This window comes from Erithacus rubecula, assembly GCF_903797595.1.
Source record: "Erithacus rubecula genome assembly, chromosome: 4".
In the NCBI taxonomy this organism is placed as follows: domain Eukaryota; kingdom Metazoa; phylum Chordata; class Aves; order Passeriformes; family Muscicapidae; genus Erithacus; species Erithacus rubecula.
This window is the reverse complement of record NC_136686.1, coordinates 33,309,826-33,443,967: the sequence shown is the minus strand read 5'-3', so window position 1 is coordinate 33,443,967 and position 134,142 is coordinate 33,309,826. Positions and strand designations below refer to the sequence as shown.

The window sequence follows — 134,142 nt, the reverse complement described above, 5'->3', positions numbered from 1 at the left end:
CCAAGCCTCTGGCTTGCACACCATCACTTTCCTCCGCAACTGGCTACGAGCTAATTATAGCTCCAGTACTTTCCCTCTGGAGCGGTGTTAATTACAACTTGGAGCGCCTCGCTGCGTCCAAACCTAGCTTAAAATTCCAGCTGTCGGTAAAAATAAATCGGGGGGAGAAAGATTGTTCCTCACACATCATCTAGCCGCTCTTACTGGGAGCAAAGATTCAGATTCCGATCTCTTTTTCCATTGGCTGCACTTTGAGTCCTAGTTACATGGAACGCAGATGTATCAAAGGGGAAAGAGGCTCCTAAATCTGTGAGAAATAAAAGCAAGGTCGCCGCTGACAGGACTGTTATGCACGAGTTCACTCGCCATTGCTCGCAACCAGCCGAAAAGAGGTGCAGCCTTCCATTCATTCTGGACGTGGTAACCACTGGCCGTTGCCAAAGAAAGGAAAACAAACAAGCTTGAGACTCAGACAGACCGAAACCTGAGCAAAAGGGGGCTGTGTAAAACACCAGCCTGCAAAACCTCTCATTCAGAGGCGTTGCTGTGGGGGATGGAGCGATGCGTGCCTTCTATGCAGATCGTACATGACCTGGAGGGCTCCTAGAGATGACTTCAGGATTCTCAGAAAAATCAAAGGAATAGTGACAGGCAGGGCTGACTCATAAGATTAAAATAACCTGAGTAAAACGTGCCTGAACACAGCAAAGGGAAGGATGTTGCAATTTTCTATGAAAGGCACTTTAAAAGGGCTTTGTGATGCAAGACAGTAACAGTTAAAAAAAGAGCTACATTCAGGCGCCAAAAAGCGCTCTTTAATGACCAGAAAGCCTTTACCAAAACAATGGCTATCCATCAGGAAAAGCCATTAGGTGTGACAGCAGGGCAGTTCCCTCGCCAGCGGGGGGATTAGCGCTGTAAATGAGTAACCCAGCTCGGGCTGCATTGTGCCCTCAGCGCCGGGGCCCCGGCCGGCCCCTGCCCCAGCCCTCACACAGGCGCTGCCCAAAGCTCGGGCTCTGAAAAGCAGGAAAGCAAACTGCGAAAGCAGCGAGTCGGGAGGAGCCGTGCTGTTTCTAACAGGATCCCTGAGCACAGAGAAAACTGGCGCCTGTGTTGGGTGTCACGGATGGCCTAGATCACCAGAGCCACGCGGGGACAAACGGGGTTTGTTTTCCCGTAATGCTACAGCGATTTCTAAAGCATCACCAACTCGGCCAGAAGAGCCAGGCCAGGCGCTGCCAGAAAATCAGCTGCTATTTAAAGTACAGTGCAGGGGACCGCGCTTGCTGCCATTTATATTTATACTTATTACTGGTCGGCACCTGACCCCAGCCGGCCGCCTCAGCCCAAGCGGGCGCGCACGGCGCATGCGCCGCAGTCGGCGGGCCCGTGTCCTTTTAAAGGACAAGCCGCTCGCCGCCCGCCGGAAGTGCCTGGTCTCCGTACCGGAAGTGGCTTCACCTGCCAGTAACGCCGGTTCTTCCGGGAAAGGCCGGCTCGCCCGGTTCCCGCGCGGCCGCTGCTTTCCGGCGCTCTGCCCCTCCCCGCCCCGCCCTCGCTTGCCCTCTGTGTCCTTCTCCGGCGGCGCCTTCCGCTTCCTTCCGCACCCCGCGCCTTTCCTCGCCCCTGCGCGGTGCGCTCATGGTGGGGCGGCAGTGCGGGCCAGCAGGGGGCGCGCTGGCCGCGGCGCGGCGCTCTGCACGGCCCACTTCCGGGTCTCTGTGTCCAGAGGGATCGGGGCTCTTCATGGCGCGGCCGCGCCGGGCCCGGCGGGAGGGCGGCGGTACCGGAGCCCCGCTGCCCCGCTGAGCAGCCGCGGGCCGCCGACATGGAGCCCGAGACGCTGGAGGCGCGCATCAGTGAGTGCGGCTGCGAGCAGGCTGCCCTCGCGATGGGGCGGGGAGGGCGCGGGCGTGGGGGGGCGCAGGGGTGTGAGGGAGAGGGGCTGCGGGTGAGGCCCCAGGGCCGAGGTGGGTCAGCAGGGAGGAGGGGGAGAGAGTTTGTGCACAGGGGCGCGTGGACACGAGTGTGTTTCTCCTCCCACGCCATCCCCTGCTGCTGCACCCGCTGGATTTGGCAGGAAGGGAGCGGGATCAGTGATGTCCCTCCAGAGGGTGGGAGCCTGCTGGGATTTTTTTCTCACCCTCACCTCCTCCTGCCCGCAGACAAAGCCACAAACCCCCTGAACAAGGATCTGGACTGGGATGGTATCAATGCGTTCTGTGAGCAGCTCAATAAGGAGCTAGAGGGGTGAGTGCTTTGTCCTTTATCCAGGCTTCTCCAGGACACAGGCCTGGTTAGGATTTCCCACCCAGCAAAATCCAATGCGATTGTCCCAGGTGAATTGGCACGAAGGCCCTCGAGGTGGGGGTAGGTGGGGTGCCCTAGTCTACAATTGGATGGTTCCCTCCAGATTTTGAGGTGTCTTTGTGCCTTATCAGCATCTTCAACTTGCAACATCTTTTCAACTCTGGATTCCCAGACAGAAATGCAGGTACCAGGCTTTTTGTCAATAACCGGCAAGCTTTTCTTTTCCCCTCACTCCTTCCAGTCCTCCACTTGCCACCCGGCTTCTTGCCCACAAGATCCAGTCTCCACAGGAATGGGAAGCTATCCAGGCCCTCACGGTAAGGGCATCTGCAGGCTGGTAGAACTAGATGGAGGGGCAGGGTGTGGAGATGCTCCAGCTTGACTGGAGAAGCATGGGGAGCTTTGAATTCCCTGTGAGAAAGCCCTGGAGCACCTGGGCCCTTGGGTGGGAGAGGGACTGAAGGTGGTTGCACAAGTCAGGGGAGGTTACTTGGAAAGATTTTATTCCTAGAAAGATCATAGCCTGTTGAAGTTGAACAGGAAGCTTTTTGGCTTTTGTTGTGGTGGCCTTGGCAGTGCTGTATTAATGGTTGGACTGTATGAGTTTGATGATATTTTCCAACCCAAAGGATTCAATGATTCTTAATCACGTGGATCCACACTTTGAAAAGCTGGTGTTTGTGACCTCTTTAAGGGTGGGCTGGTTTTGGATGGGCTGGTGTGCCATCTCTGCAAAAACTGGCCCAAAAGACAAGAATCTTGCCTTTTGGAGGGAGCAAAGGATGTGACAGTAGCCGCAGGCTCTGTGCCTGGTGAGGGGGAAGCAGGAAGGAGCTGGCTCCTGATCCTACTGCTAACCCTGTGCTGGGACTCAGCTGGCCCCTCTCCCCAGGTGCTGGAGTCCTGCATGAAGAGCTGTGGCAAACGCTTCCACGATGAGGTGGGCAAGTTCCGCTTCCTCAATGAGCTCATCAAGGTGGTGTCCCCTAAGGTGGGTCTCATGGCATCCTGCTGGAAGGGACTGGGGCCTGGTGGCAGGAGGGCTTTGGGAGACAGTGGTAGCTGAGCAGAAAGATCAGACCCCCACTGGCATATGGGCAAAGCAGGACAGCGTTGGTCAGAGATCTAGTCCCTGTTTCCTGCTGAGTTTTCTGGTGGGAAGTGAGTTTTCACCCCTCTGTTCCAGGCTGTTGTAGGAAGCTGAGGCCAGCTGAGGCCAGCTGGACATGGTGCAGCCAGTACTTGTGAGGCTACTGAGCTCATGTACATGCCTGGAGTCATCTTCTCTGCATCCCCCTTGTGCTGAGGAGCAGCTTTGACAGGACCTTGTCTCTCTGGGGTGTCCCAACCTAATTGAGACACTCTTGGAGGGCAAGCCCAGGCTTGGTCAGTGGTGTTCTGATGTGTCCATCCGAAGGACCAAGTCATTACCTGCTCCTCTGCTGATGCTGCTGTTCCTGCAGCAGAGCAAGCTGTGCAGGTTCCCCTATTCAGTCAAGGCAGTGAACACCAGCAAGTGTAGAGTTAAGGGAACACAGGCTAAATATGACAAAGGAAAACCTTTGCCTGCCAGTCACAGCTTGTGATCTGTGATGATGAATTGCCCTGGACAGTGACAGCAGCATCCTAAAGTCCTCTTGCTTGGCACCCTTGAGTATCCAGTCCTCTGCCTTAAACCACTTGTCTCTGGTGGCACACACACTGTTTCTGCCACCAATGTTCCCATCAGACCCATGTGAGAAGGCTGAAAGACGATTGCATGGCACCTGCTGGGTGCTGGTCATCTGGGGCTCACCTTGCTCATGCCCTGCCTCAGAGACCATTGCCCCCATGTCTCTCCCAGCCCTGCTGTCCCCTCATTCCTAAAGGGCTGCATTGCTGAGCAGCTTATTTTCACAGGACCCTTCACAAGGTGACAGGAGACCTGCCTGTGCCTTCCCAACTGCCCCTGTGTGTTGCTGAGGAGCTGTTGCTGCAGCATTTCTCACACCTCTTGTTTTTCCTGTGATGGAAACCAGGCATAGCATAGGATGTGTTGCAATGCCCTCATGAGCTTTCCTGCTTGCTTCCTCTTTCCTCCCTGTGCCATTGGGAGCAGTCTCACTTCCTCCTGGGAGGGCAAGGAGAGGAACAGGCCAGACTTGCAACGGCTCAGATCAGCTTCAAGCCATCTCTTCTCTCTTCCTCTAGTATCTTGGCAGCCGGACATCTGAAAAAGTGAAGTCAAAGATCCTGGAGCTGATGTACAGCTGGACATTAGGGCTGCCTCATGAGGTGAAGATATCAGAAGCCTACCAGATGCTGAAGAAGCAAGGTGAGAAGCAGTGGTCTGGAAGGGGCAGATGGACAGATAGTTTTGCCTTACTTCACCTCTCCTTTGCTTGGGCAAAATCTTAAACAGGCTCTCCCTTCCCAGATCCAGGCCATCTATCAGTCTGACTCAGCACCAGGGTCAGGAGAAAGAGCAGGTGCCTTGGGGCTCCTGGTTGAGCAGAGGGAGTTGCTGGCGATGAGTTGCTGAGTTGGAGGGCACATCTGCTTGCTCACGTGGGAGATGGGGAACTGGGAAGGTCTGGGGCTGAAGGGCTGCAAGTGCTTTGGCAGTATATGCTGGAATTTTCTAAGGGAGGGTATTTATGGGGAATAGAAAAAATCCAGGAGCTTGGGTAACAGGTGCTAACCCACACACTCTCAGTCCCAGCTGGACTGGAAAAAGATCAGGGTGGCAGTGCCATCCCTGAGTGGGTGAGTCCTCCTGATCTCTCCTTCGGTTTCTACTGCAGGGATTGTGAAGTGTGACCCAAAACTTCCAGATGATGCTCCTTTCCCACCACCTCCTCCTCGACCCAAGAACATAATCTTTGATGATGAAGAAAAATCCAAGGTAAGGGCTCTGTACAATAGGCATCATCTTCCTGCTCCAGTACTTTACTCTCCTCTGATGTGGGAGAGTCAAGGTCCCTGCTCCTTCATGCTGGTCTTCAGAAAATGCATCACAGGAATGCTGAGGGCCTGTTTCCAAAATCATGACAAAGAAAACATGCAGAGAAGTGGGGCATGTGGGTCTTTTTGACCTTTGGATCACTTAGCTGCAGGATGGTGCAATGGGTGAGGTGCAGACAGTAGCCCAAGCAGGTTCAGGGAGGTTTGCTGCTGCGAGCACTCTAGACTTTGGAGTTATCTAGCCATGAGGTTTAAATCCCATCCCCAGATGATGCTGCTGTTATCTCTTCCCCACTCCCAGCACTGCAATCTGCCTATTGCCCAACCACTTATAGCCACCTGGACCCATCCTGTGTTGTCTTTCCATCAGAATTGTGTCACCACTCAGCAAACATCTGCAGTAGCAGTGCTGATACATTTAAGCGAGTATAGGGCTCCTCTGGGACTAGTTCTGCTGCAGAAGTGTGATGCCAGTTTGTTGCAAGGGATATAGTTTGCCTCCATGGGTCAGAGTCTGCAAATGAGGATTTGTAGGTGGACAGTGGGACTGTTCCCTGACTATGGAGAGGGAAAGTGGCAGCTCTCCCTCTTCACCAGCAAAGAGGCGTTTGAAGATGTCCGAGTAGGAGTCCATTCCAGTGCCATGGCCATTCTTGTGTAAACCAGCCTTTCTTCTGTCTCAGTACTGCCCCACTCAGACTTTCCATGGTGGGTAATGGGAAGGCCTGAGCAGGTTTTGAATGCAGGGGATCTTCAGGGGAAGACCTAGCTTGCATAACCAGAACTACAACAGGAAAAGGAAGGCCAGTTGTACTTCTCTCCCTGGTCCCTGATAGCCCACAAGCTCCTGTGGCTGGGCTTTCTAAACAGTTGGAATTGTCCTCTGCCAGAAACATGTTTGGGATGGGTGGAACTGTTGGCTCTGGTGTTGCAAGAGTGTCTCTGGCTGCCATCCCTCAGCTTGGGCTCTGAAGTTCCTTCTCATTTGCAGACACTGGCTCGCCTCCTGAAGAGTTCCCATCCTGAGGATCTCCGGGCTGCCAACAAGCTCATCAAGGAGATGGTTCAGGAGGTGTGATGGGGAAGAAGGGAGCTGGGGGGTCATGGGCTGGGTGGTGATGGTTGGCACCAAAGGAGGACTGGCTTTGTGACCTCATGCAGACATATGGAGCTTCTGCCCAAATTTTGGCTGCAGCAGCTGTGAAAGAGTCCTATGTGAGTTCTGCCATCCCCTGGCTACTTGGAGGAATGGCTCTGGGTACCAGGCCCTGCTACAGCACTAGATCTACAGCAATTCCATCCCTGTCTGGCATGTTCCTGCCCAGAGATGACCTGGAGTTTGCTACTGGAGTGGGAGCTGTTTTGAGGGCAGTGTTGCTGGGCTTTAGTCCAGGATGCTTGGCTGGCCTGACCTTCCTCCTCTCCAAGTCCTTCCCCATGTGCTTTCCCTCCAGGACCAAAAGCGCATGGAGAAAATCTCCAAGAGGGTGAATGCCATTGAGGAGGTGAACAACAATGTGAAGCTGCTGACAGAGATGGTGACAAACTACAGCAAGGGGGAGACAACAGAAAGCAATGAGGACCTAATGAAGGTGAGGAAAGGCAATCCCAGCATCCTCCTTGGGCTTAGCAGAAATGGGTGACCCCTATCCCCTCATCCTCCTGCCTATTTTGCACACCCAGCTGAGCATCCTGCTCAGCTCATCCCTGTTTCTCCACTCCCCCAGGAGCTGTATCAGCGCTGTGAGCGCATGAGGCCCATGCTTTTCCGGCTGGCCAGTGACACAGAAGACAATGATGAAGCTCTAGGTAAACATATCGGGCCTTTCCTGTTCCTGCTGAGACTGCCCTCGAGGTGTCAGTGTACCCTGGTGCAGCCTGCAGCAACAATGGGGAAAATGCTCTCTGCAGAGGTTTTGTTTGCAGAAACTTGGGCCTTGCTTTGAAGTAACAAACACACTTGGGCTGTAAAAGTTACTGTCTTAACTATTTTCACACTTACTTTCAGCGGAGATTCTGCAGGCCAATGACAATCTGACCCAGGTGATCAATCTCTACAAGCAGCTTGTACGGGGAGAAGAGATCAATGGGGAGACAGTGGCCAGTCCCCTTCGAGGTGAGGAGACTTCAAGAATGAGGACAGGAAGGTCAAGCAGAGAAACTCTGTTGCTGGTTTCCTGCAGAGTAAGAGAAAACTGAGAGAAGTGGAAAAGGGAAACCTGCAGGAGCTTAGAGTGGGTCTGGTGAGATACGGAAATGGCTTGTGGATGTGACTGGTGCATGAAGAAAGGGATAGTACAGGGATGAGAGGAAGGATGGAAGCCTCACCACACTGCATAAGGACTGGATAGTGTTTTCAGATTCTTTTCTTTTGCAGGCAGCACCTCAGCACTTCTAGATCTGTCTGGCCTGGAGCTTCCAGCAACATGCCCTTCCTACCCAGCCTTGCCCACGCTTTCAGGTGGCTCAGCAGTCCCTGTGCCTGACCAAGCTGGCTCTGTCTCTTTGCTGGATGATGAACTCATGTCTTTAGGTGAGAAATCCAGAGCAAAAGCTCTTTATTCTTTGACTCTGCATAGTTCTTCCTTGGCAGGAACATGAATAAGAGAGAGCTCTGGTAGAAGTGAATAATGAAAGACAAAGAGGTGTCCTTCATTTAGAGTGAGGGAGAGGAGGGAAAGACACTGCTATGATTCTCAACTTCAGTCCCACGGTGTTTTTCTGGATAGTCAGAGAGAGCCTGCAGGGATGTGCCCACTGATTTGCTCTGGGTAAACTGACCTGGCAGGTAAATCAAGAGTGATGCAAGCGAGATCCCCAGATGGATCACAGGGGTGGGTCACCCCCAGCTCCTCATGCTTCTGCTGTTGAAGTCATGAGCTGACAGCAGATGCATGTTCACATGAGATCATGTGAGGTGCCAATCCTAGAAGGCCCTAGAGTTCTGCTTTGCACAACAAAGTGTCTCTTTCCTAAGACAAGTACTTTTGTGCACAGCAGCATCAAGTAGACAACATGGTCAGTCAGACTGGCCAGCTCAGTATTTTTCTGCCAGTTGCAGTGAGAACTAAACTACAAATGAAGCTATCTGGACATAAAAAAAGGCACTATCACCCTTCTGGCTCTCCCCCATGCAAGGATGGGGGGCTAGAGATGGAGACCACATTGGCAGTTCTGCCCTGCTGTTTCTGTGTCTTACTCAGGCCACATTTAATGCTCTTACTGATTTGGTGAATCTTACTGATTTTTATATGTTTGCTTTTACTCCTGGCAGGCCTAAATGACCCAGCATCACATCCTGTCCAGGCCAGTGACAGCAGTGGCTGGAACAGCTTCCAGGTAATGCACTGGGAGCTAGGGCAGAGAGTGGGGAGGGCGACAAAAGTAACAAATGTAGGAAGGGAAACATACCACATCTGATGGGTTGGTGCTGATATGCAACCCTGCTTTGGGGCTCTCCTGTGTGCTCTTTTCACAGTCATCAGACAGCAATGAGCTCAGTATCACCCCTATCATGGCAACACCACCAGTTAAAGCAGATGCTGGTGCATCTTCCCCCAAACCATCTCCTAGCAGCAGTGGCTTGGATGACCTGGACCTCCTGGGCAAGACACTGCTGCAGCAGTCTTTGCCTCCAGAATCTCAACAAGTGCGATGGTAAGCACTTGGTAGTGCAGGCTTGCATCTCTCCCCCTTGTTTCCGTTTCTGGGGTGCTGGGCAGCATTTCAGTGCCCTGTTCCACTCCTTGCTCTCTCTCCCCCCTGCAGGGAGAAGCAGCAACCACCCCCTCGGCTCACCCTAAGGGATCTGCAGAACAGGAGCAGCTCTGGCACCACAGCCCACAATCCCAGTGCTCCACCTGTGCTCCAGAGTATTTCCCCTAACCCCACACTGCCTCTGACCTCAGAGCTGCCTGCCCCTGCTACATTTCTAAAAGCTGCCACCACACCAGCAGGAAGTACTGCAGTCCCACCACAGCCTCCTGCCACTGTGCTGCCCCAGGAGATCTCGCTGGCCAACATCACTGTGCCTCTGGAGTCAATCAAACCCAGTGAGCTGGGGAAAAAAGATGGGGGACAGGCATGGGGGGATTAAACCCTGCACACATGGAAGGGAAGAATGTGAAGAAACTTGTTGCTTGTTGGATTTTGTGAAGGCTGAAGAGGAATGGTGTCTCTGTCACTAGTATGGAGTTAGGGGGATGGGGAGGGGTGCTGTCAGGCCAATTCCCTCCTGGCTGACTGCTGCCTGTGCCTGGCTTTCCCACAGGCAGCATCCTCCCGGTGACAGTGTATGATCAGCATGGCTTCCGTGTCCTCTTCCACTTTGCTAAGGATGCCCTGCCTGAGAGGCCTGATGTGCTTGTGGTGGTGATTTCTATGCTGAGCACGGCCCCACAGCCCATCCGCAATATTGTCTTTCAATCTGCCGTCCCCAAGGTAAGACAGCTGCTGGGATTAAGCTCCCCAGACTGGGCCAAAGCATGATTCTCCTTCTGCAGGAAAAGCAGGGTGGTGGAGAGAGCTCTGTGGGCATGGGAGCAAATTCTGTTGCCTTCAGATTAGCACTATGTTTTTCTCTTTGACTAGACAGCAGAAGCTTCCCGAGTACAGGAGCAGGGCTTCTGGCTGCTGAGTCACTCCCAGGAATGTGGTCACTCTTCTCTCACTCTCTCCCTAGATAATGAAGGTGAAGCTACAGCCTCCCTCAGGCACAGAGCTGCCAGCATTCAATCCCATTGTCCACCCCAGTGCCATCACTCAAGTCCTGCTGCTCGCTAACCCACAGAAGGTAACAGCATTGTCCCTGGGGCATGAACAGAGGCTGGTCTTGGTGCTCAGACCAAAACCTCACTAGCCTATCCCTGTTCCCTCTACTCAGCAACATCTGAGAGGTGAATGGTTTGTGCCTCATGCCTTTCTTCCCCTTTTTTCTGACTGCTTATCCTTTTTCTCCCATCTCCAGGAGAAAGTGAGGCTACGGTACAAACTGACCTTCACCATGGGAGAGCAAACCTACAATGAAATTGGGGATGTGGACCAGTTTCCCCCACCAGAATCTTGGGGAAACCTCTAGGGCCACATGTTGCAGGCACTACACTTCAGATTCCTTAGGAAGCCAGCCCTGTGGGGCTGAAGCAGCCAGAGGAAATGGGAGGGTGGGTGGGGGCTGGTGCTCACGCTCAATTCTCCAGATGGCCGGGCAAGGGCCAGAGGGAGCGTGCCTCAAGGAGGAGAGCAGAGATGCCAGGAGATGTTCATCTCACAAGACTAGAAGCGGAATGGAAAGCTTCATGTGTGTGAACAGTTGCCTTCCCTGCTCTTCTGAAGATGACACTCCCTCCCCAGTCTGTAGCTTCTCTTCTAACCCTGCTTTCTTGCTTTAGGTGCATAGGGAAACAAGGACAGGGAGCTTTTAACAACCTCAGCCCAGGGCAAGCCCTAGCAAAGGAAGATCTTTTTCCTTGTCTGCCCCTCTGCACTTCTCAGCCCTTCAGCTACTTCGTGCTCTATGGTGCTCTCTCTTGTCCCCCTTGCCCCCTCCTTGGAGCTGGGCCCCAGTGATTCCATCTGGTGGGATCGCACTGGAGCTGATGAGGAACAGGGCTGGGCAGAGCCTAGGTATCTCTCCAGCACCAGACAGAGAGCAGACAGCTATCCTTGTTTTGGGGGGGGGTCAGGGGAAGTGATCATGACATATCTCTTTCCTAGCTGCTTACAGAGCTGTTGGTGAGAGGTGGGGCATCAGGGGCTGGGAAGGGCTTGCTCTGTGCCTTCCCAGCCCCTTCAGCCGGCATTCTGAGCCCCTACAGCAGGGAGGCCTGCACCATTCCCACAGGCTTTATCTATCACAGCAAACTTTGGGAACGGTGGCCAGAGAGGGGCATGCTGTGGGGTTTGAGTCTCCCTGCAGCCTCCTGGCAGATGGGGAGAGGAAGCAGCAGTTAGACTTCCTTTCCCCAGCTGAGCTGGAGAGCTTGGTGGGGTGGGGGGTTCTCTCAGCTCTTCAGTGTCCTCTGGCAGAGGGCTGAGTGATGGGCTGGGAGTTCGGGGAGATGGGAGCCCAACTCATGACCACAAAGCTCTGCATTGGGGCAGGGGGGGTTCAGCAGTGCCTTGTGCACCTTTGCTGCAGCTGAGGGCAGGCCTGGCTCCCTGTGGTGGGGAGGGGGCTCACCCCAGCCGCCTGATCACTGTGACACAAGAGCTGGGATCTGCAGGCACAGAGGAGACTGAGGGTAGCACATCCCAGGCAATCCCCATTCCCATGGGACTTTGGACCATGGGAGCTGCTTCCTATCCCTAAGCTGGTTTGGAGAGGGCCTGATGACAAAAAGCAGAGGCAAGCTGTGCTCTGCATTGGCTTGCCAGAGGTAGAAGGAAGCCAGTGTGAGCTGGAGACGAGCAGGGTGCCTTGCACTCCTGACTCAGGGCAGTGAAGGTGACCTGTCTCAGAGCTGGGCACAGCGGGCAGAGTAAAGGCAAGGGGGAAGCAAGGTTGTTGTGCTGGGATTCTGCTGTATCTTACTTCCCTTTCCCGTCTCTTCAGGGTTTTGTATGGGTTCTTTCTTTGCAGATCTTGTTTGGTTCTTGAATAGACTTGTATATATTTTCAGTGCAAAATTCTGTAAATGGAAGAAACAAACATTTAAAACGAGACGCCCGGCGCGAAGAATCTGCTGTATTTATGGGAAATAAAGAGTTCTTTCCTGATCCTGCTCCTCTGTCTTTTGACCTAAGGAATGCATTTTTTCCCTTATTTTCCTGGACCCCTGAGGAGCTTCTCTGCCCCCTGCCCAGCTCAAATCCTGCCCCCTTAGTCCTGTAGGTGATCCCTCAGTCACTCAGGCCCTTGCCACAATGATTTCCCTTCTCGCATGAGCAGGGAGCAGGGATGGTGGAATTCCCCTCACAGTTTTCAATTCCTTTTTTGAGAGCTGTCACTTCCAGGCTGTGAATATGGTGCTACCCACTTCCCTCATGCCCCACAGAGAGGCCTGACAGCCCACATTAAGCAGGGCTTGAGCTCGCTGCCATGCCCCACATGACTGCAGCTCCACCACTGCTGTAGCAGCACTTGGACGCAGCTCCGCGAGGCAATTTTACTTCAGGGGTACAAAGGGGGATCTCCTCTGGCACCACTTGATGCAACCAGTGAGGATCTGGGGGACTCTGCTGCATCTTTGCAGCAGGTGCTTGAAGCAACTGCCTGTTAGGAGCACCTCCAAGGCTCGACGGTAAGAGATCAGATGTGCTCTGGCAGTGGTTTAGAACAGCCTGGTGTTTTGGGCAGGGAGAGAATGGTGCTCTGTCACCCATAACCACTTAAGCTGCCAGCACTGCTTTGCTGTACAGTAACTGGAGGCTTGACCCTTGCCAAGCAGCACAGCCTAGCAGCCCTCAGATTTTTGCTCCCCCAGCTTCAGGACACAGATGGCATAGCCCTTTGACCTCGTTTTCCTTTGCTGCTTGTCCCTTCTGCCCATGAGCTGACCTGTTCTCATTTTTGGCTTGGTTTGCTGCTTCCTGTGCCAGCTAAGTAACCCAGCCAACAACCTCTGCTCTCAGTGCAGGTGGAAAGTCCTATCCACAGGTAGCCAGAAATAAGGGGCGATTTGCATCTCATAGAGTCAGGACCAAAAGTCGTGGTGCTGTGAAGTGGATGTTTTTCGACAAAAAAAAAAAAAAAACAAAAAAACAACAAAAGGGAGATGCAGCTCTGCAGAGAGCAGGCAACAGCCGAGCCTGAGAACCGGGAGTTTGCGGTCCCCGTGCAACTGCGGGTGCTGCTGCCCTGCTCGGAGGAACTCTGCTGGGGGGAGGAACCTCCCCAAAGCACAAGGCAACAGGCGCCGGCCGCAGCCCTGCGGTGGTTCCGGAGAGCCCCAGCCACGGCAGGGAGGGAAAGCAGGGCGAGAAGGGCAGCGGGAGGCGGGGGTGCGAGGGCGGCTTTGCTGCCTGTGCTTTGCTGCTTTTGTCACGACGAGAGGGAAGAGGGTGGAGCTGCACCCGTGAGCATGGAGAGGTGCCTGAGGAGTGTTGACAGAGGTGGGTGACCAGGCAGGGCAGGGTGTACATCATCTGCGTGAGCTGCAGAGCCAGCTGGCACCGGCACGGTGGCACAGCTGGTGGTGGGCACGGGAAGGAAGGGGAACCACCCCAGCTGAGACAGAGCAAGAAGGAGCGTGGGCCCTTCACTCGGGCTCGGCAGCGGCATGTGCTTGTCCTGCCTTGTTATGTGTATGCAGTAATAAAATTTCCCCTTTAAGGCTGGGCTGAAGTTATTTTTACTTGTGGGGTGGTGACAGGAACATAGAACGGAGCTGGAGCTTTATGTTCTTACCTGATCTGCGGTGGAGGGGCGGACAGAGGAGGAAGGAAGCTCAGAAAAGGAGAGCGAGAGAGAGAAGGGAGCTCAAGGGAGGGGAAAAGAAAGCAGGCAGGGCATCCCCAGGGAGGGACTAGGGAGGGGAGCAGCTGGGGAAACTGAAAAAGAGGGAACGAGGGAAGGAGGGAGAGGAGTAAGGAAGGAGAGGTCCTCCGGGAAAAGCAAAGTGGCTCCGGGGAGAAGAGGGTCTGCAGGCATCCAATGTCAAGAACTGCTGAGGGGAGCTGAGCGTGTACAACCAAGCAGAGCAGCTTTGTGGTCTCTTCCTGCCTCTCAAGATGATGAAGAGACAGTTTAATTGGATGCGCCAGCAGCTGTCCCATCCCAACAGCACCATCAGGTAAGGACTTCATTGCCAGTACCACAGGGAGTGGGATACTTGGGGACTTGCACTGGGGCTGGACTGACCTCCCAGAGCTGGCAGCCTGAGAAAAGGGGAGAGGGGGCAAAAACTTTGGGGTTTAGAGCATCTTCAGCATAACTGCATTGGTGCTGCTCAGCAGTAAGTGATCCTCAAGCGCAGCCACCTCTCCCAGGGCCCACAGGTACTGCATTCACCAGGAAACTGGGCTTTCCCAAGCTTGGCTTCAACAGGATGTGGGGCAGTGGGGCAGTGGGGAGGGACCTTCCAGCCACATGCCCCAGGTGGTACAATGGCCAGGAGGGCGATCAGACCTGCCCTCCCTGCTGAGTCTGGGTGCACCACAGCAACCAAATGCCCTGCATAGCTCTAGCCAGCCCAGAATGCCCTTTAAGGAGAGGACCGAGGGTCCTCAGATGGACCCATGGAGGACTTACAGCTTCATACGAAACCTTCTGTCCCTGTCCTACCTCTGCCATTTCCTTCTTTTTCTCTTTGGCTTTCCAAAGCTCTCCACTTGCAAAACCCAGAACTGAAATTTCAGGGCTGGGCCCTCCCTGCCCAGCCCCCTCACTCTCTTTCCTACTGCCACCTCTGCAGGTTCCCAGCACTGGGTGGCTAAGTGGGACCAAGTGTGTCCCCTGAACCCCTGAGGTCCTTCAGCCAGCCCAGCAAATCAACCACAGGGAAGCAGCTCCTGTGTGCTGGTGACCTCTTGCTCTCCTTGCATTCTCTGCAATGGAGCGTGATATCCATTAGCATCCCTCTTCCCTCAAGATTTCTCATCTCTGTGACAGATGCACCTCCCTTTTGCTTAATGCCAGGCAGGCAACTCTCAAGCAGCTTGTGAAGTCCAACAGCAGGCTCTTCACCTGCTGCAGAGCCTCTCCTCTGTGGGCCATGATGGACCATGACCTCACATGATTTTGGTTGCCTTCAAACAAACCACCCACGTTTCCTGCAGCTCCACATCCTCATCCCACATTAGCTTTAGCAGGCAGTAAAAAGAGAGAAACATGAACTGAGGAAGCAGCAGCAGCAGATAAAAATCAAACAGGGTTCCTGGGACACAGCAATGATAGCAGGCTGTGAAGCAAGGCTTCCTCCATGGGAGGCATCAGGGAAGTTTTAGGGTCATGGTGGCTGGTGGGTTATGAATTTGGTTTTGAGCAGAACCATAGAAAGCTGGGTTTGCATAGGCATTTCTGGAAGGGCTGGTGTTGGTCTTGGACCCCAGTTTGACCACAAGGATACCCTTGCTCCCACACCAGTGTCCCCACAGCTGACTACCCTGGTCTGCAAAGACTGAGTGTGCCAGACTGCAACATCACTGCCCTGGATTCACCTTCAAGGGAGAGATGGGCAGTCAGGGGCAGTAAACATCCTGCTCCTGTGGCCCTGCTAAACACTCTGACTCCAAAAACACAGGTCACATCTGGACTTTTTGACTGAGCTGGAAACCCTGTCTGATGGGGTGTCCACCAGCCAGCAAATTTGGCTCCCTTGCCCTGCTCCTGCTGTTCCAGTTCTCTCAGGCTCATTCTACCCATAGCCTTGTATCTGATGGTCCAGGCTGTAGCCTGTGTCTCCTGTTCCCAGAAGCCTAAAGAGAGGCGGGTAGGATGCAGAAGGATCTGCCTTTCCAAGGAAGCTGAGTGGAGGTCATCCCCATTTGCTGATGGTTTCTTCTCCTTCTTCTGCAGAGCCCAAGAAGCAACTGAGCTCCTGTCAGAAGATTTGCTGCAGGTGAGGCATGGGCTGGGCTGGCAGACGTGTGTCTGCTTGTGCCTGGGTGTGGGAACCTGCCTCACTCCTGCCAGCATGTCCAAGTCATGGGGCTGGGACCTGCCTGCCTGCCCGAGGGTGATTTCAGGACCATGGTGTTAAGGGATTGGCAGGCTCCTGACACCAGGAAGGGCTTTCCCCCTTTTCACTGGACCAGATGCTCCAAGCTGTGGCAGGATGCTGGGCAGGTGCTGTGGTTTGACACTGGCCAAACGCTGTGCACCCATAAAAGCTGCTCACTCACCCTCCCCTGCCACAGCTGGGCAGAGAGGAAAAAAATTAATGAAGGCTTCATGAGTTGAGACAAGGACCAGGAGAAAACACTCCAAGGGCAAAACAGGCTAGACTTAGAGGTACAAAGTGAATTTATTGCTAACAAAATTATCCTCAGAGGAGGATAATGAGAAATAAAACAAGCCCTTAAAACACCTTTTCTTCTCCCAGCCTTTCCCTTCTTCCCACTGACAATGCAGGGGACAGGGCATGGGGGTTTTGATCAGTTCATCACCCGAGATCTTCTGCTGCTCAGGGAGAGGAGTCCTTCCCCTGCTACACCGTGTGGTCCCTCCCATGGGAGAGAGTTCTCTGTGAACTTCTCCAGCATGGCTCCAAATCTCACGAGCAGCAGTCCTCCCAAAACTGCTGCAGCATGGGTCACTCTTCCATGGGGTGCAGTCCTCCAAGGACAGGCTGCTCCATCCTGGAAGCAGGGGCTCCCTTTCTCCACCCGGTGTCCCCCTGGATCACAGCCTCCTCCAGGCATCCCCCCGCTCCAGCAGGACACCTCCTCCATGGGCTGTGGGTGGATATCTGCATTCCTGTGGATCCCATGGGCTGCGGGTGAATCTCTGTCCCCACATGGATCCCATGGGCTGCAGGGGCACAGCTGCTTCACCATGGTCACCACCACAGTCTGCAGGGGAATCTCAGCTCTGATACCTGGAGCACCTTCTCACCCTCCTTCTGCACTGACCTTGGTGCCACTGTTGTTTCTTCACGTGTTCTCACCTCCTTCTCTTCTCTGGCTAAAAAAAAGCTGTGTTCCCACTCTGTTATGATTTTCTTCCTAAATATGTTTTCATATTCATATTTCAGACACATTACCACCATCTCTAATTGGCCCAGCCTTGGCCAGCAGTGTGTCCATCTTCAGAGCCATCATGTCATGGTGGAAGCTTCTGGCAGCTTCTCACAGAAGCCACCTACATGGCCCCCTGCTACCAAAAACCAGCCTGCACAGCAGGCCATCCTCACCCAGGGCTGGGGAGTGGGGAAATGGCCTCAAGGTGTCCATGGTTGCCAAAATGGCTTCCCCAGTCCCATTTTCTGCCCCCAGATCGAGCAGAGGATTGAGCCGGCCAAGCGAGCAGCTCACAGTGTGTCCAAGAGGCTCCAAGCCTGCCTGCAGGGACCATGTGGCTCCGAGATGGACAAGCGAGTGGTGAGAAAAACCTTCCCAGCACAGCCTGTGCTCACCCCAGCTCTGTCCCTTGCCAGCCATGGGGATGCCAGGCCCCTGCTTTGCCAGCTTTGCCAAGCCCAGGTCCATTGTCAGCAGTGACCTCCAGCATGTGCTTGGGATGAGCAGAGCAGGGCAGTGCTCTCAGTCATCACTAATTTGGGACACTGCTGAAACAGAGACAATGTCTTTGCATTGAATAACCCTCCAAAGCCCTTGTTGTCTGTTTCTTCCCAAATCCCCGTGAATTCTGGCATCCATGGTGCCCTGTGGTGAGAAGCACCACAGTGTGGCCAGGCTCAGTGGTGTCACCACTTCTCTCCCAAACCCTTGGGTCTGTGCAGAAGAAGCTGCCCTTGATGGCTCTGTCCATGGCGATGGCTGAGAGCTTCAAGGAACTGGACACAGAGTCCAGCCTTGGGTAAGTACTGATGGGAAAAGGTGCCAGGGTGACCCCAAAAGATGCTAGATCCTGGTAGTGACACTGTCTTGGCTCAGGGGCTGGTATGGCTCAAACCATGTCCCCGGAGTTGGTGTTGCACTGGGAGAAGGGACAGCCAGCACCTTGAGCTTCTCATTGCAGAGTAGGGTCGGGGCTGGCTCAGGGTCCCACATGGGTACAGGCACAGTGGGGATGTTGGGTCAGAGAGGGGCATGGCTCCAGCCACAGTAATTTCATCTCTGTCCCACACAGGAAAGCCCTGGAGATGGGTTGCTGCATACAGAGCTCACTGGCCAAAATTGTGGCTGAGTTTGAGATTGCCCTGGAGCACTACGTCCTGCAGCCGCTCAACAAGCTCAGTGAGGTAGTCCTGGCTGCCCTACTGGCTGCACTCTGCAATTTCACCACTCCTTCCTGTGTCCCCAGGCCTCCCCCACTCACTCTGGCCCTCTCTCCCCCAGGAGGAGCTCCCCACCATCCTGAAGCGCAAGAAGACCCTCCAGAAGCTGATTTCTGACTGGAACACAATCAAGAGCCGGTATGGGGCACACTGCAGCCCTGGGGGCCAGGACATACAGACTACAGCCCCCAGACAGGCTGGGGGAGAGGAGGATAATTGTCCTGGGGAGTCAGTTTCCAATAGCTCTTCAGGAGCACCCATGCACCTCTGGAGGTGCATCCTGCTCTGGGCTCAGATGCTGATTTCATAGCACCAGACAGAAAGGCAGCTCTGCTGCTAAAGGCAGCAAAGTGCCCCTGTGCTGCTTGGTACACTGAGATCACCTTGTTCCAACTCTTGTCAGTGGTAGCCCTTGCCAGATTTCTCTGGAAGTCTGCATACCTGTTCTACCCAGCATTCCTGGAGGATAAATGTGCCTTTTCTTTCCCATCCCAAAGGCTGAACCAAGCTGCCAAGAGTTCCAGTAACAGCACTGGAGCTGGTGTTGGCCCAGGGGCATCTTCTGCTGCCAACAAACTGGAGATCTTGAAGGAAGAAGAGGAGGAGGTGAAGAGGAAGGTGGAGCAGTGCAAGGTGAGATGGTCCCTTGCTCTCTCCTATGGATTAGCTCCAGGGCTGCAGACCTGCCTTCCTTCTCCAGTCTTGTCTGAGGTGATCCCACACTGGGATGGATTGCAGCCAGCCAGCATGTCCTGCCCTCTGAAAGACAAAACAGAAGCAGGGAGATGGCCAAAGCCCAGGGAAGAAAAAGAGTAAAGGAATTCAAAGCACAAGCTGCTGCAGAGAGGAGGCTCCAGGGGCTAAATCAGGGAGCATATGGGGTCCCCTCAGGCTGGGAACCAGCTGAGCTAGGATCTGCTGTGGGTGGCAGGGAAGTTTCACATCAACTTTCTCCACTTCTGCCCTGTTTCTCTGAAAAGCCCAGCACCTTATCTGGCAGAGCTCATGAGCTCACTGGAGCTGAAGGTGCAACGCCCTCTTGTTCCTGAGCCACTTGTGCCAGGACCTTGATCATGGGGCAGGTTGCTGCCACTACTCAAACACAAGTAATGGAAGCAGGGAGAAAGCCCCACTGCACTGAGACCCTGTCTAGATTACTGGCAGGCCAGAAAGGCTTCATGAAGGTGTCTCCTCCTCCTCCTCGGGTGCCAGGGAGGGGATGGAAGATTACTCTTCTTTGTGTCTCCCTTCTCAGGATGAGTACATGGCTGACCTCTACCACTTCTCCACCAAAGAGGACATCTATGCCAACTACATCATCAAAGTAAGTTCTCTGTCTCACTTCTCTCCAGTGTGTGAACGTCAGCTGCAACATGTCAGAGCCTAGCTCCCCCATCCACACCAAGTGCCCCAAAGCAGGGCAGGGGACAGATCAAGGCATCAGCAGATGCCTATAGCTGGCCTTGCTCCAGGCACTGCAGGTTAATGCCACCACTAGCACCAAGTGCAAACAAGCAGCTTGTCCTCATGATACCCCTCTCCAATTTGCCCTCTACCCCTTACTACAGACACAGTCCCATGGACCCCAGGTGGCAGCTCCCTCTTTGCTCTGTCTTCATGTGGGTGCAATGTCCTGAGAATGGGCATCTGTCTTAGAGGAGCTGGTGCCAACTGAATGCTGTTTGCCTGTCCCCTGTTTGGCAGCTATTGGAAATCCAATCTCAGTATCACCGGCAGTCACTGGACTCTCTGGACACAGCTCTAGCAGAGCTGAGGGAAAGCCACAAGCAAACAGGTACCCTCTGGCTCTCCATGCAGCCTGGCAAGGGCTGCAGCTGAGCCCAGGGAATGCAAGTGTGGCCAGCAAAGCTGGAAAAGGCTCATTTTCCCTCCCTACACCTGCTGCTGCCTACCATGTAGGCTGGTAGGTTGAGTACCACAGCTTGACATGGGCTGGGGATGCTGCCTGTTCTGCCTCTGCCTGTAGCCAGCAAAGTTCAGCTTGGAGCTGGATGTTGCCATGGCCAAATGCTGGATGGTCCCAGTGTCCACCATCCCCCTTGGCATTTTCCTTCCTCTTCCAGAGCCTTCCTTCACGACAGACTCCCCAGTGGCAGGGTACTATGGCGTGTCCCTGGAGACACACCTCAAGAGCTTGGGCCGGGAAATTGCGCTTCCCATCGAAGCCTGTGTCATGATGCTGTTGGCTTCTGGCATGAAGGAGGAGGTAGGCAGTGCTCCAGACCCCCTCATCACCTTTCTCTCCTCAGATGCACTCCTCCCAAACTCAAAACTATTCCTTTCCCTCTTCATCCCATCCCCAGGGACTATTCCGGCTGGCAGCGGGCGCCTCAGTGCTGAGGAAGCTGAAGAGCAGCTTGGCCAGTGGCTCCAATGCCCTGGAGGAGTTTTACTCAGACCCCCACGCTGTGGCTGGTGAGTGCCAGCAAGGCAGGGTGGGGAGACATGATTGGGCAGTCCCTGCCATCCCTCAGCTGCCATCAGCTCCACTGGTTCCCCTCTCCTCCCAGGTGCACTGAAATCCTACCTGCGGGAGCTGCCACAGCCTTTGATGACCTTTGAACTCTATGAGGAATGGGTCAAAGTGGCCAGGTGGGTCCAGGCACTGGGGTGTAAATCCCTTGCAGGTCTCAAAAAGCCCCCAGCCAAGCCCCTCCATCCTTCCCAGCACTTGGAGCAGGGGTGCTTTGTCTCATTTGGGGAGATACGAACACAGTGCCTCTGTGGGTGCCTGCCTTCACTGCCCAGTAAAACAGGACATCTCCATCCCCAGAGTGATGGCCTGCATGGGGCAGCCAACACTGCCTTTCCTCCTTGTGCACTGTATCCCTCTCTGCCACAGGGAACAGGCTGAGGACCTTCTTCTCCTTCTCTCTTGCAGCCTGAAGGACATTGAGAGCCGCCTCCAAAGCCTGCGAGACACCTGCAGCCGCCTGCCCCAGGACAGCTACAACAATCTGAGGTGTTTTGTCAGAACAAGCAATCACCAGGGGTAGCCATCCCCTCCTCAAATCCCTACCTACTAAACCCTTGCCCTCCTTTCACCCCACAGATATCTGATCAAGTTTTTAGCCAAGCTGGCTGAACACCAGGAGGTGAATAAGATGACCCCCAGCAACATTGCCATTGTGCTGGGCCCAAACCTGCTGTGGTCACAGCAGAGCACAGGGTAAGGTCTGGTTTGAAGGGGTAGGTAGCAGCTCCTTAGCCCCAGCTGGGGGGCCCTGAAGGCAAGTGTCATGGCAAAAGCTGATTCAGCAGCATTTAGACTGATCTAAAGTATTTACATCTCTTCCATCCTCAAGTCCTGTCCCCTGTTCCCTTGCTCCCCATGCTGCACGTCTTCTCATCAAGCACATGTCCTCTTAGCCACTCTGCAAAGTGGTAGAGGAGTGGGCTGAGACCCAAAGCACTTGTGACATGGGTGGTTTTCAACACCACTGACCTCCAACACCAAACCATAACAGGACAGGGAAAAAGGCCCGTCACCCACACTGCCATGGCCCTTGGCTGGGCTGCCTTCCCTTCAGACCCTGACCTCTGCAGAATGAACACAAAAACCCATTTGAGGTTAATGCCCCCAGTGCCTTTTTCTGATGCTTCCCCCACCCCTGTTTCTCAGAGATCCCATGCAACTGGACTTGGCCTCGGTCTCCTCCATCCAGGCTGTGGTGGAAGCCCTCATCCAGAACGTGGACACTCTCTTCCCTGGAGGTAGGCTAGGGCATCACTTGGTGGGTCACAGCAGAGAGTGACAGGGAGAGGAAGGGAAAGGAACATTTCTCCATCTCCAGGAGGAGAGAAGCAGCAGGCTGCTCTGGGTCCCTGCTGTGGAGTCATTGCTCTGGGTGGCAGGGCTTCCTCACAAGATCTTCTCCTTTCTCTTCACCCAGAGGTAGATTTCAATGTGTCGGGCATGTTCGTGCCACCCACAAGCACTGGCCCTTGCAACACTGCCCCAGTGGAAGAGCCAACTCCTGTGACCCCTCCAGCCAGCACCTCCACCCTTTTGGATGGAGAGGTGTAAGTCTGATGGGAGCTAGAGGCTCTGGCTGTCCCAGCTCTCCCCATGTCCTTCTTCCCTCCTATCTCTCATCAAGGCCATGCCCTCACAGGTGGCTGCAAGGTGCCTTGCAGCCAGGACCAGCATGCCCAACCACAGCCTGACTTGCCCCATTCTCTGCACAGCACCTCCAGGGACCCTGAGGCCAGGTGCCAGCCAGCATCCCCAGCACAGCCCAGGCCATCTCCTGAAGCTGCAGGGCCACCAGCTCCGACGATGACTGACGCCACCACCCGCAAAGGTCAGGGTGCTCCACATGCTTGGGAAATGCACCCCCTCAGTGCCACCTCCTGGGGTTTAGTCATCATCCTGCTGTTCCCCAAAGTAGGCACTGGGGATGTCCTTGTCACCAAATGAGGGGGAAGGCCTCTGGCCAGGGCAGCATGGCCAGGATCCAGCCAAGATGGGACCAGGACATGGACGCAGTGTGTCCTCCAGTGTTGGGTTGAACACCTCGAGTAAAGAGGTGTCAAGTCTTTGTGAAGGGATGAGGAAAAAGCCCCCAGAAAAGCTAATGTGCGCTTGTGTCTTCAGGACAGGAGCCGGGCAAGGGGAGATTTGTCCGAGCACCTGTGTGCAGCCCCCTCTGCCCTTTGGAGATGACCCCAGCCCACCTCAGCTTTCTTTCCAGGCAAACGCCCAGCTCCGGCCCGACCCACAATGCCACCACCGCCCGTGACGCAGCCCCGGAGCGCAGCTGCCAGCCCCAAAGCCCTGCCACGCCGGGCGGTGCTCAGCCGAGCCCCCTCCGTCCCGCCGCCGCTGCCTCCGCAGCCAGCGCCCCGCCACAGCCGAGAGGCCCCGCCGTCCCCCGGGCCTGGCACAGCGGCTGCCGTGGACTGTGTGCCGGGAGCCACAGAGGAGGGGCAGCCTCTGCCTGCAGGAGGAAGCCCCCTGGCCACATCAGCCCCAGAAGGACAGCCCACAGAGAACTGAACAGGGTGAGGGGCGTGGGGGAATCACAGGTCGGGATCTGGCACCTCTCTGGGACCCAGCGGGTGCTGTGAAAATGCCAGGGTGGCCTGAGGGACAGCATCTCTTGGTCCTCCACCTTGTTCCCTGGGCTCACACCACCTGGCATGCTTTGCCTGCCTTCTCTAACTCTCCCGTCTCCGTCTCCACCTCCCCACACCACTGTGTCCCTGCTGGAGCCCAGCCACCAGCCAGGGCCCAGATCCCTGCCCAGATCCCCCACTGCAGGCCCAGACACTGCCTGCAGCTCTTGGGCCACTGTGGGCATTTGTGGATGATTCCAGCCCCACCTTGCCTTAAAATGCATTGCCCTAGGAACACACAGATGGATATATATAAATACATATACATATATAGACAGATAGGTAGATTTGAAATGCATGTTCTATTAGGAGTGGCTGAGGGAGCGAGGGTTGTTTGGCCTGTAGAAGTGGAGGCTCAGGGGTGACCTGATCACTCTCTACAACCCCCTGAAAGGCAACAAGAGGCCATAGTCACAAGCTGCACTGGCGAGGTTGGACATTAGCAGGAATTTTTTCGCAGTAAATGATTAGACACTGGGATGGGCTGCCCAGGGAGGTGATGGAGTCACCGTCCCTGGAGGTGTTTAAGGAAAGACTGGATGCAGCACTCAGTGCTGTGGTGTGGTTGACATGGTGGTGTTCGGTCACAGGCTGGACTCGATGATGTTGGAAGGCTTTTCCAGCCTAAGTGGTTCTATATACTTTGCCAATATTTCAGAAGTTGGTGTCAAAGTCGCAGGCCGGTGTGAGTAGGGCACACTGGGCAGTCTGAAGAGCTGGAGGGTGTAGCCCGGGGGGCCGCAGCGGGGAGGAGAGGCGGCGGGAGCGCGGCCGGGCCATAATGGCGACCGCGCCGCCACAGGCCCCGGCGGCCGGCAGGGGGCGCTGCGCGGCTGCGCGGGCTCGGCGGGGGCGCCGGCCGGGCACGGCGGTTCCAGCCAATGGGCGGCGCGCCCGCGGCTGTCCCCGCCCCCTCCCCGCCGCTGCCGCCACTTTGGGGGCGGGGCCTTTCCCCGGGAGCGTTGGGGTCTCCCATTGGTGGCGGTGGGCGGGCGGGGGGCGATGATTGGCTGCGCGGCGGGGCGGGGCGCGGCGGGGGGCGGCGATTGGCCGCGCGCGGGGCGGGGCGGGGCGGCCGGCGGGCTGCGGCGGCGGCGTCGGAGGCATGGCGAGCTGCCGGCGGCTGAGCGGCGCGGGGCTGCGGGAGGTGCTGGGCCCGGCGCAGGGGCTGCTCTTCGACTGCGACGGCGTCCTGTGGGCGGGCGAGCGCGCCGTGCCCGGCGCCCCCGAGCTGCTGGAGCGGCTGCGGCGCAGCGGCAAGGCCGCCCTTTTCGTCAGCAATAACAGCCGCCGCTCGGTAGCCGAGCTGGAGCGGCGCTTCACCCGTCTCGGCTTCCGCGGCGTGCGCGCCGAGCACGTCTTCAGCTCCGCGCTCTGCTCCGCGCTCTTCCTGCGCCAGCGCCTCCTCGGCGGCGGCGGGAACGGGGGCGGCGCCGGCCGCGTCTTCGTGCTGGGCGGCGAGGGGCTGCGCGGCGAGGTGCGCGACGCCGGGCTGCGCCTGGCGGGCGAGGGCGAGCCGGCTCCCGGCGAGCCGGTCCGCGCCGTCCTGGTGGGCTACGACGACCAGTTCACCTTCGCCAAGCTGGCGCAGGCCTGCGGCTACCTGCGCGACCCGCAGTGCCTGCTGGTGGCCACCGACCCCGACCCCTGGCACCCGCTCAGCGACGGCCAGCGCACCCCCGGTGAGCCCGCGGCCCGCCCCGGGGGGAAGCGGCTGGTGGCGGGGGTGGCCTCGGGTGGGCTTCGCCGTCCAGGTGCGGGCAGGGCGAGCGGGGATGCCCTGGCACGAAGCAGCGCTGCCAGCATCCCGCTCGCCTATCCGTGGCGGGTCCCGGGGCGCTGAGCTTCCCGCGGCTACTTGTGTCCCTCCTCCTTCCCTCCCTGCAGGGACTGGCAGCCTCACGGCCGCGGTGGAAACGGCTTCGGGCCGCAAGGCGCTGGTGGTGGGGAAGCCCAACACGTACATGTTCGATTGCATCGTGGAGCGTTTCGGGGTCGACCCGTCCCGCACCCTCATGGTGGGAGACCGTCTGGAGACAGACATCCTCTTCGGCAAGAACTGCGGCCTCGCCACCATCCTCACCCTGACAGGCGTTTCCCGCCTGGAAGAGGCGCAGGCCTACATGGCCAGCGACAGCGCCGCTGCCAAGGATCTGGTGCCCAATTATTACGTGGACAGTATTGCAGACTTGATACCGGGCCTGGATGAGTAACGGGTTGTACATGTGAGGGCAGAGGGGTCAGATTCCCCATCCCAGATCTCCATCTGTTCCCATTTCTCTCTCACTGCCCTATTCCCTCAATTTCTGGTTTGTTCATGTGCCAACATCCTTCTTTGGGGGCAAAATGGGAAGGGGGATTGGCAGGAGGGGCCAGGTTTACGTTGACTCCATTCTGCTGAGAGCTGTCCATAATGGACAGTCCTTTTCTCCCTCATTGCCAGCTGCCAGCATCTTTGGGAGAGAGCTGGGGGCCTTGAGGCTGCTGGGGGGATGTCAAATCAGTGTCTGTGTGGCCTCTCCTCCTGCAGGGGTTCAGGACTGGCTGTTTTAGTATTATTTTCACTTGGATAACCAGTGGCGGCCTTTTACTGCTGTCCTTTGGCTTGTAGCTCTTGACTTCTGAGCTGCATCCCTGCAGTCCTTGTGGCACCCCGTCTTGCCAGGGGACTGACTGGCACTGCCACCCACCTGGTGTCTATCAGTGCCAGGGCATGTGGAAGGAGTGTGCCAGAGCTCTGGAATCATGCACGAGTGCATCTCTGCCTCCCACAAGTGAAAGAGAGCACTGCCTCATCTCTTCACTCCCCTATTCCTTAGAGATGTTTCCCCCACTACCCCCCTGCCCCGACCCAGTTAATAACTGTGCCAGTGTCCATCTGAGGGGCAGACAAGACTGGTTTGAGGGGTTTTTTTCTGTGCCAAACAGACAAGCTGTGACTGCACACAGTGAGTCTGCAGTTGTACCTTGTTTTCAAGCACCCCTTCTGAAGGGGCTTGTGAAGGACAGAGGGCTCCTAGACCATGACAACACAGCACTAGTGAACTGTATGACTCTCCCTGGCTGCCCCTTCTCAGTTGGATTTTGTCATAGTACAGTGAGAGAAAAGTGCTGATGGGGGTCTGTGCTCCAGCTGCTGGTGTGCAGGTGAGATGGTGATGGTGTTGTCACTGCTGTGAATGTGTCACAGTCCTCAAAATCATTCCTTGCTGCTTTGTCTTTTTACGGTTTTTTAATTTCTTGATCTAATTTATCAAAATTATTTATTGTTCAGATATTGTATTATTTGTATAAATTATGCTGACTGCACCAAGGGGACAGAAGGCAGTGCCTTTGGGCATCCCTTACTGTCCATGTCCCATGTTGATGTTCTTACACTCACTGTGTCTCTGTATATAATAAAGTGTGAACAAAGGCTGGAAATTACCTCTCTTTTTTCACTCATGGTCCCATCAAAATGAAACTGCCTTCTGTATCTTTGAGTCCTCACAGGTGAGGACGTACAGGACCTTTCCTCACTCAAGGGGGTGCTGCTGGGTAGTTAAGGCAGTGGGTATTCTGGTTGTCTTTGTCTGCTGGGTGCTGGATCACTGGTGTCTCAGAACCAGGTGGAGGTGGCTGGTGGGGCTATGGTGTGGGGCACAGGGTCCACACTTGGGCCTGTGAGAGATGCAGCCCTTGCCAGCAGCATTTCCATTTCACAGCATGGGGGATTCATTGCTGGGGAACTTCTTGTGCACCTGAATGCTGTCCTGAAGGTGGACCCCAATGATCTGTGTGGCCTTGCTGGGGTAGGGCTGAGGTGCCATCTGTTGTGTGCATAGATCTTGCAGGGGGCTGAGAACTGCCCAGGTGAGGTTTTGCTGTGACCCTTCTTGACTTTGCTGTGCTTTAAGTGGCAGGGAGGTGGCTGTCACCATATCCCTGGAGTGACCTTAACCAAACTACAGCCTGCCCTGTCCTAGGTTTGTCTGTAGTCCCAGCCCAGAGGGAGAAAACTGATTGGGTAAGAAAAGTTGGAAGTGACTCAAATGTATTTTGCCCCCATTCCTCACAGAGGAGCCAATTCTCCCCTTTGTCTGTCAGAACTCTTGAACTGCTGTTAGTGGCAACCAAGCATCACATCTTCCACTTGAGAGATCAGCATTTAATGTTCAGTAACTACACTCTGTGTAAGGTAGTGCAGCGTCAGCTCATGTGGGAGAATTGGATGCAGCTTTTTGTTCCTAGGATAGTTCCAGGTACTGAGTGCCTTTTTGTTCCTCATTGTTTTTCTGGTTTGGTTTTTGTTTTGTTTTGTTGGGTTTTTTTCCCCAAAATAACCTAGGAAACAGCCTTCTGAAATAAAAGAAGCTCCAAAGAGCCTTCTGAAGACTGCCTCTCATCCTTATCTGTTCCCTTTCTATATGACAGTTTCTGTCTTCAGTCTATCCCATCTCAAATTAGGCCACTAGAGGACTGAGAGTCCCTTAATGAGTACTTGACCAACACTTGCATCATTTAAGTAGAGCAAGATTGAGACCTGATGTGTCTGATTACTTGGCTTGCCAATCTAGAGATACCCAGACCCTGCTTTATTTTTCAGAGCTCTCAGTTCTTGTATCAGGCTGAAATTTGAAGCGCTGTTGTTGTGACTTTGGGGCCACAGCTGGAAATGCTCAGTATGGCTGCAAATTTCCCAGGCTGAGTTGGTTACATGTGGGTGTACAGAGAAGACTGTACACAGTGAGAACATCCTCAGGACATGTCCCCTTTTTTCTAGAATGCTTTGAGAGGAAACATTTGTCTGCTCTGTTCTTTCCAGTTCTCCCAGACAGCAGATAGGATGCTGGAGGCTGTAGTCTCCCAGGCTGGCACACTGAAAATGAAACAGGAAATCCAGTAGCTGGTCAGAGTGTTCCAACCTGTGTTTGGGCCCTCTCCAAAGATACTTTGGAGTTTGTCCTTTGGATTCCAAATGGTGAGCATGCAGAGTAGGTTTTTTTTTTCCTGTGACTGCTACTGAAAACAGAGCTTGGCAGAGGTGACAGCTGATCCCTATCTCTTGTGACCATGTAACTTCTTTTCATCTGGTGTGTCTCTCCATGAGGGCTTTGCTATGAAGCAGAGGTGGACTTGGAGCAGAAGGGTTTATCCGTCCTTCCCTTAGTCCATCATGTAGGTGAGGACATTAGGCAGGGGTGACTTCTGTCCTGTAAACATCAGTGCAGCTGCTCCTGCTCTGAACAGGGATGGAGCAGCACTGTAGGGGTCCATCAGGTCTGCCAGGCTTTGGTTTTGTTTGGTTTCCCTCCCTACTATCACTCCTGCATGTGATGAATGTGCGTGTGAGCAGATCTCGTTAGGAAACTTAGACTGAGAGCACCCCTGGGGGCGATGAGCTCCCTATCCAAGCCTGTCAGACATCCATTCAGCCACTGACAGTAAGGGCTCTGTGATCCTTGTGGGGTTCAGGCTTTGGTTCCATCTGGAATAGGTCTGGTAGGGCTGCAGATAACATCTGCAGTTGAAATTGAAAAAAGCAACGGTTCTTGCCTAAGTCAGCTGATTCCTTCTTGTCTAGCACAGCTTTTCTTCTTGGGCTGAGTGTTTAGGGAAGCAGTGCAGTTGCCAGGGAGGACAGGGCTGTGAAGTGTAGAGCTGTGGCAGCACACAGGAGGTGGAGCAGATGGGAAGCCCCACTTGGTGTAGTGTAGGAAAAGGTATTTATTTTCTCATCCTCAGAAAACCGCATTGCCCTTTCCTGCTGTGCAACAGAGACAACACCAAGACAGTTGTTCTATTACACCAGAAAACTCCTATCCTTCATCCCTAAGTGCAGTTACTGTGGCAACAGTAACTGGATGATGTCAGCTGCAACCTGCTGAGCACTGCCTGCTCTGGGCAAGGCTTCAGTCCCTTAGTCATCCTCGTGCCTCTTCTCTGGGCTCCCTCCAGTATGTCTCTGCCTCTAGGTAGCCCAGACTCGACCCACATTGGACCTCAGGTCCTTTTCTGTCATGCTGCTTTCCAGCTGGGTGGCCCCCCATATTTATTGGTCCCTGGGGTCATTGTTTCCCAGGTGAAGGACTTTACACTTCTCCTCATTGAATTTTTTGAGTCATTTTGCCAGCTTATCAAGATCACTCTGGATGGGACCACAACCTTCTGGTGTGTCAGCTGCTCCTCCCAGTTTTGTGTCACCAGCAAATTTGCCTCATCTTACAGTTACTAATGAAGATGCTAAACAAAATACCCAGTATTGACCCCTTGGAGGACACCCCTAATTACAAGCCTCCAGCTAGACTTTATGCCACTGATCAGCATTCCTTGGGCCCAGCTGTTCACAGTTTCCTGTCCACTTCCCTGTTTCCTCAGCCAGCTCATTCTTCCATTGTCTTTTCTAGGGGAATTGTCAATTGGTCAAGTGACTGACACTTCAGGAAGACAAAAAATGGGCCCAAAGATATTAATTGGTGAGTAGATGCCTTTAATGTGAGGAACTAGAGATCATCCTGGCTGTTGAAGTTGTTAATGTTCAGCCACATGACATGGTAATAGAACTGGGAGAATTTGAAGGTGTTGAGACTGGCAGAACAGAGGAGGTTTTTTTTTGCATGGGAAAGTGCCTCCAGAGCCAAGAAAGGATCCTGATCCCAAGAGCTGGCTTGATACTTGCCCAACCTGATGTGAGAGTCCCCCTGTGCCAAGGCAGGCGGCTCTGGCGCCGCCCTGTCCCGCAGCAGCTGGAGCAGGGAGGAGGAGGAGAGCAGCAGCAGCCTGTTACTGCCTGCCCTGGTGAACCAACCAGCATTTACTCTTCCTCCAGCAGCAGTGTGTGTAAAAGTCCCCTCTCTGCAGCATAGCTTCCCTCTCCTCACTCTTTACTCACTGTCCCCTCCCCACCATAACGTGGGTTTTCAAGTTTTCCTTTGCCATCTCTCTATCATTATCCTTTTTTTTTTTCCTTCCTTACTGCTGCCTCATTTGCTCTATGGACTCTGACCCCAGAAACTCAGCAGGCAGCCCAGGAGAATTACATGGCTATGAACATCTAGGAACTGCTGCTGTTGTTGGACTCTGCCTGGGAATTGTCTTGGATAATGTATTGGAAGTGCCCCTGGCAGACAAGCTGTTTTGGTGTTCCTTATACTCCCTGGGAGATGCTGAACTTGCTGAGGGCAATTAAAAACCATTGAGGCCTCCACCAGCTTTCAGAGTTACACTGGTCTTTGTAGCTTCAGTACACCACTGCAGCAAAGCCCTGTCAGCTCTGTAAGCCTTCAGCATGGAGACAAGGGAGACATGATGCCAGAAACATTTCCAGATCACAGGGCAGCTGCCTGTGACGATCCAGGTTGTTCTGCCCTGTTGATCTAGCCTGCTGCATGTGCAGCTCCAGCAACTAGCAGTTTCCAGTCTGTATAGGATATTGCTGAGCACAGAGATGCTCTCTTCTGTGGGTAAGAGAAACCTGTCCATTAAATGGACACAGTTGTCCATCAGGTCACTCAAAAGTCCTGTGCCAGCCTTTCTGCCCTTGCCTGGCTTCCACAGAAGTTGGACAGAAAGTGGTACCTGGGTAAAATTTATGGCAGGAATTGCTTCTGTACTTGACCTGTTTCAAGCAAGATAAAACAACTCAGATCTGTGTTTCTCTTTCCTCCAGGTACACTCTACTGTCATACTACAGCTGCCTATGTGCAGGTTAGGTAGTTTATTCCTGCAGCATAGAAGCCAGAGGAAACTGAGTCTTTGTGGGCTGTAGATTAGAGATTTCCCACCTGCTGGAACACCATGATTATGGCTCTGGCAAGGATTCCTTCATGGAACAGAGGTCCTCCTGACTTGGTGCCCTTTTCTACCTGAGTATTTGGAGGCTTTTGATTCAGCTGGGTTTGGGCAGATCCTGAGAGTGACAGAGCAGTGCCAGTCCCTATTTGTGCACTTGCCAAGGCTGAGGGTAGATGTGTGAAGAATATGCCATTCTGTTCAGCACTCCAGTACAACCAGAGGACCATGTACCTGCCACAGTCTTGGTTACCTGGAAACTGACACAGCTCATGGAACAGGGTGGCCCTACTCCTCCAGTGGAGAGTGTAGGCTGTGTTTAGGTTGTTTCATGATGCTCACTGCCTTGCAATTCATCACATCTCATTAGCTGCCTTCCCACAACAATTTCAGGGCTGAAAGGACCTATGTCATTGAGCAATCCCACACTTAGTTTGATTCCTGTTTGGCCATAAGCAGCTCTGAGTGCCCTTGAGCCAATGCTGCTGGAAATCTGCCTGTTGGTTTGGTTTTTGAGCTGCTTTCTCATCAGTTATGTGTTGGAGCAGCCTGGCATTAAGGAGTCTCAGAAGAGCTTCCTACAGAAGTAGTCTCCTCTTGGTCACTTGTCACCTGCTAATGACCCAGCAGCAGTAGAACAGTCCTAGAGGAGCATATCTGATCCTCAGGTCCACCCAGGGACTGGGATGCTGGTCATTGCAAATAGCACAAGGTCCTGGTTGGCACACCCTTTAAGTCATGGGATCTGAGGCAGACCCCAGAGTCCTGCTTGCTGATGCAATTCAAATCTCTGTCATTACTCCTTTGGGTGTGTTATAAGTTTTCCAGGACAGCATGTCCAGCAATGAGACACAAACAGCATCAGGAAACCCTGTCTGATTCCTGTAGTGACTTAGAAAGAGATACATCTACCTAGAAAAGGAGTATGTGAATTACCCTGGGACTTTTTCTGACAGCAAGCCTCCAAACTCAGAACATGGAGGCATCCTGTCTTATATTCATAATTCCCCCTTTTTTCCTGGCAATGTTCTGCAATGCAGAGGAGTATGACACCTGCAAAGGATCATCCTTATATGCTCCTTGTCTCTTGAACTTGGATGATATGCTAGGTGCAATAAGTAAATTAGACAACCCTGGTGAGGCATCAGTCTAGGGATCTCACCATCCCATCCCCTGGAATATTGTTCTTTAGGCTGAAAATAAACCTTGAAGTAGGAGGTTCCTGTATTGTGCTCCCATTATGCTGGTTGCAGTTAATTGAAACCAGATTTTTCTTCCATTTCATAATATTCAGATGAAATATTCTCTTTCTATTTACCTCTCTGTTACCACTACCAGGAGCTCCACTGCCTGACTATTCCCTATATAACAGTGTGAGTTGTGCATCTCTGCCACCATCCAACCCTTCAAGACCAGCTGTTACCCTGTCCTTTAGCACACAGCTGGAAGAGGCCTCGGTGCTGGGCAGGGTAAGAGACAAAAATACAACTGATTAGAAACAAGTGCAGCTGAAATTGCTTTCCAGCAAGACCTCATTCTGGCTGTTGCCTGAGCCTACTGTCTGTCTGTCTGTCTCAGTAGGAGGAAAGGAGTGGGAGGTTCCACATCAGAGTTTCTCTGTAGATCTATAAACCAAACACAAGCTGGAGCTGCAAAAACCTCAGTTATTTTCACATCAGACCGATGCTCAGCAATAGGAATGCTCTTACATTCAAGAGACAGGAGAGGAGGCTTGCCAGGCAGGGCTGAACAGCTGAAGGTTGGAGAGCAGAATGGGATGGTGTGGGGTGTCATACCAGCTGATACCAGAGAGCTCACAGAAAACATGGGTTGATAAATGGCAGCTGGTTGAGGAAAGAGTGTAAAATCCTGTCACTCTGCACATTCAATCTTGCATTCCTCTGACTTGTTCAACAAGACCCCTTCCCAAGAGCTGAAAAGCTGGATTTATACCCACAGATACTTTTGGCTGTACTTGGGGTGTCAGCTTCTTTTACTAGACATTGTTGACACTGCAGGGCCCTAACTACTGCTGTCTCCCTGGCTGCAGCCAGCCAGCCTGCAGCTGCAGCTCCCTGCTCCAGAGCTGTTTCTCATCACAGCTCATTCTTACTGCAGCCCACAGCTCCAGCCGGCAGCGGCTTGGTCACGCAAGCGTCTCTGCTCAGGAGAGCTTGGTTGCTGGCAAGCACAAGGCTGTGTCCTGGAGAGCAAATGGCACACAATGTGGCCAACAGCCCTGCAGTCTGCATCCAAGTCACAGCTCTCTTTTGTGCATGCTTAATCAGCTCCTTCTGTGCCAGCCGTTTTCTGTCATACTTCCAGGGGACCATGTCCCCCACCAGTGCTCTATAGTTTAATTGCTGTGGATGTATGCTTCCAGTTTGCACATTATTCTCCTCTCAAAAGCTGACATATGCAGCACTCTTCATCCATTCCTGATGAACACCAGATACCCTGCTTGCTGCTTTACTCTGCTCCATCAGCTTCCTCACTACAAGGGTCTCATCTTCTATTTTTCAGAACCGTAGCACATTGGTTTTGCCCTTCCAAGTCAAAGTGAAAAAGGATGCAATCTGTTCAGGCACTGATGTAAACCCCCTTAGCAGCAGTTTCAGGTATTAAATCTCTATGAAAGGAGCAGGATGGGAGAAACATCCACACCCATCTGCAATCCCTTCTGAGGCATACAGCAATCCCAAACACATGTGCAGTGCCCATTTCCAGACTCACACGAAGGGCAGTGATCAATCCAGTGGGTGAGAAGCCAGATTGCACAGAACAGTGCCCCTTCTCCTCTGCAGCTACACAGGGCTGGCCAGGGAGGGGAAGGAGAGCACCTGGGATGCTGAGAAGCTTCATTAATGCAAACTTGATGATGTAATGGCAGTCTTCACCTTCATCCCAACTCACTCACTGGTGCCCAGCAGGTTTGCCCTCGAGGGGTGATGTTTCAACAGGAGGCCACAGACACTTAGCCAGAGCAGGGCAGCTGCCACACCCCTGAGGCTGCCACCACAGCATGCCCAGCTATCCCAGCCCATCTCAGAGCTGTGGTCACAAGTCCCACAGGCACAGCCAGCAGTGGAGCTGGGCTTGGCACCCTGGTGCAATGCAGAGAGGGAGCTCATTGCACTTCCTCAGGCAGAGCTGAAACCTGCCAGCTGGGCAAAGGCTTGCTGGGGAGCTGGAGCCTGTCAGTGCTTGTCCTGGTTGCAGACAGAGGAGGACAGGGACTTGGTCCACCTGCAGCCAGGGTGGTGTTGAGATGTCACCAGCAGTGGGAGCCAGGGGAGCCACCTGTGCAAGGTGTGGGTGAGAGGCAGGCTTTCATCCAGGCACTCAATTTTTCTGTGATAATAGCCAGTGTGCCAGCACTCTGCAAAATGTAGTGTCAAAATTGATTTTGGTGGCCTATGGGAGGGATCCAGTGATGTATGGGGAAGAGCTGCCTCGAGAAGTCTCAGGATCCCTGTTCTCATCCCAAAACACTGCTTGCTCCCTGTGACCAGGCCAGCTCTGACTTTCTCTTGTGCTACATGCTTAAGCCTGCATTCCTATCAGCACTGCTGGTGCTGCTGAGATCTGATCCATGACAGTATGACAGTGCTGGATGATTCTCTTTAGCAGATATCATGCTGTTTCTGGAATCATGTGTGCACAACCCAGAAGACTGAACAGCATTGTATTAAAAAGGAAAGTAGGAAACAAAAGCAGTGCATTCCATGTTTCAGCCTCTTGGAGGGACTAAAAAGTATACTATCTCTAGAAATACTACAGAAAGCAAAAAATATATATAAGCTCAGCTGTGAAACATAATACATGTCCTGCTTCCTGGCTTCTCTTGGGATTCATCCCTCCCTGTCCACTGCAGGTACCCATGCCCTGGCACAGTTCTGGGGCTCTGCATGGCTGGGCTGAGGCACCCTTCCTTGTGCCCTCAGCACAGAGGGAGGCCCTGCAAACATAGAGGGGTGTCATTCTGCCTTTGGCAGACCTGTGTCAGGCCAAAAAAATCCCAAAGGACGCAAACTTTTCTGAACTGTGTGTGTCTCCCCGATAAAGGGAGAGCAGATGGCCAGCAAACCAGACCATCCCATCTTCAACAGCTCTCACCCCCTGCCCAGAGACAGCTCGTGGCACATTATTTGCCAAGAGCCTGCCTTTCTCAGAAAGTGTCCAGTCTCCCCATGGACAGTATCACTCAGAGCCAACCCTCATGCCTGAAAGAGCATGATATTCCCACTTCTGCATGGGAATAGCAGTGCAAAGCCCAGAATCTCCATTTCACTCTGAGAGGTAAAGCCACCTCCCAAGTGAGCTAAGATGCAGCCATGTGCTAGGCACAGCCTGACCTTTCTGCAGTGGGAAAGCAAGTTTTACAAAGGGAAAATGGCAACATGATGAGGAGCTGGTCAGCATCCAAGGTCAGTCCTTGAGAGTGTTCCCCAGGCAGCAGCAGCACACCAGCTTTGGTCAGTCATGGTCTTCACTCACATTTCAAGAGGCTGAGCCCAGCACCTCTGAGGGTGACCTGACCAAACCTGAGCAGCCCTGTGATGCCCAAGAATGGGTATGTGTGTGGAGGGCTTGGGTTTTCTCTGTCAGGGCTGCTCTGAGCAGAGCCAGGGATAAGGAGGAGATGGGAATGCAGCAGCAGCAGAGGTCCTGCATGAATCCCATCTCCTCCCCAGCCCATGAGACACATCACAGGGATGCTGAATGGTTCACCCTACACAGAGCTTGTAGCAAGGCTCAGCAGTGGGTGTTTTGGCCAGACAGAGTTCCAGGTGCTGCCTGTGGTTTCTCTGCCATGTGTAGGGTCTGTGCAGGGCTGGTGGAAGGAGAAGAGTGGATAGTGATGAAGCAATGGTGAGCTTGAAGGAAGGCCAACTGAGACACCCTGAGAAACAAAGCAAGTAATAAAACCCCAGAGAAAAACAGCACTCCGCACCCAGCCAGGCCCTCTCCTGGAGCTGCCAAAAAGGCACCCTTGGCTCAGAGGTAAGCAGTCATAAAATGCAGGGAGAGACTTCCCAGGGAGGGAAGGTTTTACCTGTCGAGCAAGTTGATGGGTACCCTCACCCACCAGCAGGGAGTGTTGAGCATGGAGGGCAGTCACCCCTCCACAGCCATCAGCACTGCAGGAGCAGAGGGAGAAACAGAGCCCAAGCAGAGAGACTGGCTGGGTCATTCTCAGAGGGGACCAGGCCCCAGAGAAGGTGGGCTGGGAGCCTGTGCCAAGTGAGTGGGTTGCCAGCCAGGATATATCCTCCTTGAGTGCCTTGGACAGCCTTTGACAGGCTGATTGTAGCTTTGACCACTCTCATCAGACCAAAACCTTGATGGCTGGAGAAGTGGTTCTGTCTGCTTGCAGGGCTGTTCCTCAGCAGCCCAGCCCCACCAGATGGGTCCTTCTCCCAGCCATTGCTCTCCCTCCACTGCTCATCCCTGCTCGTGGGCACAGGTCCTCATGGACTTGCTCAGCAGGTAAAACATCCCCTGCCCACAAAGCTGAGCTTGCACCCCCAGGGCAGATGAATAAAGCACCACGTGTGGCAAGGCCCTGTTCTGCTCTCTGCTGTTTCTCCTTCCCTTTCCCCCAAATCAGAACACCACAAAGACAGACAAATGCCTTTGTTTTCCAGGCAAGGACTGTCAGAATGGCATGTCTCCCTGCATCTTGTTAGGGGTTAGATAAGTCCCCAGGAGCCATGGGGAGCTGTGTCACACAGCACAAGTCCTTGCTGACAGTACTATTGTTAAGAAGGGGGTGCATTTTGGGAGGGCCAGGGCTTTTGCCCCCTGCTTGTTTCTCTCCAAGAAAGTCACGGCTCATGCCTGCTTCCCTCCCTGACAGCTCTTATCCTGAACAGACAGCAGCTGGGCATTCACCAAGGGGTGTGGAGGCTGGCCCCCGTTTCTGGACCTCTCCATGTGCCCCTGGGCTGGCAGGCACTTCATGGGGTGCCAAAACTAAGCTCTAAAGAAGTTGCTTTCTTTTGGTGCTGCCCAGCAGCAAGTTCACGATGCTCCAACCCAACATCTGCACCCAGTAGTGGCCCTTGGATTGTTCCTGCCAGGAACAATCTCTCTGTGTTCCCAGCAGAGCCAGTGAAACAAGTCCAGGATGCTCACCCTGCCTGGTATGGGGGACACCTTGCCCAGAGCTTGGCTTAGGGCTAGGACCTGCAAAGGTTCTGTCCCACTCAGGGCAAGGTTGCACAACAGCAGACCCTGCAGAGACACAGCTTTCCCTATAAGGTTACCTCCTTATCATGGGCTTGATCTGGGGACTACTCTCATCTTCCATCTTCCCTTTGAATGGGAGGAGGTGGATTATATTGCAAATTGAACCTGCCTGGCTAAATATAGCCAGTGCAGAGACCAGGAGAACCTCCCTGGTTTTACCCTGTTTGCTTTGGTGGGAATGGAAATAATGAATCCCAGATGTTGCCTGCTTCTAGAGCAAATGCCTGAGGGCCTGGAGGCCAGTACCTCTCAGATGTCCATGGATTTTGAAGATAATCCACCCTGTACAAGGTATCAAACTTTTAGATGGTGCAGTGACCCTTGATTTCATGGTGTATCTGGTGAACTTGCTGAATAGACAGCATGGACATGCCTCACAGACTAGTTGCCCAGGGAGCAAAGGAAGCTGGAGAATCCAGAGGTGAGGGAGAGCAGGCCCTTGTGTGGGACATGATGATGGGTGGATGTTCTTGACGGCAGGGATAGAGAGATGCAGAGATGGCTCTGCAAAGGGCTTCTTTGGAAGGATCCCCTTCCAAAAACTCCCAAAAGAGCAAAACAGCCTCACCACAACAGTGATGTGTGTGTGCCCACCAGCCTCAAGGGTGTCCCCTTGCAAGGGAGTGGGAACCAGCAGCATGGCAAGGGATGACACATCCCAGTGCTTTCCACAGCCTCCAAACAGTGATAGCATCAGAAAGCGCCCTGCACTTTCTCCCCCCAAATAGCACAGGCCTTAGGGAAATGAGGGTGCCAAGCCCTGCTGAAACACCCTCCCATTTCAGCAGCTGATGCTGGCAGATAACAGACAGCTTACCAGGGTTATTGTTACAGCTGGCTCTAGGGTGGCAGGCAGCAGCTGCCTAGCAGAGCTCACTGCCACTAAATGTTTGGGGCACCAAGGAAGGATGGCACATGTTGAAACCCCCAAGGGGGTTTTTGGGGATTCAGGGTCCCCAGTCAAGCCATGGAGGACAGTCTCATGCTGCCCCAGCTCTGTCCCTGCCAGGAGGATGCATCCATACTGGGGTGAGCTGTGCCACCCACAGGACCCCCAGGGAGAGCAGCTGCACCTCTGCCCAACACAATTCTGTTTTCTCCAGCCCTTGCTGTCTCGTGGGGCCCCATTCCCCTCCAGAAAGGCCAAGCTGGCCTTTTGCCTGCCTTGGCTCCTGCTCAGCTGTTCTGATGCCTTGTGGTCCCATGTGCTTTGGAGGCTCTCCAAGCACGAGACATGTCCCAATACCGGCTCGTGGGCTGGCTGCAGATGAATGCATTTGACAAAATAGATGCAATGGCCCAAGCAGGGTTTGTCTCAAGGGGTAAAATCTGATGTGCTCAAGCTCCCTGCTGGTCTCACCTCCTGAGCACCTCTGCTACTGTTTCTGATGTGTGGAGACTGACATCACAGCCCACACCCTATGTACCACTTCCCATACAAACAAAAAAATGCCAAAAGGGTGTTTTCAGGCTTCTTGTCATTCCTGGCAGCAAAGCCTGTTCACAGCAACCCTTTCTTCTAGATTATCATTCCACACTGGCTTTTACACACAGTGCTTGCTGAAAAATGGCATGCAGCTGAGTTTCGGTCTCAAGGGTGTTGGAGGACGTGCCTCTGTTCCATGAACATATTTCTCCTGAGCACTATTTGTTGGGAGACCTGAAACCAGCATCTGGATTGCTGCAACATGTTCAAACACAGCATCCACTTACAATTTGCATACTAAGTACAGCAAACAAACTTCTGCCCAGCACATCTCAAAAGTCATTTTAACAAAAGACAAAAAATGAGACAGCGAATATGCCTCAGCAGGTTGTTTCTAGGCTTGAAGTAAGCTCAGTAAATGGTAGGTTTCTAAGGCACCTCAAGGACACCAATTTGGGTATTGCAGCAGCACAGAGCCGGTGGACACAGTCAGGCAATAGCCAGCAGCTCTCCTGCTCCAGCACACATGTGATGAAACATCTGCCCCTCCTGCATGGAGCTACATTTCCTTGCCCTTGAACTTCCAGCACTAATGAGCAGCACAGGAATGATCCTTGGCGTCGTATTTTAGCACAATTATTCCTTTCAATCCTGCAGCAGTGGTATGGGGCTGATGTTGCAGGCCCTCTGGAAGTCATTAGCCGACATCCAGACAAGTGGTGGCAAAGTTTTCCCCTCTACAGTCAGCATTTGCTGAGCTTGTGGCTCTGATTTCAAAATTTGTCATTTCTTATAGGTGAGGTTTGAAGCCTTGTCTTTGGTGCCTGCACAACCTGAATGACACATGCTGCACCCCAATGCTGCACCCCAATTCATTTTCACTTCTATCTTTACCTTTCCTTCTATTTCTTTGATTCATCTGAAGAAAACTGGAAATTCATGCCACTGGTCAGAAGTTGATTTTCCACTTTTTTTAAAATAAGAAAAATAGTATCGACTTCAAAGTCCGAGTTGTATGAGGTCCCTAACTGTACTTTGTCTACAGAATTTAAGACTTGCTCCATTCACTCTCAGGATACACTTAGAGGTGTGTCTAACACATCCCAGCATCATTAGTGCAAGGAGTCATTCCTGCTTCCCCAAGCTGTAACATCAGGCTCGCCCAGATAAATCACTTGTCCAGGTATCCTTTGATAACATTTGCTGGATTATCTTCACCACTTGGGAACATATTTCCATACTGATTTAATGAAAGCAGAGATTCTGGAGTCAGCAGAAGTTGGAGTCTCACAGACGGCTCCTAATCCAGGAAATTGGATGTGGTTGGAAATGTTTCAGCAGTCAAAGTTTGGGAGATCCTGCTGTGGCTCATTCCTGATGTGAGGCTCCGTGTCCACAAGATAATAAATCTGAGTTTAGCACACCTAAACCTTAGTCTAAAATACCACAGGCCACAGAGTGGCTGAACAGGTACAAAGGCTCTCTCCAGGTGGAAAGATGTTGCAAATCACTGCAAGAGTCATTGCAGCCAAAACAGGCTTTTGCCACTGAAGAACACTGTGCACAAGTGGGCTTTGGACACATAATCCACAGGCTTTTCAGCCAGACCCTTTCCCATTTCTCCCAGGCCATCACTCAGGATGCCCTATCTATTGCTGCATCCCTCACAAGATCTGGGACAGATCTTCCCTCTTTTGCCTCAGACACTTGCCTGGCTGGGCTTCTCCTTTGGCAGCTGCCAAACCACCTTATTTAGAGCCCCCATCGGCTCGACCCAGTGTTCCAACTCAACCCCACAACTTACACTAGCTGGACTCCAGCCCTCGGACCACAGGACTAGTCTGGATATGATGAGGCATACCAGTGCCTATCAGCTAGACCAGAAGGCATGCTCTAAATCAAAGCTACTTGCAATGATGAAATTCTCTTTCAGCAATCATGTTTCCCTCTTCAGCCTAAGGTGTATTACAGCTTGGAGGTTGGGAGGTGTGAGGATGTCCACAAGGGAGGCTGTGATCTCGAGAAAACGTGCCATCTCAGCATGGAGAGGTCAGCCTGGGATCTTTGAGTGTCAAGGAGAGTGTAGGAAGAGGGCTGAGGCCCTGAGAGAAGAGCTACAATGAGCACCATGAGCAGCCCCAGGGACAGACAGGGATGTCTGGCCCGTTGTATGGGAATGTTGGGTCATGCCAGCACTGGGGGATGGGTTCAGGCCCCAAAGGCATTAAAAGTTCTAGGGCTGTCTGGGATTGCTCACAAGGGTAATTTGCACGTTCCAAGGACAAGTGAGCAGGTTGTGCAAGGAAAGGCTAGCGAGAGGTTAGCAAGTTGCTCCCAGGAGGCAGGTGATTGAAGGACAGGTCACCCTGGAGATGCTCACAGTCAGGACCTGAGTGGGGTGCCTACACCTAGCATAGAACATGTGATGCCTGGACTTGGACATCTGTGTTGTCTGTGAATTTGGTGTGTCCCTGTCATGGCAGTTGGCTCTTCTACATTCCCTTTTCCTGGCCCCAACCTGTCCAGGACACAATCCCAATTTGCAGAAAGCAAGTGCAGATGCAAACACCACCTGCCTCACCCTCATAACCAGAGGTGAGACACTGCTGAAGTCATATCCCACAGTCATTACTCCTCTCTCCACACTCATGGCTCCCTCTGGCCAAGAGTTTGGCATGGACAAGAGCACTGTTTGAAGCAACAGCATTGTATCCACTGAACCCCTTTGGACTGAGCAAAGAAAGCCTTTGCTCCCCAAGTTACAGTGACTCGCCAAGATCAGTGACTCTCCCTCTAATACAAAGCTAGGATCTGAAATGTTATGCAGGAGAGCTAGTGAGGAGAGGGAGGAATGGTGGAGGAAATGATCCCTGTCCCAGCGTACAGTTCCCACACAAGCCCATGACACCGAAGTCTGTTGTGATCTGTCCTTATCTGCATCCTTTGCAGATCAAATGGGTTGCTAAACTGCTGGCACATCCCCTGGCTGGCCCACTGCACACTGATAAGGAAGGAGGTGACAGGTGGTGAAGATTGCCAGCTCCAGCCAGCCTGGCTCTACCCTTCTCAACCCACAGTGGCTCTTCCTACACCACATTGCTCCTGAAAATCACAGGCAAGCACCTCTGTGTCTCCAGTGTGGTGGAGTAGGTGTCAGTACACCTGAGGACACCATCCCTGCCTGGTGTGACACCAGGGTGGGCAGGGACCTTTCCTCCCCTCAGTTCAGCCATCCCTTGTGAGGATGCTGAGGCTGGAGCTTTAGTTTGTCATTTCATCACAATGTCTTTGACCCAGAGGTAGGAAGGCAGACATGACATTGTCCTGGTGGAGGTGGCCCATGGCCTGCAGGCAATTGGGCACCCCATGGCCCCCTTGCTTGTGCTATTAACTTGTTGTGCTAATGCCATTTAATTCAAGGTTTCATGAAAGCCAGTGGGGACACTTGGATTTTTCTCAGACAAATACAGGCTGCCCGAGGTAGACTCCAGCCTGAAACCTGAATTTCCTTGATGTGAATAGCCTTTTAAGCACCTTCTCTGGAACGGTAGCCCCTCCTTCATTATCATCTCTTAGCCATTAGCTGGTCTCTAATCTCCCCAGCAGCATTTGGATGAAGGTCCTTGGACAGACATAACTCAAGGACCTGGTTGCTGCTAAGGCTTGGTCACAGCACCCAGCTGCCAGAAAAGCTGCAGAAAACACAGAACCTACCCCACAGCTTTTAAATGGCCCACTCCACCTCCTTCTCCAAGAGAGCAAATATTTATACATTTCTCTTCCCCATCCAACAGTCCTTTCCAATCCAATCCCCTAGACCACAGCTCCAGCAGCAGCTCAAGTACTTGGAGAGATGCCTGGGGTTTAGTCTCACAAAATCTTGGATTTGAAAGGAATTGATTTAATAACACATATATCCCAAGTAGAGGGAAGCTGACTCTACTTGCTTTTTCTTCTCCTTCTATGAAGCACATGTTGTCCTGCACCACATGATCAGGCTCAAGAGCTGAACCTCAAGCAAGTGACCAGAAGGAGAAAGGGGGAGCAGGCATGTCAGAGCAGAGAAGACCACTTTGGTCTTTACTCTAGTCCTCTTGTGTCATGGAGTGATCAGCAACCTGGCTGAAATCTGGAGCCTGTTTCTGCCCTCCCCAGCAAGCAGGCAAGAGGGTCTGTCTGCTACCTCTGCTGGCATTGATGGGGTCAACTGGAAATACTCAGTAGTGCCACCCTCAGGGGTCATACTGGAGGGGTAACAGGGCTGGGGACTCTCATGTCCTCAGCACAGGGGGAACTGATGGGCCTCACAGCCATGGAAGAAAAAATTGTTTCAGAGTTTCAGTTCTGGGCCTCTCAAGGAAATCACAGAGTGTCTTGTGATTTAGAGACAAATATGCAAGACAAGGAAAGCTCTAAGCCACAGGCTTGGCACACTGCCTGAATTTTTCCCTCCTCTTTCAGTATAATTACAGTTGAGCCATGTAGTAATTGGGTAACTTTTTCCAAAGGAATCCTTTCACCCAGTGAATCATACTTGCCACAAAGAGAACACAGAGGCAGATAAAAGACACATAGACCCTATGGCTTATTGAGATAGAAGCATTTTGCCCCCATCCCCTTCTTCCTCAGGCCCCCAGCTGTGGTCAGGGTAGAAGCAAGAGCCAGGCATGGTGCTTTCCCAGATAATTTCTTCCCAACTTTCCAAGACAGCTTTCTCCTGGCTTACTCTACCCTGTAGCCAAGACGAACTATAGAGTTTTGAAGGTGCCTGTGAGTTCTGAAGAAAAAGGACTGTTTTCTCCCTTTTTTTGTTTCTCATACCTACAGAAGTGGTTGGTAGAAGCTGGGGCAGCAGCTGGGCAGTCTCTGGAGACAGAAAGGATTCATTGTGCAGTTGGGTGACCCTGGATGCAGCTTCATTCCTCTGTTATGGGGGCTTCACCTGGACTACAAAGAGTTTCTGAGGCACTATGTGTGCTCAGAGACATTTCTTCTAGTCCTGATCTAGCTTGAGCTGAAAAGCCCCGCCCTCATCACAGACCCTTCCCGCCAAGTCTCGATCCATATGTCCATTTTCCATGTGGGATAAAAGCATTGGATAATAAAACATTCATTGTAAAACTATTTTCCATTGGATTCATGGTCACACACAGCTGGATCTTTTCCTGGAGTGGCTGCTTGGAAGAGCTGTGTTCAGCATCCTGGAGAGGAGGCTGGGTGAATGTGGGAGGAGGCAGCTCTGCCTAATAGACCCTCCCTCCTTCCAAAACCAGCCCCTGCCACCCTTCCCATTGGTGCATGGGGGTGGAGAAGGGCCGGGACAACTCATCTCTCCATCTATTTAAAGGCAAGGGAGGGGCTGTAGGAGCTACTTGCCTGGGACCCTTGCACGTCGGTGGAGAGGAGCGTGTTCCTGCAGAGCAGCACCATGTCCTGCGTGAGTGGAGAAGGGGATGGGGCGGCTTTGCTGGAGGTGGGACTGGGTTGGCTGGGTGTGAGGGTGCTTGTGCTGGCTTGCACATCAGCCCCAGCCTCGGAGGGTCTGTTAGAGTTGGGTGCCTGCTGCTGGTGAGGGACAATCCCTGCTGCATCCACTACAGAGGGCTGGCTGCTATTTTGTGTTCTGGCAGCAGTGGTTCTTTTTTCCTGTAGGATTCCCATGTGGGGATCCTTGCTGGGTTGAGTCCTAAGCTGGGGTAACCTATTTTACTGCAGCTCTGCTCTGTAGAAGCTGCTGCAGTAACATTTATTGCTGTCTGAGCATCTTCTCCGGGCAGCCTTGCAGCTTGCCTTCTGGCTGAAGTTTTCATGAGTCATTGAATTGTTATTCTTCTCTTTTTTGGAAGGAATGTGCCCTACAGAAGTGTTCTGTGAATGTCAAGGACTACATTGAAATACCTTGAGAGGTTAGAGAGGTTATCTTAAGAACAGGTATCAAGAGTATAGGGCCAAACTCTTTACAGAGTTACCCAGCAACAGGGGAAGGGGCAAGAGGCACAAACTGAAATACAGGGAGTTATAACTGAATATGAGGAACAAATTCCTCACTGTGAGGGTAACAGAGCACTAGAACAGGCTGCTGAGAGGTTGTGGAATCTGCTGCTCAGAAGGTATTCAAAAGACGTGACACTCTGCAACCTGCTCTATGTGAACCTGCTTTAGAGGGGGGTTGGACTTGATCTCCAAGATCCATTCCAGCCCTAACTATTCTGTGACTGCTGGGGAGATGCTTGTGTTAAAAGAGAGATTGCACTTATTTGATGAATTTGCCTTTCATTAGGCTGAGGATGATTAAGCAGGAATTGTCCCAAGAGCAGGCTTATTTTTTAACGTGGGATAGGAAAAGGTTTTCAGTGTTCTTGAGGTTTTGGCTCTGCTGTGATGAAAGATGAGTATGTATGGGTTTGCCAGGATACTTTGGTCCTCCTATGGAGAAGGTGGGGAGCAGGTGTCTCTGTGGAGCAGAAGACTTCATGCAGATACTGAGCCTACATAAAAAAAAAGCTCAAGCCATTGGGAGATGGGAAGCAAGGTGTCTGAGTCCTTGGACCTGAGCAAGTCTTGAATCTCAAACATGAGCTAGGGGAAGGGAGTGGAATCTCCATCCCTGCCACCCATCCCAGACAGGCTTGTGTGGGATGGCACGAGACCCGCAAGGCACATGGGTGTGTTTGGGATGGGGTGGGTGTGATTGGGGTGTGCAGGTGCTTACACTTCACTGCTGTGCAATACAGGTATGTTGATGAGAGCAGCAGGAGACAGATTAGGAAATTGAGCTCTAATCAAATGTGCCATGTGACTGGGGTAATTTCTCTGGGATATCCTTGCTGCAATGCCCTAGGGCAAGGGAGCTTCCCTGTTTCTCCATGGGTCCAAAGCAAAGCATGTCTTGAAAGGCAGCAGGGAAAGCTGCCAAGACAGAACAAGCGAGCCAGCAGGTTCTGAGCTAACATCTCTGCTTCCACATTCCCCAGGGACCAGTGTGCACCAACTTGGGTCTCAAGCCCGGCCAGCGCCTCACTGTCAAGGGGAAAATTGCACCAAATGCCAAGAGGTGAGTTGTGCTGTGCTGCCCAGCCACAGCCAAGGCACTGCACTGAGGGGTCTGCAAAAGGACTCTGTCCCTTGGGTAAAAGAGGAGAAGGGGTTAACACCAGCAGTGCTTCCAGTGAGTCATCACCTAATGCACATTGCAGTCACAGTACTGCCAAGGGACTAAGCCAGAGCAGATGTGAAGTTCCAGCTGCACACGCTGGCAGTGACCACATCCTCTCTAGTGCAGGGTAAAGGAAATGGAAGCTGTATCTCTACTGAGATTTGGTTTGAGACCATCTGTTCCACTACATCCTCTCCCCTGCACGAAGGTGGCCAGGAGTAGGGACATTTATGGTGCCCCAGTGGATTTGACTCTCACATGGTGGTGTGGAAAGAAGGAAGAAAGGTGGTGAGCAGGCAGGTGGGCTTAAGTGGAAATGTTTCCCTAAATGTGCAGGTCTGTGGCTGGGGGGGCTCCTTTGCAGGTCAGGTGGAGCCTGTAGCTGCTGTACCAGCAGTAGCAGTGTTCCAGGAAACATGTCCCAGCTCTTCCCAGTGCCTTTGAAGTTTGATACTGTCTGAGTGAAGCCTCCCAGGCTTTCTCTTGCCAAATAATATGCCTCTTCTCATCTGGGTAAGAGGCCTGAAGGTAAGGTGGACACCAGGCTAGGAAACTTCCTCCCACTGCTGTTGCAGATACTTTGGGATAGCTGATGACACGGTAATTATTTCAGCTGCCTGCAGCATGGGGAGAAGGCAGTGGCTGTCAGGCAGGATGCAGCACTAGCTAACTGTTCAGGACTGAGAGGAAATCTATGGAAAGCAACTGACTCCTTGGGAATTGGTTTGGATATATGACAACACTGTTCAGGGCACTGCATGCTGAACCATTTTCTTGTTAAAAGCTTTGAGGACACCAATTGGTGTTTCTCCCAGGGATGCCACTCACAGAAAAGTGCCCCTTACTGCCACAGCACATCTTTTTAGAGAAGCTGTGTAATTCAGCAAAGGGTTTATCTTAGGTTACCCTCAGCTGGGCTTGAAGGCACAGACACTGCAATGCTTATGGTAATGAGAAACATTCTACCATGGTATTGATTTTATTCTTTTTAGCTGTATTGATGTCTGCTTTTTTTTTGTCTGCAGCTTTGTGATGAATCTGGGCAAGGATGCTACCCTCCTTGGACTTCACTTCAATCCCCGTTTTGATGCTCATGGTGATGTGAACACCATTGTGTGCAACTCCAAGAAGGTGGAAGAGTGGGGTGCAGAGCACAGGGAGGGTGTCTTTCCTTTCCAGAAAGGGGGCACAGTAGAGGTGAGGCATGCATATATTTATATGTGTGTATATATATACTCTCTGTACATCCTCTGGTGAAAGGAGGGTGTTTGGCACAGGACACCCAGCTGCAGGGGCTGTCTCAGGGCTTCTGCTTGGCCAGTGCCAGAGCTCTGAGCACTGATGGAGGGTGGGGATCAAATGTGCAAGCTTTATCTGGCTCAGAAATGTTACTATTGAACAGAGCAGGGAATGGGCATCTCTTGGGAGACCAGAATAACACTCCTGGCTGTTGATGAACAGGTTATTCTACTGAGCTTGTTCACCCTGTGAAGCAGATGGTGGCACAGCAGTGCTGCAGAGGGGAAAGGCTTGAGGAAACTTTCTCTTAACTTTTCCATTTGCCTTGCAGATCACTTTTGGTGTCAACCAAAATGATGTGACAGTCCAGCTGCCAGGCCACCAGTTCACATTCCCAAACCGGCTTAACCTCCCTGTCTTTGACTACTTTGATACACAAGGGGACTTCACACTTCAGTCCCTCAGCTGGGAATAATTTCCTCTGCCACCTTCATCTCAAAGATACAGAAAAAGCAATCAATAAATAAGAGTTTTGGTGTACTAAGTCTCAAAATCTCATCTGTTTAATATTGCAAGTCCTCATGGGTTGGGCACCTTGCTGGGAGTGGGTGGATGGGGGTGGCCAGTTTTGCTTGAGTGCCATAAGTGGATGCAATTGTCCTAGCCTTGGTCCTTGAAAGTCATGGATAGAGAAGTGGGTGAAGGTTAAAAGTCCAAGGAGGGTTGCAGGAGGAGGCACTGGGGCTAATTGTCACTGCAGGGACAGTAAAAGAGTCCAAGGGAGGTCACCTGCTGTTGAGGCCTAGACTGACACCTTATATTCCCTGAATATATTAACTCCATTTCTACCTAAACTAAGCACTCCTGGCTAACATCAGATGGCATTGAGTGGTTGTGCTGAGTGGGGCATGGGGTCAGGGGCAAGTCCTCAACTGTGCTAGTTTTGGCTGCAGCCTTCTGTAGAGGCTGGTGCTACTCCTGTGCCTGCTTGGGACCTCTTACTGCTGTGTGGAGACAGTAGAAAAGCTGCCCTGCTGGGTGTGGCAGAGCATGTAGAGGGTTCCTCATCCAAACCCTTTCTTCCAGTAACTGCAGGAGAACAAAGTATTGTGCTGTGGCACATAAGAGTAGTAATGTGGAAGTGTCTGGTTTTATTCTCCCCCCTGTGCTTTGCCTGTTCCATCCAGAGCTGAGGGAGGCAGCAGTGTCCAGCTGGAGCGTGGGATGCTAAGGCTGTGTGCACTGTGCTTTTGTTCCTGTTTTACTTGGCCCAAATGAACCTGAGCACTTCAGTCTAAGCTGAGGCTAGACTCTGAGGAGTCTGAGGCAGTCAGGCATGTTTGATGTTACTGCACAGCTGCCTCAGGGACTCTCTCAGTCTAATGCTGCCTTGGCATTGCTGTTGAGCATGCTGTGCCTGGTGGGTATGGGAAAGGTGGGATCTGCCCTATCCCCAGTGCACAGCAGTTACCAGGTCGGTCTGGAATGAAAGGCTTGACCACAAGCAACACAAAGCACTAACAATTTGATGTACTACAGGATTCCCTGCAGGCCTGGCTGAGCTAATTCCTCACATTAAGCTGTTGCAGAGCAGCTGAGGAACAGGGACTTTCCCCTTCAGCAGCTGTACCTGCCATTCTTATTTCATAATTCATGAGGCTCTGCCAGGTCCTGTGTCCTAGGTACCCATGCAGAGAGAGGCTGGACTGCCTGAAATTGTGGGTCTGAGGAGGAAGAGAGATAAGATGAGAGCTTAGCTGAAAGGTAAGAATAGTTAGGGTGTACAAGCAACTTGGGTCCCTGCAGCTGGATCTGTCTTGAAGTCCTGTGTTGCCCAAAGCCCATTTGCTTTGGATGACCACATCACACTCTTTTTAGGGCTGCATCTATAACTGTAAACATGACATCTAGCATTTGCCACCCTGTGCATAGGCATGGCAGGGGGACTCTTCCCATGGGGTGATAAGGATAAAGCCATCTTTTTCCAAAGAGAGGTTCAACAGTACAAAAATGAGCCATACGAGGCTAGATGGTCTCAAGGCAAGAGACCTGGCTCAGTTTACACAGTGGTGTTGACACAGTCTGGCAGACTGGGGTACATTTTGTAGGCCAGAGAATTGGGTATTTCTCTCAACCACAGCAGGGCCATGGTGCTGGTGAGGGTGCCATGAGCTGTCATGATGGACACAGAGCAGAGCTCTCTCCTTGCAGCTTCCTCTGCTGGGCTGATTCTTGCAAGCTGAGCAAATGTACTGACTCCCTGGGCTGTACTACAGGGGAATCTCTCAATGTCTGTCAACTGCACTTGGCAACCATTCTTTAGACTCTTCAAAGATTTTTTTTATTTGTGATGGTTTCTTGAAGAAAGCTCAGTAGTAGCTTTACCAGAGGAGTATGAACCTTAGTGAGGTCTCCTGCTAGCGTGGCTGTTTCTTAAGTGACTCACCGTTCTTGTGAAATCTATGACTCACTGTTGTCCTGACTTTGTTATGGCTTGGCCCGTTGCTAGCAGGGAGATGAGGGGTGGCAGAGGTTCCCCAGATGTATAATTTAGACATATCAAACTGCTCCCTTCCACCCACTCCCCAGCCTTGTGCAAGGTGGAGGCTGGTGTGTGAGGGCTGCAGGACCTGAGGATGGAGTCAGGATCCCTGAGACAAGCACTCTCCCCACCCAACTGAGCAGGACAAGCAGCCACACACAGGGGAAAGCACTGCAACACCACCGATGGAAGGCACAGCCTGCTGGCATGGGAGGTGACACACTTTTATTGCAGATCAAGCTCTCGGAGACCTGTTCCTTCCTCCTGCTTTCCGCCCTCTCTGTGTGGAACGTGTCAATCCTTAACAGCAAGCAGCCAAGAGAAGAATGGGGAGAGTTCAGCAGACATAGATAAGGAGCTTCAGAGAAGTCTATTCCTCACCTCCAGCTGCTCAGTTCATTTTGCTGCTGTTGTCCATCACAAGCTCAGTCAGGTTGTTTTCCTTAACCATGAAACAGCCAAGAAAAGGATATTGCCTTTTCCTTCAAGACCAATACATGCAAGATGAACTCTGCCAGCCAGGAGGAAATGTCTCTTTTTTTCATTAGCTCATCCTTTGTTGCTTCTCCAGAGTTTTCTGGGCCCACAGAAACAGCAGATGAACAAGTAGATTTCTGCTCCCAAGTCTGTGCCAGCTCAGCTCAGACAGACTTTGGAGAGGTGGGCCCTGCCCTGCTGAACCAACCCCCTGAGAGCTGCCTCGACCACTGCATGGAGGAATGTGCCTGACTCACAGCTTCACACACCGGTGTGAATACAGCTCCCAATTTATTCTGGCCTTTTAGCCACTAGCTGGGGAGTCCCACTGGCTCCCTCCTCATTCTGGCAGACATGCTTTCTTCCCCCGTATCTTCCTGCACCTTTATCCTGCTCCATCTTCCTTCTTGTTCTTGTTTCCCTTTTTCCCATTTCTCCTTGTACAGCTGTCCTCATTTGGGATAGGATACAGCTGGAAGACTAGACTCCATAAGACACCCATGCCCAATGCCACCCTGCCCTTTCCTCACTCTCATCTGAGCCTCATTGTCTCAAGGAAGACACAGTGGGACAGAATTTGCAGAGCAGAGACAGATCTGCCATGCTACACGTACTCTGCTGTTAGTTCAGGGTTTCAGGCCACTCCAGCCACACTCTTTTGCATCATTATCATACATTTTGCATGGTATTAGCTTCATTGTGGCTGAGTCAAATGCCTCTACTCATATCCAGCAGTGGCAATTTAGCAGAAAACAGGAGGAGGAAGCATCCCATCAGTACTCCCCACTGTGCAATGACCTTTGGTTTTTAGGAAAATCATGTTCCAAACTGGCAGAGATCAGCAAAATACAGTGAAATGTACTTTTAGGTGGATATTTCCATTGCACTATCTCATAGCAGGGTAAGTGACACTTCTCATTCAGGAAGTTGATGATCCAAACAGATTGTGATGGTCTTGGCATAGAGGGGTCCCCACAGAAACAGAGGGGCACCGAGAGTCTGCCCATTTGGCTCTGATGGGAATAACCACAGTCCAAATGCCCCAGGAAATACAATGAACAGCTATGGCTATTTGTTTGATCATCTGTGCTTTTTTCCAAGAAACAACCTCATACCTCAACAGTTAACAGGTAGCTAGTTTAGGAAGTTAAAATAAATTACAATGGGATTATTTATTTATTTATTTATTTAGGAGCTAATTAAAATACTGGTTGTCTCATTAATTCCATTTAGCTCCCCTTAAGACAAGATACCTTCTCTCACACTGCCTGTGTAAAACTGCAAACACATCAGATGCTACAGTCACCAGCAGAACTCAGCTACTCCTTCCAGCATGTGAAACACAGCTCTCCCAAGAGAGCTTTAAGAGATGAGCTTTAAGAGATGAATCACTGGTTGATTTAGTGTTTTAGGCTCTTACTAATCATACAGACCTCCCCTGTTATACTACTGCATACAATGTGTGATATACAAGATAAACATATGCAATGTGAAGGTCATAATGAAAGTGCCAGGCCTTTGACATAGAGAGAATGAGGGAGCAGAGATCCATGTATTACTATATTCAGGCATCAACCCTAGGCTCTAGTAGAGACAGACTCTGAACTCTCTGAACACTATCAGTTCCTCTCTGCAAGACCCAACCCCTCTCCATTGGTTTGATAGAGACTCAAGTTTGGCAGCTAATCTTCAATGGCATGAATATCCCCCACAGTATCTTTCCTAGGGCAGTATTCTGCCTCCATCACTTTTTGTTATGTGTGCACATACACATTATCCACATACCCAAATGTATACCCACATTCCTTTTGAGACAATCTCTTAATCTTCTCTGAAGCATTTGATGGGAGGTGTGCACACAAATGTTGTCTGAAGAAGCTTTCCAGACCATCCATGGCAGAAGGAAACAGGCCTCACATTTGACTGTCACATCTTTCAAGTGACCTTTCTCAACCACTGCACTAACTGATCAAATATCTAGATATTTCACATCTCTGTCACCAGCAGGTATGATTTCTTGTAAAGGAACAGGGTCTTTTAGTCTAGCAGCTCCTGTAACCTGCTGGGGTGCCTGGCTCCAGACAGATAGATGTTTTCTTGCATCAGGTGGGTGGCTGTCTGCAGTTTCATGCAGGAGTTTCATGCTAGGTCCCATGTCCAACACAGTAAGTGCCAAAGTTTTCAAGGCCTGACTGACAGGCAAGACCTGTCAGCATCCAGTCAAATCACAGCAATTTAACAGGGACAGGTTGTTCTGAGGATTCAGATGCACAAAATCTTGCACTTGAAAAGAAGCAGCTTAATCAGGCCCTCAGAACAAAGTGGATATTCTATGGGGGCAAAAGTGCTTCAAAGGGTGCTCCAAGGGCACTGTGTTTCTCTGATGTCAATCTCCTCTCCTGTCCTGACAGCCACCCAACAGGACCAGGTAGAGTCAAGTCATAGTGAGATTCCTGCACGGCTTCCTAGGATTTAAACTTGAAGTAGGCTTCAACTGTAGTGAAGAAAAAAGGTGGTACATTAGGGCACTCCTGAATGGGAGTGGCAGGAGGGGAAGGAAACAGCATCCAGGCACCTACTTGCATATTCCTGTGGTGTCATGGCCTGGTTGATGACACTAGTGAAGGCTCTGATCCACTCCAGCTGGTCAGCCTCTGTCTCGCAGGTGAAGAGGTATTCCCGGTCAGGGGTGACAATGGTGATGCCGTAGTGCCAAGAGAAGTTGCCCTGTGTCCCTGAAGGCAATCCCTTCTGGACACTGTATCCATTCTCTCCACTGCCCACAAATACCTCACCCTTAGCAAATGCGTCCTGCACATCAGGAGGGAAAGACAGTGATTTATGGAATCCCAGAAGAACAAGGGAATCATTACAACGCACCTAAGGACGGGAGGAGAGTGTGTGAGGAACAGTGATGTAGCAGCAAAAAGTTTTGGAGGTGGTCAGGGATTCAGAAGAGCAGTGAGTCTGTGCTCAAAGGCAGTAGTGAAAAGATAAAAATAAGGGCAAGGACCTCAAGAGGTCTGGGAGAGGAACTGCTTTTCTCATCTCTCTGTGTCACCCTCCCATGACACCACCTTTACACCACTGCCCTCCCTCTTCCCATTGCTTGCAGGCAGTGAAACACAGAAAGCATGTGATGAGCTAAATGGGATGGAAAGGGGAAGAAGATCTGGAGTCCATGGATAGGAGCTGGGAAACCTGCAAGCCACCCTTAGTGCAGAGCACAGACTCTGTGTGCACTTGACCCTGCCCTCAGCACCGCTGCCTGCAGCTGCCCGGCGGCCACATCTCCCTCTCACCAAAGGATCCTTGAAGTACATGAGCCTGCGGTGATCCAGCGTGAACCAGCGCTTCTTAAAAGCCTCTCTCTGCTGTGAAGGGAAGAGGTGACGTGTGAGGGGACAGTGCCCTCTGCTGCGAGCGCTGCGAATGGACGCCCCAAACTCACCCCAACCACTTAAAAAAGCCTCTGCCTTAACAGCAACCTCCTCCTCGCCCTTTCTGAGCTGAGAGTGGGTGAGTATCGGGTTATTCAGTCCCAGCTGCTGTCCCCAACTCCTGAACTTCGATGAAGGACCCCAAGGGTGAGACAGGAGAAATCGGGACACTAAATACCTGTAAGGTCACGCACACACAGACACATGCAGAGAGATCTGTCGCTCTGGGAGAAAGCAGAGACTCTGGCTTCATCTACTTTCACATGTGTCCTTCCCCTTCCTTTTATTCTCCCCTCCCTTGGTGCACACACACTGTTCCCACGGGTGTCTAAAGAGTCAGGGGGGAATGAGGAAACAGCAGGAGAAAAACATTGAGGTAGGGAAAGCCAGTGGTGCTCTGGCAGGCCCCTGCTAGATTTTTATTCTACTACAGCAGCTCACCTTGGGACCAGTCTTCTCCATGTATCCCTCCTTCAAGAAGTTTCTGGTCAGACGATTTTTAATCTGACAAAATGGCAAGAGTAACATTCACTTAGCTGTGCCTCTTCGCTATTCATTTCCCTCCCCCACCCTTCTATTCCCCCAAATTCAGTCACCTTCTAAATGTACATTTCCCAAACTGCCTAGCTAGGCATCACTTCTGCCTCCAAAATGCCCAGAAACAGCAGAGAGCAGCTGTTTTCTGACCACCACAGGCCCTTATAAAAACACCTCATCCCTCTATCTTTACCCTGCAATTTCCTCTTCCATACCTGGGGTTATAACAGTATCTAATGAGATCTTTTATCATACAAGCAGCAGGAGACCCAGCACGGTGCTGCAGTGCTGCCTTACCTCATTATCGCTGGCAATGGGAAATGCTACCTTCAGGTAATGGAACTGCACAGAGCGGATGGCATTGAACCAGTCCACCACCTCCTGGGGATGGAACAGCACAGGACAGAAAGCTTAGCCAGAGCAAGAGTGGGCTATCTAAACTCACCCAGCTGCACCCAACCCTGTGTTAACTTGTGTTAACTACAAACACAGTCAGCTCTCCCTCCACAGCATCTCCCTCACATGCACTCAGCCAGCACGGCTGCCCCATTCCCCACATGCACAGGCAGCACATCTTCCATAGAACTCCTCCCACACAAACCAACTCAGTCAGTGCTCCAGCCCTGCCCCCTGCAGCAAAACTCTCTCACAGATACACAAACAGAGCCAGAACCTCCACCCTGTTACCTACAGCAACTCACACACCTCATCCTACCCATGCTTCATACTATTTAATACCAGCAGCTCCTCAAAGCACCTCAGTGTTAAAACCAAATACCTTTCCACTTTCATGGTAGACAAATATATTCCGGGTCTTATTGTCTTTGAGATAGGTGATCTGAAGGCCATTGGGGTTCCCAATCTTCTCTGGCTGGAATGTAGCATTGATGACATCTATTTTAACATTGATTTTGGGTTCTTTGGCCTGAAAACAGAATGGCATTGAACATGAGCAATGCTAGAAGGAAAGAGACCTGAGCTACTTTCTAAATGGGATAAGGCAGGGTCAGAGGCCTAACCCAGGTGAAGAATCTTGTACTTGGCATTTTAAACCTTCTGAGGTTCATATCAGCCCACTTTTGGAGCTTGTCCAGGTTCCTCTGGATGGCATGTCCCACTTCTCCCTACCCTGAGCCATTCCCTCCCTTGTGACAGCATTTTAGCTCTTGCCCCACTCAATGAATGAGCAGATGAATAAGCAGAAACATAGCCCTCCTCAAAACCAACCAGAGAAAAGGTTTTGCCAACATGGCTCACAGTGAAGTGAGGTTGGTTCCAGGAATGGTGCAGGATTACACATCCAGGCAAATGGATAGGAGTGAAGTGAAAGATCAGTCCTTTTCTCAGTAGTGAGGGAAGCACAAAGGGAGAGCATGAGGAAAAGCCACTCTGAGAGTAGAAAGGGGACCCTTATCCTCAGTGATGTTTTGTTATCATCCCTGAGCTGAGATGAGCAAGGCAACCTCAGAAACATGCATAGGAAATCAGAACATCTCTGTGACCCTGCTGCTCTGGGTGGAGTACACACTGAGGTGGGAGTTGACCACCATACTCACATCCTGCTTGGTGAAATACTTCAGACATCCCTCTCTCTCAGACAAGAGGAACTTGCGGGGTAGGAACTGCCCGTTGTCTCGACCTCGCTTCCAAAGGATGCCTTCCTTCACCCCTTGGAGCAGAAAAGCCACTTATAATAGCATTCCCCCCCAGGCATTGTAGGCATCAGAGAGCTGCATGCAGCCTGGGGCCAGCCACCCCTCTGGGACAAAGAACATGATGGACTATTGCTGACAATAAACACTTTAGATGTTTCACCTCTAGATGTTAGATCTAAAGATGGTGATGTTCCCATATTTGCAGTGCAGAGAAGCACTCACCAAAAGACATTCCCAGATTCTTCCCACCTCCTAGGCCTGCTCCCACTACTACCTCTGACAGTGTGAGAGCTGTCTCCTGTGAACACTGGAGTCCTGGCCCATGTAGACTCTGGTGTGGGACCAGAACTCTTCCCACTTGACTCTGCATGCTCTCGGGCTCCAATGCCCTTTGTCACAGGGCTGGCAGCGCCATTTCAAGGACAACTGCCATGGTTAGAGGGAGTGGCATGCAGCAGGACAGATATTCCTTATTGTAGATGTCTGTCCCCAGCAAGACAACAAATGCCTTTGAAAAATGCCACTTGATAACACCAGGCTTTTAAGCTACCTGTGGCAGTGCCAGCCAATGTTGCCCACAATTTAACACCCCCAAAAATAAGCCCTGTAAGTACCAGTTGGGTTCTCAGGAGTGCTTGTGGGATTTGCAATACTGAGACCTCATCGTACTCAGAAGTTTCCAGCAAAGGCTGCAAGCAGGATGTCTTGATGCTGTGTTCTGCTCTTACCATCAGAATATGGCAGCTGTTTTCCTGGCTCAGTAAATTCTTTGCGTTCATATTTGGCCCGTATCCACTGTTCTCTCAGCACTCTACAGAGAGAGGTGACAGGTAGCTCAGAAACAAACCAGAGGAATTAGAGGAACATAGATTTGCCCTTCCCCCTTTTCTTCTGTATGCAGCAACTTACTGGCAGTCATTGTAGGTTGGCTGGTAATAGTAAATAGGGATGTGAGCTTCATACATGGTTTTAGTCACAGCATTCCCATGCTTGGCCAGAAACTGCAGAGTCAGACAGAGAGTTAGTGCCTTGCCTTTTAATGCAGACTCATGGTGGAGCTTTTCTTTCCTAACTAACTACAGGGCTAGCTGCACATCAAACTAATGGAGCATTCTCTTTTCCCTCCATTGCAACATGCCAGCAGTCTGGCTGAAGGAAGGTGGGTCTCAAAGGTCTCGTCTACTCTCAGACATTACAGTGATTGCACCTGCATCAACAGAGTGCCATAAATGTCACTTCCATAAGGCTGGGTGCACACATGTTCAGTGGATTTGGTGCCATGCCCTCACATCTCCTGCAGAGTTTGACAACAGCTGTGCAATGCTATCTGGAAGGACATTCCAACCTCTTCCAAAGAGCAACAAGACACAGATTATTTTCTTCGAATCTCCAGAAAATATTTTCAGCTCCCTGAAGATTAGTGAGTTGAGGGGACTGTAAAGGGAAGTGCCATTTTTCTCAAGAGATCATATTACATCTGGAAACTTCTCTTGGAGAATGGAATTTGACTTCTGAAATCAAGAGGAGACATTGAGGCTGGATGATCTTGGCAAGTGGAAAATAAGTAATCTGGACCCTAAGCAAACTCTAAGCCTTAGTAGGATACATTGCAAGAGCTGTGCATTTGCCATAAAGTAACAGGACATGAGGAGACACATAAGGCACGTGTATCCTCCCTCTCCAGTGGGTTGTGGGGAGTTATTCCTGGTTATCATGCGTAGAAAAGAGACGGATTAATCCGGATTACATTCCAACTCTGTGAGGCCAAAGGACTAATTTCGCCAGGACACTGAGTGTATAGTTTAGTATAAACCACCTGCCATACCCATGGGGATAAAGATCTCACCTGCACCTGAGCATCATCCCAGTAGTCCATCTTCAGGGATTTGACTTTGCTGATGCTGGGGATGTTGCGGTGAATTCCTGAACAGCTGAGGCATATAAAGACACCCAAAGTAGAGGATGCCCAGTCAGGATCTAAGAATATGGAAAAGGGTATAGCTAGAAGTGGTGAATATCCCTGGGAGACATGTCTCACCTGAGAACGTAGTCCTGAGAAACAGGGAGCTGGTGACCACAGTTTCATCCTGAGTAATTGACACCCAAGGCATGGATGCCAGTCAGGAAAAAAAAACACAGCTATTCATTCCCTTTTCCAATCACTTTGACTGATTTTTAAATGACCTATATCTTGAAAAACACCGAAGTGCTCTGTGAACTCCCTTTGTGTAAAGGATCAGCCAGGCTAAAATGAAACCACACCTGGGAAAAGACCCCCAAGAGTTGTTTAGTGCATCACAGGAAACTCATAACAGTATTTAGCTCAGGGAGTAGAAAACAACCTTGAATCAAAAACTCTCCTGGAATAATTAAATAGGGTAAAATGGTACTAATTTGATCAGTCTTAATTTTGCTTGGGTAGTACACTTTTTTTTGGAGGTGTACGATGGGTGTTTTTAGCAGCCCTTGTAAGACCTCAAACTGGATACCCTTCTGAGAGGGCAAGCCCTTCAGTAAATGAAATTTCCCAGGCAACTATGGCAGGTTGTCAATTCAGAGCTGAGTCATGGTTGAGACAATGCCCTCCTGAATCATGCCTTCTTTCTGGAAAAGTTAGGATTTCACTGGGCGTTTTCCTGTCAGGTCCTGACTGGGCATGACCTTGATTTGCATTTGAGATCTGACATGACTACAACCCACGGTGCTGCAGCTATGGAGCCCCTGCTAATCTGACACTCCCATATCCCTGTGCTTCCCACCAGTGCTAAGGCAGCATCTTCTCCCTCCTCTCTTGCCAGCCCACCTCCCAGGAGAGGAGATGAATACCCAGAGCGATGTCTCTCCTCTCTTTCCACACCAGGCTCCTGTGCAGCCCAGATAGCCAGCACTAAGTGGCTGGTAGAGATCCAACTCCCTGCTTCCAACTCTTCCTCCACCATCCTTCAGGGACTCACCTGGCTTCCCACAGTCTGCACAAAAAGAGTTCTCTGCTCTTTTCCACACTTCCTTCAGGGCCTTCATGCTCCGCTCGTTTCCTCCAGCCATCACTTCGGAATGGTGTCCCTCCAGGCAGGGCAGGACAGGGCCAAGAGGGCAGCTGCCTGCACCTTATGCACCTGCAGGCCAACCCACTGCGTTATCCAGGAGAGAAGGAGCCACCAGAGAGACAGGCTCTGGCAGATAGAGGGAAAAGAGGAAGGCAAGAGAAGCCTAAGGTTAAGGGTAATGGAAAGGGTACAGAAGCCTGTCGGTGCACCTGAGCTGGCTGAGAACAGGCAGGGGAAAAGAGGCTGGAGGGTGAAGTGCACCCAGACTGTTCATGAGGAGGAGGAGACCTGCCCTATGGGCGTGGAGGGAAGTGCAGCAATTAACCACAGAACTGGTTTTTCCGCATTTCTGCTGGTGAAAGGACAGGCCAGGAAAAGAGCACAAGCAGTGAGCAAGCTGATAAAGGAAAGATGGCTGTGGACAAGTGACTCCCAGGCTGTGACAGGACTCCTGTCAGGACTCATCATGCTCTGCGGGCTGGGGGGGGACTGGCTTTGGCTGTCCCCACAACACTACTGAAGTCAGCTGGCCACCACACAGGTATTACACCCATTTCTAAGGCAAGAACAGGGGAGCAATAAAGGCTGGGGAGCTCAGCCAATGTCACTCTAAGCCATCAGAGCATGGCAGCACCAACTCATGCCAGTACCTCTCTCCACCACTACAGAAATCACGGCTGACTTGGACAGCATCAGAGCTAAGACCCATCTCCACAATTGCCTTCCCTGGATAAGAGCAGCAGCACATGCTCTGCCAACACCAAGAAACGACCGTAGCTGAAATGACAACTGAAATAAACTCAGCTCAGTTGAAAAATGCTCAATTGAAGAACTGCAGATGTTAACTATTCGGAAGAGTGACATTTATTTTAAAAGTGTAGATGCAGAACACTCTGGAGTGTCAGAACGAGTCTCGGGCTGTGAGATCGGGGTGTGACACTGCCATGTTCTCCGCACAAGGCAGCGCCGCAGAATCTTTAGCTGGGAGGAAGGCAGAGTAGCCGCAGGCTCCCCCGCCTGAAGCAAACCCCGTCTACCCCAGGCTGGATTCTGGGGCCGGGATCAGGCGGTCCCGGGGGGCGGCGGACAGAAGTGCCGGCGTTCCGGCGGAAGGGGCGGGCAGCAGCGGCAGCGGCAGCAGCGTGGGACCGCCATGGGCCGCAAGAAGAACAAGAAGAAGGGTCCGGGCGGCCGCGAGGGGCGGCTGGTGGTGACTTTCGACGAGGAGCGGCGGAGGTGAGGCCGGGCGGGAGGGAGGGAGGCGGGGAAGGAAGGGATCCAGCAGTCGCTAAAGCCGGGCGGGAGGAGGGGAAGGATGACATCCCCCGGTCGCTAAAGCCGAGGGGAGGAGGGGAAGGATGGCATCCCCCTGTCCCTAAAGCCGGGCGGTTCTGCCGGCAGGGAATACCTGACCGGCTTCCACAAGCGGAAGGTGGAGCGGAGGAAGGCGGCGCTGGAGGAGATCAAACGGAAGCTGAAGGAAGAGCAGAGGAAAATGAAAGAGGAGGTGAGGGAAGGGTCTGGTGTCCCCGCTGGCCAGGGTGGGCAGTGAGCGGGCAGGAGGGGCGGGCAGAGGCGCCGCATGACCTGTTTGCGTTCCCCAGCGGCACCAGGAGTACCTGAAGATGCTGAGCGAGAGGGAGGAGGCGCTCGGTACGTGCTGGGCCCTCGGTGGGGAGGGAGGTGGCCGCCCGTGGTCCGACAGCCTTGGCTGGGTGTTGAGAGCTGGGGCAGGGATGCTCGCACGCTGTCCCACACCAACAGCTGCTCGGTCCTGTGGTGTTCCCCGGACAAGCTGGGCAGCAAATCTGAGCGGTGACCCCGCAGCAGGAGGTGTCACACATCTCCAAGGTGTCCCCTAAGGGGGGAGAAGGAGCTTGCCCCCCAGGCTTGCAGTGCCCTTTATCCCTGCATGCCAAGGCTGGGTGTCACCCCTGCCCAGCGTGATGCATCAGGAACGAGTGAGCTTATACCTTAAAAGCCGAGCACTTTGCAGTGCAGGATTTCTTGTGTTCCCAGAGGAGGCTGATGAACTGGAGCACTTGGTGACATCGCAAACAGAGTCTGTGAACATCGACCACCCAAACCACATCGTTACAGTGACCACCATCAGTGACCTGGACCTCTCGGGGACACGCCAGCTGGGGCTGACCAGCTCTGTGGTAAAGCCTCTTGCTACCTCTCTATGAGCTGTACACACTCCTGGGGCTGGTGAGGTAGGGCTGGTGGTTCCTGAGTATGTCCAAGGCCTTGAAGCTGGCTGGGAACAGAGATGGAAAGGGAAACTCATAAATGTTATGTTTTTCACAATTTTAATTGGGTCTCTAAAGAGAAGGAAATGTGCTGTATGAGTAGCTCACTCCAAACTTCCCTGGAATCCTTTGCTAGTCCCGACTGACTCGGGTTAAAGGAAAAGTGCTACTGGACTGGATGGCAACAGTGTAATACTTTAAAAGCTGATACAAGAAAAGCAGCAAGATTTCTGACTTTGCTGCCCGATCTGTCCTTGACTTCTTTCCTGTGTCCTGTTCAGAAATATTACTGTTAGCATAAGGAGGCATTTCTCTCTCCATGATTCTGTTCTTGGGCCACAAATAAGGAAACCATTCAGTTCTGGTTGTGGTCACTTTCATTCTCAAAATACATTGTAACTAAGATCTTGGATTTGTTCTATAGAGATTCTCAGGTATTGGTTGTACTTACATTTCTAAGGTTATCTAATCTGAAAATCCTCTCAGAGAGGTCTTGATAGTAATGTAAGCAAAAGCCAAGGGCCTTGGTTCATTTTAGTTTAAACTTCAGTCCCATGGCCATTACAATCATGCTGAAGTTCTTGGATCTTGGGGTGGATTACTGTAGGACATCTCTGGTTGTGTCTTTCTGCAGGACTGCAATAGGAAACCTTGACACTTGGATAGTGAAGGGTGTAGAAAATTCAAAAAATCTTAATCTGTAAACTAGTTAGTTCACAAAACAGGATGTAGCCAAAAATGCAGTGGAAACACCAGAATCACCAAAGTGCTTTCTTTTTAAGGGAAAAACCGATGGATCTGAAGAAGAGAAAGGGGAAGAGGTGGTGAACAAGCCTGTGAGAACAATGCCCAAGAAGTCCAGAAACCCCTTCCTGTCTGAAAAGTATGTGCAGATTCCTGCAGGCCCTGACTGTCCGGCTCTGGAATGTTGTGTTCCATGGGAATGTTGTGTTCCATGGGAATGCTGTGTGGCCGCGGGGCGGTGCTGCGCGGGCAGGGGCCAGCAGGGAGCGCTGGTGGAGCGTGGAGAAGAAAGAGGAGGAGGAGGAGGAGGAGGGTGGGCTTCGTCCTGTCCTCTTACTTAGTCCTGCATCGCAGCGCATTCCGCAGCGCGCAGAGCTCGTCCCTGGGGTTGAAGGTCAGAGGCTCCTAAAGCTGGAAGCTCAGGTGTTCTCCACATTTTTTCAGTATCCAGGTTTTACAGCTGCTTTGAGGGTGTGGAGAGTTACTTTTAACTCTGTGGGCTCTGGGCAGCACAATGCTCACCACATGGATTTTTGTTGTTGCCCCACATGGAGACTTGGAGGTTTCCTGCATAGCTTAGAGTCCCTCTGGGACTTGCTGTGTCTGGCATCCATTCCTGCTGGGCCACACAGGGCTCTCCAGCTATTGTTGTGGTATTGCCTTGCTTCTGAAGGCTTTGGTCCCCAAACATTTTTCTCTTTCTGCTCTAAACAGAATCTCTTCTCTTACTGCCACACTGCACATGCACAGCCGGAAAAAGACGAAAGGAAAGAGATCCCAGCGTGGGCAAGGCCCACGTAAGAAAATCCAGAAGTCCAGCACAGGGAGAACCACCAAGACTCAGCGTCGGAGGCTGACTGGCAAAATGGGCCGTGACCAAGATTAACAGAGAAACTAATGCTCAGGCCACCAGCTAGGACAGTGCTCTGTATCTGGCCTGCTGCTCTTCAGGACACTGTCACTGTGTGCAAGCACCTTGTTTACATGGCACACTGACTAGCTGTGAACCCACTTCAGCCTTTCTGTAGCCTCCTGAGCACTGGCCAGAGTGACTAGACACCCTACCCGTTTATTTTTGCAGTAATCTCCAGCCTGGGTGCCACAGAATATCTTAAAAACTTCTGCTGAAGGTCGTGTTCACTATTTGACATAACCCTCTGTCCTTGCCCCCAGTCCTTTCAGAGCTGATACTTTGCTTTATCAAAGAAGAGGATCTGGGGCAGAGTGCAACAGGCACATCGTTGTCAGGGCAATTTGAGAGACTTGGGAGAGCTCTGCTTGCACTCCTGCATCAGTGCCCTGGCATTTCTGCTGTGCAGTAAATCCTTTTTCCATGGAGACATGGTGTCATCTTGTCTCCTGTGTTTCTTCACCACACAACACACTGCCACACCTGAATGCAGGGGTACTTTTTGTTTGGTACTTGTGCCGGGTGAAACTGGGTAACTTTGTGAATAAATCTGAAGTAATTTTGCTAAGAAAAAAAAAATAAAAATCTGTGACTTATCTGAAGCATAACAGGAGCTGTGCTAAAGCCAGTACCAACTGGAAAGAGGGGGAGGCAATTCCTGGTGTTTAAAGGATATTGAAATCCACTGGTGCTTGGAAAATGGAATAGCTAGGAGCTATTTCTGTGGCAAGGCAGAGCCAGCTAGAGCAGGAACGGCTCATTCCATTGTCTGCTGAATATGCCGATCGTAACTCAGATAGCTCAGGGGAGTATGAAATGCCCTAATGCCCTTGCTGTGTGTGTGTGGCCCTCTCCGGGGTGGGAGTGGCAGAGGCTGCCCTTGCCCTTTACCTCAGGGTTGCTGCAGTTATTAGCAGCTAATTGCCTTTCTTCTTAGGACCTCAGTGTATGTTTTCTACTGTGGTTGCCCTAGGCTGGGGGAGAAAAAAACTTTGTAGGGTTGGAATTTACGAATACTGGTGGCAAAAGCATGAGTGAATCCTCTGAGGAGGAGAGTGAGCCCAGGCAGCATGCTGGCCTCTGTCCTGGAGTATCCTGGAGTATTCTGCCTCTGTGAGCCAGGCCTCCTCCCATGCCATGTGTGCACTGGAAAGGAAATGACAAAGAAAGAAAAGGCCTATGTGTCCAAAACCCACACCAGAAAAATTTGCAACCCAGCAATGGGCAAGTAAATAGATTCCTCATGCCAGAAATGGGAGGGAAAAGAATAAAGCAGTGCCTGAGGCTGCATGGAGGAACATCAGAACAGTGCTGATGGCCACCAGCCGCTAAAGAGAATGGCAGCAGCCTGATGTATCTCTCCATCGTTTCTCATAGGGTGTGCACACAGAGCTGTTCTCCAGAGCCTGTTAAGGGGGAGGATATTATCTCAACACTGACAGCAGCAGTGCAATTTCTGCTAGAGGGAGGGTTCTGGAGGCAACCGGGTGACACGTGTGCTTGTGGTAAGGAATGGGCTCCTCTTGCACTTCCCTTTCCCTTCTGAAGAAGGTAATTGCTGGGGAAGTGGACACTGTTATCACTGGTGCCTTGTATGCTTGGATTCAGAGTCCCACCCTGGGCTGAGCTCTTGGGCACTAACAGAATAAACTCAGTCACATTAGGTATGTATGTGTGCTTTCCTCACCTCCAAAACAGTTTCAAACACTGCCTTAAAGGCCACTCCAGAAAGGTCATGGGATTTAACAGGTGAGCTTACCTATCCACCTGTCTCACCTGGGGTTCTTGGGTGTTTCAGAGCTACAAAAACACAACTCAGGCAAGGCCAAAAGTGTTATGCTGAACTGGACCTCAGCCAAAGTATCCAAAAGGTCCTAAGTGTGGAGCATAAATTATTTCTTGTTCTGGTTTGGGAGTTACGTGCTCTAGAGAGTTCTGTGCTTGCTGGATTTGAGAGGGATGAAGGAGGGAAGGAGAAGGGAGCCCTGTTTGGAGATTACCCCACCAGGGGGACTGCAGCTCAAAGTCAGAGGACAGGGTGACATCCTTAGTCTGGATCATAGAGCAGTTTTCCCTTCTCTCCGGGACATAATGCCTTGTGGAGTGACCATGGACAGAAGGTGACCTTTGTGCTTCCTCACACGAGGAGTTTGCTCTGGAGCTGGGATGGCCACTGTAAAAGAGCTGGATTATCTGTTTGAGAAATCTGCTGGAGTGTGGAATGTGGAATGTGGATCAGTTGCCTTCCCCAGCCTGTAAGCAGCCTGGAATGGTAGCTGGGACAGAGCTGGATGACCTCATTTTATTCTGGATGAGGTGTTAAGAGTGACTTCAGTTTTTGTTATTTTGCTTCCAGGTGATCTAGAAGAATCTTTTAGTTTGCTGTTTCCCTGGACTAATAAGATTTTTGAGCCTTTCTCAAGTGTCAGCTGAAATCTCCAACAGCCCCTTCCAAACTCTGAAGTCTTTCAGTTCCTGCTATAAAATGAGTTTTCAAATTAAAAAAAAAAAAAAAAAAAGTGTATGGAAAAACTGAGAACAGAACTGTTAATTCCTGTACAGCATTAACCATCAGGATTGTTCATTACACTATTGATTTCTCCATTTGATTGATTAAAGCTTTATTCTGCCCTAGCCTGATGCTTTTGTTACACACAGGGTATACAGTCAGGCTGCCCCTGGATATATTGAAATGAGGATAGGAGTTTTCACACAAAAGGTAGTGAGTGAAGTGTTTGCCAGACACGACAGTTCATACCAGACTTTGGCTTAAAATTTTTTGCTGCTTCCACTTGTTTTCAAGATGGATTTGAGCATTTGGGGTTTCCCCCCCCTCCCCCTTAGCTGGCCAGGAAGAGGCTGCTTCCAAATGTAAGGTACTTGCAAAATGTAAAGTGCTTGCAAAAATCAGCTTGTTAGTGCAGTTGGTGCTCTGTAAAGGAAAAGCAGAGACCAGCAGCTCCCTGTGAGCTTTTCCACAGGCATTTCAAGTGTGGCTCTGCAGCTAGGTCACCTCGGGCACCTGAGCATTGCTGTGCACATGCCCCAGGCTCGCACAGAGATGCAGGGCTTTGACATGGGCTGCCACAGTGGGTTGCCATGCATGATGGCTTTCCCTGGCTAGACTGCAATTCCGCACACATGCGCACGCAAAAATATAATTGGGATTACAGAGGATCAAAAGCAGACTGGGAGTCAAAAGGATCAGACAGCTGGGGGAAAACCGGAGTGCAGCAAAAAGGAGGAATGGCTGCAGTTTTGTGCATGAGCTGTGTGATAATCAGTGCACTGTAGTTATTGCTTTTGTAGTGTAGGCTGTACTCAGTACAGCTACACTGCTGATTCCAGTACTGTGTTCCAGGAAAAAAAAAGAAAAAAGTGTGTTCGAGGAAAAAAGTTACTGGGAGAGTGATGAGAATTTTCAGGGACTAAAAGGGAGCTGAATAATGGGCTGCGTGGGGTAGATAGGTTTGAGGTGTGGATTGCAGACTGCCCTTAATGGGAAAAAAAAAAAAAAAAAAAAGAAAAAAAAGGAAATCGAATTTTTTGTAACTGTCACCAGCATGGGGAAGAGGAGTTTGGACTGTAGAAGGAGCAGTGGAGGACAGATTAAGGATGTTAAGACAGTTAAGGGCGTTCTGCTGGAAATAGCGAGGGTCAGGCAGGGCTTGTGCTCGGTAGGTAACGCTCACGTCAGACAAATCTCTCTGAGTGCTGTGGGTAGGCATGAGCTGCTGTCGGAGCTGTGCTGGAACACGGTGGCGTTTCGCTCTCTCAGCGCTCGCGGGTAAGTCCGCCGCTTTCGCATCTGTTTCGGCTTCGGACAACTAACTCTTGGGGTGATGCCTGTGGGGAGCACAGGGGGAGCCCCTCGGCAGGCGGTGAGGTGGTCCCTGGGAGCTGCAGCCGAGGGGGAGGGCTGGAGCCCCGGTTCCATCCCGATTCCCGGCTCCATCCCCATCCCGGCCGCTCGATCGCCTCCCGCCGCCAGCGACACGTGGGAGCCCGCGCCCGGGGGCGCCATGGCCGCGCGCCGCCGCCGTCCAATCAGGAGGCGGCATTCAAATCGCTGCCCCAGACAGCCAATCAGAGCGCAGGGGGCGGGGCCTCGCGCCCCGCGGTTCCCACGGCAGCTCCATTGAGGGGGGAGCTCGGCGGGCGGCGCGGTGCTGGGAGCCCTGGGGAAGCGGAGGTACTGGGGATACTGGGAGGCACTGGGAGCGCTGAGCACGGCCGGCTGCATGCGTGCCAGAGGCCGTGGGGATCACAGCATTGTCCTGACAGCAGGCCCCAAGGGATGTGGGGAGCAATGATGTGCCCATCAGAAAGTGGGGTACCACGGGCTCCAGCCACGGGTGGCAGTCCATGGGCAGTGGTGGGCAGCGATGCTGGTGTGTTTTGTGCTGCATCCCTGGCAGGGGAGTGCTTAGGCTCCTGTCAAGCATTTCGTGTGAACAAGTCAAGCAAACATGCCCCAGTGTGAGGAAGGATGCTGCGAGGCTGGCACCTAGTACAATTTGAAAATGAGTGCACTGACAAACAAACATTTTAGCTTTGTTTTTGGCATTGACGTTTGGCCTTGGTTGTTTTGGGGAGCGGCCATAGCCTCGATCAGCTGCTCTGACTCAAATGTCCATGTTTATGGCACCAGTGGCATGTTCACATCTCAGACGCTGGTCTGATTTCCTGTCCTTCTATTGGTGCCTCCTCCGAGGAAATTAGGCAGAAACCTCCTTGCTCAGATCACATCCTCAAATCCAAGGACTCAAACTCTGCAGGACAGATGAGGTGATGGTGGGCGGGATGCTTGCAAATAAACAGAACAGAAATGTGATCCAGCTGTCATGCTAGCCATGCTTGTTACCCTTCACGGCAGTCCACTGTCCTACAGGTCTCAAAATTTTAGTAGGATTGACAAGTTTCCTAAGCTACTTAGAGCCATCTCTTTATGACCAACATAATTAAGAAGAAAGGTTTTGGTTTAGTGCCTTTTAAGAGAGAAAGAGCATTTCCATCGAACAAAATAGCAGGCATGCACAGCATTCCCTCTATTCACAAGGACTCCCAAACTGAGGGGTGTCAGCAGTGGTTTCAGGGTGCAGTGCCCCTTCTAAAACAGGTCCCCGCTAGATCACCTTGTACCTGGGTTCCCTTTGATTCCAGTATTGACAGTTGGGAGCAGCAAACTTCAGTCTGGAAATAACATTCCTGCTTCCACAGCTTCTTCTGCTGCTGTTCCTTCCTCCTTTTTCTCCTGGCTGGCCCCTACCAGTAGCCCATCAGCCAAAGAACTTCGTCCTTGCTATGCACAATGTCTGGTTCAGTGGATGACATGCCTTGCATGAACTTTGAAGCCAACATATTTGCAAACAGCCTGTGCCAGCACTGTTTCCGAGCCGCAGGGGCTCACCAGCATGCTGTCCAGGTGAGCTCCTCCATCCCACCTGCCAGCTATGGACACTTCATTAAGGACCTCTTTGTTCTATACTGGGACTCCACCTGCCTTTTTAGAGACAGAAACCCCTAAGACAAAGGCTTGGCCAGGTTTTCTAGGCGGGGTAAACCTCTATGGGCAGAGAGTCTTTCCAGGTATAGGAGTGCTTAATTTCACTGTGCCAGACCAAAACTGGGAACCAAGCTTAGCAGGGAAGTGCCGGGCAGTGGATACAGGGGGCTTGATAGACCCTGGAAGGGAAAGCAGGGGTGTTGCAGATGCAAAGCTACAGGGAGGGAATTGAAGACTGGCAGAGCAGGGACCCACCCTGTATTAATCTCTGCTTGACGCTTGCTGGCATTTACAGCTTTGCCTCACCTTAAATATGGTCCTGGTCGATTCTCTGTGGCCTCAGCTGTTGGCTTGGGGCCAGGGCTCAGCTCTGTCCCTGTGGCAGCTTCAGCAAGCTGTTCCCAGAGGAGAAGGCAGGAGGAGGAAAAATCTCATGGGGTTTTGGGCTCCAGATACCTCGATCCAGCACCATCCTTTGGGACAGGGCTGGACACACAAGCTACTTGGCTGTCTCCGACTGGGCGACAGCCGGTTTCATGTTCACCAAGGGTTTCGTGTTGTTTGACGTCCTCCAGGAGCGACTGGCCAGGGATGATGAAATAGTAATGAGCCTCCCTCTCTCTTTCTCGCCCTCTCCCCCTCTCCTCCTGGCCTTGGGCGCTCTAAGGTTACCTCAGCCCTTCACCCTCGATCTGCTCAGAGCTGTCACCTCTGAGCGAATCGTGGTGCGGGCGAGACGCTGGAGGGAAGGCAGCACTGACAGCCGGCTCCTGGAGCCTCCCCCACTGCTGCTCGTAAGCCCCGCAGGTAACGGGGGCCAGGGAGGATGCTGACACCTGCAAGCCCTGACAGAGAGAGGCAGAGGCTGGGACTACAGCCTTTCCTGCAAAAATCTTCCTTCCTCTTGGCTCCACTGCCTCTCCCTGAGCTATCCTGCTGGTGAGGGAGAGCAGCTACGAGCAGCACCAGTGCCAGCATGGGGGGGCACTTTCCCTGAACCCTCATCCACACATGCAGAATGGGATGTCTGCAACAGTCAGCATCAAATAGGAGCACGCTGGGTCTCTTCATGTAGGAGAAAAATCTCAACGGTGGGCTGGGAGAGATACCAAGAGCCCTGGAGGCCAGGCTGCTCTAGGGGAGGTAGAAGAAGCAGGCGTTTCCAAGGGGCAGCCTTCATCCTCCTCCCTGACAGCAGCGCTGCACCCCTTGTTCCTCGCAGGACCATGCCACGGAGGTGGCAGGGCGCGATGCCGGCAGCGACGCGGCCCCGGGAGAGCCCTGGGACTCCCTCCACATTTTAGCCCCGCAGTGCGAGGTGTACGTGTGCGTGGGGCCGGCGGAGGGCGCCGAGCGGTGAGTACCAGCCGGGAGCCCTGCTGCTCCAGCGAGCCCCTCGGTGGGAAGGACGGAGGAGGGGAGCGGGAAGCCGAGCTGGGGGAAATCAGCTGCCTTTTCCCTGGTGCCTGGGAAAAAGGACTGAGAAACCCCCATGCCATGCCCTCTAACCATGCCTCTGGGCTGTTCCTGGAGAGGCCAGGGGGCCCCTGAAAGAGTCTCCTTCATCCTCATTCCCTCCAGAGAAGGCTGGTGGTCTCAGGATGGGCTCTGCCAGCCTCTGCCCATCCAGTAGAGAGTGAGTCAGTGCAGCTTGGGCTGCCAGTGCTGTCACTCGCCCCTGAGCTCAGCGGGCTGTGCTGACCACCAGCTGTCCTCTCTCCCTGCCCCACAGCTGGCACGAGAGCAGGCGGTATCCCCCACTCAGCCCCGGAGCTGAGGGTGAGCACAGAGAAACTGGCACCGACCCCAGCGCCTGTGCCGAAGCCAACTCCACGCTTGCCAGGGTGAGACGGGGATCTCTTGTGGTTTGGGTTCTTTTGGTCTCCCCAGCTCCCTTGGCCCTTCAATGCCACTTTTGCTGGGTCCATTCAGCAGGTTCCTGGGCATAAGACATGTTGAATTTGCCTCTGGCTCTCTTGGCTTGGGCAGATGGAAGAAAGAACCCATCATGTGCAAGGTGGTGGATTTGATGATCCTTATGGGTCCAATAAAACTTGAGATATTTTATGATTCTAAGGTCCTGAGATGCAAGGGGAGATCAGCTGAGACTCTTAGCCCCCACGAAAGAGACTCTCCCTTCAAAGAACTCATGAGATTTGCTCTTAGATACTCCCATGTGGACTTTTCTATGTTGTTTCTTGTCATCGTTGGTCTGGGATCATCTTATACTCACACAGCTCCTCTTCTGGTTCCTTTTTACCAGCAGCTTTGGGCTGAACAGGCTGGAAATTTTCATATACACTCTTACCTCCTTCCAACCCACAAAAGCTACTAGTCCCCATTGCAGAGGTCTGCCCTATCTTGTCTCCAGGAAGGGGAAATGACCCGGTTGTGGGACAACACTTTGGGATCGGGCAAACGGGACATGATGAGCTACTTGGGCCATAAGGAGGAGGTGCAGTCACGAGCCCCACAGGCAGACGGATCCAGGTGGGCTCAGCCCGTTCCCTCTGGATCCTGGGTGAGAACTGAAGCCCAGAGCTTTAGGAAAGAAATCTGCCCACCGAAAGCAGGTACTCTTGGTTTGCTCCTGTGTGAGATCCTGGTTCTGGTTTGCTTTCCACCCAGGGGTCTCTGAGGTTCAAGGCAGATCTCTGTTTAGATTTAGCATCTCCTTATCTGATTCTGGTCCCAGGAAGTGTTCAACACCTCCCTGGGCACTATGTGAGAGTCCATCTGTGTGCGTGCCGACTGCGAACCGCGGGCGTCTCGGGTGCTCTCTATCTGCATGGTTTGGCATGCCCTCGGCTCCAAGTGCTGTGTTCCAGTGCTCCCACCCCGCCTCGAGGGAGTCTGGGTTTTATCTCTGCCCTCCTGGACCATTTCTAGCTCTCCTCCGAAGACCTGCTTTGCCGTGGACGTGGTGGCATCCCGCGTCGCTCGCGCCTCCCCCAGTAACGGCCTTCTCCCCGTCCCAGAGCGCCGTCCTGCCAGCCAGAAGCCCGAGGAGAGCTGGCCAAAGCACCGAAAAACTGACCCTCCCTGGGCATCCACCCTGCCGGCCCGCAGTGACCTGCTGGGTGGCGCTGGGCACCTCCCTGGCGCACGGGCTCGGGAGTCCCAGGGGCGCTGCGGCGCTGGGGCGGCCGAGGGGCGGCACGGGCTGGAGAGGCAGCAGTACTCGGTGCTGGCAGACCTGCCCAAGCCCAGGCGCCTCGGCCAGAGGGACGCTGCTGGCCGCTATGGCTCCCGGACACTCAGCCCCGGCCGAGTGGAGGTGGAGAGGATGTTTGGATGCGAACGCAGGTGAGAAATAACGGGAATCCACAGCGGGCAGTGCTGTTGGGGGGCCCCCACCTCTGAATGGCCGTGCTTCAGGCAGAGCTCAGCTTTCAGCTGTGCTTAAATTTCCCTCAAAGCAAGGGATCTAAGCTCAGAGCCTCCTCCCTTGTTGGAAAGGTGGAGCTAAGCTGCAGTGCTAGAAAGGAGCAGCCCAGCTTCCTCATCCTCACAGCCACCTGGAAGCTGCAGGATGTGCTGCAAAGCAGGGCTCCCCAGGGATTTCATGTTCACTGTAGGAGCCACTCAGGAAATTATAGGGGATGCCATAAAGTACCCAGTAGCTGTTTAGGCTTTACCTGGAGGAGCAAGAGTGGTTCCAGTACTGGTGGCACAAGGCAGGAGGGGACATAAAGAGGGACTGGGAAAGTATCCTGGGCAAGGGGGTAAAAAAGATGGAGGGAAGGTTGAGGAATAGTGTGAAGAAGACATGGGTGAGGCAGCAGGATGTGAAAGCTGATGTGGTTGATGGGGACAGGGAGAGACTATGGGGCACAGTGTCTGGGGCAGGTGAAGGTCTGTGGGGTCAGGCTAAGGTGGAGCAGGGTTTGCAGGGGCTCTGCTTCCAAGCTGAGCAGGGTGGCAGCTGGACCAAGTGTGTGTGCCCACAGGAAATCAGAGACGCTGGAGGCCTTCCAGGCTCTGGAGGAGGGCCGTGTGGACCGGCTCGACGGCAAGACGCCGGTGCCACCCAGCAAAGGCCACCTAACTCGGAGGCGCTCCAGCCCCAACCTGCCCAGGGAGGTGAGGCTTGGCTGCACAGCAGGACCTCATCCCAGCTCTGCAAGCTGAGTGGCTTTTTTTCCTGACACATTTTCCTCTACTTCTGCCACATGCTTATCTCTTTCATTGCCCTTCTCCCTCTTCCCTTTAATCCCTGATCTCCCTCTGTCATGGATTGGGACCCTTAGCTCTTAAAATGCAGCAGCCCTTCCACCCTTTGGGTGCAAGAGGCTTCTCTACAGTATGGATTGGCTCCATGCACAGGAATGCAGCTGCTCTCTGGGGAACCATTTAACCAAATCACCTGCCAGCCCTAATCCTGTCTTGCTCTGCTCATTGGCACTTTTTTAAGAGGATTCCCTGCTCTCTCTCCCCTGTGGCCCAGGGTCAGCGACTCCCATGGCAGCTGGAGCAGCGCAGCAGAGACCCCAAGGAGCGCCGGCGTTCCCCCAGCCCAGCTCAGCACCCCGAGAAGGTCGGCAGGACCCGGGGGGACTCCCCACGCCCTGCCAGCCCTGCCTGGCTCCTGGACAGGGGCAGCCCAAGCCCACGCTCCACAAGCCCAGCCCGCAGGCCGGAGAGGAGAGCAGGGGAGCCCCTGAACCTTCCCTGCCGCACTGAGAAAAGCTGGAGAAGCCGAGGGGAGCCTGCCCGCCCCCCAACCTCGGACAGGGGCCGAGCCACCTGGCAAGCAGGGGGTGTACGGCAAACACTGGAGAAGAAGAGCCAAGGGGATTCCCTGCACTCCACAGGTGCTGGGAAGGGCTCAGATAATGTCAGACTGAGCCGGGCAGGGCCACCACCATGGGCCCTCAGTGCTGGGAGACATACAGAGAGCACAAGGAAAAGCCAAAAGGAGCTCTCCCCTCCCAGCTTGGTGCGGGGGGCAGAGAGGCAGCGAGTGAAGGCAGGGGAGCCGCGGCACCCTGCAGGGCCCAGGAAGGTGTCCGAATGCAGCTGGCAGAACCTCCGGGAAAAGCTGGCATCCTCCCCGCCTGGAAAAGGCACCAGCAGTGACTGCAAAGGCCGGGGCAAGCCCCTGCGCCCCACCAGCCCCGCACGAGCCCTGGAGCAGGACTGGAGGGGCCGGGGGGATGTCCCACAGGCGTGGGACAAGGACTGGAAGCGCCAAGAGACGCCCGTGTGCCATGATATGGTGCGCCAGCTGGAAAGGGACTGGAAAAGCCCTGCTAGGTGTCTGGAGGTGGGACTACGGTCAGATGACAGCTGGATAAGGCCTGAGAGTCCAGCACAGCATCTGGAGGAGGACTGGAAGGGTCGCGAGCACACACGAGATGCACACAGCCCTGAGAAGCCATTGGAAACTGACTGGGGGAACAAGAGTCTTCTCATTTACCATGTGAGTAGGGCAAGAGCCAGAGGTGATGTGGGACCCTGCAAGGCCTAAAACTGGTGAGCACAGACTGGGTGTGTCCCCTGGGCTGCAATTCTGTGCACCCTGATTCCCTCGGATCCTCTGCTTCTCCAGGGAATTGTACTGCCCGCCTGGCACTGGGAGGAGGGAAGATGCTTTCTTCCCTGGCCCATGCCAGGTGACAGATGCTCAGATCTGGGAAACAGAGGTGAGGACTAAACCCCAATGGCTTCAGCTCCTGCTTTCTCCCCTGCAGCCCCAGCTGGGTGGAGGCACCTTCCCTCTGCAAAGCAGCACTGGTTCCTCAGGAAGCCCGCAGCCACATTTGAATGCCAGTAAGAAGCACAACAAGGTAGGGGCCAGGCCCTGGGAATTGTGAGGAAGGGCAGCTGCCCTTCTCTGGGGGTCCTGTGGGCAACACCTAGGTCTCCAGCACTTGATATGAGCAGGTCCAGCATGGTGCTGCCTTCCTGTGATGTCCTGAGCACCATGCTCACTAACACTCCACTTTGTCCTTCATCCATTTCTCAAGTGGGGAAATTGAGGCACAAAGCTTTTTTATAAAGCCAGAGAAGGACAAACAGTAGACCTGGAACTAAAATCTCAGTACAGCTACTTTCCTTTGCTTTATTATTGGCCAGTGCTGTGATGGCACGGAAGGTTTTACAGGGATGAAACAGGCTTTAGTGGTGTGAAAGAAGATACAGTCTATTGTGTTGGCATTCCTGCAAAATGGCATTGCAGAAGCTACAGGGGGCTGCAGAAAGTATTCTGGGAGCCGTGTAGCAGGCAGCTGCACACAAGTTCCTGCCTCTGTCCCCCACTGTGCACATCAGTCATCTCAGCCAGGTCATCCTCTGCTAGGACCTGGCTTTGTTCTTTATACAAGGACAAACTGCAGCCAGGAAAGAAGCTGTCAAAGGCCTCTGAAACTCGAAACGGGTGACATCCTTTACCTCACTTCCCTGCATCAGGACAGAGAGGAGCCCAAAGCCCTGAACTCACCCTGTACAACCCGGCCAGATTGCCCCACCTGTGCCAGGTTTCTTTCTGTGCCAGCACTCAGCTCTGGCACCTTCCTTTTGCCTTGCAGTAAGAAGCATCACTTTGGTGTGATTGCACAGTAGAGCCTGGCATTTTGCGATGCTCAGCCCCTCTTCCCTTTTCCTTTGGGATCCTCTCTAGCAATTTCCTTTCCTGAGGCCAGCTGGCATGGCTTTCCAGGGGCACCGGGAGTCTCCCCATGACCTCCTACCACCCCTGCCACAAGCCCAGAGACGTTCATCTGGTTGGATAAAACCGAGCAACCCCAGGAAAGCGAGGACTCCATTGTGCGCACTGCTGAAAATCCCTGCCAGCGAAAAATCCCAGCCTGAGAGCAAACCCTGCCTGGGTAAGGGCCGGGCTCCTGGCAGTCCCTTCCTGGGGCAGCAGCGGCTGAACCCGTCCCACCCAGGGCTTCACCTTTCCCCGGGCCAGAGGGGCGGGAAGGGGACACGGCTCAGCCGCAGCATCGCCCCCGTCCCGTCCCGTGCACACCGCCCCGGGGCCGCCGCCCCTTTCCGTGCGGACCGGCGGCCTCGCCCGCCCCGCCGGCTCCATTGGCTGCGGGCGCTCGGGGCGGCGGCGGCGGCTGCCATTGGCCTGCCCGGGTCCTCCCAGGAAGTTCTGGGGGGAGGAAAGAAAAGTTTTTTGGGGTGGTTTTCTTTTCCCCCCCTCCTTTCCTTTTCCTTTTTTTTTTTTTTTTTTTTTTTAAAGAAAAAAAAAAAAAAAAAAGAAGGAAAGAGGCGCGGGGGGATCGCGGCGGAGCGGGCATGGTGGGGCTGCGGAAGCCGCCCGGGCGCTGAAGCCGCCCCGCCGCCCTGGCTGCCAGCGCCCGGCCCCGCCGCGACCCCGGCCCCGGCCCCGCCGGCCGCGGAGCCCCCGCCATGACGGTGAGTCGGGATCTGGGCTCAGGACTTGGCGGGCGATGGTCGCGGGGACTCCTCCTCCGCAGCCCGGGGCACGGTGCGGGGCTGGGAGGGGGCGGGGGACCCCAGCTGTCAGCCGCCGCCTCCGGGGGTCCCTGCGCTCGGGGCTCTATGGAGCCGCCGCCTCCGGGGGTCCCTGCGCTCGGGGCTCTATGGAGCCGCCGCCTCCGGGGTCCCTGCGCTCGGGGCTCTATGGAGCCGCCGCCTCCGGGGGTCCCTGCGCTCCGGGGCTCTATGGAGCCGCCGCCTCCGGGGGTCCCTGCGCTCGGGGCTCTATGGAGCCGCCGCTCCTTGCAGTGCCCCGGCACTCCAGATTGTGGCGGTTCTTCCTTGGCTCCCTTCGCCGTCACCCCCGTGTTCCCCCAGAGTTCCCGGTGGCCGCCGCGGCCCCGGTAGGCACCTCCGCACCCCGATAGGAGTGAGCGTGGAGCGGGCTGAGGCCAGGCCAGCTCAGCGCACCTCTGACCGCAGTCGGATGCGGAATTGGTGTCCCCCCGGGCGTGGGGAGCTGCTGCTCGCTGTGGGAACCAGATGCGGTTTGGGGCAGGGAGCATCCCGGCCCTGGGGCGAGCCTTCCCTGGCACAGGCGGTGATGGAGGTGACAGGCTGGGCTGTGCCGCCGGCGTTTGCTCGGGCGCGCTGGGAAAAGCAGAGCCCGTCCCCCGCTGCCTCTCTTACTGCACGTGTAGATTCGGGAGCTGCATGAGTGCTCCTCCAGCCTGGAGTGATTTTGCTTTCACCGAGCTGAGCTGGAGCGGTTTTGCTTTGTGTTTTGGCCTGGGGCCCACGCCTTATGAAGCGGGTTCCCTTTTTAGAGGAGAGGAGACATTGTGCGTTCCGGGAGGCTTGAGATCCCCTTGCACCATCTCCCGGAGGTGAAAGGAAGCAGTGCCCCAAAAGCTGCGGTGCTGAGGAGCTTTTGGGAAGAGCAGGAGGCACGGTGATGACAAAGGCTGGTGATGAAAGGACACACCTGACTGTCCTGCTCTGACACAGCTTTCTCACCCTTCCTCAGCCTCTTCTCCTCCACTTCTCCATCCTGGCGTCTCAGTACCACCCAGGAGCCATTCCTTTGCTCCCACCCTGTCCCTTTTCCTTCTTTGGTGTTTACATTCTTCGGATACTTACAGACTGTTATCACCTTCCCTGTAGCCCTTCTTCAAGCAGAGCAGGCAGCTGCCGCTCCTTAACCTGCTGTTGCAAGCCAGTCTTTCCAGATATCACCTATGTCCCCAGCCACCTGAGGCCCCCTCCAGTGCCTCTGCCTGGCCAGCTGTGGGGCTGAACATAAAACTCTGAGGCGTATGGAGGCAGCTGGGCAAAATCACTGCCACCACCTCCCAAGCCATGTGCAGCCCCGAGCTGCAGGGCCATTCATTTTGCCGGGGGTGCATCCTGCCACATCACTGCATCTCTGGCACCCGGATCTCTCCCAGCAGCTCGGCTTTCCTGGATGTTTCCTCCTCCCACTGCTGGGCCGTTTCCTCTGCATGAGGGGTTCTGTTTGAGCCCCGTGCTCTTCCCTGACGGTATCCTGAGCTTTTTATGCTGGGTGAGGAAACTGGATTTGGTTATGGGGAAAGGAAGAAAAGTGGCTTTAAGCACTTCGTGTATCAACTGAGGCCTCAACTTATGGTATTGACCCTGCTATGACAAGAATAGTTCAAAGACAATTCTATAGAGCTGCAGCTCCCTGTCTACGGCTGGCAGGGAAAGCAGAAACCCTGTGGAGCTTGCCTGCTTGGGAAAAGCCCTCCAGGGGAATTTTCTGGCCCCAGCACTGAATTGGGGGCAGCAGTTCTGGCAGGACTTTGTGGCAGTTTTTCCAGCAGCATGCATCCTGTTAATATTAATTATTTTGGAACATAATGCTTTGGGATTGTAAATCCTCAATAAGATGAGACCCAGCTGATCTGTATGACAGCCCCCCTCTCTCCCTATATTGTTTTTCTGCCTCCATGGAGCCTGCCCATCTCTCTCTCTTCTGTTGAGTGCACGTGCATCCCAGGAGGGGGGTGGTTGTACTTTGATGTTTTGTCTCTTTTCCTTCCCTCTCACCACTCTGAATTCAGAGCTGGAGCTTAAGTCACCAGACTGGAAGGAATAACGGGAAAAAGGGCGGAGCTGCTGCCACAGAAAAAGAATTAAATTTTGGGGTGCTTTATCAAAGCAGCAGTGGAGCCACCACAAATCTGGGTTGACGGGGATGCATGAATCCCCCTTGTCTCCAAACTGACAGCAGTGCCTGTCACCTCAGCAAGAGGTGAGGTTTGGGAGCCTCCCCATGTCCTTTTGCTCTGGGTTCCCTCCCTTCCAGGGACTCGGGAGTGCCGGATGCTTCTGGCCAGGCCTGGAGCTGTAGCAGGCAGTGACCTCCCCTTGGCAGGACTCCTTGCTCCTGCTTGAGCCAATAGCCAGAGCGCCAGGGTGGGCCGGCACAAACTCGGCTCTTGCCTCCCCATAACCTTGGGTGTAACCCATGAGCAGCAGCTCAGGGAGATGAAAGCAGGGAAAGGCTGTACATCCAGGGAGCTGGGCTTGTGGGGCAGCTGTGGTTGGCCACTGAGCTTGTTCAGGGCATGTGGAGTGGCCATCAGCTTGCTGAGCCACTTCCTTCTCACCAGCTCCATCCCAGCTGGTGGTTGTGGCACATGGGGTCTGCTGGTGGCTTCCACGGGACTGGCAGGTCTGGTGCTGGACCTCTGGGAGGTCCTGCTCTGGTACTGTCACTTCTCCAACACTGTCCCTGCCTGGTTCGGCTGCTGAGGAAGGGGCAGTCTGGAAAAATGACTTCCATGGGAGAAGTGACTGTATTCTTTGATGGTGCAACTTCCTGGGAGCCAGCAGGGGTGGGAGGAGGGACCAGCTGGAGCTTGTTTGGCTGAGGGCAAAGCTAGGGAGAGAGGTTCCCCTGAGTCAGCACCTTGGGAAGAAGATAAACTGGTTGGGATGCTGCACCAGCGACATCAGGTTAGGAGGAGGCAGAGAGTGCATGGAAACTTATTTGTGGCACAGGGTAATCTGGGTGAAATTCTCTTCATTCTTATCTTCTGTAGCTGTGGCTGGGCAGAGGGCAGGCTCTGTAGTGGGAGGGGGAAGAAAGCTGGGTAAGGAAAAAACCCTCAGAATCTCAGAGAGGGTTGAACCTTGAAGGGAGAGGGGAGACGATCAAGCACTGACTTCATCTCTACCCTGGGGCACATCGTTTAAAATCAGCGTGTTTTCACAGCTGTTGAATTGCCTCCTGTAGGTTTTTGGTGAGGGCTGAGCTACTATGTTTTTAATAAGTGATTGGTGGTGAAGTTACCAGAGGGACATAGCTCTGGGGCACGGACAAGGCGTGTCTGGTTCTTTGTGGCTTTGCCTCCATCTCTGAGGCAAGCCCCATTGGTGGTACTGGAGCATTCCCTTCTGCCCACTCTCCTTGTCCCTGCCTCCCCCTCTCTGAACAAATACCTCTGAGGCACCTTATGGAAACCTCTTTGCTGCGTATTTTTCTTTACTTTTTTCAAAGCTCTTCTCTTATCTCCTGCTTCCTTTTACAGGAATGACTGCCTGCTGCTGAGAGCTATGCCCAGCTTTCTTTTGTCATAGCCCCATGAGTTTCCTAAAAGGCTATTCACATTTTTGTTCTGCCACAGGGGACTCACCTTCCATCCCCTGGCGTGGAAAGCCCTCGTGTGGGTCACTCCAAGATGGTAATTCTCTGTTTTGTTTTCCAGCCGGATCTTCTCAATTTCAAGAAGGGATGGATGTCCATCCTGGACGAGCCAGGAGAGGTAAGCTTCAGATGAGAGTCTGCCTCTTCCCCTATCCCCTGCTGCTAGAGGACTCCGGTGAGCCAGCTGATTTCCTTCCTCCTTGCTCACTGAGGTCTCTCCTGCTGGGAAAGGCAGTGGGAAACTTTTGGTGGAGGTGCCTCGCTCTGTGTGTGGGCACAGAGGTTCATGGAGTGCCTCTCTCCCATCTGAGGGTCATGAAGGGGATCTGGGAGGGAGGAGGGGGAAGAGAAGGCCGAGAGGTCATAGTGCAGAGCGTCCCTCCTTGTTCCTACGCTTTCCCTGGTAACTGCCTATCCATTTCCCTCCTGTCTTTTCCCTTCCCTCCCCCTGCCCGATGCGGCTGCAGTGGAAGAAACATTGGTTCGTGCTGACCGACTCGAGCCTGAGGTATTACCGGGACTCGAACGCAGAGGAGGTAAGCATGGCCAGCCTTCCACCAACCCTTCCTTCCTTCCTGGCCAGGAGGGAGAGGAGCACAGCTCTGGCGTGACCAGGGACAAGCACCATATCCTCCTGAAGGATGGCAGAGGTGCCAAGGGGTGATGAAGAGGATGAAGGCAGGGTGGCAAGGTCTGGGGGGACTGTCAGTGTTGGGAGGTGGGGAGAAGGGCTGGTCCTGTGGCTGGCTATCTGGGATGCTCTGCATCCACACTGCTGGCAGCCCGTGGGTTAGAGGAGGCCAAGCCGTGCTGGGGAGCTGAGCCTGGTTCCCAAAGAGCTGAGCCTGGTTCCCAGGGATCCGTGGGATGAAGGCAGAGGTGGCTCAGCCTTTTTCAAAGCTGGCTGACGCTGATGTCCCAGCGGGGGGCTGTGCTTGCAGGCTGATGACCTGGATGGAGAAATCGACCTGCGGTCCTGCACGGACGTGACGGAGTTCGCGGTGCAGCGCAACTACGGCTTCCAGATACACGTGAGTGTCGGCGGCGCCGGGGACACGGGCTGGCAGTGTGGGCTCCCTCCCTGTGCTGAGAGGCACGTCATACAGATCAGGGTGGCCCAAGGCTGCTTTCCTGACATATGGGTGACAGTGCTCTGGGACTGTCTGCCATGCAAAGGAAGGAAGGAGGAGGAGGAGGAGGCTTTGCAGGGCTGGCTGAAGGCTGCACTGGAGGCAGTCCAGGAGCAAAGCTAAATGCCAGGAGTGTCTTAAGTGGCATGTTGGCCAAAGCAACTTTTACACAGCTGCAGGGGGCGGGTGGTGAACACTGCAGATCTCGATGTAACCTGGCTGACCGTGCTCTGAGTGACAGCCTGTGCCCTGGATCCAGCCCCAGTACAGTTCTGTCCTTGGCCTTTTGTTGTAGCAGCAGGAGGTGGCTGCTAAGGCAGCATGAGAAATGATATTTCCATGTGTCTGCAGGGATGGACACCTCATGGTCTGGGTTTCCCTGTGCCCTGCTGCTGTACACCAGTGCTGGCACCTGATTCCCAGCACCTGAACAACTGGATTCCACCAGTGCATGTTTGGCCCACTGTGCCAGCAATGTTTCTTTTGCCTTTGCTTGGAGGTGGTCTCATGAAGGATCCCCCTCAAACAAACACTTTTCCCACTTTCTCCTACCCCTCCACCTGTCCCCAAGGGCTGGAGACAGAGGGTGGTCTTTCTGACAGCCCAGAACTGGTGTATGCGAGTGGCTGTGTGTCTCAGGGAGCAAGAGGGAGCTGCTGCGCATCCACTGGGTGCTGAGGGGGCCTCTGTCACCTCCTTGTTGCAGACAAAGGATGCCGTCTTCACCCTGTCAGCGATGACCTCCGGCATCCGGCGCAACTGGATCGAGGCCCTGAGGAAGAATGTGCGCCCAGTTAGTGCTCCAGATGTCACCAAGTAAGAGCTGCCCAGTGCTGCTTGTCCTCTTCTCCCTTGCTGTCCCTCTACCCTGCCTGGCAGGGCAAGGAAGGCTCCTCTGGAAATCTCACCGCTCCCAGATCAGCCCTGCGCTGTGCTCCTTCTGACAGTGGTTTGGTTATACTAGCCAGCAATGGGGGTTGAGGACCTGATGGCTCCCTTTGTTGTACCTGCCTTTTGCCCCATAACATAAGTTCAGACTGGTTTCTCCACCAGCATAGCTGGAACCAGGGTGTATCCTTGCAGCCCGGTGGAGAAATCCATTTTCCTGAGGGGTGGGATGCTACAGGCCCGGCACTGTGCTCAGGGTGGGGTTTTGTAAGGCTGGGCTGAGTGAGGGTCTGAGCCTTGAGCAGCTGGCAGTGCCTCTGCTGGCATCCTTTCCCACATGGTGCCTCTCCTTCAGCAGTCCCTGCTCTGCTTTCAGACTCCCAGACTGTGACAAGGAGAACTTGCGTAACTCTGCTCCCCAGAAGGGCTCGCTCCGGGCGGAGGAGCAGCAGCGGCCGGGCTCGGGCTCCGAGGGGAACTCCAAGGGCACTCACTGGAAGGCGGATGGGCAGCGCCATGCCTTCGACTACGTGGAGCTGTCTCCCCTGCCACAGGAGCCTGGAAACCAGGGCTCCCTGCAGAGGACGAAAGGGAGCCTGAGGATCTCGGAGCGAGCTCCCAAGTACGAGGAGCTGGAGCGGGACCTGGCCATGCGTTCGGAGGAGAGGCGGAAATGGTTCGAGAGCCCCGATGGCCGGGTCCCCAACAGCGAGGGCCCCGCAGGAGACCCTTCCCGCAGGGCTGGGGAGCAGGACCTCCCCACTGCTCCCCTGTCAGAGGAGCAACGGGCTCGTCTGACTGAGGAGATAGAGAAGAAGTGGCTGGAGCTGGAGCGCCTGCCCTTGAAGGACTTGCGGCGGGTGCCCTTGACAACACTGCTGAACCAGAGCCAGGGGGGCCAGGGAGACACCAGTGAGGCGCTGAAAAAGGAGGTAAGAGCATCCCTCCTCTCTGAAACTGGGATTCTGGTTGTCCCTTACTTGGCTACAGGAGGTCTGCAGAAGAGCAAGGCAGAGGTGCAGGGAGATGTTTGTTCTTTCTGGCTCCTCGAGTTCATGAAAGCTTTTGGAACCCTGTAATACAAGGCTAGAGGCCAGCTCTCACACACCTGCAGAGGTCCCCAGAGCATGTTTTGGTCCAGGATAATTGATTTGGTGGTACTACTTGTGTGGGATCTCTGTTTCTTGGGAGAACATTCACAGCCTTTCTTCTCTGACTTTACCTGCCAGCCTTTGAAAGGAGCCATGCAGTGGTGGTTTCATTCAGCATCCTCTGAAAGCTGGCATGTCTCCTCCCTTCCTTACTGGCACTAACCAGGCTGGGGCTGGCTTTGCCAGTTTGTTCTCTTGGCAGGCTGCTGGGGAAACAGAGACTCCCATTGGCCGTGTGTTTTCCTGCCCATCCCTAAGCCCAGGGTTTGGATGTGGCTCATGGTCAGGCCACAGCACTTTTCCACCCTTGGCTGAAGGTGTTTCTCTGTCTTCCCTGGCACAGATCCAGTCACTGCGGGCACAGCTGGAGTCCTGCCGGGCCAGGAACGAGAGCCTTCGGGAGGCAGCAAAGTCCCAGGGGGACAGCCATGTGCCCCGAGGGTACATCTCACAGGTGAGTAGGGTGCCAGACCCAGGGCTGGGGGGTCACTCCCAGTGCCAAACTGGGAAATGCTGGCGTGCAGCTGATTGCTGAGCAGGTATCAGTAATCATTGGGTTGCCACGGTGACCCTAACTGGGCCCATTTATAATCAATGTTAATTACATCAAGGCTGGTACATGTTGGCTGGCCTTAAAGGGGCCAGGGTTATAAAGGGAGTGAGGGATAATTGAGGGAGAGGTGTGGGATCTGTGTCCTGCTTTGCATGTGGGCACAGTACTGTCCTGGGCTGTGGGGGTGAGCCATCCCCCAGCTCAGGAGGGATGGTCATTCCCTGGTGGTTTGCAGCTCACCACGTGTGGTTCTTGCTAACTGGGGCTCCCGTGAGTCTTGTTAAAAGCAGTCAGTCAGTCCCTGGGGACAGCCCGAGCCCTGAAGGTCACTTTGACAGCACAGCCCATTCGTTTGCTGGGGCAGCACGTGGGAGAGCCAGCAAAGCAGAATTTGCTCGTGCTTCATTCTCTCACTTCTCTTTGTTTATTTATTTTCCCCTCTCGCGGATTCATCTAAAGAAAACAGGGTCACATCCCGCAGGGATTTCCTGTGTGGAGGCTGCTGCTGGATCATACAGTGGGGTTTTCAGGATGGGCTTTACATGCTGGAGGATACCAGGGCAGAGGGGGTTGGTAGGGCAGGAACTGGGGCTGGTGAAGTCTGTTCCACAGGGTTGGCTGTACCTAGCACAGATAAAGAAGCCCACAAGTCCTGCAGCACCCAGCCCAGACACTTACCAGTCTATGTGTTATCATGATTTAATATTTACAGCTTACAGGCCTCTTTATGGTCAAAAAAAAGGGCAAAAGCAGTAGGGAGGAACTTCCTTATCTTCCTAGTAACTTGGCTCAAAAATTCAGCATTTCACATCTGAGGCCAAACTTGGCCTTTCCCCAAAGGATTCGCTCTCTCTGTCTGCCAAGGGTTGCAGCTGGTCCGTGGATAGATCACCAAATTGATTCCTCACCTTTTCCTCTGTTGTTCCCTGAAGCTTCCCTCATCACAGCAGATAGAAGTAACCAGGAAGGGTTTGCATGCACACAACATGTTCCAGTGTCTTTTGTATGAGCCTTAGCCCTTAGTGGGGAAGGAATGGGATGGCAAGGAGCTGTTGAATGTGATGACTTCCTAGCTCTCTGCTGATGTCTTTGAGGCCCAGGCTGTTAATCATAATGGCACAGTTTGTTGGTGAGCAAATCCTTCCTGAGAGGTTCAGGGAGGAGCTGCCAGCATCTAGCAGGGGAGCAAAGGCATAGTGCCAAAGTGGGAACCTCTTTGCTTTGCTCTAACTTGAGTTCACCATCACACTCAGCATAGAAAGAGCTATCCTCTTGGTCTCAGAGCCATTAGAAAGGAGGGAGAGCTGTGTGAAGAGGATCCCTAACCATTAGTCTGTGGGGAGGACGCTTTGGCAGCCTCCATCATGTCACAGGGTAGTGCAGGGTGTCACTTTACAGAGAGGAGGCTCGGTTTTCATTGATTCCAGGGGATGCTGCTTTATTTAAAAGGCAGATACTGAGGTGCAGTTCCCACTCTTGATCTCTTCCAGCCAGGCAGTGCAGCCTGGTGTAGGGTTGGGACTGTGGTATCGGCCATGCTATTCCCAGCTCTTGCACCAGATGTTCTAGATTTTAAGACCTAGAGGAATGTTCTTCCTCTGTAAAGCACAAAGAACAATTGCAATGTGTGTGTCCCTGTCAAATGGTTGTGTTCAGTGATTGAAGAGCCACCTCACTTTCAGAGGGAAAAGACCCTCCTGGGAAGTAGTATCACTTCTTCCAAAATGTCCCTGGACTTGCAGCCAGGTGCCTGTCCTGGCCCAAGCCCTCCCTTCTTCTCTCCTGATCTCCCACACCTCCTTTCCATCCCACAACAGGAGGCCTGTGAGCGCAGCCTGGCTGAGATGGAGTCATCCCACCAGCAAGTGATGGAGGAGCTGCAGAGGCACCACCAGCGGGAGCTGGAGCGGCTGCGGCAGGAGAAGGAGCGGCTCCTGGCAGAGGAGGCAGCAGCAACAGCAGCAGGTGGGAGTGAACACCAGGCTGTGCCCCTGCTCAGCTGGGTCCCTCCTGCCTCTCCCCAGTGCCTCTTGCCAGAAGCCAGTCGCCCCAGGCATCTGGAGCCACACTGTTGACTGGCCTGGTGTGACACTGGCGCTCCTTGGAGCACGAGCTTTGGTGCTTCTCACTCCTGTGAGATGGGGTGGTAAAGATGCTGAAGGAAATGGGGTCATGCCTCTGTGGATGGCTGGGAGGGGACCAGCACTTCCTTGTAGGTGAGCAAGGCAGAAGTAATGGAGAGCTTCCACAGTTAGCACTCCTGTGTTAGTCCCTTTGGCAGCATGATGACCCTGGAGTGTAGAGAGGGTGGGGAATACCCTGAGGGAAGAAGGGAAAGGAGCAATCTGCAGAGATGGATTTGGGAACATGCAGTGGCAAGAGCTTAGCCAGTTCTCCAGTGTGTTTTCCATGAAGCTGGCACAGCCTGATCCTCCATTTCTCATTGTCCCCCTCTGCAGCCATTGAGGCACTGAAGAAAGCCCACCGGGAGGAAATGAACAAGGAGCTGGGCAGGACACGAAGCTTCCAGCAATGCAGCTCGCTCCCAGAAGCCCTCCAGAAGCAGCACCAGTAAGAAAGCATCCCTCTCCCTCCCCTTGTCCTATGATGCTGCTTTGTGCCACTGTCACCAGACCCCATCTGCAGCTCTAGCCCTGAGCTTTTCCTCCTGCCACTTCCCCAGCTCTCTCCTCAGGGCAAATGGGTGCCCAGTAGTGGCTCCCAAGGCTGCTGCAGCTGTAGGGCAGAGAGGATTGTCTCCAGCTTGGCTCTTTTGCCCTATAGCACCTCCCTCATACTTATAGCTATTTCCCCTCTATTTTCTTTATGGAAAGCTCCTCCATTTCTTCTGCATGCCTTGGAGCTCCAAGAGACACCACACTCACGTGTAGGATGTGGAGCTGATGCTTGGGTTCACAGGAGAATGTTGTGCTCGTGACTGGTGTGGACAGAGGCTGGCCCTGGCAGGAAGGAAGGCAATGCCAGGGGCCAGGAGCTGGCAGGGGTTTTGGGGCAGTGATGAGCTGGTGCCTCTTTGGCAGGTTGGACGTGGAGTCACTGAAGCGGGAATTGCAGGTGCTTTCTGAGCAGTATTCCCAAAAGTGCCTGGAAATCGGGGAGCTCACCCAGAAGGCAGAAGAGCGGGAGCAGATCCTGGAGCGCTGTCAGCGCGAGGGGAAGGACCTCCTCCAGAAAAACCAGGCAAGAGAAGGGCCTTCCTGCCAGCAGAGAGGAGCACTGGAGCATGTTCCTCCCTCACACAGCACAGCCCCTCTCTTAAAATTCCCCTATTTGTTCACATTTCTTCCCTTCTGAGATTTTATCGTCAGAAAGAAAAAAATTAATAGTTAGAGGCTATCTTAACTGTGGTGTTAAATATAGTGAGTGTATTGTGCTGGACGTAGGTGCTGCCATTGCCTTTGGGCAGGGGGTAGTTACAGCACAGTCTCTAAGCTGAACAAGAATGGAGTGGTCGGGACAGTTAGAGGTCTGTGCCATGGCTGCTCTGACGCCCTTTGGCTTTGCCTGCAGGAGCTGCAGACCCGCCTCTCGGATGAGATCGGGAAGCTGCGGAGCTTTATTTCGTCGCGGAGCTCTGGGGACCGCGCTTCGCACAACAACGAGCGCAGCTCCTGCGAGCTGGAGGTACGGGCTGCCTGCCTGCCATCCCCGTCCCTGGGCTCTGCTCCTCTGCATGGCTGTGGCTTGGGGGACTGGGAGGGGGTGAGGAGCAGAGCGCTGCAGGAAGCAGAAGGCAAACCTCCCCTCTGCTGCTTTCTCAGGCTGCCTGTGCCGTTTCCTGCCCCAGCCCTTCTGGCCCTTCCTTCCTTCCCCAGCGCCGCGCTTGCGCCAGCGCCTGCCGGCCCTTCCGAGGCGGCGGCTCCTGAGTCACCCCTGGTTCCTCTCCCCCCTCTCTGGCCCAGGTGCTGCTGCGGGTGAAGGAGAATGAGCTCCAGTACGTAAAGAAGGAGGTGCAGTGCCTCCGGGAGGAGCTGCAGATGATGCAAAAGGTTGGTGTTTTCTGGGAGCAGTTGGAAAAGAGCGGGAGAGGGAAGGGAGGGAAGCAGCAGGGCTGCATACCAGCAGGGTTTGATGGGATGCTCAAACCCTCTTGATGCCTGTGCTGCTTGTCCTTGCTGACTGCAGAGCACAGAGCAGCACGGACTGGCATAGACTGACCTTGAACAAGGGAAGAGTCACAGACACTTATGATGTATGTCACACATAAGCATGGACAAGACAGGAGGCTGCCTTCTGCAAGTGGGAAACCTGGATGAAGACTGCCTGGCATGCTTCCCCTGGTTGTCCATTCCCTGAGTGGATGTGTTTCTTTGGCACCGTTTCTGGGTGTGCTGCTCCCTCCACTGGCAGCAACTCCTTACAGGAATTTTTAAAGGCCCCTGCCAAAGGGCAACCCGAGGGTTTCAATTCAGTGATGCTCCAGGAATTTATAAATTTACTCACCTAAGTTTTTTGCCATTTAAGCAGCTGCACCCAGCTCTCTCAGTGGCCTGCATTCTTGGTGGGGTTATGTTTCCCATATGGCTGTCCCAATGCACACAAGCCATGGTAAAGCCCACATCACCTTCTCAACATGATACTGCAGATCCCTGCTGCTGTGGGACCAGTGTCTCTGTGTTCTTCCATGGCCTGGTGTTTGTGAAATTATATCTCCATGCTCCTCTTCTGAGTATTTTCTGCCTGGCCCAGATTGGGATGGGCTTCAAACCCAGGGCTAGCTCTCCCCTCCTCGCCTGCTGGCTCTCCTACTGGGCTCACCTTGCTTTCACCCTCCCTGAAATCAGCCCTGCAACCTGCCTGACCCCTCTCCCTCCCCCTGGCAGGACAAGAGATTTGCCTCAGGGAAATACCAAGATGTCTATGCCGAGCTGAATCACATTAAGGTGCGCTCGGAGCGCGAGATCGAGCAGCTGAAGGAGCACCTGCGCCTGGCCATGGCAGCTCTGCAGGAGAAGGAGTCCCTGTGCAACAGCAAGTAACGGTGAGCCTGGGGTGCTGGGGCATCCCACTGGGTGCAGGTACCTGAGACTGGCTGCTGAAGGGGTGTGGAGTCTGCCAGTTTCTGCTGCTCCACTCAGTTCTCAAATTTTAGGTTTAAACTCATCCTTCTCTGCTTCTCGCATCCTCTTGGCCTGCACTGCTTTCCCTCCTGTTGTCCCTGATGTTCTCCCGAGAGCCCCAGCCCCCTTTTTGTGGTGCTCTTGATGCAGCCAGCAGCAGTCACTACTCAGCCAGGCTGCTTGTGGGAGCCAGGCAAATGCTGGCCTTTGCCCCGTGACTTGGGTGACAGCGTGGGTGGCTACACATTCCCTGTGTAGGCAGTGTTTCTGCTCCCTTCCCCTTTGAAGTGGTTTCCCTGTCATGATAATTTTAGGTTTGCATCAAGCGGGTCCCAGCCCTTCTTGCACGCTCACCTGCAGGCATCTCTGCTACAGATGGGGGGAAGAGGGTGACAGGAACAAGGGCATCCTATTGTCCAGAGTGCTTCTTGCTTGGACTGGGATCACCCTGCTCCACCAGTGCTTGCTGATGGGTGCTGAGATGGGTGGGTCTGTAGCAGGGCACTAGGCAGCCATCTCCTCAGGGAGGGGATGGCATTTTTGCACTCACTGGAATCTTTCTAAACCATTTCTGGTTTTTGTCTCTCTCTAGGTCTGCTCTACGTTTGTTATCTGTTCTTGTTTTGTATTTGCTCCATTCCTCACTTGTGGGGAAAGCGAGGTTGAATCCCCATCCGTTACCACCTTGTCGAGGAATCCCACAAACCCCCAACCTCCTCACTCCATTCCCAAAGCTTTTTTGATGAACCCTTTTTGCCTGCATACCTGAGCACATTGTTTGGACTGGCTCCTTACATGCACCTTCTTCAGGATTTTATATGTGAAAATTATATTTTATAGAGGAATTTTTTTCCCTATGGAAAGGGGGGGAAGAGGAGGAGGAGGAAAACTTTTACTACATCACCAGCATTTTTCTAACCTGAAACAGAGAACCTGGTTTATCCCCCTTTCCTAGCCCAGTTTCTCCTGGCCACACACAGCCACCTTTGGCAAGTATTCCCTCTCTCCCAAACGTCTCCACGGTGCCCCTGGGATGTACGGCAAGGACCATGGTCCCCCTCCCCGTGCCACCCCCAGGGACCTGCAGAGAGGACACACAAGCCATAGGAGGGAGCTGCTGGGGCAACCTGCCATGGATGTGCTCGCCTGAGACGGTTGAAAGAGGACACCTTGGCAAGAGTCCGTGTGACCGAGCTCTCTCTCTGTGCCTGCCCTTTTGGCTCCTGCAAGAACCTGAGCTGGCAGGAGCCCAGAGCCACGGGGCTTCTCCTTTCTGGGGAAGAGGAGCTGTGAGGCTGCTGCTGCACCCGCCCGAGCCAACCTCCCCAAGGTGGCAGCTGCTGCTGCTCCGCTGTGCCCTTCAACTTTTAACTTAATAAAATCTTCCCCTTTTCACTGAGGAAAATGTGTTCCTTGAGAAGAAGGTTTGCCATGTGGCCCCACTCCAGTGGTGAGGGTGTGTTGTGGGTGTGTGGGTGTCATTTTTCGAGGTTTTGCTTTATACTGACCAGTTGCTTCCTTTCTTCAGGATTTGGTGAGGGAAAGCAGCAGGAGCACCCCTGGCCAGAAAGTGAGAGGAGCCTTGCAGTGCTGTTATCCAGCAGCTTGCACCACCTTTGGTTTGAGGGAGAAAATAATCTGCTTCACTGCACTGCTCCCAAAATTCCATGTGGATCCTAGAGGAGGAAGAGCTGAGTCTGGTCTGCATTAGTAAATCCAGTTTTGGAAGGGCACATGACACTGCAAATTGCTGGTAGAGTAAGCAGTATGTAGAGATCCTGGGGAGATGATAGAGATCTTAAATGCTTTCCTCCTCCTGTTTTTTGTGTAAAGCATGTTGTTTTTTTTGTCAGAACCTGGGGGTGACTACTACTCATTCAGCCCAATATAAATAGGATCTGTTGTTCTACAAAGAGGGTGCTGGCAGTTATGGAAGAGATCTAATTGTGGTCATATGCTGGGGCTGGAGGCAGCATCTGAGGAAGGAAAGACAAAGGGGTCAAGGAAGATTCTTGGATGGAGGTGACAGATGTGTTGGCTGAGAGACTGGAGTACTGTGACACCTGGGGATGGAAGCATGGTGTAAGAATGTGGTGGCAGCTGGAATGAGGGGTGTTAGCGTAGCACTCTCACTCAGGATGTGATCACCTTGCCATGGTATTGGCATCCCCCAGGGCAAGAGGGTGTAGGCTTACCCTTCCCTTGGGAAGGGCTGCAGAGACTAGGTAAAGCAGATCACTTTGTTAGACACAAATCCTGGTAAAATTGGGTTGCAGATTTTAGTCACATGCACAAGGCCCTTGGGCAACCCAGTGGATGGTGCAAGAGTCCAAGCAATGAGCTCAGCTCCCTACTACGCCTGTCAAGCTCCAGGGCTGGCTGTTGATAGTTTCTGGCCTCCTGCCTCTGGCCTGAAAACCCTTCTGTCCCTGTGCTGCCCAAGGTCCAGGCTTTTCCCTCTGCCTCCCAGCAGGACATGGCTGTTGCCATCGAGTTTGGAATGGAGGGAACATTTGGCATTTGCGGGGCTGGAGTGGCAAGAGGTGAAAGAGCAGCTCAGGGCAGCTGTTTTCAGGCTGCAGACCTTGGTCTTGCCATGGGAATTCATAGGAGCCAGAAGAGGAGGAGAAAAACGGGTTCAGGGCATAGTGTTGCTGTGTGTTTTTTAGAAAAAAAAACCACTCAAACAACAGTCTGCGTAGTTGTACCTACTCCTGGGGGTGGAAACTCCCAAAAGTGGGGCACTGGGGGCAAGCAGAGGATAAGCAAGGGCTGAACTGCACAGTCCTCAGCACCCTGCTCACCCTCCCCTTCCCTGAAGAGTTTGCTATCTTGTGTTTGGGTTGGTTTCTCGGGTGTTGTGTTGTTTTTTTCTGCCTTTCTGCCGGGGTCTGCTCAGCCCGATAAACGTGTGGCGTAAACACACGCGAAATGTGTGTGCCCCTGACATGTGGTGGAGCTGCCCCTCCTTGAGGCTCTGTGTCTGCAGATCAGCCCCCAGCAGGGTAGGGCCATCCCCTCGTCCCGGGGTGACGGGGGACGCGCCTCCCGAATTGGCGCGGCGTTAATCGGGCAGATCCAGTCCCGCCTGCGCCGCGGCGATACCGTCACCCCCCGTCTGCACATCCTTATCTCCTGGGAACAGGGAAGAGTGGCCGGGAGAGGAGATGACCAAAGTGCCTGTGGGTGACAGGCATGATGGCTGGAAGAGCCAAAAAAACATCCCAAAGCCATGGTTGTGCCCCGTGGGCTTGCTTGCAGCTGGATTGTGGCTGTGAGAAGCATCCCAGCCTCAAGCACAGGGAAAATCCACAGTACTGTGGTTGTATGGGAGCCAGCACCCAGCTCACATAAGGAGCTTGCCCTTCAAAAACAGCCCATAAATCTTTTAAAACAGTGGTGATCAGTCCAGCAGTCAGGGGCAATGCCCCTTTGTCATTTATTTGTATCCTTCAAGCTCTATCCCTAGCAATGGCCAGGCTGATTGGCTTCATGCTGGGCTGACCACACTGCATTGCACACCACAGACTCAGAGCTGAAACTCTGATGAGCACAGCTGGAACTTCAGCTAGTTTCCCTGTTTTGCTCTTAAAAAAACACAGAAGCACTTAGATCTGAGTACCACCACCACCAAGCCCCACTGCTGGGGATTTTGAGTATCTCTGAAATGGAAACTGGGTAAAATGAAATATTATCTCTGGCATTAATTGCCAGAGGTGCCCTGGTGCTCTCAAAGGCCTATGAACAGCTGTTCTGCCCTTACAAGGCTGGGGCTGTTACCCAGTGGACCCATAGCACATCCACAGTGGACACAGTTTGACCATTTAAGACGAAATCTGCAGCTGGAAATGTGTAAATCCCCATGGGGTCTGCTTGAACTCAGTGCAGGCAGGGAGGAGAAGGTAAACAGGATTACAGAGAGGATTCTTCTGCCAGGCTCTGTCCTCTGGGGTTTGTTGGGGATGTTGGACTTCCCAGTCTCTTCAGAATAATGCCAGAAAGGGAAGGCTCAGAAGGCTTGGAGTGGTTGGGTAACAATTCCTGAGGAGAGCAGTGGGTGCAGGGAGTAACCCACCCCATCCTGGGCATGGTGGCAGGTTCCTGTGGCCAAAAATACGTGCATGAACCCAAGATGGCTATGGTGGCACGTGTGCCCATAGGAATCACTCTTCCTTCTGGATGAGTCCCCTGTGCTGCCTGCAGTGGGGTGCCAGAAGTGCTGGGCCCACTTCCCAGAGGCAGCAGGGCTTGCATTGCTTGGCAGCATCTGCCTTCTACCTCCTGACCTGACATCCTGCCAGGGGCTGGAAAACCCTCTCAGTCCTGACCGGTTCACATTAAAGATGCATTGTCAAAACAGTGCAAGGTTCAAGGGGTGCATTCCAATATTAAGTGGGGTTTGCCTTGGTTTGAGCAGGTTACCCCCCATGTACAAAGCCAGCAGCAGCCTGATAAGCTGTGACCACCTATGTGCCTTCCCTCCAGTGAGTTGCTGGGGGATCTTCCCCTTAGTTTGGCTGGCTAAAAATGAGGGATCTCATGTGTATGAAAGGGCCAGAACCTCCATGCACAGGGGACAGCTTGTTTGTTTGCCAGCAGCGGCACCCGCCGGAGGATGAGCAGCCCGGATCAGCAGCAGGAGCTGCCCAGGTGAACAGTGGAGATTAGAGCCCAAAGGTGGCCAGAGTTGGGTAAAGCATCTGCCCTGTCCCTCCCTGCTGCCTTTGCCTCCCCATCACTGCACTGGATTGATAACTGGTGCCTGGGTTTTAGGGCTGGAGGCTCTGCTGGCAGCCCGTGGTACTGTGCCAACTCTGGGGGCCAATTCCTAAACCCCCCCGAGCCTCCCTGTCTCCACTCGTGACAGTTACAAACTTGGATGCAAATAAAAGCAGATGGTAAAAGCCTTATCTGTGTGCCTGGCTTTGCCTACGTGCAGGCAGCCAGCCAGCAGTTTATTCCCAGATAGGAAAAATGAGAGGTCCTTCAGCCGGTCAAATGTTGCACAGAGGCCACCAGAGCTCCATAAGGGATGGAAAACCATTTATTTATTAGGTCTTAAACAAAAACCCCAAGGGAGGCAGGAGGGTGGTTATTCCTATCCACAATCAGGAGCAGTTTGCTCCTAGTTAAATCTAAAGGTTTGGAGGTGCTGAGAACCTTTCCCACTCCCCAAATGGAATAGAGCCTGTGAAGAAACTCCATAAGGGAGGAAAGCTCAAGGAGATCCACTTGGTCCTTCCATCTGTGGGAAAGCATCCGGGGCCTGAGGGTCTTCTCTCATGCCAGGAATTCACATAATACAGGAGCAGCTATCAAAGATTTCTAATTCTATTTAAATGTAGTGATGGGACAAGGGGAATGGCTCTAAACTGAAGAGGGCAGTTTAGATTAGAAACTAGGAAGAAACTCTTTACTTGTGAGCCTGATGAGGCACTGGAACAGGTTGCCCAGAGAACTTCTGTGGAAGTTTTTGTCCCTGAAAATGTTAAAGACCAGTCTTGATGGAGCTCTGAGCAAGTTGGTCTAGTGGAAGGTGTCCTTGCCCATGGCAGAGAAATTGAAACTGGATGATCTTTAATGTCCCTTCCAACCCAAACAATCCTATGATTCTATGATTCAATTTCTACTATCTCAATTTCTACTATTTCTACAATTTCAATTTCTGAATTTATATTTGTATTTATGTATCTATATTGATGTTTTATTGATGCATGTGTTCTTGAGAAGTTCTTGAGAGGTGCTCACTGTGTATTTTAATGCTATACTGAAGCACTGGGAGGTTTGGTTCACCTCTGAGCCCAGCATGGCATGATGGTGGGCACCAGGTGGCTGCACCCACATGTTTTTAAAAAATAAGGGCAAAACATCATCCAAATCCTGCAGGCAAGATGATAATAGTGGCTATATTTAATCTCCCAGGAACAGCCGACCGCTCACCCAGCGGGAAAGGATGGCTCATTGCCACCAAGCCCCTGCTCTGTCCCCTCACTAAGAGTTGTGTGTGTCTCCCAAAACAAGAGGACAGCCTGGTATTTGTGAGTCCTCGCCATTCACATGCCAGGGCTGAGCTGGTGTTCCTAAAGGGAGAAGCAGCACTTGGCCATGGGGTATTGCTGCTGAGCTGACTTGTGCCCAGTGCTCCCCTTTTCTCCTTGGTGCCGTGCCCATTGTATTCTCTACTGTCCCTTCTTGCCGCCTTAATATCTTCCACAAAGTCTTTCCTTGTCCCCTGATATTTCTCCAGCATTTCTCCTTATGCTGTCCTTAAATGTCCCTCCCTGACCCCGTGTCCTCCCTGAGCGTCCTCTGCACCTCTTAATGTTGCTCTGAATATTCCTGTCGTGCCCATCCCAGTGTCCCCAATGTCCCCCTGTGTCCTTCTTTGTGCCTACACAATATCCTTCCAAATGCACCTTGTACCTGGGTTGCCCCCACTACGTGTCCCTTACAAGCTCTCGCTGATCCCACCACGCGTTCCCCCAAATACAGTTATTTATCCCGGGGTGTCCCCGCAGCGTCCCTCCCTGTCGCTGCGGGCGGGTCGGGTCAGGGCGTGGCAGGGGACACGCGGGGACACGGGTGGCGCAGTCCCCCCTGCGGTCCGCGCCGCGGCTTTAAAGGCAGCCCCGCGGCGGGCGCGGCCGCAGAGGCACCGGCGGGGGCACCGGCGGCGGAGCGGCACCGGCTCTGCTGCGGCTTCACCCACCCTCCGCTCCCTTCCCAGCCTCTCCCCGCCCCGGCGCGGGGCTCCCAGGCCGGGCGGGCCACGCTTCCAGCCGCGAGGACATCGCGGGACGAAGCCATGAGCGACAGCAGCCCGATCCCACTGCCACCGGCTTCGGCCACCAAGCCCAAGCGGGCGCGGTCGGCGCGGCGGCCAGCAGCCCACCCCGCGTACTCGGACATGGTCACGGCAGCCATCCGGGCCGACAAGAGCCGCGGCGGCTCGTCCCGGCAGTCCATCCAGAAGTACGTGAAGAGCCACTACAAGGTGGGCCACAACGCCGATGTGCAGATCAGGCTGGCCATCCGGCGCCTGCTGGCCGCCGGAGTCCTCAAGCAGGCCAAAGGAGTTGGTGCCTCCGGCTCTTTCCGCCTAGCCAAGGCCAGCAAGGCCAAGAGGTCTCCTTCCAGGAAGAGGAAGAAGGCAGCCAGGAGATCCACCTCTCCCCGTAAGAAGGCCAGGTCCAGGAGATCCAAGTCGCCTGCCAAGAAGCCCAAGTCTGGTGCCAGGAAGGCCAGGAAGAAGTCAAGGAGCCCAAAGAAAGCCAAGAAGCCAAAGACTGTTAAGGCCAAGTCCAGACCCAAGAAGGCAAAGCGGTCGAAATCCAGAGCCAAGTCCGGTGCCCGGAAATCGCCCAAGAAGAAGTGAGAAGACTAGAGGCGTTTCTGTGCTTTCCCCATTGGTTCTGTAAATAGCTGTTGCCTTTATTTTTACTCCTTCCTACTGCATTTTATAAAGAATTACTCTAGTCTGGAATTGAAATAGCTAAAACAAGGCAGTTGATGAATGAAAAAAAAATATTTTTGAAGTGTTACTGGTCTGGGTTTTTATTCTGATGTCTCAGAAATTTATTTTGTGTGTGTCTGTTGGTTCGTTAATGCTTGTTGTGTGTTGGGAGTGATGGTGACTCTGTGTGTCTGTTGGGGTTGTGCAGGATTTCAATTCCTGGTCCTGCTCCAACTCCTGGGGGGTTACGTGTTTGCTGGGGCCGGGTAAAAACAGTGATGGGGAAGCTGGAACCTATGGCTTCAAAAGCCCTGGTCTTCCCTGGGGGAGGAAAAAGGGTCCCTGCTCCCTCATCCACCTTGGGGATGAGGTGAGGAATGTTGGGCTGCTGGGTGTGAGGTCCAGCTGGTGCTGGAGATAACTGGGGCTGCCCACCTGCCTGTGGAGCTGGCACAGCACAGCTGGGTGGTGGCAGGGATGGGACAGAGGAGCTGGAGTGGGGCCAGAGTCTGTCCACATTGGCTTTCAGGGAGTTGAAGGTGTCCATGAAGTGGGATCACCATGGGGAGAAAGGACAAACACAGCCACAAGCAGCTTTGCTCCCCAGGGAGGGACATCCTGAGGCAGTGGACAGCTCTGTAGGCTGGCTGGAGTGGGCAGCCACGGCAGGGCAAGGCAAGGCAGAACTGCTGGGCTCAGCCCTGCTGTGACCCAGAGGCTCTGGCTTTGTGCCCAGTGGGGACTGGCACGACTCCAGGGCTGGCCTGGCCCCTTCCAGAGCCCCTCCCTGGGCTGGGCTGAGTGATCCTGACAGCCAGGGCTGGCAGGGAGCCTGTGGGCTGGCCTCACTGCTCAGCAGGGTCTGAGCCTCAGGCAAGGGCTGCCTAATCCCTCCTGGCTAGACATAGATAAACTTCTTGATCAGCAGGCTCCCCAACCACCTGGGCCAGGAGCTCCAAAATCCCAGGAGCTCTGAGTGCCCAGTGCCTTTGGACTTGCTGTGCCTAAATCTCATAAACCCAGGGTCTTCAGACTCTCTGATGCCTCCTTCAGCTTGTTCTTCTTAAATCACTTGGGCAAATGGTGCCTGAGTCCTTCAGCCATTCAGGATTCCAAATTCAGTATTTCAGGGTACTGAAATCCTTGGCCTGGATGCATCTAATCCCTGTGGGCTCCTGTTGGGTCAAAGGGTCCCTAGAGTGAAGACCCTGAACACCTTTCAAGAGCCTGGTATACCTGATTCCCCTGGAATGAGTGGTCCAAACCAGTCTGGCCACAGAATTCCCTAGTCAGCTGTAGTAGGGGAAGGAGATACCTAATCCAGATGGAACAGGTTGCCCAGAAAAGTTGTGAATGCCCTATCCCTAAAAATACTCCAGCTGAGTTTTGATGGGGGTCTGAGAAACCTGATCTAGTGGAAGCTGCCCCAGCCCATGCCAGGGAGCTTGGAACTAGATGATTTTTAAGGTCCCTTCTAACCCAAACCATTCTATCATTCTATAACCCTTTGCGTCTAAAGCTATTGAACCTATAGTTCACAAACACATTTGGCCAGAGGTGCTCATATCCCTTGGGTTTGGGTACTCTAATTTTCACTTGGTAAATCCTAAACCTCTCTGTCCAATGAGTTATTGGTCACCTCAGCTGCATGCACCCACATACTACAGATCATTATCCACAGTGATGGACACCTATGAACCACCTAGCTGCAAGGATCCAAGTCACTTGTGCTGAGGACCCCAGATCCCTAAGTAGAGGCACCTAATGCTCCTGGGCTTGTTGATGCTTGAGATCCATGACCTGCTGTTATGAAATCCCTCAGACTCTGGTAGTGACCCTGTTGATCTCCGTGGGACCTCCAAATGTTACTGTATAAGGGTTGCAGAGCGGCAAAAGAACACAATAACATGGCACTCTCTTGCATGGTGCAAGAAAGAACAAGAAAGAGCAGTTTATTGAAGGAAGCCATGGCTTTAAACAAGACACTTCGTGAAAAACAAAACACAGACAGAGAAAAAAACACCTCTTGTCCCAGGCTTTCTCACGGATCCAGCAGGTGTTTATCTTTTGTTATAATTCTTTCTCTTATATTTACAGTAGAGAAAGAGCCTCTAGCTTGAGAAAAGTCCTAGCTGAGCCTGAGAGTGCTAGACTGGAAAAATCCTTTAAGATTCTCCCTGGGCCTGTAATGGCCACATAACTTCTTTAGGATTACAGTTCCTAAATCTCATGGGTGGCGTTCCCCCAAAATCCCTCAGACTCCTGGCATCACATAAGGGACGGATCCTCTCCTCCAAAAAGGATGAGGAACGCCTCCTAGAGCAGATGCCCGAGCGCTCCCAGCCGCTGGAGCTCCGCCCGCCGGGGGGCGGTGCCCCGGCAGCCGACGGGCATTGGTCAGCAATTAACCCGTGGTTAATTAGCGGCGCTGGGGGCTGGGGCGGAGCGCCGGGATGTGGCGGGCGGCGGCGGTGCGGGCGGTGCGGGGCGGCGGGGCTGGCGCCCCCCGGGCCGCGTCGGGAGCGGCGGCGGCGCAGCTGCGGCGGCGGCTGGAGAGCGAGCTGGAGGATATCCGAGGCGCCGGCACCTGGAAGAGCGAGCGCGTTATCGCCTCCCGGCAGGGTCCCCACCTCCGCCTGGCGGGCGGCGGCGCCGGTGCGTGCGGGGGGCCCCCGGTGCCTTTCCCCGGTGCCTTCCGCCGGTGCCATGCCCCTGCTTATCTCTCTCTCTGTGCCCGCAGGGATCATCAACTTCTGCGCCAATAACTACCTGGGGCTCTCCAGCCACCCCGAGGTGATCCGCGCTGCTGTGGAGGCCTTGGAGAAGTTCGGCGCTGGGCTCAGCTCCGTGCGGTTTATCTGCGGTACCCAGGTACCGGGCAGCATCCCCGTCCCCGCGGGTCTTTCGCAGGGTGTCCACGTAGACTGCCCTCTCGGTACTCCCGCTCAACATGCGTGCACAGTGCTGAGTTACACGTGGCGTGGTGAGAAAAGGAGAGGGACTGCCAAGTCCCCCCTAGCAAACCATCTGGGAATATGCCAATTTAAACCATTACAACACCTGAGAGCAAAGAAACTGAACGCCCTTCTGAATTCGGAAAATTGATGTCTTTTTCGCTCTCTTGTGGATCACAATTACAAAGAACCTGACTTGAAGTGGCTCCATCAGACCCAGCCCAATTTATCCCCGCTGGAGCCTTTTTTAAGTCCTGCCTGGTTAAGTGCAAAGAACAAGCAGAGCTTCTCTCTTGTGCATGGGGAGCTTGGAGCTTCCCTGCTGAGCTTTTGGCATCTGAACCCATAATCATACTTTAGGGCTGCATTTTCTGACCACAAGAAACTTATCCCACGCATACACACCTTTTCTGGATAGAACCTGGCTGTCTCCTCCCCTTTCAAGTCAGCATTTAATAGCAGTGGGGCAAGCAAGAACTTGTGCTGCTCCACTGTTGACTGCTGCTCCTCTCTTCTCTTTAGAGCATACACAAGGACCTGGAGGAGAAAATTGCACGTTTCCACCAGCGGGAAGATGCCATTCTCTATGCCAGCTGCTTTGATGCCAACGCTGGGATCTTTGAGGTTCATAAGGCTTCCCTTGTGTTGTGCATGGAGGAGGGAGGTGGCAGCAGTGTGGCTGCTGTGAGCTCTGCACACCAGAAAAGCAAGCATTGACTCGTGGTGAAGAGCCCTGACTTGGGGCCCTTGCACCAGGGAAGCCATGCAGAGGCATTTGACCACCCTCACCTCTGCTGTCTCCAGCCAGCTCTAGCTCTTGGGGAGGACTACCATTTCTGCAGGGGTCTGTACTCCCCCTTAAAGTGTAGGTGAGGGGAAGAGATGCTCTGACAGGCATCTTAGGAAAGGGGGAGAGAGATTTTGAGCTCAGAAGCCACAAGCAAGAGCCTGGCACCAAAAAAAATCAGGGGATAAAGTGACTAGGAAGGAAATATAAAGTTTATCACTGTCAGGAGAGACGTGGCAGCTGGAATCAATCTCAGCCTTGCTCTCTGTACTGAGGGAGCCTGTGAGATCTTGGTGAGTGAAGCAAAAGATGATCCTTTCTGTTTGGCATGGCCAGGCCCTGCTGACTCCAGAGGATGCAGTGCTGTCAGATGAGCTGAACCATGCTTCCATCATCGACGGGATCCGCCTGTGCAAGGCCAACAAGTACCGCTACAAGCACATGGACATGCAGGACCTGGAGGCCAAGCTGAAGGAAGCACAGGTATGGAGGTCTGCTCCCACCCCAGCGCCAGGGCACTTGCTTAGCTGTGCTGCCTGTGCAGTAACCAGTCCTGGAGGATGAGCTCTGCCTTTTCCCATGCAACAATCACTGTTTTTGCTGACAGGCATAGCAGCCACCCCCTCATCTCAGTTAGGTACATCCTCTCTGTACAGGAATTTGAGTGCATCCTTTTGCCAGCCCCTCTCCTCAGAATGACATCCTCACCCCTGGGTGCCTCTTTCCCTCCAACAGAAGCATCGACTGCGGCTGGTGGCCACTGATGGTGCCTTCTCCATGGATGGTGACATTGCACCCCTGAGGGAAATCTGCCAGCTGGCCCAGAAGTACGATGCCCTGGTCTTCATTGATGAGTGCCATGCCACGGGATTCCTGGGACCCAACGGGCGGTAAGGGACTGCTTCAGCCCCATTTCTTCCTCCTCCCCTGACTCATTCTGAAGCAAGGACAAATGTCCTTATGGCCAATGTGTTTTTGTGTGGGGACTTCTTGAAGGCTTTGCACCTCACCTTTGGATTGAAAGGAGATACTTTAGCAGTGATCCATCCCCAAGTGATGCCTGCTTCTCAGTGTGTCACGGATGGTGTGACCCTCTCATCTGAGTACCACCTCTCCTGGCAGGTGCTTTGTTTGTACTATTAAACTTCTGTGTGGGAAGTTTGAGTGCTTTGCCATCTCTAAGGGATGAAGAACCCATGCTCTTACTTTGTGAGGTCCCAGCTTAGGCTTTCTGCAGGAGAGGAAGGTCAGCAATTGGGAACTATCTCAAAAGGCTATTCCTCCTTGTCTAGAAGGAAGGATTCCAGGGACCTGGCTGACAGTGCTGTTTCCTTTGAGGTGTCCAGCAGCTTCCCTGGTTCGTGCTGGCACAGCTGATAATGTGACATTCCTTTTTCTACAGGGGTACTGATGAGCTCCTGGGAGTGATGGACAAGGTCACCATCGTCAATTCTACCCTGGGAAAAGCTCTTGGAGGAGCTGCAGGTGAAAGCATTTTCCTGTCCATGGTCCTACATGCCCTGACAAGCTCTACAGCATCAGTCTTGTGTTTCCTTCCTCTGCCTAATGATAGAGTAACAAATGCATTCTAATGTTTTCCACTGGTGGCATGAGGCTTGATTTGGGATGTTGCTGCAGGATTAAGGGAAATCCTGTCATGGGCTCCTTACACTGTCATCTTTCTCATGCATATGCCTTTGGGGTCGAGGTGGAGACCCTTGGTCAAAAGCATCAGCTGAGATTTTTAGACCTAGTTTGTACCTAAGTTCCTGCTATAGGTGACAGGTTGGCTTTATCAAGAAGCCTTACTCTGAACAGGTCACCCTGGGGTGCCTTATCCAATTCTCTCTCCTCTGTCTGCAGGTGGGTACACAACAGGTCCCAAACCCCTCATCGATCTGCTCCGCCAGCGTTCCCGCCCGTACCTCTTCTCCAACAGCTTGCCCCCTGCCGTGGTGGGCTGTGCATCCAAGGCCCTGGACCTGCTCATGGAGAGCAATGCCATTGCACAGTCTATGGCTGCCAAAACCCAACGGTGAGGGGGCCATATTGGGGTGGGAGCAGGGGCAGCTTTGTTAGGAGTGAGTTGTGTGATTTATTCACCCCCACTTGCCCAGTAATAGCTGAGAGGACAGTTTGCAAGTCAGGGCTCAGGGGAAGCTGCAGGATATGCCTGTGTCATCCAGATGTCACGTCTGGATGCTTTGTGAGCTGGGGTACATTGTCCACTCAAGGATCTGCAGTCCCATTATGTTGAGCAGGACATGGCAGGAGGTCACTCCAAGAGGAGAGATTTCCATGCACAGAAGATGAACAGTGGAGCAAACCTTACCCAGTTCTCAGTGGCCAGGGCTCTCAGGGGAAAGAAAGGCAGTGGTCTCCAAGGACGGGGTTGTTGAGGTTTTTACTCATCCTGTTGTTTTCTTCACCAGGTTCAGAAGTAAGTTTTTACTCATCCTGTTGTTTTCTTCACCAGGTTCAGAAGTAAGATGACAGCAGCTGGCTTCACCATCTCAGGGAAAGACCATCCCATCTGTCCAGTCATGCTGGGGGATGCTCGGCTGGCGTCAGTGATGGCAGAGGACATGCTCAACAGAGGTGATCTGGGGAGAGAGCTTACTATGCAGACACATTCCCTGTGGGAAGGGAAATTTGGTGGTATTGTCACCACAAGCTCTCCTTAAGTGGGTGTTCCTGCATGAAATCCAGTACTCCTCCAGCTGCAGATGTTCTCATGGTCTCCCCCAGATATTGCTGGCTGCACCTTCCTTCTTTGTTAGGAAGGGGCTTTACATTAATGCTCTTGTCCTGCTGTGCTGGACTCCATCCTCACTGCCTGCTTCCTCCCCAGGCATTTACGTCATTGGCTTCAGCTACCCCGTGGTGCCCAAGGGGAAGGCGCGGATCCGGGTGCAGATCTCGGCCGTGCACAGTGACGAGGACATCGACCGCTGCGTGGAGGCCTTCACCGAGGCGGGGCGCACGCACGGAGCGCTGTCCTGAGCGCCAGCACGCACCTCGGCACCATCCCTGCCCACTAACAAGTGCCTCTGACGGGGAAAAAGGCTTGAGCAGCACGCTGCTGAAAGCAGGACGGTTCCTCAAGGCATCCCAGCATCACATGAGTCAGCCAGCTGGCTGGTAGCACTGGCAACCAGCACTTAAAGTGTCATTAAAGGTTCCTGCAGCGCAGAGGATATTTGTCTGCCTCCTATTTCCTCATCCAGGAGCTGCACCCCATCCCCTCGTGCTGTGACCAGACACTCTGCTATGTCTTCCCTGAAGCCTCAGTCTAGATGCTGAAGCACTGCAGTTCCTGCTGTCTCCTGCTGATGGAAATACAGCATTGCTGATGTGCCCGAGGTTGCCTGCTTTGCCTGCTTCTTCTATGCTGTCCTGTGGGTCCAGCAGCATTACCCTGGCAGATCTGACTGCTCTGAGGCAGGAGTGTTTCCCAAGCCCTTTGCAATGTGTGCCACCAGCAGCTGGTTAGGGAAAGAGGACAAGGGCCAGCCAAAGCTCCAGTTCTCCTTTCTCTCCTTCTCACTCTCAGGTGTTAGATGTGAGGCTTACTTGCTCTCCAGCTATAAGGCGTTGCCAGTTGCTTCAGTGGTCCCAAACTTGTCCTGGGAAAGACATCTTGCTCCGGAGAGGCCATCAGGGAGCAGGCAAGCTGAGGTGGCAGAGGCCAGCAGCATGGTGAGAGGATCTGCATCTGACTGAGTCCGAGGCCAGGGGCAGAGCAGGTGACAGAAAGCTTTAATTTTCTTCGATGTGGCAGGAATCTTTGGATTTGTTCGTCAAGCTGTACTGTTGTAGTATTTCAGCACTCAAAAAGGAACAAGTGGGACCTGGGCATTTCTTAGAATTGCTGTGTTTGCATCAGTTTTGTTCCAGATCAGAAACTGTGTGTCCTGCTAGCTGCCCAAGTGCTGAATGAGTAGCTGCAGCCAGGGACTGATTCTAGCTGAAATGGAGTGTGCTGTGTCTGGGTGCTGGAGCACATCAGCAAAGACCTGCTCTGAAGTCCTTATGTGTTGCCAGACTGTCATGGAGCAAACTACAAGGCAATAATGTCTGACCTGAGCCAAAGCAACTGCAGAAGAATATAGGTGTTAATCCAGGACTGTAGGGCTTTATGAGGATGCCAAGGACAGGGGAGAAATGTGTCCTGTATGTTCAATAGGACTGCAACAAACCCTATTAGAACAGCTGTAGTGTAGCTGTGTGCTGATTTTGTTTAATTTTCCATCTCCACAGGCCCTGAGCTCAGCCTGCTGATAAACTATGATATGGAGTTCCCTTTCTGTGGCACCAGGCCCTCACAGTGCTGCAAACCCTTTTCAATAGGCAGTGTTTTAGCATGGGGAATGTAATGGGGAAGGCAGGGAGGTTGCTCTCAGGCCCCTTGTGCAACCTGGAAGAGTTGAAAGTTCAGCCAGATGGGCTCAGGTATAGGGAGGTTGAGACCTTAAACTGTATCACTGCTGGTTGGAGCCCAATGCATGTGCATCCCTTTCTCCCTCTACCTGCACACTTCCATTGCACACCTGTAACACCCTCCCTCACATTCCTTTCCTGCTGGTCTCCAGCCCTCTCCTCTTCTCTCTTCTCCCTCTCCAGGCATCACTGCTGATGCCTCTGCTCCACTCAGGGCAGACAACCCAAGCAGTGTAACCCTGCTCCATCTTTCAAGTCCTCCTCATTGGCAGAGCAGCCCTACAGATGTCTCTCTGCTCAGCTGCAGGCCAGAGCAGCAACAGCAGCCTCCCTTCTGATGCTCACTATTGTTTTTGCATGCACATGTGGGCTCGCCCTTCTGCTCCTCTCCTCACCAGAGGCACTGACCTCCCTTTCACCTCTGTATCTCTCAGATCCCTCGGCAGGAAGCTCCCTGCACCCTCTCTGCTTCAAGGCCATGCTCAGCAGCAGACTCTGTAGCTGTCTGGGGAACAGACTGTGGAGTGCTGGAATCCTAAGAAGGCAGGAGGGTCAGATGGTGGCACACTGGTGATGAATAATGCCATGCTCATTGACCTGTAGGCATCATGGTAACATTGAATTGAGGCAAATCCTCCTGCTCTCTATTGCTTCAAGGCCTTCCAGCCTGGGTCTGATCTGCAGCTCTAGGCAGCTTTTAGCTCAGAAAGCAGAGGATGTTTTGCTGAGTGGAATGTTGAGGCAGATGCCACTTTTTGAAGATGCATTTCCCACCCTGGGCTGCCTGCTGTACCCAATACCTTGTATGCAGCTCAGGCAGTCCTGAGTCTGGAGCTGTCACCCTCTGCACCATGGCATAAGGTGGGGGATCCACATATTTCACCCATTTTACCTCCAAGTAAGGGACTATCCTACCCCATCCCATTTTCCATACATACCTAGCCCAAAAAGTACTTCCAATCCTGGGTCATGGCCCACCCCAGCCCTTCTACCCTCACTAGACTGCATTGTTGCAGTCCCAAACTACCCCACTGCCCACTGATTCCCTCCAGCCCCTCTCCACATTGCTGTTTCCACCCCAGCAGTGACTCATCTCTACCCTTTCTCTGCTAGAATTCCCTTGCTCTGGCTCCCTGCCTGCAGCCCCATCCAAGCAGGCAGGGCTACCCCAGCAGTGGCTGGTGCAAACGGGGTCTGAAGTTCAGTGTCATAACTTTTCCATCCCTCATCCTGGAGATAAATGCTGCACAAGGGCAGTGCTCACAGCACTGATGGGTGAAGCAGCTGCACCCCTCACCCAGGGGTTTCGGCGAGACAGAGCAATGACCACAGCCATGCATCCCCACGTCCTTCCTGGAGGTTTATTTCTGTCCGAGGGGTTTTCCCCAGCTCCCAGGGTGAGTCCCGGCAGCCGCTCAGACCTTTTGGCCGCAAGGACAGGCAGCGGGCGGCCCCTCAGCGGCAGGAGCACTTGCAGGCGGCCACCACGGGGTAGGGGATGTGCCGCCAGGTGCAGTTGGCGGGCCCGGGGAGCGGCGGGGCCCAGCAGTGCCAGGCCAGCAGCTGGATGCGGGTGAGCTGCGCGGGCCGGCAGGCCATGCCGGGCGGCCAGGAGCAGCCGGGGCCGCCGCTCTCGCACGACGTGTGGCGCACCCAGCGCGGCCAGAACACGGGCCCCAGGTCCACCCAGGCCGAGGTGAGGCGGCAGGCGGCCCGCTCCACCAGCCACTGCCGCAGGCGGCGGGCCGGGGCCCCCGCCAGCTCGGCGGGCAGCTCCAGCTCCTCCGCCTCCCGCCACAGCTTGCGGTGATAGCGCCCGGCGCCCTCGGCCAGCGCCCGGCTCATGGACTCCAGGCTCCCCTCCGGGCCGCTCCCGTTGCGGCCGCGCGGCTCCTCGGTCGCCATCCAGAAGGGGTCGAAGGCCGGGCCCAGGAGCCGGCGCAGCCGCCCGGGCCGCAGGTGGCGGGGCTTGGGGGCGTAGCGGTAATCCTCGGGGGACAGCGACAGGCTGTAGGGCCGCACCGGGGCCGAGGGCTGGCCGCGCAGCAGGTGCGCCGCGGGGTCAGCGGGGCCGGGCGGCGGCGGCGGCGGCTCCAGAGGCGGCGGCGGGCCCGGGGTGCCCGGCGGTGGGAGCAGGCAGAGGAGCAGCAGGAGGAGGCAGCTGCGGTGTGGTCCCTCCATGGCGAGCAGCGCTGTGGCAGGCTGTGCCCGGCTCGCACGCTGCCGCATCCCCTGGGTTATCACCGCGTCCCGAGCATGGCCTTCCCCTTTTCCCTGCTTACAGCGGCTGATAGGGAGCTGGCGGGGACACCTCGCTCCTTCCCACCAGAGCCTCTTGGTCCCTCCTGCCACTGAGCCGATGGGGATCATTCGGGGCTGCTGTGGAGGGGAAGGGACCACCGCCTCCTTCTCCACGTCCTGCTCCATCACTGGAAGAGGTACCCACAACCTTCCCTTCAAAGCCAACGGCCTTTAGGTCTTGCTGAGAAAGAATCACCAAGCTGCACTCAGTGCACCTGGAAGTCCTCAGGGAACAGGTCACAGGATGGACACGGCAGCAGAGTGGCAGGGCTGGAGGGCTGCGTGGGTCGCTGTCCTCTCCTGGCACATAGGCCAAGCCCCCATGTGTGTCCCCGGCAGCTGTGATGGCCTGGACCTCTGGAGGTGGCCATCCTGGAGGTCTTGTCCTTCCTCCCATACTGCAATAGTGGTGGGGTGGAGACCTGGGCTAGATGGAATCCAAAAGCTGCCTTCTTCTCCTTCCCTAGATCAGACATTGCGGGAGAGGCTCAATCTGCTCAGTGCTACGAACAATTAATTAGTAACACCTAGTGACAGCAGTTAATTGCTTATCCTCCGGAGGGTTTAGGATCCTATATTTGAGGGACAGGGCAGGGACCAGGTTCACAGTGGTGGGATATTTACATTTTTCCAGAGGTGTTGGACAACATGTCCTGAACACACAGCAGTGAGAAGTGGCCACTGAGGTCCAAGGGACCCTCTCCCCTCCATCCTTCCTTTGCTACCAGAGAGCAGTGATCTTTTCCTCTGCCACCCCCTTCTCAGCAGGAGGAGTAGGGAGCAGCAGAGCCTGCAGGAAAACTGGGCAGAGAGGAGTTAACTTCAAACCCAACCTCAGGGAGAGGGAAAAAAAAAAAAACCAACAGAGAACTATGGATCAGCAGCAAGAGCAGAGGGAGGGAAAAGGGGGAGTCGGAGAGACAGGAGAGGAGAGGAGCTCCGGAAGGAGAGAGAGCAGAGCTGGTGGCGGGCGGGGGGAGGCAGCGGAGCACCAGGCAGGAGTGATTGAGCTGCCCAGACAAACTCTTCTGTGGTCTGCATCCTCCCACTACCACTGCATGGGCTGGACTGGAGTCTCCTGCTGAGCGAGTGGCAAAGCTGCAGGCCCTTCCTCCAAAAGGTGAGTGCTGGCTTCCAAAGCTGAAAGATGGTCTCAGGCTCCCTGGGCAGAGACACCCTGGTGCATTGTGCATGCCCAGAAGGAGATGGGGCTCCTCAGCTTCAGTGAGGAGATCCCACGGGGCCAGATGGATAAGCTGGATGAGCTGGAGGGTAGCTATTAGTAGGACAGAGGGGGCCAAAGACACAGAGAGGCAGGGAGAGTCTCTTGGTGTGATACACAAAGAAGCTGAGAAGCAGAAGTGGCATGAGCTGAGGGATGGGGGAGCATGGAGTTAAGGAGCTTGCATGACCCAAAAACAAGTTAATTGCTTGTCAACGGTAGCTAGATAACAGTGTCTTTCCTTCTCTGTTTTTGCTCAGAGAAGGACAATTTGTTCTAATGATAGCACAACAAGGGGAAGGCTTATTCGAGGATAGGCTGTTGGTGTTCCCTGCCTGAGCACCGTGTTACTCAGGGCTGGAGGAAGTTTTGCAGCAAATCACAATATCTTAAGCTGTGATAATAACAGGCTCCTTCACAATGATCATCGTCTTGTATTTCAGGTGGCTGCAGGATCTCTTCCTCATCATCACCTACCTGCCCCCATCCACCCTTGACCACCTCTCAGCATCAGAAAAAGGTGCATTTAATTGCTTCTTCTCTGTGGAGTATACTGCACAGGGAGCAAGGAGCAGCCAGCTCCAGGGTGGAGGTGGTCCCAGCTGAGGGAGCTCCCTCGGGGTGGAGTGTGATGGGGTGCTGCTGCTGTGGGGTGAGATCCAGGTATCAGGTCCCTGCTTCCAGAGGTGGCACAGCCCTGGGCTGAGTGTGCTGGGATCGTTGCAGCCCATGGTAGCCTGCTACCCCATGGCCCTGTTGAACACTAGCCAGGGTTTAGACCTGCCAAAGAAAGGGGAATGAATGTAGGTGACGCCAAGTGGAAGGGCAGGAAAGATCCTTCGGGGTTCTGGGAGCACAGGAGATGTTCTGATGGCAATGTGAATCTGGGCAGGATGAAGAGGATTCAGCTCTGCTCAAGCCAAGCAGATGTGGGTTGAGTGACCACAACAGCATTCTTGCCAGTGGTGTCATGAGAATCTTGGTGGCATCATTTAACCAGCTGGTTGGGATTGGCATCTCTGGGAGAAATGTGAGTGTCAAAGGCTGAAGTCAAGCACTTTGGGGCCTGTTATCACTTTCTCCAAATGCAGGTCCCTGCAGTGTGACAGGAAGATGCCAGGGGGATTGAACATCTCTTCTGACAGCCCAGAGCTACGTGCAGCAGGGATTATTGTGCCCATCATCTTCTCCCTCATCTTCCTTGTGGGTACTGTGGGAAATGGGCTGGTGCTGGCTGTGCTGCTGTGGAATGGCCAAGTCAAGTACTCCACCACCAACCTCTTCATCCTCAACCTGGCTGTGGCTGACCTGTGCTTCATCATTTGCTGTGTCCCTTTCCAGGCCACCATTTACACCCTGGATGGGTGGCTCTTTGGGGCCTTTGCCTGCAAGGCTGTGCATTTCCTGATCTACCTCACCATGTATGCCAGCAGCTTTACCCTGGCTGCTGTCTCTGTTGACAGGTAAGTGTCGCCTTCTCTTTGAGTTCTGCAGCTCAGGGACACTGTGTTTGCCACTCTTGAGCTAAGGGTGGGAGAAAAGCCACTACTTACCCTGTTGGGTGTCCTGTAAGAAGCAGGTTGGGTCTCCCCAGAGGTAGGGCCAGAAGAGCCAGTCTCCCCAGCTCCCCATGCCCTCCCCCTCTACCAATTTAAGCTCTCAGCCTAATTACCTAGTGCTCACCTGGGAAGGAGGGGAGTCTGCCATGCATAAGCAAGAACAGCAAAACTCCCAGGGTAGGGACACAACTCAGAAGAAATGGGATAGTCCTGCTCCTATTCTTCTCTTTCCTGGTTCAAGAGACACACTGCTTGCTTTTTTGACATAGCAGAGTGGATGATAGAGATCCAAGACTCACTGTTGCAATGATCCTGATATTTTTGCAAATTCACTGTAACCCTCACTCCCAGAAGGTTTGGGAGGGAAGAGATGGGTGTCTGCATGGGAAGGGGTACACACATGGCAGCTCCACAGGGCAGGAGAAATGCCTCGTCTCACCCATGTTGTGTTTTGTCTCTCCTTCTCTTTCCCCTCCTTGCCAGGTACTTGGCCATTCGCTATCCACTGAAGTCCCGGGATCTCCGCACGTCCCGAAATGCAGGAGTGGCCATTGTGGTAATCTGGTCACTGTCACTGCTCTTTGCAGGGCCTTACCTCAGTTACTACCAGATAATCCATTACCATGGTGTGCCCATCTGTGTCCCCATCTGGGAGGACCAGCGCCGAAAGGTTCTGGACATCATCACGTTTGTATTCGGATACCTGCTGCCCGTGACCGTGGTGAGCCTGGCGTACACTAGGACCATCAAGTTCCTGTGGACTTCAGTAGACCCCATAGAAAGAGTCTCAGAGTCTCGGAAAGCCAAGAGTAAGGTCACCAAGATGATTGTCACAGTGGCCATCCTGTTCTGCCTCTGCTGGCTGCCCCACCACCTGGTCATCCTCTGCTTCTGGTTTGGCCACTTTCCCTTCAACCGGGCCACTTATGCTTTCCGCCTGGCTTCCCACTGCCTTTCCTACACCAACTCCTGCCTCAACCCCATTGTCTACGCCCTCATCTCCAAGCATTTCCGCAAGCGTTTCAAGCAGGCCTTCACCTGCCTCTTCTTCCAGAACAAGATCAGGAAAAAGAAGAAGAGGAGAGTTGGAAGGAAAGTCCATATGGTCAATGTGGAAAGAGATTTTGCCAACAGGACAGGAGATTTCTATGGAGGTGACACTGAGGTGACCCAAGTCCCAGAGGAGAAGACCAGAAAGAGGAACCATGAAGGTGCCAGTCGAGCCAGAGCATGGACTCGGCAGGTACAAGATGCCGTGGTCTCTGTTGAGAAGGAGCTGCTGGAGGAGGAAGTTTTGGCAACAGCTGGCAATTCCCCAGATGTGACCCCTCTAAGAGGAGCTGTTGGACAAGACCAAGAAGAAGCCCTAGAAAAGGGCTAGGGAGGCAAGAAAGCAGTATCCGTTTGCATCACATTTTCTGACCACATCACAGTGGTTTTGCTTTCCTCCAGGATCATCTTGCCTGCACCTTTTTCCACTGAGATGGTTTTGTTGGCAGTGGGAGATGACCTCGCTCATTCAGACCCAGTAAACTGAGTTAAAGTCCCCCAGAACTTCTCAAACACCTCCTCCACAGTCCTGTAGCCATGTCTGAGACCTGCCATCATCCCAGCTCAATATTCACAGTAAAGTTTAAGTGACTGCAACAGCCCTCCTTTTCTTTATTTACGTATGGCATTTTATTAGTGCTGTGTGGATCCTGAATATGTAACTCTTTATGTGAGGTAGATCTGCACCTATAATTTCTTAAGAGAAGGTGAAAAATAGGAAGCTCAGGAAAAAATGTTTAGGGAAAGCTGTGACATTGTGGGACATCCAGACTTCCACACTGAAGCTGGGAAACAATTACAGGTTGCCATGGCACTTGTAGGTGTCCTGAGCCCTGCATGGGCTACAAAATCCTCACTTGTTGCACCTCATGCATGGTGCTGCAAGTTGTGTCAAAAGTAAAGTGGTTTTGGCCCCAGCCAGTGCCGTAGGCATTGTACAGTGGGGCTGGATGACATCAGGCAGCTTGCAGAGGTGTGGTGTGCATGAGCAGAGCCATGATCTCCCCCTTATTTATCTTCTTTTACTGTTCCCTACTTCTGTTTGCGTAAATCTTTCCTTTTTGCTTTGTCCTGCCCACTCTTAATCCCCAGGTGACATGGTATTTCTAATGCTCACTGAAGCTGTTGTTCGCCCTGCTAGAGCTCAGCTCCAAGGCCATCCCTTTTTCTGTGTGGAGCCTAACTGAAGAGGAAGGCCAGTTGTGCTGGGAATTAGTTTTCTTTTTCCATTCAAGTGCTTGATGTTTTCTGCACTTTGAGCCTCCCTTGCCTCTATCCTTGTTTCTGATTTTTCCACCGCTCTCCTTTCATGGTGGCTGCCACTCCTCTACAGTGGCACTTCCTCTACAGTTTCTTTCAGAAACATGTCCAGTGTGCCTTACTCACCTTCCTGGGAACAGTGAGTTCTGCAGCCACCCTCTGTACATGATGCCATGGCTGGTGGCCAACTCACATGGCCTCATCATTTTTTCAGGTGAAAACTCACTCCACAGCCCAAAGCACTGGAGGGAGAAGGGAACAGCAGGCAGGAACAATGATGTGGCACAGCTGGATGCTTCTTGTTCTTGCCTAAAAGCAACTGGGCTGTTGCTCACCCCTGATTCTGGTCCCAGCTTGAAAAACGAGTAGATCAGGTCAGGACTGACTGCTGCATGTTGGGGTGAAGCCTAAATGAAACAGGACAGAGAGGACAGGGAAGATCTGGGGGTGAAGGTGCATTTAGCATGAGAACTGGCTGCAAGTCCTGACCCCTTCATTAAGTTCTGCCTGGTGCTAAGCCCCAATTCTGGGGAGCACGTGAGCAGAAAGGGCAGGTGCTGAGCCTAGGATGGGAAGGCTCTGGAGCCAGAAGGCAATTCCTGTCTTTCCAGTACCAGTGTACATGCTTTAACTGGTTTCTCATCTCAAAAGGGAGGTGAAGCAAAGATGTCACATCCTTAATATAGAGTCAGGTTTAATTAAAACTGAAGGAGTTTGATTGCTGCTTTCCACGCAGCCTTCCCTCCAGACTGATTGACATTCTACAGTCTCTGCTCCCAGCTTCTTGCCTTAATTAAGGACTCTTTCCTCTTATTTTCTATCCCACTTTTTATCACTCAGGCTGACAAGCTCATCTTTAACCCTGAAGGGGCTGCTTTGCCACATCTGTAGAGTGCTGCCATTCAAAGACCTGAAACAGGGTAGATGAAATGGGAGAGGTGTGAAGTCAGGGTTCTGTGTCTAGTGGTAAGCACCAGCTCTTCTCTGTGGACTAACTTAGTCCTGCCAACTGTGTGCTGATTCAGGTGTGTGGCATCTCCCTGGCATGTCTGGCATGAGCCTGACATCACTGGGAGGTGTCAGACCCAGGTGCCAAGAAGCTCATCACACTTATGACCCTGTGTGCAAATCTGGCAGCCCTGGGAAGGGAATTCTAGTTATTTGCTTTTAGGTTTAGCTGCTGGTTGCTAATCTATGACCAGCCTTAGCAGGTTGCCAGATGATTATTTTAATTATTCCATGTGCTGTCTTCCCCTCTCAGAGATTTCATAAAAAGCTCCCAGAGGAACGCTGTTTACCATACTTCCTTTATCATCTTCCTAATCAAAACTTGCTGATTTCTCCACCTAGTCACTCCATGGGCCCTGGCCTGCCCAGGACTGCTCCCCCATGCTGGCCAGGCATGATGCATGAAGAAGGCATCTTTCTGTAAGTATCTTTCTATGATGGAAGAGATCTTTGCTCACAGAGTGAGCAAAGGAACTGGGTGAAAGGATGAGAAGTTTGCCAAAGACACTTCATGGGGCTATCTTAGCAGCACAGATAATTGCTGTGCTGGATTTGAAGTCTGCTAGAAAGGCTGAGTTGGAGGAAATAAATTACTTTAGCTGTTGGAGATTAATTATTTTGGCTGCTGAAGAACTGAACAAAATCTTGATGTTCACACACTCTGCAGCGTGCGCTTTGCATTCGATTGTGTGGGTGAAGTGACTGCTCCAGAGAAAGGTCATTTGCTTAGTAACATCCTGCAGCTTTGCTGGGAGGCCTTGTCAGGGCTGTTGCCTCTGCTATGGCTCCTCTGTGAGACACAAGCATGTTCTCAGCTGTTCACTTGCTCGAGACACATCCTCAGTCTGGTTTTGGTTGCATCTTACAGTACAGCTGCAGCCTCAGAGCCAGGCAGATTGCTGCTGGGTTCAATGGCTGGGAATTCTGCATATCATGTGCTCTGTATTAGGAGGGGAAATTTGGAGTCTGGGGAATTAGGAGGGAGTGTATTTGGAGGTCAGGTAGGGGTGAGAGGGAACCAAAGCCTAAAGTCCTGGTTGATATCATGGCCCTGAGAACAGGAACTAATCACTGCTCAGGAAGGGATCTGGGGGTGTATTTGATGGTGTAGCACAAAGAAAATGAGGAGTTTGGACTGGTATTAATGGCAAAATAAATAGCAGTGGGAAACCTGTGCTGTTGTTTCTGTTCTCCATTACTGCAGCAGACACCTCTGGGAGACACAGAAAACGGCCACCAACCTCATAGGTTGTGCAGGGAAATCTGTGGGCAAGGATAGAGAAAAGCTGCTGGGAGAAGCTGAAGCCTCTAGGCCAGGCAGTGTCAGTCAGCAGCTCTCAGCACAGTGGGAAGCTGTGTTTCTTCCTTCTCTGGAACAGCCTCTTGCCTGCCCAGAACCTTACTCTCATTCTGGATACAGCTGCTGAGCATGACAAGGTAAGGCTCTGGGTATGACTAGCTGACACAAAAAACATAAAACTTTTTTCCATCCAGTGCCAAACACATGATATGTTTTGGTAGCCCACAGGGAAGCCCACAGCTTCAAGCCCTGAGGCAGGAAAGCAGAACTGACTGCAGTGATTCACAGAATACAATTCCTACATGACATACTTTTTTTCCTCCACTGAAAACCAGATAGGCTTTTTTCTTTCTTACCTGATGTTACTTTCTAAAGCAGTGGCAAAACTTCCTACAGCCATTTTGTTTTTTATTGCCTCTCCTGCCACGGTGGGAGCAATGTGGCAAAAGAAGTAAGATAGTTGTTCCTGGCTGGCTGCAGCATCCCCACCTTTTCCCTCTGTCAGGAGCTGTTAAGAAAAAACCCAGCACCAGGCACAACAAAAGCCTGAAGAGCTGTGGACATCACGTGTGCCAAGGCTAAAAGCTTCACTCTGAGTTTCAGCTAGACGTGTTCCTGGGTTTGAGGTAAGCTTCTAAGAGGTATCTACTTAGAGACAACATCACCAAGTGAAGTAACTGCAGGGATAAAGAGCATTTTAGCATTTAGGTGCTCTTCAGGCACCTTAATGGTCTCCTCAGCAACAAGGCTGCTGAGGGCAGAAGTGCTGGCAGCTGAGTGTGTGTGGACACCAAGGCTGGGCTGTAAAGACAGAAGAAACAAGTTCAGTAAAGACTGGGCATGAAGGTCACCTGCTGCTCACATAGGGGCCATGCTGGAAGTTCTCTGCCCTGCCCAATATCCCTCCCCAGCCCCTCAGCCTCTTGCTGTCTCTTCACAGCAGAGCCATGTTATTTGGCATGGGGCAAGGCTTGGCTTCTGCCTCAGGGCATGGCTGCTTTTCCTCTCTGCAAAATACACCATCTTCCAGCTCGAAGCACTCCTGCTGGGATTCTCTTTCCTCTATTTGTACAGTTTCACAGCAACTACCTAGATTTTAAATTTGGATTTCTTGGCTGTGGAAGTCAGGATCAGAAAAGGTCAGCCAGCAGCCCTGTACTTCGATCTGCAAACAGAGTGGTGTTTGAACTCAAACAACTTTTTGTTGTCACTTCTGGTTTGAGAAGAACCAGGTATGAGAGTAGCAGTTACCAAGTCCACTGCAGTGCATGGGGCCTGGAACAAACATAAAGAAAGAGGAATGGGCCACTCTGAAAAAAAGAACTTGGCTGAGGAGTTGTAAAAGACTGTCAGGATTTTATTGAAGTTGAAAATACAAAAAGGTCAGATTGTCTCCCACCTTCTTAGCATCCCTCCCATCCAGCACATAATGAAGTACCAATATGCACAGTGACAGCTCCAGCCCAGCCATGACACTGCTGCTCCCAGCTGTGTCCTCCAGCAGGCTGCAGATGAAGCCATCTAAAAGCCAAGCCTATTTCTGGGATCTCAGCTGTGAACAGAGGTCCACTCAGCCTCTTTCTGGATAAGAGGCAAATGCCAGAGAGCATGCTGACCTAAAGATCTCTGAAGAATGCTCCAAACTGTGGCTGCTGCATATTTAAGTTGAATCCCAATAATAAACTCTTTCAAACCAGTGACTCCCAAACTGTGCAATAGGTATGGCTACCAGCACACCATGGTGTGGTAACCAGGTGGGAACTCAGATTACTATTGGCATGTTCCTGTTACCCTGCTGCTGTTGGTGCCCTATCCAGAAAATTTCCTGCATCTCTGATCTACAACAAAGCAACCTAAATCTTCATTGCTAACCACAGTGGGCAGAAGTGAGAGCAGCAAGAGCATTTCCCTGCTGCATCACTTCAGGCTCCCAGCATAAGCCATAATTCATTTCTCTCACTGAACTTAAGGTTCTCCATGACAAGCAAGAGACACAGAATAGCTGAGCAATGGGTTTGGTACTGCTAAAGCAGAGGTAAATCCACCTCCATCCTAGCCCAATAACACAGGTGAATGCACAAATACCTCCAGCCACAACTGGACCTCTTGCCTGAGACTGCCAGTAACATGAAACACAAGTTAGCTATGGTGATTTTTTGTTTTTTTATTGCAAGATGCAGATGTTTGACTAGAACTGCATTAAGACTGTCACCCTCCAATCCTTACTGTCACATCAGGGCAGCTCTGACCTGCTAGCTGTGTACCTGGGTAATTTTTGCAAGTGTTACACCGTAATATTAAACACTAACTTGCAGCAGACTTTAAAAATGGGTCCAGTGAAAGGTGTTAATCTAGCTGTGAAAAACTTTGTATCCTACTTGTAACCAGACACATTCTCTGCCCTCTGACAGCAGGCTCTAGAGAAGGTGAGGATTAAACCTCAGTGCATGTTTCTTAAGGCAGAGCATTTGCTCAGCTTCTAGCATGCAGAATTAAATGTGTGTTCTTCTCATAGCACAAAGGCTTCTGCTATTCAAGGCATTCACTTTCTCCCTCATGCAGCTGAGCAGTATGGAGGTAGCAAAAAGTGCCTGTTCCAAGCATTTCTGCAATCCTGGCCAGCTGCTGAGTGCACTAGTCAGGGCTGGTAACTGCACATGATACTGGTCACCACCTACATCGAGCTGACATACTTAGGAGAAGGCAAAATATCTCTGGAAAGGGCACATTATTCATGGCCAGCCATCTGGTAAAAAGCAGAGCAGCTCTTTTACCCCAAAGTCAGCTGCAGCATTCTTGTCTGCTGCCTTTGTTGTGCAAAGCCTGCTGCCTCCCCGTGGGGCAGCAGTGGCAGCACCAACAGGAACAGTCTGAGCACCACTGGAGAGTCAGTCTGGCAGGAATGGCCACCGGCTGCAGTGTTTAGTCAGCAATCTGGGAAGCAAACTTCAGCTTCCTTTTCTTCTCTCTAAGGCTTCTCCTGCTGCTTCAGGAAGATGATTGGGCAGCCCATTACCTGTTGTCCATCTTCTGCATCTGCAGGCTGAGTGATGTGAAGCTGGCCAGGAGGTCTGTAACCTCATCCACCTGACAGAAGAATACAGATTGCCATCAGGGAGGGGAATGCAGCTGTGCAGCCACCCACCCCCACAGAAGAAATCCCTATGCAGCAGGGACCAGCCCTGCACTAGAAATACCAGTAATGCCCATGCTGAGCTTATACTAGGACAGGATCCTTTTGGTGCCATCATGCAGAAGGGCTACTATCCTCATGATCAAATAAGCCCTAATCTAAGGCAACAGGAGCTTCTCCCCATTCTTCAGGAGGTGATGCTTAACCTCCACTCTGTGCGATTTAGCCACTCCTTAAGATACAAGCATGTTGCTACATTACCCAAAACTCAACAAAAGTGTCATGGCTGTTTCCTCTAAGCCTGTTTCTAGGGGCCAGTCTTTTGTAGGAAAAAAGACCCCAGGCCCTGCAACCCTGTGTGGTTATGCTGATCCTGGCCTTAAACTGGCAGTTCCCTCAGCCCATCTGATCCTCAGCTTCCCTGCTGCTTGGCACTAATGATGCTTTCTGCATTTTGAATGTTTACTTAAAGGAGCACCATGAGTCATCATGTCACTTGCCCACAACGCAAGGAGGTGAGTCAGAGTAGCTCAATGCTGCCTACCTGCTCCTTTGTGCTAGTCATCTGTAGCCTGGAGCAGAGGTCATCCAGCTGTTCCTTCTGCTCATGCCTCCCCAGACGGTCCAGGTATTCCCGCAACATCTGGATAATCTGAAACAAACCGGCATAAGAGGCAAACATCAGAGAGCTGCACCACTCTGGGGTGTTTTTACAGGAAAAATTAAACTGCAATTAAACTGCCAAGCACAGAGCCTTGAAGCTGCAGCACACAGCAGAGTACATGACCCCTAGAGACGAAGCCAGGCAAAGCAACTACATGACACTAATGGTAGCATCAGAGCCCAGTGAATCACCAGAGGTGTTCACCAGGCACAGACAAACTAGTTGTGATCTTTGTGCCTGGTTAAGAACAGGGAAGAGAGATAACCCCAGCTGAAGCAGCATAAGGTCTACCCCTGAAAGCACCAAACTTTTCTTTATGGCTAGTTAGGTTCCCTCACTGTGAAGAGCAGGACTTTCTAATTCCAGCAGGATCTGTTTGTGCACAGAGGATAAAAATCCTTGTGGCTATGTGGCTCCTCAAGTGAGGCCCATGTCCTATACATCTGCAGCCCCAGGAGTGCTTTCCTATTCCATGCCTCCACATACTGGAGCAGGGTAGGCTGTGCTAGGAATACAGAATATGTGTACACCACAGCTACAGCCTCGTGCTGTGGTCCCTGTCCTGCCACAAGGCATCTGTCTTACATCGTGTTTGAAGAAAAGAGAATGCTCCGTACAGCCCAAGAATTCAGACATTCAATGCATCCTTAGCTTACCAGAGCCAAGAAAGGACTTGGAAAAATTAAAGGCTGGGAAAAAGGAAAGTCTCCAAAAATAGAAGTCAAACTCCTCCTACACCAGGTAAGAGCCTACAGGCAGGCATTTAAGTAAAGGGTGCAGGAGGCTGCCAGGGGCTGCACCACCTTACCAGAACATGGGACTGTTTCTTTTACCTGTTTCACTTCAAGGCGTACAGCTTCCAGGCTGTGGGAGAATCCTTCCTGAAGGATATTCAGCTTTGATTTAGCGAGGTGCAGTGGAGTTCTGCCAGCTCGATCCAAGGCATCAACTCTGGCCCCTGCAAGATGCACAGGCAGGGACAGTGAGGTCTGTCATCAGGATCTGGTGTCCCTGGGGAGTATCAACAGGGCAGGAAAGGGACAGGCTGTAACTGTTACAGAGGAAATGTTACCTCCACGAAGCAGCGTGGTGATGACAGGAACGTGGTTCGTGCAGGCAGCTGGGGAGGGAAAACACAGCACACACAACTCAGAGGTACAAACAAAAATGAGTTTCTGCTCAAGCACAAGAGCTTACTTCTTCCCAAAGGGCTTCTTTGCCAGGGGAAAAAGGAATGGCCCAAATGCTAAAATAACCTCCCAGTCAAGCCTGAGTACTGTCTGGAACAGATCCTGCACTCCTTAGGGCTGGCAGAGGGAGGAAAATCAACTTCCTAAACCTTTTCTTTGACTCTAAATCTTTGTGATGAGTGAATCTAATGAAGTACAAACAGTCCTTCCTAGGTCCTTAAACTTGGGGGTGCATTCTCTGAGGCAGAGGTAAGAGGAAGATGGAGAGGAAAGGAACAGTAAGGAGGTTCTCACCTCATTTCTCTGCATGCAAAGCTCATCTGTGTGGCACTTACCCAAGTGTAAGGGAGTATTGCCCAGCCCATCTCTCTGATTTGGGTCAGCCCCATGGTCCAGAAGCAGTTGGACTAGAAACAAGGAAACAGAGACATATCAGTCCCTTCTCTTAGCCCCACATGGGCTACAGGTCCACGTGGCAGCCACCAGCTGCCTTATGGATGATTCTGTCGAGCTCATCAGCTCCTTACTGAGACAAGGACAGGGGTTTGCACAGCAATGCAGAAGGACCCAGCACAAAGCCATGCAGGGCCACTGCTCCTGGGCTCCCTGAAGTGAAGATCTGGGAGGAAGGACACCCTTCCCTCTGCACCAGTACAGCCCTAAAACTCCCCCTCCAGCAGGCAGACATGGCAAGCCCTGGGGCCAGAGTTGGCAACTTTGACACTAAAGGAACAGGAAAGAGCAACCCCTGGCAGGTGCTGAATCAAAATAAAGATCACCCTACAAAATCCCTGTCACAGAGAGGCTGGAAGACATAACTGCCCCCTCACCGATGTGATCGTTGCCATTGCAGGAGGCAAAGTGCAGGGCTGTCCGGCCTTTGTCATCCGCAGCACAGGGGTCAGCTCCATCCTCCAAGAGTTGCTGCACTGACAGAACCAAGGAGGAGAAAGCAGGTAAGCTGATGGGATCAGAGAGAGGGAATGCTATCTGCTCTTTTGGAGGGAGATACATGTGCTGTCATCTGCTAAGAAAACTGGACTTGAACCAGGTCACACCAGAACCCTAGCTCAGCAGAACCAGCCTTAGCAGCATAACCTCCACCCTCTGATTCAGCCTTCACCACCTTCCACATGTTGCCAGAAAAGATAAGCCAACAGCTCTAACGGCTAAAGGTCTATCTAGCCAAATTTTCAAGCTCCAAGGACAATTAGCAGCAAATACCTAGAGAAAAATACAAAAGGATAGGAAGGACGTGGCTTTAGTCAGCTGCATCTCAGGCACTTCCCAGGCTAGAATTAGCATCCTGTGATAACTATCCCTCCATGGGCTTTCCCTGTGGATTTACATGGCCATGTTGTGCCCCTGTGTAAATTTCTGACATCAACATGGACCCCTGCTCAGTGTAACCACAATTCTGAGAAAACCACTTTTTCACATCTGTTTTGACTATGCCCTTTCCTAACCAGTGGTGGTTACAGTTTGGGAAGCAGGCAGGGGAACACACTGAACTGCCAAGAGCTGAGCAAAGAGATCAGTAAAGGGTGGAAAGATTAGGCACATAAAAATAGCACCTACAGAAACATGTGTTAGGGGCAACTGTAAGGGCTGTCACTCCTGTTGTTTGGAGATCATCCTGATAAACTGTCTGGTGTGTGAAATAGAGCTCATTCCATAGCTGTTAAAAATGCTGACAGGTTCACTATATTTTGAGATCTTTAAACAGCATATTCTACAACAGTCAAGACTGTTTCAGTCACCATTCATCTCAGCTTCCAGAAAGTGAATTATGGCCACCTTTGAATTGTTTCCTGTACACCTCCTACTTCAAGTGTGGTACAGAACTGAAAGGAACACCTGAAAAGATGGAAGTGGCATTAACATGGAATGTTTGATATTTCACAAGAAAGACAGGGAGACTGATAGTGGGAACCATTAATAGGAACACTTTAGCTACTCTTCCCCTGAACCAAGTAGGAATGACATAACCTCTCCACCCAGTGTCACCACAGGAAACACCAAAGATGTTTACTTATTGAAGAAAAATAAATCATAGCACACTTCCTCAAGTTGCAGAGAAAACAAAACACAAGAGGATTGTAAACATGGGAACCTGTCTGTCAAATCCAAGGTGGATTGAAACCAAGACTTCCATAAAACTGCATTCTTTCATCTTCCTGTTGGAAATTGTATAACTTTAATAATTTCAGTTAGTTGTTTTAATTAATTTTGGAATTATTTGCTTTAATTAATCATCATCTATAAATGTATTAATTACAAAAAGTGTGTGTTTCTTGAATTATTCTTAGCCAGTATTTAGCAAAGATGTCATAATGTACTTTTGTAGAACACAGCTTGAGGAAACTACTGGAACTTCAACTTTCAGTACCCATAGAGGACACAATACTCATTAATAAAACAGAATTATGTAATTTATAACCAATGAACATTAATTTGTTTGCTAAAAAGTATAAATAAGTGAAGAATTTTTATATCTATGTCTGACTGGAGGTCAGAATTTTGTGAGCCACAGAAATCCCTCCTGGCCAACAACAAAGTAACATCATACACACACTAAAAAGAAAGTGTTAGAGAGGTTTATTTACCTCAGCAATTTCAGAGGATTTGGTAACAATTTACTGGTGACCCAGGTGAGACAACACATTTGATGCTTCACAGACTTACAGCATCAAGGACTTTACTGCACACTGAAAGACTTTTTCACGAAAATTTTTCAATCCTCTGATCCAGGTGAGCTCAAGGCAAAAACCCCTGGTAGTTTATTAAGACATTACTGAAGGTTTAGAAAGGTATACCTAATCATAAGCTTGCACTGACATGACAGTGTTAAGAAAGTCATGATATAATTGGCTGTTATCAATTAAGTGTAAAACTCTGTATGTGAATATTAACAGAATTATGTTTGAGTTCAACTGCCTATGTGGAAAACTGTAATTGTAAAACCATGTAAGTGACTATCAAAAGGTGTGGTTTGAGTCTTCACCCTCTGCTTTGCCCACAAATTAGTGAGACAGTGCTGCTTGCACAAAGAGCCACCCTGTGGAAGGGCTTTGCCCAGGTATTTCTGTGCTTATTAAAGCCTATGGTACGTGTTAGTGCTGGAAAATACCAGTGTGTGGTAATGGAAGTGTGTTAGAAGTAAAAACTGAGTTTGCATGAAAATCCACTTGCTCTAAGTGTGCTGAACCCATTGTATGTTTACTGTGAATTTTAAATGTTTGGTTTTGGGTAATGCAAACTGTTAAAGTGAGGATTGTTTGCTCAGAGCTCTCTCCTTGGCACAGCAGCTACAACTGTTTTAGTGACTGGAATTGCACTTGTGTGCACACAGCGCTCTCTACTGTCGGTTTTAGTGATTGTTGGATTTTTTTTTTTTTTAATTTTACTGCGGGTTTCAGTCTTTTTCTCGAGCCCAGGAAGGGGGAATACCCAAATGTTCACCTTTAGGTTGTATTCTGCAGCACTGGAAAGAATTTAAAAGCAATTCTTTAACTCAGACACAGTTAATAGAATATTGTATCCTCTAGTGGCCAGATTATCTATTAGATAATCATGAAAAATGGCCAGTTCATGGTATTTTACACCAAAATGGTATTCTAAAGTTGATGTTATATTGCCAAAAGAAAGAGAAATGGAATGGCATACAATACATAGTACCTCAAGCAGTGATGAGACAGCCAAAGATAAACACAGAGAAACATGCTGGGGAGCAGAAGCTATTAGAGATAACTTGAAACATCAACTAATTAGTGTAAAAATACCACAAGTCAAAAGTGTAGTCAGTAAGTGTAAAATATGCTTGCAAAACAATCCACAGCCTGACAAAATACCTCCTTTAGTGACTGCAAAAGGAGGAAACTGTCCTGGAGTTTATAGGGAAAGAGATTTTTCTGAGTTACCTCGACAAAAGGGATATTGACACTTATTGGTTTTACACATTTTTTGGATAGCTGTTTACACTAACAAAGCAAAAGAAGTTGCCAAGAAATTGTTAAAAGAAATAATACTCCAATTTGGAATTTCATTTGGAATGAATGATCTATGACATAACAAGACACAAGCAAAATTTTTGCATCTTAACGTCTTAAGTTTTGCTAGATACTCAATGATTTAAGTGGAAATAATCTTAAAGGAAAATTAAGATCACTTCCAAAGGGGGAACTGTTGGAAATGTCAGAACTTTTTAGTAATTTTAGTTAATTGTTTTAATTACCTTTTAAGTTGTTTAGTCATAATCAATAAATATTAAATATAAATAGTGTGTTATTCTTATATTATTCTTAGCCAGCATCTAGCAAAGTTATCATTATTTTTGTATGAACACAGATTGCAAGAACTACTAAAACTCTAAGTTTTGAAATACTAATTTTGATATTAACAATTAACAAAGCCTGAGAGAGAAAGATGTAAGATGTCCACTTAAATCAAAACATTATTCTTTTGCTGCTAACAGCTGAGCAAAAGAACATACCAAAACAGCTGTGACAGTGCAGCTCCAGGCAGATGGAAAATTTAACACTATGGACCAGGTGAACACAGTAACCAGCCCCACTCTGCTCAGAGAACAAACCTGGGCTTTAAAAATGCATTTTCTAGATGTGAAGCATCTAAAGCATCCTGCCCACACACTATCAGCACCCGCCTCCTCCTCTCCTACAGCAGGAGCCCTTGATACACTGCCCCTCCGAGAAGTCCCAAGTGGGACTGACAGAAGCCTTACCTGTGTCCAAGTCATTGCTATTGGCAGCTTCGCGCAGCCTTTTCAGAGCTATGGAGGAAAGAAAGCGATTACTAGAAAGCACAGAGGAAAAAGGCACGTTTCCCTACTGAAACATCCCATCCCATCCGAGCACGAGTGCGGGGTCAAATCAGAGAATGGGAAGCAGATGGAGGCACTAGAGAAGCGTTCTGCTCGTCTCCTCCCGAAGCGGGCGGCGGGCCCGCCCACTCCTGACGGGCGCCCTCCGCAGCCGCCCACCGAGCAGAGCCCCGAGCGGATCCGCCCGCAGGAGGGGCTGTTCCGCTGCGTGCCCCCCGCTCACCGTGGGCCTCCTTGCCCGTCGGCCCCAGCCGGCGGTGCAGGCGAGCGGCCCTGCGCAGGCGGTGGGCCGAGATCTTGCCCGCGGGCTCCTCCCGCTGCCACAGGACGTGCAGGTAACCGAGGGGTGCGCCCGGTCCCAATGGCGGCAGCGCGATGCGCGGCTGGGGCTCCGACTCCGGCCCCGCATCTGCCTCTGCCTCTGCCCCCGGTCCCGGTTCCGGCCCCGCGCCCGGCGCCCCGTCGGCCCCACCGCCGCCCTCCATCCCGTCACGGCCCGGCCGGGGAGAGGGGCGGGGCGTCACCATAGCAACGGGGCGGGCCGCAGCCTCTCGACCAATGGATGGTGACACAACCCGTGCATGCAGCCAATGGAGAGGGAGCGAGGGAGAGAGGCGGGGCTGTGACCAGGGGAGCCTGACGGGCAGTTGTCCTCTCCAATCAGATAGAGAAGCCGCCAGGGCCGGCCTGTGACGGCTCAGCAGGGTGAAGACAGGCAGTTGCTTTAGCCAATAGAAGGGCTCATCCGCCCGCGTGCCGCCCCGCCCTTGTCCCGCGTTTCCTCCCGGAGCTCTTTCTGTGCCGCGCCGCCGCCATGGCCTACCCGGGGGAGGACTACGACAACGAGGTGCGGGCGGGGGGTCTGGGGGGCGCGGGGGTCGTGTCCGGGCTGTGCGCGGGGTCTCACTGCCGCCCTCTCCCCACAGGCTGCCTACGATCCCTACGCGTACTCCAACGACTATGATATGCACACGGGTGAGTGCGAGGGCCCCACGCGCGCCCCGGGCCTGCTTGCGCCCGGCTGGGTCTGCGGGCGGCTCCCTCACTGCTCCTCCCTCACTGCTCCCCCTTCCCCGCAGGAGACCCCAAGCAAGACCTGGCCTACGAGCGCCAGTACGAGCAGCAAACCTACCAGGTGATCCCCGAAGTGATCAAGAACTTCATTCAGTATTTTCACAAGACCGTGTCAGATCTCATTGACCAGAAGGTGTACGAGCTCCAGGCCAGCCGCGTTTCCAGTGATGTTATTGACCAGAAGGTGTACGAGATCCAGGACATTTATGAGAACAGGTACAATACTGTTCTTCCAGCAGATGGAAGTCACTTTTTTAATTGTGATGCCATTACAGGAAAAGGCTGACTACTAACTGTGCTGTTCCAAACTTGGGCTTTCTCTGAAACAGGTTGGATTTGGTTACTGTGGAAAAAAATAGGTATTTCCAGCCCATTAGGCTAATGTAGGTATGCACGAGTTGTGGTCTGTCTGAAGGGAAGAGTCGGGCCTGGCCTAACAGGAAGGGAGGCTGCAAAAAGGGATCTCAGTGGTGCTAGGCAGGCAGTTTGCAGAAAGCTCTGAGGAGTAGCTTTTGTGTCTCTTCCCAACAGCTGCTTCCACTCCTGCTTGTAGCTGTGTCAGCTTGCCTTAAAGAGAATGTGGAAGAGACATACATGTCTGTTTTGTGCTTGGGGGATAAATTGAACTCTCACTGCTTAGTTTGCAGTTCTCATTCTTTGCTTCAATGTTAGACTTACTAGCAGGGTTGGTGGTGCTGCTCAGCTTTCACCAAGTCCAAAGCCTCTCTCTGTTGTCATCTCTGACACTGTCACACCGAGTGAGAAGTGACTTCTCATGCTGCATGTGTGTCTGTTTTTCAGCTGGACAAAACTGACAGAAAGGTTTTTTAAGAACACTCCGTGGCCAGAGGCTGAGGCCATTGCTCCTCAGGTTGGAAATGGTGAGTTTTCCACTTTCCCTTGGGTTGTCAGAGAGAGAAGGAACAGAATCCCTCCTGATCCTGAGTTAGCAGGTGCACAGCGTGAGTCAGTTGTCTTTGTTCACTCTGGCAGCTCCTTCAGCAGAAGAAGTCAGCCTGGCAAGAAGTCAAACTTGAGCAAAGCATCTTTTTGTGTCTCCCTTTATTGTTGTGGCAAGAGGCTAATAGGCCTTGTGGCTTGCTAATGTCCTCTTGTGTCATCTTTTCCAGATGCAGTTTTCCTGATCCTATACAAGGAGCTGTACTACAGGCACATCTATGCCAAAGTCAGCGTGAGTGTTGGCCCTGTGTCTTCTTGTGGGGTGTGTGCTGGCTTCTCTGAGCCAGCAAACTTGACAGGTCTTGCTGCCACTACAGTATCAGTGGTCCCCTAATCTTTGCAAGGCAGGATTGGATGGGTTCATGAATTGTAAGTCACATTGATTCTAGGGAAGTTTAAAATTCTTGCATTTTGTTAGTTTAGTAAGGATTCACTGATTGCTGAAAAGCAAGAAAGACTTGGTTGTCTGAGGCTCATCAGCTGTCACTTCAAGCTTGGTGGTGATGAGTGTGCAGGTTTCTTTGGTAGCTCAGGTGAATCAAAAGACTGGATCTGAGTGTTCAGGAGGCTCTTTGTTGCTAGCAGCAAATTTAATAGTTAGTGAGTTAGGGACAAAGGGGCTGTTGGAAGGTAACTAAATTTTCTTTTTTATTGCTTATGTGTTTCTTTGTGGCTCCTCTTCAAATGAGCAGGCAGTGAGAAGGGGTGACACAAGAGGAAGGTGCATTATTTGTCATTAAAATCCTCACGTGGGATGAGAATGCCTTATGAAAAGGGAAACATGGATACCATAAAGGATGGAGAAGAAGGAAGTGAAAGGAACAATGCTCTGGGAAACTAAACAAACTTTACCTTTTTTTTTTAAGCTGCTTTGAAATCAGTGCAAAAATCATAGTACTTGATTCTTAAAGGAAAAAATCTCAACAGATGCATGACTTATGGGTAAATAAGTAGTAACTGCAGTTTTACTGTGGACCAGAGGGTGGAGAAATGGGCCCTTTTGAAGGGCTGCTGTGCTAACCCAAGCCACGCTTCAGCAGGAGAAACTGGTTTCTCAAGCTGTGCTATTAGTGGTTCTCAGACTCAGTGTCTCCAGCTGAAACAAGCACCAGTAGTCAAAGTGTTTAGAAAAGATGTCCAGAAACAGCATTGTTGATGTATTCAGGCCTCTCATGAACAGAGAAGGAAGGAAGGAGAGCTGGTGAAGGTAGTAGAAAGTTCCTGAATCTGAACAGCAGAGGGAAACAGGGAAGCTTAATGCAGAATATTTACAGGAGTTTTGGCTGCTTGACATCCTGGGAAAAGCTACCTGTACAGGAAAAGAAATCCCTGTTTTGTGGGACTACAGTGCTACACTTTGAGGTTTTCTGGGTGATGCTGGTGGGTGTCCTGGTTGAGTACTGGCTCTCACACTCCTGTGCTAGACCCTCTACAGTTGTTACTGTCCTTATGCTGTTGCCCATGAACTCCCTCCTGCCCTGCTTGAAATGAAGCATATTATGCTGACCTCTCTTTGCAGGGGGGGCCCACGCTGGAGCAGAGATTTGAGTCCTATTACAACTACTGCAATCTCTTCAACTACATCCTCAGTGAGTTGCTGCAATTAATTTCTGGTTTTTAAATTTTGGAAAGATTGGATGGAAAGGGCAGAGCTGAAGAAAGGGTCAGAGGAACTTCAGCCTGTTTGTTTACAAACAATAGAGGGAAAGGTAGTCTATAAGGTTTGTGCATGTTTGAGTTTGTTGAATGAAGAGCAATTTACATCCATGAATTTAAAACCAGAAAAAGCAGAAATAGTTTCCAGTGCTTTCTGAAACACTGTAAAGAATAAAACTTACATAGCTTCACCTATATTTTATTAAAAAGTAAAATGAAGCAGTAACCTAAAGAAAACTTGCAGTGTTTCACAACTGTGTACTGTTGTTAATTCCCCTTGGAACAAATGTTAGTGTTTGTGACTCCCTGCCAAGCCTCATGTGGAGAATGGATCAGTTAGGATAAACCCCTGCGGTCTGTGTGCAGTTCCTGAGAGTTGATGCTGCTGAGCAGTCACGCTCTAGAGATTAACCCTGTGCATGTTCATGGGCTTTGAAAGTGAAGGCAGTTGAGGTAGTCAAAGCTGCATATCTTAGCCCTACTGGAAACTTAATTCAACATCTCCCATTTCAGGGAAATTTTAGTGTTCTTTAATTTGTCTATTCCTCCAGTTCTGACAATGTTGTTGCTGAAGGTGTTAACCCTGTCGTCTGTTCTCCCGCAGATGCTGATGGCCCTGCTCCTCTGGAACTGCCCAACCAGTGGCTCTGGGATATCATTGATGAATTCATATACCAGGTATAAAACTGGGCCATTTTGGGGGTGGTCTTGCTTTTTATTAGTTGTATAAATTTTCAATCTCTTCCTTTGTTGTGATTTCCATAGCAAGGGTATCATTGCAGGTTGAAAATCTTTGGTGATCACTGCTATTCTGGTGTTAGCAGGTGGATGAAGTAATTGTAAACATACAGGTTTTTAAGTTACAGGATACTCTTTGGGGAATCCAGAACTTTTGTGCCAGAACTTTTCTCTTCCAGAACAAAATTTTTATCTTTCTTAGTCAGTAGGGCCTTTGTGCATGTACTGAAGAGATTGATGACCTGATTTGAAATAAGCTGTGGTCTGAGATCTTGACATTAAGAAATATTTTTCCACTTACTGTTCTGAGTGCAACAGTACAAATCTCAAAAGCTATTGTTTTTTCTCTTTAGAGAAGATATTCCCTGCTCTGTAACTTTTCATTATAGAGCTGTCTGGAATTCCAGGTGTTGTCTTGTCAATCTTGAGAACAAAAAAGATGTGTGGATATAGGGGAAAAAGATGTGTATATGCAAACACATCTTATAATGTGGTCGTTCTCTTTTCTGCCTGTTCAGACAGCAAATTTGTGTTTAGTTTCTTTTCCTGAGAGATCCTTTCCTGCTTTGATCTGTCCCCTGGCCTTTTCCTTCTGTACTGTGTAATTTTTTAGGTGCTTTAAAGGAGGTATAATCTGTCATTTTGATTTCCATTGTGATCTTACATGATACTTTTTTTCCCCAATAAACTTTCTGTTTATTGTAATGTGTTTGGTGTGAGCAAGTTATAAGCTTAGTGCTTAGTGCTTATCTGAGCATCTCCAAACAATTGGATTCAATGCATCATTGAATCTCTGCTTTTTCCTGTAGTTCCAGTCTTTCAGCCAGTACCGCTGTAAAACAGCCAAAAAGTCTGAAGAGGAAATTGATTTCCTTCGTTCCAACCCCAAGATCTGGAACGTCCACAGTGTCCTTAATGTGCTGCACTCTCTAGTTGACAAATCCAACATCAACCGACAGCTGGAGGTCTATACAAGTGGAGGTGAGCTTTGGGTGGTGCCAGGCAGCACTGGTGTCTGTGCTAGCTTGCTTTGATTTGACCCAAATGGCTTAACTTTGTTTGGGAGCTGGATCAAACCCATAATCAGTGGATGGATTGGCTGGAAACTGATTCTGTTGGCCTTAGGTGAGAAGTACCAGTGATTGCATTTCAGGCAACGCTCCCTATGTTTTTATACAGAAAAGTATTGAAAGGGAAGTTTGCTTCCTTGGAGGATGGCACTGTGGTTCCTTTTTGCCTCCAGGTGACCCTGAAAGTGTGGCTGGTGAATATGGGCGCCACTCCCTGTACAAGATGCTGGGCTATTTCAGCCTGGTTGGGCTGCTGCGTCTGCACTCTCTGCTGGGAGATTACTACCAAGCCATCAAGGTGCTGGAGAACATTGAGCTCAACAAGAAGGTAATACAGCATGCTTTGACTCTTCCTCTGCAGTCTTCCAAATGCCTCTGTTCAAGCATGCTGGTGAAAAATTGCTGTACTGAACCTTCCAGCTGAGGAACTGTTTGTATCTGCTGTAGTTGTCAGGAGTTTGTGGCTGAGTACAGCTGGAGCTTTGGCATTAAATCAAGCCATATGATAATGCCTGATGCTGTTGCAGCACAATTGCCCAGTTTTTAGGTTTGCTGTGTTGTGCAAGGCAGTTTTGTTGCAGAGAATACTGCTGGAGCTGCAAGTAGTAGTGCAGTGATAACTACCTGAACACACCATTCTTACCTTTGTCAGTGACTCTTTCTTGTATTTTTGACTTCTGTTCTCACTGTTCCCACTCTCACCTAGGCTTTTTTGTGTTACAAATGAGTGCTGCTTGTGGCTAATAAAAGTTCAGCTGCTAATGGGTTTGGGCCAAGGCTTGGCACAGGTCTACATACATGCTGTCTGGCACAGGATGTGGAGTGAAATAGGGGGAAAGGGAACTGAGCAGAGCAGTGTTAGGCCCAGAGCAAGAGTCCTCTCCTTGCAGGAAGCTGAAACTGGAAAACATAGGAAATGGGATGATATAATAAAACAGTGAGGAAGCTGCTGCAGGGATGGGTGGGAGGTGAGGTATCCTGAATTAACCCTCTCCTTTCTGTATTTGGGATGGGAGTGAAAGCTTGTACCTAACAAGCAGTTGGGATTGTTTCCCCTCTAACATAGCACATTACTCCTTCCTTCCTTCCTTCCCAGAGCATGTACTCCCGGGTGCCTGAGTGCCAGGTGACCACTTATTACTACGTGGGTTTCGCATACCTAATGATGCGGCGGTACCAGGATGCCATCCGTGTCTTTGCCAACATCCTCCTCTACATCCAGAGGACAAAGAGCATGTTTCAGAGGACAACCTACAAGTATGAGATGGTAAGAGATAAAACAGACTAGGCTTCCCAAAAGAAAAAGCTGCTGTCTTCTTTCCCATCCTTCCTCTATCACCTGATGGCTTATGTCTAACAGTCCAGCTTTGTTATCCTGGACTTTGCTGGTGGTGGTAACTGGGGATCCTCTCAACTCCTTTGCCACATGTGACATTGTTTTCTCTTCACTATGTTACTGGTTACTTCGGCTGTTCTCCATACTGCTGTCCCAGGTCCATCTGCCCTCTAGCTCTAGGCAGATGTTAATTGTAACTCATTGTTAATGAGTATCAGCTGCTGACCATACTGTCATTGATGTTCCTTCAGACTTAGTTGTGTTTCTAGTCCAGTGCTGCACTTCAGGTTTCTGCCATTGTCAGGTATATTTCCATTAGCTGATCATTCACAAAGCTCCTTTCTCTTTCTACCTAAGCTGTCTTACCTCCTGATTTTGGTGCCTGTTTTACCTGCTGTCTCCTTTTTATCCTTAGGATTAATTCCTAACTCTTTGTTTAGCCAAATCCTGCCAGTCTTAATTCCATGACACTTCAAAAAGTTGGTGTGTCTGTTTCAGCCACACAGCTGTCCATTTCATGCCACACTCAAATAAATCCTTTTTCTCAGTCTTTTCTTCACTGACCTCCCTGATAACTGTCCCTTGCCAGGAGATGTTTGTTAAACTATCTTCCCTTCTCTGCATGTTCTTGTAGCAAAACAGTCAAATGTGCTTCTGACCCTCCAGGTTCTGCATTCTCTGGATGCATTTACTCTGCACCTTCCTCTTGTCAAGCCCTGTGTTTTATTTCTAAGAACCTTGATGTATCGTTCATCCATTTGCTTTGCCCGGAGGCACTGCTGCTTTGTGCTGCCCCCTTGAGCACTAGGACCATCTGTGTAAAGGGTCTTCCTCTGCAAAGTGCAGCTGCCGAGGGCACCCTAAAGGCTGAGCACACGGTGGTGCTGACAGGGTCTCCTCTCTGCAGATCAACAAGCAGAACGAGCAGATGCACGCGCTGCTGGCCATCGCCCTCACCATGTACCCCATGCGCATAGACGAGAGCATCCACCTGCAGCTGCGCGAGAAGTACGGCGACAAGATGCTGCGCATGCAGAAGGGCGACGCGCAGGTCTATGAGGAGCTCTTCAGCTACGCCTGCCCCAAGTTCCTCTCCCCTGTGGTGCCCAATTATGACAACGTGCACCCCAACTACCACAAGGAGCCCTTCCTGCAGCAGCTCAAGGTCTTTGCTGATGAGGTTCAGCAGCAGGCTCAGCTCTCAACCATCCGTAGCTTCCTCAAGCTCTACACCACCATGCCTGTGGCAAAGCTGGCCGGCTTCTTAGACCTCACAGAGCAGGAGTTCCGTATCCAGCTGCTTGTCTTCAAGCACAAGATGAAGAACCTGGTATGGACCAGTGGCATATCTGCCCTGGATGGAGAGTTCCAGTCTGCCTCTGAGGTTGACTTCTATATTGACAAGGTGGGTATCTGTCACTTGCTGGCTGGGAAATTCTTTCACCCAGGAAATTCTGGAATTGCAGCACCTAGTTTTGTTCCATTCTGTGGGAGACATTTCTTCTTCCTTTGCCATTTATAGGGCTTGGCTGCCCACAATGAAGTTATAGCTTTGCATAAAAAGAGTGTCAGTGGATGAAGAGTGATGGAATATCACAGGCAGCTTTGGCAGTCAATGTACCCAGAAAACAAATGCTTCCCCAGGGCAGAGGGAAGTCATTGTTCTGGGAGGTGATAACTGAGTGACAAATAGTGCTGTTATTTGTGTGTCAGTTTGGATTGTCCTTGTGGTTGTACTCCAGATCTCACCCTTTTTTGACAAAGCAGAGATGTTGCTTGGTCGTGTTACAGATCTGTTTTGCACTGGAACAGTATTTAGTTGTGGCTGCTCTAGGAGGAATCTAAACACTAGTTGTGGGGCTATCACCATGTCTCCTTGGAGCTCCAGCAGCAGGAAGCATAGCAAATGGTCTTTAGTCTTTAGTAGGACTTTAGTCAAAGCAGTAACCATGAGGTTTCTTGCTGGGAAGGAGAGCAGGTTGCCCTGTGTTCCTGGTCCTTATAGCAGACGTCTTCTTGCAAGGTCTCATGGCATATAGCATGACTGAAAAGAGGGAAGCATGAACTGGGTTTGTAACTGTCCAAGTGCTGCAAGGAAGACAAAAACAGAGTGTGTAAGAATGTGGGAAGTGAATACACTGTAAACTGGGGACCTGTCCCAGGCAAAGGTATGAGGGAAGGCAGCCCAGGAGAGCTGGATGGGTGCTGTGTGACTAGCACAGGTCAGATATGTGTGATGCTGAACCATGGCTGGGGGAAGCCTCTTAGGTTGATCCTTATGTTGGCAGTTCTTGTTGTTTCCCTGCTAGTAGCACAGTCCTTTTCCTAGTCTCATCCTGTTCTCTTCCCAGGACATGATCCATATTGCAGACACAAAGGTTGCTCGGCGCTACGGGGACTTCTTCATCCGCCAGATCCACAAGTTTGAGGAGGTGAGGCCTGGGCAGGAGGCTTGTGTAGTTCTGTAGGAAATGGGGCAATCATTGGGCTGTGCAGGCCATTGAGAGTCCACACTTGTGTGAAACAGCTGTGTAATTCCATGCTGGGCTTAGCCTGGCTCTTTAAAGCACTGGGCAAAGGCAGGTGTTCTGAGCAGCAGCTGCTGGCCTTTGAGGAATGGTATGTTTTTGTGAGAAGTGCTCAGATGAGCCACAGTGGAAGAGAGTTTTACTGTCCAGGGATGCTGATTCCATTCCATTGTCCCTAAATAAATGGTGATGTCACCATCAGTAACACACCTAAAATCATATCTCTAACTTCATAACTATGGCTCTAATGGCCTCAGAGATTTCTGGAGCATAGATGGCTTCATTGAGCTTGGCCAGAGGGTGACATTCTGTCACTGCTCTGCTCTCTAATAATGAAGGTTGTTCTGGACTGGAAACTTAGGGCAAAATTCTGAGATTTGGGGATAGAGGATTGTGATACAGCTGCTACAAGTTTGCATCCTCTCTTGTCCCCACATCTTCTGCTGTCTTGGAGAGAAGAGAGTTCTACTTAATTCCACTTCTACTTGACACACTGTATTTGCTGAATAGCTCTCTCCTCAAAGAGTTTGAGAGGAAGGAGTTAAGAAGCCTTGGATAAAGTCTGCTGAGGGGAACAGCAGTTTGTATCAATCACTGTGTTTTTCTGACCTTGCTTTCTCTAATTCCAGCTGAACCGAACATTGAAGAAGATGGGCCAGAGACCCTAATGTGGATGCAGTGAAGTGGGCAGAGAAGTGGGTGGGAGAGACTATTCTGTTGAGGGAGGGGAGCTCAGGATTCTGGCATTTCTGGAATCTCCTGTGACTCAGAAGGTATTTTCTATTTAAATATGCAGACTTGTTTGGCTCAAACTATGCTGCAAAGGACAAGATGTCTAATAAATTAGTGGAATTTTCCTGATGAGCATTTGTACTCATTTATTTTTCCTCTGTGGACACATGTGGCATCTGGAGACATGGGCAGCTGTTGTTGGCTTGTGCTCCCATTGATCCATTTGTTGCAGGTAACAATAGGGAGCAGATCTGTTTGGGTGCTCTGTACATTCACCAGGCACAGCAAATGGGGAAAGCTGCAGAACTGATTGACAGGAAGAAAATGAGCTGTTCCACAGTGTCTTCATAGGATATGGAAAGAGATACAAGCTAATACTATTCCTTTTAGCTTTTGCCCCATGCATTGAATAGACCTGAGCTGTAGTTATGTTCTTAAAAGGTTGCATTTTTGCCTTTCCTCCCCTCTATATTATTTTAGTTGCTATGGAGTAGAAATGCTCCAAAGTGGATTATCTTGTTTTTAAAGGAGAGGGGAGAATTTTTGTCAACATTGAACCAATATTAACTGGTTATCTGATGAAATGTCCTTGCTGGAGCTTGTGTTTTATTTCAGCGGAAGTGATGCCCAGGACCTGACCCTTAGTTTAATTGAGTTCAGTTTCTCTGGAAAACTCCCTGAGGGCATTAAATTTATTAAAACTCTTTAAATGCAAATTTTCCATGCTCTCCAGCCACAAAAATGTAGTGCCTTGAAAAAGGGGGAAAAAGAAGTTGAAAATGAGTAAGATAAAAAGGAATCAAGAACCTGCAAGTATTGGGGAAGAGAATGC

At 52.0% G+C, this 134,142-nt stretch overlaps 13 protein-coding genes across 23 annotated transcripts; 10 read left to right on the top strand and 3 right to left on the bottom strand.

The window, feature by feature from the left end:
• Nucleotides 1-1,559: 1,559 nt before the first annotated feature.
• Nucleotides 1,560-11,970, top strand: GGA1 (golgi associated, gamma adaptin ear containing, ARF binding protein 1). Its single transcript, XM_079303884.1, has 17 exons — nt 1,560-1,862; nt 2,169-2,253; nt 2,555-2,630; nt 3,206-3,304; nt 4,504-4,627; nt 5,097-5,197; nt 6,248-6,328; nt 6,711-6,848; nt 6,984-7,065; nt 7,265-7,372; nt 7,634-7,789; nt 8,531-8,595; nt 8,735-8,913; nt 9,025-9,308; nt 9,527-9,696; nt 9,938-10,048; nt 10,223-11,970. The coding sequence occupies exons 1-17, from the start codon at nt 1,832-1,834 to the stop codon at nt 10,331-10,333; spliced, it is 2,001 nt and encodes a 666-aa protein (XP_079160010.1). The 5' UTR covers nt 1,560-1,831; the 3' UTR covers nt 10,334-11,970.
• A 441-nt stretch (nt 11,971-12,411) lies between these two features.
• Nucleotides 12,412-23,764, top strand: SH3BP1 (SH3 domain binding protein 1). 3 transcript variants are annotated; one of them, XM_079303885.1, is made up of 18 exons: nt 12,412-13,985; nt 15,710-15,752; nt 17,128-17,232; nt 17,595-17,671; nt 17,945-18,056; nt 18,154-18,230; nt 18,590-18,725; nt 19,348-19,416; nt 19,797-19,887; nt 20,177-20,319; nt 20,417-20,528; nt 20,624-20,705; nt 20,995-21,075; nt 21,166-21,282; nt 21,736-21,827; nt 22,007-22,136; nt 22,302-22,417; nt 22,808-23,764. In XM_079303885.1, exons 1-18 carry the CDS (start codon nt 13,924-13,926, stop codon nt 23,110-23,112), a joined length of 1,950 nt encoding a protein of 649 aa, XP_079160011.1. In that variant the 5' UTR covers nt 12,412-13,923; the 3' UTR covers nt 23,113-23,764. The 3 variants fall into 3 exon arrangements, with proteins under 3 accessions (XP_079160011.1, XP_079160013.1, XP_079160012.1); XM_079303887.1 differs by lacking the exon at nt 15,710-15,752; XM_079303886.1 differs by lacking the exon at nt 20,995-21,075.
• Nucleotides 23,765-24,272: 508 nt separating this feature from the next.
• On the top strand, nt 24,273-26,654 carry PDXP (pyridoxal phosphatase). Its single transcript, XM_079303897.1, has 2 exons — nt 24,273-24,913; nt 25,119-26,654. The coding sequence occupies exons 1-2, from the start codon at nt 24,337-24,339 to the stop codon at nt 25,442-25,444; spliced, it is 903 nt and encodes a 300-aa protein (XP_079160023.1). The 5' UTR covers nt 24,273-24,336; the 3' UTR covers nt 25,445-26,654.
• Nucleotides 26,655-43,982: 17,328 nt separating this feature from the next.
• On the top strand, nt 43,983-47,614 carry LGALS1 (galectin 1). Its single transcript, XM_079303339.1, has 4 exons — nt 43,983-44,116; nt 45,654-45,733; nt 46,861-47,032; nt 47,406-47,614. The coding sequence occupies exons 1-4, from the start codon at nt 44,108-44,110 to the stop codon at nt 47,547-47,549; spliced, it is 405 nt and encodes a 134-aa protein (XP_079159465.1). The 5' UTR covers nt 43,983-44,107; the 3' UTR covers nt 47,550-47,614.
• Nucleotides 47,615-49,984: 2,370 nt separating this feature from the next.
• Nucleotides 49,985-59,548, bottom strand: LOC306800847 (arf-GAP with dual PH domain-containing protein 1-like). Of its 6 annotated transcripts, none has more exons than XM_079303248.1 (12): nt 58,982-59,388; nt 58,680-58,841; nt 57,572-57,656; nt 56,635-56,726; nt 56,454-56,536; nt 55,627-55,739; nt 54,849-54,995; nt 54,368-54,451; nt 53,975-54,037; nt 53,396-53,467; nt 52,673-52,904; nt 49,986-52,587 (listed from the first exon to the last, which is right to left on the bottom strand). In XM_079303248.1, the coding sequence occupies exons 1-12, from the start codon at nt 59,044-59,046 to the stop codon at nt 52,559-52,561; spliced, it is 1,227 nt and encodes a 408-aa protein (XP_079159374.1). In that variant the 5' UTR covers nt 59,047-59,388; the 3' UTR covers nt 49,986-52,558. The 6 variants fall into 6 exon arrangements, with proteins under 6 accessions (XP_079159375.1, XP_079159374.1, XP_079159377.1 ...); XM_079303251.1 differs by lacking the exon at nt 58,982-59,388 and adding an exon at nt 59,423-59,548 and having other exon boundaries at nt 49,987-52,587; nt 57,572-57,702; XM_079303252.1 differs by having other exon boundaries at nt 49,987-52,587; nt 57,572-57,702; nt 58,982-59,042.
• Nucleotides 59,549-59,853: 305 nt separating this feature from the next.
• Nucleotides 59,854-63,629, top strand: NOL12 (nucleolar protein 12). Its single transcript, XM_079303900.1, has 6 exons — nt 59,854-60,008; nt 60,174-60,279; nt 60,377-60,425; nt 60,792-60,934; nt 61,807-61,907; nt 62,483-63,629. The coding sequence occupies exons 1-6, from the start codon at nt 59,926-59,928 to the stop codon at nt 62,652-62,654; spliced, it is 654 nt and encodes a 217-aa protein (XP_079160026.1). The 5' UTR covers nt 59,854-59,925; the 3' UTR covers nt 62,655-63,629.
• A 5,091-nt stretch (nt 63,630-68,720) lies between these two features.
• TRIOBP (TRIO and F-actin binding protein) lies at nt 68,721-89,448 on the top strand (the record flags this gene model as incomplete). Its single annotated transcript, XM_079303081.1, has 20 exons — nt 68,721-68,978; nt 69,489-69,540; nt 69,917-70,028; nt 71,074-71,490; nt 72,135-72,267; nt 72,632-73,606; nt 73,878-73,973; nt 79,314-79,370; nt 79,720-79,788; nt 80,194-80,283; nt 81,089-81,198; nt 81,647-82,202; nt 82,765-82,875; nt 84,792-84,939; nt 85,434-85,545; nt 86,016-86,175; nt 86,506-86,619; nt 86,898-86,984; nt 87,819-87,976; nt 88,648-89,448. 19 exons carry the CDS (start codon nt 68,721-68,723, stop codon nt 87,972-87,974), a joined length of 3,813 nt encoding a protein of 1,270 aa, XP_079159207.1. The 3' UTR covers nt 87,975-87,976; nt 88,648-89,448.
• A 5,218-nt stretch (nt 89,449-94,666) lies between these two features.
• Nucleotides 94,667-95,596, top strand: H1-0 (H1.0 linker histone). The gene has a single exon (XM_079303901.1). It carries the CDS (start codon nt 94,861-94,863, stop codon nt 95,428-95,430), a length of 570 nt encoding a protein of 189 aa, XP_079160027.1. The 5' UTR covers nt 94,667-94,860; the 3' UTR covers nt 95,431-95,596.
• Nucleotides 95,597-97,938: 2,342 nt separating this feature from the next.
• GCAT (glycine C-acetyltransferase) lies at nt 97,939-102,441 on the top strand. The gene is made up of 9 exons (XM_079303891.1): nt 97,939-98,163; nt 98,249-98,379; nt 98,985-99,086; nt 99,586-99,732; nt 99,985-100,139; nt 100,652-100,734; nt 101,113-101,284; nt 101,726-101,847; nt 102,101-102,441. The coding sequence occupies exons 1-9, from the start codon at nt 97,962-97,964 to the stop codon at nt 102,250-102,252; spliced, it is 1,266 nt and encodes a 421-aa protein (XP_079160017.1). The 5' UTR covers nt 97,939-97,961; the 3' UTR covers nt 102,253-102,441.
• Nucleotides 102,442-104,925: 2,484 nt separating this feature from the next.
• LOC306801144 (noggin-like) lies at nt 104,926-106,329 on the bottom strand. Its single transcript, XM_079303896.1, has one exon. The coding sequence runs from the start codon at nt 106,114-106,116 to the stop codon at nt 105,145-105,147; it is 972 nt and encodes a 323-aa protein (XP_079160022.1). The 5' UTR covers nt 106,117-106,329; the 3' UTR covers nt 104,926-105,144.
• Nucleotides 106,330-106,331: 2 nt separating this feature from the next.
• Nucleotides 106,332-110,420, top strand: GALR3 (galanin receptor 3). 3 transcript variants are annotated; one of them, XM_079303894.1, is made up of 4 exons: nt 106,332-107,110; nt 107,656-107,732; nt 108,304-108,675; nt 109,255-110,420. In XM_079303894.1, exons 3-4 carry the CDS (start codon nt 108,326-108,328, stop codon nt 110,150-110,152), a joined length of 1,248 nt encoding a protein of 415 aa, XP_079160020.1. In that variant the 5' UTR covers nt 106,332-107,110; nt 107,656-107,732; nt 108,304-108,325; the 3' UTR covers nt 110,153-110,420. The 3 variants fall into 3 exon arrangements, with proteins under 3 accessions (XP_079160020.1, XP_079160019.1, XP_079160018.1); XM_079303893.1 differs by lacking the exon at nt 107,656-107,732; XM_079303892.1 differs by lacking the exons at nt 106,332-107,110; nt 107,656-107,732 and having other exon boundaries at nt 107,842-108,675.
• A 5,682-nt stretch (nt 110,421-116,102) lies between these two features.
• Nucleotides 116,103-123,758, bottom strand: ANKRD54 (ankyrin repeat domain 54). Of its 2 annotated transcripts, none has more exons than XM_079303898.1 (8): nt 123,440-123,758; nt 123,118-123,165; nt 119,207-119,305; nt 118,712-118,783; nt 118,259-118,306; nt 118,020-118,144; nt 117,067-117,174; nt 116,103-116,476 (listed from the first exon to the last, which is right to left on the bottom strand). In XM_079303898.1, the coding sequence occupies exons 1-8, from the start codon at nt 123,741-123,743 to the stop codon at nt 116,402-116,404; spliced, it is 879 nt and encodes a 292-aa protein (XP_079160024.1). In that variant the 5' UTR covers nt 123,744-123,758; the 3' UTR covers nt 116,103-116,401. The 2 variants fall into 2 exon arrangements, with proteins under 2 accessions (XP_079160024.1, XP_079160025.1); XM_079303899.1 differs by having other exon boundaries at nt 119,207-119,300; nt 123,440-123,577.
• Nucleotides 123,759-123,885: 127 nt separating this feature from the next.
• EIF3L (eukaryotic translation initiation factor 3 subunit L) lies at nt 123,886-133,439 on the top strand. The gene is made up of 13 exons (XM_079303888.1): nt 123,886-124,063; nt 124,143-124,191; nt 124,296-124,506; nt 125,092-125,171; nt 125,421-125,482; nt 126,770-126,839; nt 127,511-127,584; nt 128,454-128,625; nt 128,888-129,042; nt 129,811-129,981; nt 130,958-131,455; nt 132,402-132,482; nt 133,208-133,439. Exons 1-13 carry the CDS (start codon nt 124,031-124,033, stop codon nt 133,244-133,246), a joined length of 1,695 nt encoding a protein of 564 aa, XP_079160014.1. The 5' UTR covers nt 123,886-124,030; the 3' UTR covers nt 133,247-133,439.
• The last annotated feature ends 703 nt before the right edge of the window (nt 133,440-134,142 follow it).

Excerpts from the sequence above, each read along its gene's own strand:
- LGALS1 (XM_079303339.1), top strand. Across the intron at positions 45,734-46,860 it reads ATTGCACCAAATGCCAAGAG|CTTTGTGATGAATCTGGGCA; the intron begins GTGAGTTGTGCT and ends TTTTGTCTGCAG. Across the intron at positions 47,033-47,405 it reads AGAAAGGGGGCACAGTAGAG|ATCACTTTTGGTGTCAACCA; the intron begins GTGAGGCATGCA and ends TTTGCCTTGCAG.
- ANKRD54 (XM_079303898.1), bottom strand. The coding sequence starts at position 123,743 with ATGGTGACGCCCCGCCCCTCTCCCCGGCCGGGCCGTGACGGGATGGAG. Across the intron at positions 123,166-123,439 it reads GACGGGCAAGGAGGCCCACG|CTCTGAAAAGGCTGCGCGAA; the intron begins GTGAGCGGGGGG and ends TTTCCTCCATAG. Across the intron at positions 118,784-119,206 it reads CAATGGCAACGATCACATCG|TCCAACTGCTTCTGGACCAT; the intron begins GTGAGGGGGCAG and ends CCTTGTTTCTAG.
- LOC306800847 (XM_079303248.1), bottom strand. The coding sequence starts at position 59,046 with ATGAACAGTCTGGGTGCACTTCACCCTCCAGCCTCTTTTCCCCTGCCT. Across the intron at positions 56,537-56,634 it reads CCAACCTACAATGACTGCCA|AGTGCTGAGAGAACAGTGGA; the intron begins GTAAGTTGCTGC and ends CTCTCTCTGTAG. Across the intron at positions 52,588-52,672 it reads GACACCACAGGAATATGCAA|TTGAAGCCTACTTCAAGTTT; the intron begins GTAGGTGCCTGG and ends TCTTCACTACAG.
- PDXP (XM_079303897.1), top strand. The coding sequence starts at position 24,337 with ATGGCGAGCTGCCGGCGGCTGAGCGGCGCGGGGCTGCGGGAGGTGCTG. Across the intron at positions 24,914-25,118 it reads CGACGGCCAGCGCACCCCCG|GGACTGGCAGCCTCACGGCC; the intron begins GTGAGCCCGCGG and ends CCCTCCCTGCAG.
- SH3BP1 (XM_079303885.1), top strand. The coding sequence starts at position 13,924 with ATGATGAAGAGACAGTTTAATTGGATGCGCCAGCAGCTGTCCCATCCC. Across the intron at positions 19,417-19,796 it reads ATGCCAACTACATCATCAAA|CTATTGGAAATCCAATCTCA; the intron begins GTAAGTTCTCTG and ends CCTGTTTGGCAG. Across the intron at positions 20,706-20,994 it reads GAATGGGTCAAAGTGGCCAG|CCTGAAGGACATTGAGAGCC; the intron begins GTGGGTCCAGGC and ends TCTCTCTTGCAG.
- LOC306801144 (XM_079303896.1), bottom strand. The coding sequence starts at position 106,116 with ATGGAGCAGGACGTGGAGAAGGAGGCGGTGGTCCCTTCCCCTCCACAG.
- GGA1 (XM_079303884.1), top strand. The coding sequence starts at position 1,832 with ATGGAGCCCGAGACGCTGGAGGCGCGCATCA. Across the intron at positions 7,790-8,530 it reads TGATGAACTCATGTCTTTAG|GCCTAAATGACCCAGCATCA; the intron begins GTGAGAAATCCA and ends TACTCCTGGCAG. Across the intron at positions 9,309-9,526 it reads TCTGGAGTCAATCAAACCCA|GCAGCATCCTCCCGGTGACA; the intron begins GTGAGCTGGGGA and ends GCTTTCCCACAG.
- EIF3L (XM_079303888.1), top strand. The coding sequence starts at position 124,031 with ATGGCCTACCCGGGGGAGGACTACGACAACGAG. Across the intron at positions 124,192-124,295 it reads CGACTATGATATGCACACGG|GAGACCCCAAGCAAGACCTG; the intron begins GTGAGTGCGAGG and ends CCTTCCCCGCAG. Across the intron at positions 124,507-125,091 it reads CAGGACATTTATGAGAACAG|CTGGACAAAACTGACAGAAA; the intron begins GTACAATACTGT and ends TCTGTTTTTCAG.
- H1-0 (XM_079303901.1), top strand. The coding sequence starts at position 94,861 with ATGAGCGACAGCAGCCCGATCCCACTGCCACCGGCTTCGGCCACCAAG.
- GCAT (XM_079303891.1), top strand. The coding sequence starts at position 97,962 with ATGTGGCGGGCGGCGGCGGTGCGGGCGGTGCGGGGCGGCGGGGCTGGC. Across the intron at positions 98,164-98,248 it reads CCTGGCGGGCGGCGGCGCCG|GGATCATCAACTTCTGCGCC; the intron begins GTGCGTGCGGGG and ends CTGTGCCCGCAG. Across the intron at positions 101,848-102,100 it reads AGAGGACATGCTCAACAGAG|GCATTTACGTCATTGGCTTC; the intron begins GTGATCTGGGGA and ends CTTCCTCCCCAG.
- GALR3 (XM_079303893.1), top strand. The coding sequence starts at position 108,326 with ATGCCAGGGGGATTGAACATCTCTTCTGACAGCCCAGAGCTACGTGCA. Across the intron at positions 108,676-109,254 it reads GCTGCTGTCTCTGTTGACAG|GTACTTGGCCATTCGCTATC; the intron begins GTAAGTGTCGCC and ends CCTCCTTGCCAG.
- NOL12 (XM_079303900.1), top strand. The coding sequence starts at position 59,926 with ATGGGCCGCAAGAAGAACAAGAAGAAGGGTCCGGGCGGCCGCGAGGGG. Across the intron at positions 60,280-60,376 it reads AGAGGAAAATGAAAGAGGAG|CGGCACCAGGAGTACCTGAA; the intron begins GTGAGGGAAGGG and ends TGCGTTCCCCAG. Across the intron at positions 60,935-61,806 it reads TGGGGCTGACCAGCTCTGTG|GGAAAAACCGATGGATCTGA; the intron begins GTAAAGCCTCTT and ends TTTCTTTTTAAG.